At 43.6% G+C, this 144,179-nt stretch overlaps 3 protein-coding genes and 1 long non-coding RNA gene across 6 annotated transcripts; 1 reads left to right on the plus strand and 3 right to left on the minus strand.

Moving 5' to 3' along the window:
• Positions 1-9,348: 9,348 nt before the first annotated feature.
• On the minus strand, positions 9,349-54,089 carry LOC125410398 (uncharacterized). Its single transcript, XM_087909123.1, has 11 exons — positions 53,700-54,089; positions 52,628-52,742; positions 52,139-52,312; positions 37,830-37,936; positions 35,410-35,547; positions 34,116-34,173; positions 21,926-22,029; positions 15,501-15,559; positions 13,607-13,643; positions 9,932-9,998; positions 9,349-9,536 (listed from the first exon to the last, which is right to left on the minus strand). Exons 1-11 carry the CDS (start codon positions 53,906-53,908, stop codon positions 9,483-9,485), a joined length of 1,122 nt encoding a protein of 373 aa, XP_087765249.1. The 5' UTR covers positions 53,909-54,089; the 3' UTR covers positions 9,349-9,482.
• Positions 54,090-59,993: 5,904 nt separating this feature from the next.
• Positions 59,994-65,013, minus strand: LOC125410366 (uncharacterized). The gene is made up of 3 exons (XR_007235030.3): positions 62,415-65,013; positions 61,747-61,860; positions 59,994-60,346 (listed from the first exon to the last, which is right to left on the minus strand). It is a non-coding gene; the product is annotated as an uncharacterized LOC125410366 (long non-coding RNA).
• Positions 65,014-77,175: 12,162 nt separating this feature from the next.
• On the plus strand, positions 77,176-96,531 carry Ccdc117 (coiled-coil domain containing 117). Of its 3 annotated transcripts, XM_087909124.1 has the most exons (6): positions 77,176-77,506; positions 77,919-77,972; positions 84,370-84,594; positions 84,967-85,104; positions 87,990-88,250; positions 96,320-96,531. In XM_087909124.1, exons 1-5 carry the CDS (start codon positions 77,325-77,327, stop codon positions 88,225-88,227), a joined length of 837 nt encoding a protein of 278 aa, XP_087765250.1. In that variant the 5' UTR covers positions 77,176-77,324; the 3' UTR covers positions 88,228-88,250; positions 96,320-96,531. The 3 variants fall into 3 exon arrangements, with proteins under 3 accessions (XP_087765250.1, XP_085548197.2, XP_085548198.2); XM_085692071.2 differs by lacking the exon at positions 96,320-96,531 and having other exon boundaries at positions 77,177-77,506; positions 87,990-90,683; XM_085692072.2 differs by lacking the exon at positions 96,320-96,531 and having other exon boundaries at positions 77,177-77,506; positions 77,922-77,972; positions 87,990-90,683.
• On the minus strand, positions 93,924-98,323 carry Xbp1 (X-box binding protein 1). The gene is given in 6 exon segments (XM_085692068.2): positions 93,924-95,100; positions 95,426-95,509; positions 95,512-95,571; positions 96,436-96,570; positions 97,356-97,452; positions 98,094-98,323. Coding segments are annotated over 6 exon segments (1,140 nt in total). The 5' UTR covers positions 98,300-98,323; the 3' UTR covers positions 93,924-94,542.
• Positions 98,324-144,179: the final 45,856 nt, after the last annotated feature.

Below are 144,179 nucleotides of genomic sequence, written 5' to 3' on the forward strand. Positions count from 1 at the left end.
CACCCATTCCCATCACTCTCTCTCAACTCCCAACTTACAAAGCACCCAAGTCCCTTCCACCGTCTGGAATTCTATCCCTCCAAACTTCTCTTATTGAAACCTCATCGTTCACATTTTCACCTGTATTCCCTCAATCCCTCCACATTTACTCTTTTACCCTAACACTCCCAGACCCTCTTCACGCCTGTCCAGAGATTTTCAAAGACCCCTCCCCATCCCTCTCATATACAAGAGGGTCCTCTAGCTACTTCTGTCTACAACTTTTATACAGACGGCAGCTCCTTTCTGTCAGACAGCCACTATGCTGTGGGACACTCAGCGGTCTCAGAGGATGCCATCATCGAGACAGCTTTCCTACCCCCACACAACCGATAAACAGGCAGAATTAATAGCTCTCACCAGAACCTTCTACACTGCCAAAAACATATCATTAACAGTGTATAAAAAATCCAAATATGCTTTCCATATCCTGCTAATACACTCTTCCATCTGGAAGAAACAAATATCTCTAAACACAAAAAGTAACTCAATCACTAACTTTTCATATAGCTAAAACCTCCTCAAGGCCTCTCTTTCACCCTTTCAGATTGACTTGTTTCATTACAAGAACATCAGATGGGCCTCTCTTTTGTCAGTAAAGGCAATAATCACAACGACATGGCAGCCTGGCAAGCTACCCTTTCATCCCTTACGACTCATCCCACTTCTTTCCAGGCTACCCTACTACATGACCCAGACAACAGCATGCCTAACCGTCCTTCAACACAGGGCATTGTTCACTTCCTGTATCAAATATCACTCTAATACTAAACCCGTCTCTCCTTTCTCCAAACCCACATGACTCTCACCCCAGCAGATAAGATCTTTCTACAGAACCAAACCTGGAAAATATGTCAGTGGGCCAACTCCACCTCCAACAAACCGGCCCTACCTTTCCCATTCACCACGTTATAAAGGCCTGAAGTTGTGACAGTCTAAGACATTGTTTTAAGGTGTGCAAATGCAGTGCAAGCTATAAAGATCTAAGAAAGTGCTTTAAGTTCTGAGGATACGAACATTTAAGGAAGTTCTGAGGATCTGAAAAAGGGATCTAAGTTATGGCCTGAGAAAGGGAATCTAAGTTATGGGCCTGAGAAGGGATCTAAGTTATGGGCCTGAGAAAGGATCTAAGCTATGGGCCTGAGGAAGGGAATCTAAGTTATGAAAAGTTGTTTCAGATTTCTTTCCTTAGCTCTAAGCTGTTGTTTGGAACTTTCATTATTCCCAAACTTTTACTGTGAGTCAAAAACACAAATCTTTCTACAATATAGATTTCATTACAAATTACAAGTCATAATAAAACTTTTGTCTCTTTCTATAAACTTAATAATTCTTATAAACTTCAAGAAATTGACTTGGATCCTCTTTATATGAGACAAATTCCAGAGAAATACTGTCAACCAACAGCCTAAATTCCCACCTGTCTGTTTCCTTGCCTGAGGGTGGGATCCCTCTCCCTTTTCCTGTCTTGGGATGCCCTTCCCTACCAACCAGGACCATAGGCCTAAAGTTTCAGATCTATACCCAAGATAAAAATTTTCCCCTAAACTACTTAACTTTATCTTCTGTCCCTCGTCTGTCTGTCCCAGCAGATTTCAAATCAACTGCAGACTGCTCCAGCAACTCAATAGTCCCAGAGCTTCCTTCAGAATCTGCATCCTAGACAGCTCTGAAGTGGCTAGCCCCAGAAGGTCTCACAGAGCCTGGACATCAAATGACACAGCCTGATCTTCCTGGACTTGGCCAACATTCCAACTTTCTTAGGTCCCTGACAATGACACTGCAGTGTCACCAGGAAGCAGCCAGAGAATGATGCCCACTTTCCCAACACTCAGGGACCCAATAATAAAACAAAAACGTGAGAATGAAGGGCTCTCTAACAGGCCCAAGCTTGGCAAAGACACTGGTATGTCTTGCCCTTTGCCCTTTCCTCTCTCTTGCTAAACTGTTAGAATAGACCCAAGAGTCTCTTCCCCTTATTTGGCCACTAACCTGTGCAGTCAGGGCTCAGCAGCTCAGCCCAGCACAGACTTCCCTTAAGAACCACCCCTGCAGAGAGGCCTGCAACTGTCTTTGTCTGACCCAGAGGCATCTCCCAGCCCCCACATTTGTCCCTCCAGGGTAATAAATCTCCTTTGTGCTGAGAACTTGGTGTCTGGGTGTGTTCTGGGATGACTCTGAGGCCTCCACAAGAATTAAGTGCTTTTAACCATTGAGCCATCTCTCCAGCCCCTGTGTTTTCACTTCTATCTCATTGAGGTTTGTTGTTGGTTTGGTTTGGGTTTTTTGGTATGTCCTTTCTCTAAGCCTGACATTTCTTCTCACACCTATACCACAAAATGTTCCTCTCATTCTCACTTCGCCCTGGCTTCCCCCTTACCTGTCCCATCCTTATTTCCCTAAATGCTGACACCTTAGTTTTGGGGGTACTGTACACCACATTTCCCCAATGAGTACCCCAGTGCTGCTACTCTCTCTGAATCTCACAGAGGCCACATTAAAGCACACAAGTGTCACCTTCAGCTGACACCAGGGCTTCTGCCAAACAATAATTTCATTGTGCTTCCCCAAACACACACACAAGTGAGGGCAACTCACCTAAGGGAATCGTGTAAGACTAAACCAACAGTAAGCAAACAGCTCAAAGAAAAGGAGAAAAATGAAGACCAGAGTGTCCACCATCGCGACAGAAGCACAAACGACCGAGGCAGGGTGCAGCACAAACCTCCGACTATAAGCATAAACACTGAGAATGCAGTTTGGCAACATGAAAGAAACCCATAATCCACAAGATAACAGTCCACCACGGACCCTTGACAAGGCCACAGTCCCTCGATACTGGAAACACAGTCAGTTGAAATGTCAGGCAGAGTGCAGAGTGTTGCTCCAAAGATAGCCAGTGACCGTGCAGAAGATCAAAATGGAGAGGAAGGAAAAGACCAAACCAATCCCCACCTATATAAGAAAGTTGCTCAGGGTTCAGAGATGAAGCAATCCTTATCATGGAGAAAAAAAGAGTATGGCTGAAAAATTCAGCCAGAAAATTAAAATGATAAAAAAAGAAACAAACAGAACTGCAAAGAAAGGATCAATCAATATAGTAACAGTAATAACAATAATAATCTCAAAACAATCCCACAGTGGAAAAAAATCAACAACACACAAGAAGAGCAGAAGAACAGATCTCAGAGGTACAGGACAAAGGCAGAAAAACAACATACACTTAGACACATACAAATAGGGGATATCTGGACTGTAGAGATGGCTCAGGTGTTAAGAGCACAGGCTACTCCTACAGAAGACCTCAGTCCCATTCCCAGCTCATACATAGTGGCTCACAACCATCCATAATTCCAGTTCCAAGAGATCCAGCATCCTCCTCTGGCCTCCTCAGGGACCGGGCATGCTTGTGGTGCACAGACAAACATGCAGACAAAACAATCATATACATAAAAAATGATAAATAAATCTATTTTTTCCTCTAAAAACAAGAACTATTGATGAACATGTCTGGAATTTCAGAGCTTTGAGTGTTTGAGTGTGTCCAAGAGACCAAACATAGGACTCTGACTGGGAGTGTGTGTAGGGGTGCTGAGATAAAACCTAATGGCACTAAGAATGTTTTATGAAACTAGAAAATGTCTAGAACCTCAATAAATAAATAAATATCAAAATGCGAGAGGCATTTATAACTACAAATAGACAATAATCTCTCCAGCTGCTGAGTTCAACACCTTCTCGTTTTGTATTTGAAAGTATACCCATCCATTTACACATACATGTATGTGTACACTCAAAAAGATCACACACATACTCATGCAGATACAGACACACAGATACACACACACTCAGACACACACACACAGATGCTGACAGATACACACATACTCACACAGATACAAACACATACACAGATACTGACACATGGACACACACATTTACACAGAAACACACATACTCAACACAGATGCATACACACACACAAACACACACTCGTGCACATAAATAACTGATATTTTCAAAAACAATGTGGATGTGGCAGGGGAGGTTGTTTGGCAGTGCTTGCCTCACAGGTATTAGACCCTGATTTTGATAGGCGAGTGATATGCAAACAAGATAGGGGCAGTGTGCGTTTGTATTGTGCACCAGTGCTGGGGAGAAAAACAGGACAGGACCAGAGCTTGCCAGGCAGATGGTCTAACCAAATGGGAAAAGTCTGGGTTCAGAGCTCAACAAAAGACGGCCAGGAGTGACTGAGGAAAACTCCCACTATCACCCTCAGCTTTCGCAGGGAGCACACACAAGCATCTAACCCCTCCCCAGCAATTAGCCTCGAAAACCCTGATCTTGGCTGGGAGATGGATGAGTTGGAAAGTGTTTACTGGACCAACATGAGGACCTGAGTTTATACCTTAGCACCCACCTGATAGCCATGTGGACATGACAGAAGGCATCTGCCACCAGTACTGGTGGAGTGGAGACATGAGGATCCTGGGGGCAGGCTGGCCTGCCAGGCTAGCTGACACAGTGAGCTCCAGTTCACCGACAGTGACTCCAAAGATAATGGAGAGCATTAGAAGACAGTCAACCCTGACCTCCTGTCTCTGCACACACATACACACACACACACACACACACACACACACACACATACAACCACACTCAGTTGCATACACACTCATACACTATACACACACACACAAAAACAAACCAAAACCAAAAATAGCCACTCATAAGGACCAGAACCCAGCTGTCAGTTGTTTATAAGAAATACAAAGCCCAACCGAAGACACCCCAAAACTGATCGACGAGTAGGGCTCAAGCTATCAAGCGTGCAGACTCCTTGCAGCTCCAGCGTAGCTGGTCTCACAGCAGGTAAGAGGGATGCAAGCCCAGCTCACTAGGAGGACTAGAGGGGGCAGGCAGTGACTCTTCAGGCAGATGGAAGAAGCATACACGTTAATGTGCCAAATGTTAGGTCCCTCGTTGTCATAAAAACAAACACTAAAGGCACGGAAGAATAGGTAGGTACCAATCCAGTAATAGTGAGAAACTTCAACACCTGGCTTTTGTCTTTAGACCGAGCGTCTAAACTAAAAATAAATACCAGACTTAAATCATACACAAATTGATTGCATTTGATAGATATCTAAAGAATATCCTACCCAACCCCAGTAGGGAATGCACTCTCTTCTTGGTGACCAAAACGAACCACATTGGAGACCACAAAGTAAGCCATTTTCAAATAAAAACACAAATGGCCAATAAATGTTTTAAAATGTGTTCAGTCTCTTAGTCATTAGGGAAGTCCAATTAAAACTGTCCTGGGGTTCCATGGAACACTAATCAGAATAGCAAGCATCAAGGAAGCAAACGATCAGAAATGCTGGCAGGAATATGGGCAAGGAGGAGCTCCAGTGAGGCCCAGGGGAGGTTGAAGGGGAGCCGCCTAGGGGAGAGTGAAGTCAGGGAGAGTGAAGGGGAGCAGCCACACTAGAAGGCAGCAGAGAGGATCCTCAAAATCCCACAGTAGAACCAAACATGATCCAGGAATCTCTTCTTCTTTTCTTCTTTTTTTTTAATCAATTTTTTCATTTATTTTACATACCAACCACAGTTTTCCTCTCTCCTCTCTTCTCATTCCCTCCCCCACCTCCCATCTAACCCATCCCTCACCCATTCCTCCTCCATTCAGAAAGGCGCAGGCCTCCCCTGGGAGTCAACAAAGCATGTCATATTACCTTTAGGCAGGACCAAGCTCCTCCCGCTGCATCAAGACAGGGCAAGACGTCCCAGCGTGGGGAATAGGTTCCAAAAAACCAGGTAGAACACCAGGGAGAGGTCCTGATCCCACTACTAGGGACCCCATAAACAGACAAGCTACATAACTGTCACCCACATGCAGAGGCCTCATTTGGTCCTGCGCAGGCTCCCTAGCTGGCCATGGAGCTCCCACCAGCTCAGGTCAGCTGTCTCTGCGCGTCACGATCTTGACCAGCCTTGCTTGTACAGTTTCTCCTCCCTCTCCTCAGCTGGACTCCCAGAGCTCCCCACGTTGAAATAACTATTGGTCCACTCATAACCACAGGTTCCATCCTGCAGTCTCATGCTCTCAACAGTCAGGAGCTTGAGACAGGCAGGGAAGGTCGGCTTTGTTGCTAGGAGAAGCTGGAGTTGAGGGTTCCGCAGCTTCAGCCATTCTGCATAGTTTACTGAATGCCATTGTTCTTAGGTGGGAAAACAGACACACAGTTAGGAAGGGGCCAGGAAATGGCAAGGTTCAGTGTCCTCAGTTTCTGTTGCGTGACATTTGAGGCACCCAGATGACTTAGAAGATACAAGTAAATACTCCCATTTGGAAGAGGAAATGAAGTTACTTGAAAAGCACATGGGTTTAAGAACACTGATTTGTGCCAGGTATTGGTGGCACACGTCTTTAATCCCAGCACTTGGGAGGCAGAGGCAGGTGGATCTCTGAGTTCGAGGCCAGCCTGGTCTACAGAGTGCGTTCCAGGACAACCAGGGTTACACAGAGAAACCCTGTCGTGAAAAACAAACAAACAAACAAAACATCTATTCACAAAATATACTCAACTGAAAAAATTATAACACACACAACGCACCGTCGAGGGCAGAAGGTGCAGTTTACAGTAGCACATGCAAGTCATCCCCTCATATGTCTGTGCACTGGTACACATAACTAAAAAATCTCAATATAAAACAAAATTGAAAATACTACAAAACCACAATTTTTAAAAAATAAAATGTGACAATAAGGCTCCTTTTGAAAATAATTCCTAAATGTTTCCATTCTGAGTCGAGGCTGGCGGCGCTCCTGTAGGCCAAGTCTTTGCATGTGCGCAGGAAGGTTACTTGAGCCAAATGGATTTTTTGCTTTTAAAGATTTAAAATGTTTAAATTTTATGTGAATGAGTGTTTTTGCCTGCCTGTGTGTACACACAGCATGTATGTCTGCTCCAGTAGAGGGCAGAGGAGGGCACCAGTTCGCCGCATGTCTCTTGTCTCTAAACCGTTGCACAGTCTCTCCAGGCCTGAGCCAGACAGACTAAGGAAAACATGGGCAACGTATTGAGAGGCCACCTTAAGATCATTTAAAACATAAGCATGGCAGTAAATCACCTTCCCCAGTGCTCAGTGTGATAACACAAGGCCAACACAAAACCCATTTTTAAATCACCCTGAGGCTCCTTTGCTGAACCAGCCTCCTGATGGATCACAGCTCCTACTTGGACCACATGCAAATGTGGTTTAAAACTGGTCAAACTATCGAATAAACGGCATATATTTGCCACTGTTAAGACTGCAGATATGAGTCTTCACGTACTTAGCAAATCCTTAGCAATCTGAACCCAGCAGCCATACTAGGAGTGAATAATGTGGCAAACGTAGTACTGGGCTGACAGACTCCAAAAGAAAAGCATGTCATGAACGCAACTGACCTACGGATTTATATATTGCTAATAATAATTATTTTTCTTTCTTTTCTCTGCTTTTGTTTTTTGGGACAGGATTTCTCTGTGTAGCCCTGACCGTCCTGGAACTCACTCTGTAGACCAGGCTGGCTTCAAATTCAGAGAGATCTGCCTTTCTGTGCCTTCCAAATGCTGGGATTAAAGGCATGCATCACCACTGCCTGGCAACAATAGTTTTTCTTAAACTAAAACCACTTTTGTAAATACTGCAATGATAAAGGGTTCATTTTATTACTATGAAATGAGAAATGGAGTTAGGGGACCAAAACTGTCTACTCCAGAATATAAACAGAATCATTTCTAATAGAAAGACTAGTTGGGAGAAAAGTATTGTTTCAGCTTTTTCTTTTTTAAAAAAATATGTACTTATTTATTATGTCTATAGTGTTCTGTCTGTATGTCTGCCTGCCAGAAGAGGGCACCAAATCTCATTACAGATGGTTATGAACCACCATGTGGGTGCTGGGAAATGAACTCAGGCCCTCTGGGCCTCTGAGCCATCTCTCTAGTCCCTTGCCTCAACTTTTAATCAAGCAAAGTTATTGGTACTTTGGATGCTAGACCGCAATGTATATAGGAAAGCACATTTACTGAAGAAGACAAGAGCTGAGATGTCTAAGAACCACTCACTCTTAAAGCCCCAATCTAAAGTCAGAGTTGGAAGACTCCGAGGAGCCAGCAAATCTCTGCTATTTATTGCCCTCCTCTAAGCTGTTCCCTTTTCCTTTATGACAGAGCTCCTTAAAGGAAGTCACCCCAGAGTACCCCTTAGACATCAATGAGGATAATGAATTTAAGGTACACTTAAAATATTCAATACAGTTAGTTGTTAGTTATCTTCCTGGTTTTCCTTCATATTGAAATATATTAAGATGTTATTTATGTGTGAAACTTTATTCTAGGAACTAAGTGTGACCCACGTCAGGTTGGTTTCTTGCCCTCCTCTAGCTCTTAATGTGCAGACTTCAGATGAAGATGTGAGTAAGCAGAAGCCTTCTGAAATGTAAAGCCTTAGAGCGTGAAACTGAGAACATGAGATGATGCTGAAAACTAAGCACAAATATTCAGAAATTATATTTTTCCTCAATAGTTGAATCTCTACTTGTACAGTCTGTAGCTATTTGGGCAAAAAAAAAATGTATTATCCAGTTCTACAGACTTTTTATTGTTTTGTTGAAAATAGATTCCTCTCTTATACAATATATCCTTACCAGTTTCCCTCCCTTCAGTCCTCCCAGCCTCCAGCCTCCCACTCCCCCAGACCTGCTCCCCCTCCTTTTCCTTTCAGGAAAGAGCAGGCCTCCAAGAGACAACAACCAAACATGAGAAAACAAAATACAAAACGACAAGGCAGAAGTCCTCACACTGAGGCTGTGCAGGCCACCCAGGAAAAGGAAAAGAGTCCCAAGAGCAGGCAAAAGAGTCAGAGACACCCAGCTCCCACTAACACAGAAACACTCCACTAATAGTAACAACATATGCAGAGGTACTGGTGCAGACCCTTCAGGCCCTGTGTGTGCGTACACTTAATTAAATCGATAAGAAAAATACAGGAAAATTGCAAGTATAAATTTTGATGGGTTGTAATGGTATAATTTTTCATAATTTCTTATGTTATTTCATGTAGAAACAAGGGCTGAAACCAAAAACACATTCTATCAAAAACAATATGAAATGAATCCAAAGTTTGGGAGGAGAAAGAAACTATGCCCAAGGATGGTTCTAAAACCAAAGCAATCAATCAAATGTCTGATACATTTTCAGTTTCCTTACAACTTTGAAACACAAACATAATGAAAGTCACACCAGTAAACTCTTCATTTTAAAAGCCATTTTACATTTGTTTTATTTTATGTGTATGAGTGTCCTGCCTGCATGTATGTATGTGCACCCATGCGTGCATGGTGACTGTGAAGGTCAGAAGAATCTTCAGAGTCCGTGGTATTGTAGTTACAGATGGATGAGAGCCACCGTGTGGGTGCTGAGAACCGAATCTGGGTCCCTCTGCAAGAGCAACAAGTGCTCTTAACCACTGAGCCATCTCTGTAGCCCCCAGTAAAATAAATGAAACAACAAAAATATATTTATCCTAAAGTTCATAGCTCAGATTTCAGATTTGCTTTACCATGAAAACTGTACCTCATAAATTCTTTCCACTACGTGTTTTCATACCTGAACCTAAGCCCACTACTTCAGAGTATTTACTAACTCTGGCATTTCTCAAAGTAAAATAAAAAACCAAACCCCAAAAACCCAACTGGTCATAACTACATAAAGGTTTTTCTCTGGTCAACTTTTGAGATGCAATGATAGTAGACCATTGCTGAGTTTAAGAATAAATGATAAAAAAAAATCCAAATTCAGAAAGGGAAAATTAATCTCACAAAGGGGCATTTTACCTTGGATCTGATGCTGTTTCCATCTTCTTCTGTTGTGGGCTTGGAAGTTCTAGGTGTGTGGGCGAGGCTGAAGAACAAAAATGGACAAGAAGGGGACTTTTCGGTTATCAGTTACCTGTATACTAGATACCATTTCTTTAAGAGATATTTAAAGTTGATCTCTGTTTAAAAAAAAAGTGAACAAGTGATTGTTTGCCTTCCTCCTTCAGCTCTCTACTTTTTATGGAGACTTATTCATATATCCATGACAAAGAATGGTAGACCTTATATTGGCAGAGCCCCAAAATGATTTGTCTTCACAAATTTCTTCTCTTGAAGGCTGAAATGAAAACCCAGCTATTGGAATACCTATATTTTTGCTGCCTAGGTTGTAAAAAAAAAATACAAAACAAGGCTCAAATATATAGTGTTCCTTCTTCGCTGTCTCCCCCTGTTTAATGACTGTAAATCATTAATGTTTAATGACTGAGCATCTTGGGTCTTCATGGTTGAAACCACAGACTAGAAGATGCCAAATGTTTCACATCACCTTAAAATAGCACAGAGTCTCCCAGACAGAACTTCTGAAACAGCAGAAAGACGATGGACAATAAAGAACATATGTCTACACCATTACTGACCATATTCTCTTCAGAAAAAAATAAAATATTAAAAATTATAAAAACCAATTATTTTTCTACAGATGCACTTCATTTCAGCTCTTCACAAACCAGCAAACAATAAAAATCCCTCTTGGGCACATCCGCACTAGAGGGGGAGTGGGGGGAAAGCGGAGCCATGAGGGGGCGAGGGGGGGAGCTTCCAATTTCCCAGGAATAGCTTCCCTCCTAAGTACTCACTCTCTAAGGCCCTCCTTCTTCAGAGCTCAGACATATTCTCTGCGTCAATGTGTGACGATAAAAATATCCCTTACCCTCGGAAAGACTGGGACTTCTGCTGGACCTCATAGCCAGAGTTGTTAATACGCCCTGAGGTCATGTGAGCACTAAGACTGCTGTCCTACTGTGTACTCAGCCTTTGTTTAACCTGCTTTAAAAAGAACCATGGGCTGGAGAGATGGCTCAGAGGTTAAGAGCACTGGCTGCTTTTCCAGAGGACCTGGGTTCCATTCCCAGCAACCATATGGTGGTTAACAACAGTCTGTAACTCCAGTTCCAGGAGATCTGATACCCTCCTCTAGCCTCCACGAGAATTAGGCACACACAGACATACATACAGACAAATCATCCACGCACATAAAATAACAAGTAACCCCCCCCCCGCAAAAAATAGAACCATATGACAATATCCCTCACTTGGCTTGGATTTCCCATATTAGAAACTTTTACAACCTACACTAAAGCATGGCTATAACCTTAAATTATATACGACTCCATGCCTCTGTACACTAGCTCCCATGGTGTAATGGTTAGTGCTCTGGACTCTGAATCCAGCGATCTGAGTTCGTGTCTCAGTGAAACTGGCTCCTTGAGGGAAAAGACCTGGTCAGTCATCCTCATCAGCTCAGACCATGAACCCCAATATCAATGTGCTGCCCATGCAGGCTTCAGCATTGCCGGGGGCATGTTTCCTTCCTTTCCATGCCGCTGGCCCAGGTAATGCATGTGCATTATTTGCTGAAAGCAGCAAATACGAGGTTGAAAGCAATCTTCGAAAGTGAATATTTAGCACAAACCTTAAACAGGGCATTTGGATATTGGTTGGGAAATGTTTGTGTACTGATTGTTGTCTGGGTCAGTCAGTCAATGACTTAATCCCTTGTAAACCCTGTTAAAGATTTTTGTATCTCATTCTTTCCTCATGTGATGCTTTCTGTGTTCTTCAATAAAGACAGAAAAAATAGTTTTGACACACACACAGGGGCATGAAGCAGAGAACTCGAATATGGGCCATTCTTGGTTAAATGTCTCCAAAGGGAAGTGTTTCCTGTCCTTCCTCAAGGGGACACCAGCGCATTATCCGTGGCCTGCTGTCAATCACCAATGCATTTATCCACAGGTTCTCCGACTTTACACCTCAGTCCTGTGAAAACACAGGCTCCTGAGGAAAGGACCGACTGAAGCGATTGAGATGACAGGCCTTATTTCCTGAGTTTGGCAAGCACTTTGGGATCTCAGCACCCGGCCACAGATTAACCCAACACGACGTCTCTTGGCCATTGATTCAATCTGTGTTTTCATAGGTGATCATATATAAATTAACAATGAAGTAGGTGAAAGAAAGATGCTACCTGGTACAGACTCATTGCCTACCTGAAATTACTTTAGCATCATTTAACAGAAATCTGGAGTTTTGTCAGTTTCTACGGTCTAATAAAAAAAACCTTTCCCTAGAACTCCTGCATTCGTTATTTGTATATGCTCTCCTAGATTCTCCAACATTCTGTGTCAAGGATTTTCACATTATCACCACCCATAACCTGTTCCTCACCAACCCCATTCTGTTAACACTGTTGGGATAGCCCAGAGGGAGCTCTTTGTTTCTTTCTGTCTTTACCCTCTTCACTGGGATGCTCTATGTCCATCTGCCATCTTATTGAGATACTCATCACGGATGAGGGGAGCTCCTGGCCATAGACTTAAGGGCCATGTGTCTCATTGCTGCCTCTTAGTATATCCAAAGAAGTCATTTCAGAATCTTTCAGTTTCAGGTTCTCCAACACAGCAGCCATGTGAAGAAGATTCTAAACCTAGGTTCAAGTAACTGTGGGCAGCTTGATTAGTCTCCGGCAACCCCTAAAGTTATAAAACTTTGCAGGCAAAGGAATTACTTAGCAGCCAGATATAAAAAAAAAAACAACAAAAGAGAAGCCAAAAGAAATAGCCACTCATAAAGGTAGTATATTCACTGGAAAAGAAAATCGACTGGAAAAAAGTGGTAGAGGAACTAACCTGATATGGCAGTTCATAAGTAAGTAGAAAAGTCAATGAAAATATCTTCCAAAGAGATTATGAATATTACTTATAGAACATGCAAATATTCTTCACTTCTAATAGAATAATTATGTATCAAAACCATGTACTCAATGTGAGTACACATCATTGAGCGCTCTGCTACAAGCAAGGCAAGCTTCCCAATACAGCGTTCCATTAAATTACTGAATTATGATGAAGCATGGAAGAAAAACTCAACATTGTGTCAAAATTTGATGTTTTGAACTGGTGTGATATAGACCTACATTTTTGCCCTTTCGATCTATGCAGAGGTGAACGAAACCACATCATATAGCTAGACAGGCAATCAAATCATAGGTCAGGCACATAACAATGGCAAGATTATGAGCCAGTTAAACTGCCCTTCAAATGGGAGTAGCCAATTATTGGGAGTAGTAGTGGTTTTATTTGTTCATTTGTTTATTTGTCTTGGAGACATTGTTTTCCCGTGGAGCCCTGACTGTGCTGAAACTCACTCTATAGACCAGGCTGGCCTTGAACTCATGGAGATCCACTTGCCTCTGCCTCCAGAGCACTGGGACTAAAGGCGTGCACCACCACTGTCCAGCATGAGCAGTATGTTATAACTGGACACTTTGCATACAATCTGTGATTTCTATGAGATGGCAAGTGGTATGTACATCATATTGCATTTAGCCAAGAGAATACGCAACAAATATTAGTTTCTTTTCTCTGCATCCACTAAAGACTGCCTTAAACAGTTAAATTAGTTGCATCTTACCTTGCTTTAGAGTAGCATGCAGAACATTTATCTGCTTCTGGAGATAAAGGAAAACTGTATTTTAACTCAACAAAATGGATAGAAAGAAGAAAATGGGGAAGTACAATCATTACATTATATGACTGGGGCATCTTCTGGAGCATGATTCTCCTTAGAACCATTGTTGGCTGAGAGTTCCAACAGGAAGATCAGTTAGACCAGTGGCTGGAGGGTAATGCATTGGAGTTCTTAATTTTACTTTTTTTTTCTTTTCTTTTTTGAGACAGGATTTCTCTATGCAGCCCCGGCTGTCCTGGAACTCACTTTGCAGACCAGGCTGGTCCTGAACTCACAGAGATCCTCCTACCTCTGTCTCTGCCTCCCAAGTGCTCGAATTAAAGACATGTGTCACTACCTCTCAACCTTAATTTAACTTCTCACATATTTCAAATGAAAACTGGAAGAAAGGAATGTCTCTAAATGTAATTCATAAAAGTAAGCACCTCTGCCCAACCCCACAATCACAGATGAGCCCTGACAGACTGACAGCAAACTGGGCAGCCTAAAAAAGCAGAAACTGGCTGTGTCAAATGGCTCTGTGGTCTTCCAGACCGAGACTCTGGGGACAATTCTGTTCTTAACTTGTTATTACAAAACACGGCCTCTCTAGCTTTTCGTTCAGAACCGTGCTGTGTAAGATGGAGAGTAGTGCCACAAGCAAGGCCAGTCTGCGGGCACTGGGTAGCAGGGCAGGGGACAGGCTCTCTCTGGAGTCTTTCTCTCTATGTGGCTGTCCGGAAAGATGCTAACAGCCTCCGATGGAAAGATCTCACGGGAAGAACAATCCTTTATATTTGTATCCACTCTTAACCATAAGCAATAGACAGATGCCTAGAAGGGCACGGCAGAGACTCAAGAATGTTGGCAAATAATGGGGAAATTGTGGAAATAAAACTACTGGAGCAAGAGGGTGGCTCAGCAGTTGAGAGCCCTGAGTCTCCTCCAGAGGACCTGGTGCCAGTTTCCAGAACCCACATGGCAGTTTAGAATCATTTGTAATTCCAGTTCCAGGGACTCTGGCGCCCTCTTCTGGCCTCTGGGGGCACAGGGTATGCACAGGGTACACAGGCATCTATGCAGGCAAGGCACCCATAAACATTAATTTAAATTAAGATAAAATTTAAAAAGCTATTATCTCGCTTAAACTTCTAGAATATAGAAGTAATAGCATGACGGTGGCTTTTAATTGCCAACTTGACACAACTGATGAGGTACCTCAGGGAGGAACTGTCTAGATTAGGTTGTCCTGTGGCAACACCTGTGGGGATTATCTCTGCTTTGTTACCTGATGTGGGAGACCCTACCACTGTGGGTAGCACTATTCCCTGTGCTACAAATCCTGAACTCTGCGGCAGTGGACGAAGGAGCGCAACACAAGTGTACACGCATCTGCTGCTCTCTTCTGACCACAGACTTGATGTGACCAGTTAGCTCAAGCTCTGGCTGCTGCCGGCTCTAAGAAGGACTCGGAAGCCAAAATAAAGCCCTTCTCCTCTAGTTTGCTCTTGTCATGGTATTTTTAATCCCAGCAACAGGAAATGAAACTAAGTCATATGGAATCTCTTAATCAGAGAACTCCCCCCTTCCCACTTTACTTAAGGAAAACAAATAATTGGGCTTTTTATTAGTGTTTCCCCAGAACAGAAAATCTACTATAAAAGAAAGGTCAACGATTCAGATCAACAATAGAGTAACACACACACACACACACACACACACACACACACACACACAAATATAGACTCAATTTGTACAGTGATTTTGTAAACATTGCTTTTGGGATCAGTCTCTCCTACTTCTACCTTATTTTCTCACGGACAGGTGGGGCTGAGCTAGTCCGCTGTCGGGAACTTACTTGAACTGCAGTCTTCACAAGGCTCAAGCTCCTCCTCTTGGTTTTCTAAAGTAACTTGGCTTTTGTCATGTGTGATAAAAGAAGAAGAAACAAAGTCAATATTTTAGTGGTTATATGAAGAAAATTAAACAAGGATGTTAAAGCATTGAAGGCTTATTTTCTAAACGATGAGAGTGAATATTACGAGGCTCAGCACCAAAAGTTCCTAAGTTTCCAAACGAAGAAGATGCGAAAATGTAAATGAATCAGAGGTAATACAGCTCAGACCAGAAACCGGATGAGCCTGACATCACAGAGAGCGCCAAGGCTGCTTTCCTAACAGACGAGTTTCTTTGCTTATGCTCAGATTCTCATAAAAATAAAAACTTAACACTGGCCAGTGGTGGTGGCACATCCTTTAATCCCAGCACTCCAGAGACAGAGGCAAGAGGATCTCTGTGAGTTCGAGGACAGCCTGGTCTACAGAGCGAATTCCAGGACAGGTTCCAAAGCTACAGAGGGAAACCCTGTCTCAAACAACAACAACAACAACAACAGAGAATTTAATTGACTTATTTTACCAAAGAATTTCTAAGACGTGAGACCCTAAACAGGGCAAACAGAGAAGACAGTAGCAGTCATTTAGTTCGCCGAGGTCGAACTACTTTAGAGTCCCGGAGATTGTTGTCACGGGTTCAAACAACGAAGGGCTGCACTTCCCAGAAATAATGTCTTAAATTAGATTACTGCCTGTTTCATTTTTGTGACAGGCAATTAAGAGGAGATAAAATAACCATTTGTAACCATAAAGTCTCATTACCTTAACACAACTGTCAGTAATTAGAGTGCTAATGAATCACAGCCACGCATGGAAAACCAGTGACTGCCAAGGCTGGGCTCAGAGGGACGACCACAGTTCCTTCACACTTAACCACATCGCCTGTCCAGTTAGCTGGCTGTTCATTCTAAGAGTCTCTCACTCTGTAGCCCTGGCTTGGAACTCACAGAGGTCCGCCTGCCTTTGCCTTCTAAGGGCTGGGGTTAAAGAAGCGTACTGCCATGCCAGGCCTCTAACCGAGTTCCTGACACACACAGCATGTCACCTCAGAACGACGTTTCATCTCCACAACAATCAGGCAAGTGTCCTGGGAGAGGCTCATTGCCACGGACAGCACATCATTTGAGGGACCAAATTTGGCAGCTGCCTTGGAAAACGGCACAATGGGGCCTTTCCAACACCTGAGATTGAAGGGTGTTGTTTCAAAGAAGACCGGAGGCTCTTCCTGCAGCCTTATCTGACCTCTCAGGTCTATAAAGAAAAGGCAAAGGATCAATTAAAGGCTGTCGCCATGGATGCATAGGCCCACGTGGACTCCATATGACATTTGGGGTATGGATCTGTGTGCTATGTATGTGGCTACATCTGGGAGACCTAGTTAGGTGCTCAGAGAGTGGCTCCTTGCATTCTTTTTATTGCTGTGATAAAGATCACGACCAAGGCAATTTATGAACAAAGTGCTCAGTGGAGCTTATGGATCCAGAGGGTTAGGGCTCATGACAGCGGAGTGGAGGCATGGGACCAGCAACAGCTGAGAACTCACAAGTTTGTTTTTTATTTGCTTTTTCTCATTTTTGAGATTATAATTACAACATTTATCCAAACCGTCCCATATACCCTTCCCTATTCTTCAAATTCATGGCTTCTTATTTCATTGTTCTTGCCTGCAAGTGCATGCATGCGTGTGCGTGTGCACACACACCCTCCTGGATATAACCTGCTCCATCCTTACAATGTTTCTTGTATATATGTCTTCAGGGCTTTGCCATGGGCCATGCCAGGGAAGCAGCAAGTTGCAGTTGAAGTCCCAGGTATCAGCCATCTGAAGAGAATCCTCTGATGGGTCAATCTCATTTAGGCAAGGCCATGGGACTACAGACCCCGGAGTGTCTTTTGCTTCTGCTGTGCATTTACATGTTTGCTGTGGCTCTCTTTCTCTGGTATCTAGCAAGGTGTGAGTGAACCTTGGGAGATCTCCACTGCCTGTAATATAGTGAGTTTATCTCTTGGAAATATCCTGTTCTACTAGGCATTTTTACCTGTAGAGTGTCAAAAAGATGACCCCTCCCTAAGCTGTAATTTGATAATAATAATGATGATAATTTATACAGAGTTTTGATGAACAAAAATAAACACGAGGACATGTTTCCCAGCCAGGGCCTGTGAGTCTCACCTAAGGAGCTGCATGGATTGTAGCTCAAGTTCATGACTAACAGTGGAGACCCAGTAGCCCAGCTAGCTTAAATTCTTTTAACCTTGATATCAGGAGATGCAGTCACAGGTCTCAGAGTGCATCACAGCTGAAACAAAGCTTTGAAAATAACGAAGTTAGACTAAGATGGTTTTGTTAAAAAACTTTGAGGTGAAAACCCAAGAAGACAAGCTAAAGTTTTAAAAAGACACATAGTTGAGTGAGGAACTCTTTAAGGTCAGGGAACAAGAACAAGGCGACCCAGTTATTACTGGCTGACATACTCTCCTTGCTAGGTTTGGTTGATGACCAAAGGTGATTATTAATTCCTTATACCCATTTCTGCCTTCAATCCCCTGATATAAAAAAATATATTAATGAGTGGGTATGCACCCTAAAGATTTAAAGTAGAGCTGACTGATTCTTTTTTCTACATAAAAGATTGGGTTTGGGATTCCTTTATGATTCCTTATAAGATTACCTTTCAAGATAAGTAATAAGGTAATTGGCCCTTTCTTTCTTTGTAACTGCAAAATGAAGCCTGCCAGTAAAAGACCTGACAAGAACACCTCGCTTGCCCAAATGGTTAATCAGTAACAAGTTGCTTGGGTATGAAAGCATGTGGGTTCTTGGGATAATTAGTTTTTCACCTGTAATACATAAAATGTTTAAACATGTGAGGGAGATTAAAAACATGTTTTCACCTATAATCATTCACTTGAGAAATGGAATGCAACCATTTTGACTCTTGTGCTGCCTGGAAGATTCTCTTGGGGGGAAAAAAAGCTGTAAAACAACATGAGCTAGTGAGAGAAAAAAAAAGAATAAAGAAAAAAAACATTGAGAGTTTGTGAGTGCCTTGTTCCTTAACCCCCCTCAGATGGAAAAGATTAATTTCGTGGACTCCATGGATTCCAGTCAGGATAATTAAGAAGACCGCCAGGGAAAGAGGCGACTCTTCTCCGGGGCTTGTCCAGAGTGTACCGGTCCTGGGGATTGTCCAGAAAGCAGAGGCAATCCTCTACTGGTCACCACAGACAGGAACTCACGGAGCTGCAGTCCACTGACCAGTGGTTCAGGAAGAGGGATCATAGTTCCTTAGTTTCCCTGACTTTTTTTTTCTTTGTGTTTGTCTTTCCCTCTGAATGGGTCAAGCAAGATCTTTTTTTTTTTTTACTATGATTCAAAGACATGAGTTTATGGCCTTTTCTATAATACGGATTTCAATACAGACTACATTGGCATTGGTTACTCAGAAAAAAATTAATCAATGATTAATAGAGTGAGTGCTCCAGAGAAAGTCATTTTGAGAACTCTCAGCTTTGCTCTGTACCCCATTTTTAAACTAGGTAGTTTTCTTGATGCCAAGGTTTTTTGTTTGTTTTGTTTTGTTTATTTATTTATGTATCTTAGACGTTAGTCTCTATCAGATACGTAATTGGTAGAGACCCCCTCCGTTCTTTAACCTGTCACTGTGTGTGAATGATGGTGTCCTTTGTCATACATAAGCTTTCAGTTTCATGAGATCCCATGTATTTATTGTAGATCGTAGTGCTTCTGCTATCAGTGTTCTGTTCAGGAAGTCTTTTCCTATGCCCACGAGTTAAAGGCTGTTTAGCTTTCTCTCCTACCAGATTCATGTGTCTGGCCTATGTTGAGGTCCTTGATCCATTTGGAATTTTGTGCTATTCAGTTTGATCAGCACCATTTGTTGAAGATGCTCTCTTTCTTTCCCCCAGTGCGTATTTTTGGCTTTTTATTTTTTTTGTCAAAACTCAGGTGAGTGGACTTATGTCTGGTTCCTTGATTCAATTCCATTAATCAACATATCTGATTTAATGTAAATACCATGCTATTTTTATTGCTATATGTCTGTAATGCAACTTGAAATCTGAGGTGGTGAGACCTCCAGCAGTTCTTTTATTATTCAGGATTGTTTTAGCAGCCCTGCTTCTGTATGTGTGAGTATTTTCATATGAATCTGAAAATTATGTTTTTCCGTTTCTGTGAAGAACTGTGTTGCAATTTTGATGAGGATTGTGTTGAATCTATAGGTTGTTTTTGGTAGGATGGCCATTTTCATTATAATAATTTTACTGATCCATGAGCATGGGAGATATTTTTAATCTTCTGGTGTCTTCTTAAATTTCTTCAATGTCTTTAAGTTTTTATTATACAAGTCTTTCACTTACATGGTTAGAATTGCCCCCAAGATATTTTTGAGGCTATTATTAAAGGTACTGTTTCCAATTTCTTTCTCAGTCCATTTATCACTTGTATATAGGAAGGTGAACCAGCTAGCCTGTTGTCAACCTGACACACAGACTAAACTTATCTGAAAGGAAGGAACCTTAATTGAGAAAAATGCCTCCATAAGATCAGCTGCAAAGCATTTTCTTAATTAGTGATTGATGGGGGAAGGCCAAGCCCACAGTGGGTGATGCCATCCATGGGGAGGTAGTCCTGAGTTCTTTAAGAAAACACGCTGAGAAAGCCAAGAGGAGCAAGCCAGGAAGCAGCATTCATCCATGGCCTCTGAATCATCTCCTGCCTCCAGGATCCTGCCCTGCTTGAGTTCCTGTCCTGGGTTCCTTCGGTGATGAACAACAATGTGGAAGTGTAAGCCAAATAAACCCTTTCCTCCCCAACTTACTTTATGGTCATGGTGTTTCAATGAAGCAACAGAAACCCTAAAACAGAAGGCTACTGATTTTTATTCATGCTAATTTTGTATCCAGCCACTTCGGTGAAAGTGTTTATCAGCTGTAGAAATGTCCTGGTGAAATTTCTAGGTTCTTTTACATATAAAACCATATTACCTGTAAGTAAAGATGCTTTAACTTCTTCCTTTCCAATTTGTAGCCCCTTGATCTCCATCAGTTGTCTTACTGCTCTAGCTAAGACTTCAAGTACTAGATTGGATAGGTATGGAGGAGGGAAGAACCTTGCTTTGTTCCTAATTTTAGTAGAAACACTTTGAGTTTCTCTCCATTTATGTTTATGTTGATTATGGGATTGCTTTGAATTGTCTTATTATGTTGAGACATGCCCACCGTATCTCTAGTCTCTCCAGGACTTTTATTATGAAGGGGTATTGGATTTTGTCAAAGACCTTCTCTGCATCTAACGGGATGAACATGCATGTAGTTTTTGTCTTTCAGTCTGTTCATATGGTAGTGTATTTTGGTAATATTTGGGATCTTAGCTGTCACAGTAGAATTGAAAATTTACATATAGGAACAGAATGAATAACTTGGGAGCTTCATTGTTAAGCATTCACTCTTAAAAATTATCTTCAAGCTATAAACAGAGACAGATAAAAGAGAAAGCCTCTTAGCTCACCATGTATTACAACCTACTTTATATTAATCAGAGGGCTTTTCATGGATAGTAACTCTGCTAAAGCTATTCTACAAGTGATCACTGTGGATTTGTGTGTGTGCACGCACACACATGTGCGCATGCCTGTGTGCATGTGTATATGTTTGTGTGTGTGTGTGTGTGTCTAAGTTGACAGCCATAGTCCTTACAAGTTCTCCCTACGGGTCACGGGTGTGGGGAGGATGCAGGCCAGTGCTGAGATGGAAAGTTCTGTGGGACGAGATGTGCTGGAGGTCAGGTAAAGGTCAAAGAAGCAAAAGATATCTGCATAAAATCCACTAGTAACAATAATAAAACAGTTAAGTGACTGGCAGCGGTAATCTGGGAGTCAGCACTCAAGGAAGCAGCGGCTTCTTGTGCCACCTACGAGCCCGCGCCACACTCTTCGCGTTGGGGAAACAGTTATAAATGGTCCCGAGTCACACACCCAGCAAATGGAAAGGCTGGAAACTAAACTCTTTCCTTTACCACACACGGATGACTTTTATCCAGTTTTCTCCCCACAAATACACACCAGAGGGAGAAAGTAAAGCAACTCTTGGGGATCCCTTTACACTGGACTGAGCTCATAAGATCAGTCAGACTGTATGCAAATGGCAAATATCAGGCAGTTTTAAAGGGAGCCTAAGTTACTGTATTTGGTTGTCTTTCCCACTTGAATAATGACTGCTATCATTAGCCTATGCTTTATTGGCATGGTTTTCAGGAACTACCAACACTTACAAACGAGTTTCTTATCAGTTTAATGTTACGGAGTCACCATCTCATACCACCCTGGTGCTTGTTTTAACTAAGGAAATGTGCAGGCAGCTGTACCTCCCCAGCTTGTCAGCTGCATCTCTGTTTCCCTTTTCCTTCGCTGGCGATTGTGCCATCCTTTCCTCATCCTGGGTGGAGTGTGCACAGGATAAGCAGCCTTCCTGATAAAAAAGCAAGAGAAAAGGCCAAGAACTCAACAAATTACATATTTCTCAACTGCACTGGCATCTTATGAATGGACCTGTGACCAGAGCATGGGCACAGGGTAAACAATGGTCCCTCCTCCCTCCAGATGCTGCCCCTTACTGGCCACCATCATCACACAGGCTTCTCCTTCCATGCCTCCCCTTTTCTGGAACCTTTGCATCCATCGCTTTTGTCACATTTATCATGACACTTGTTTCCATTTGCAATAGGTGCTTGGTGAGCTGGGGCTCTTTGATTCCATAGGCTGAAACTCTAGGATTTAGATGGACTGTTTATTGAAGTCATAAGCCGGCTTTTCACTGCTAGAGCCGGCTTCTTCAATTCCTGTCCCAAAATGTTTGAGAACATTACAAAACTGTGCATTGTGCAGGGAAGAAACTATTTTAAGTTCATATCTAGTCGACAGGAAAGCAACTGGCAAGCCTCGGTGGCAGCTTCTTCCTCCTTGGTTCTGTTGACAAGGCTATCTCTACATGGTCACTACACCTGTTCCACAAGGGCGGCCACTCCCTTGCCTGCTGTGGCTTGCTGCAGTTGGTAACACACTGGCCCTGGTGGTAGCCTGCTCTCCTTCTGAATGAGACAACCACATTGGTCAATGTGCTTCAACAGGCTATTAGAGGAACCAGCTGATAGATGCTCCGGGCTTCCTGCAGTTCTATGGTCCAAACCACCTACCATTCTCACTCACATCTCAAGACTCCCTGTCTCTTCTACCCCATGTTTTGTGGCAACTGTCTAGAGGTAAGGAAGCCAAGCTTCAGGAACACACAGTGAAGATCTTTCCAATGATATTAACATTCCCTCAAGGTTATGGAAAATACTCATTTAATTCAATTGTATTTAAGGTGTCAGGACCCCTGGTGCCAATTCCTGGCACCCACACTCCTAGTGGGACACTGGGGAAATTTACCTGTTTGTTTGTTAATGTTGTAATGTGTCTACATGGTTTAAATTTACATGAATTTCTTCTTATGAAAGTCTAGACATTTGCCTTTTAGTAACATCTTACCTTTGTTACTATACTGCTAATAGTTCTTTTCTTATACATTAACCTTTTTGTAATCACCACATAATAAAAACATCCATTTTATTGCTAAAAAGAAGTAATTCTGCAAGCCAGTGAAAGTTATCTATAACTACCTGAAAACTATGACATTTCTAATGAAACACAAATTAGAAAAAAAAGGCAGTACCTCCTCACTCCACTTGGACAAAAAAATGGCAATCAGAATTTCTGGACAATAATGTACAGTGTGCAAAGATGTACTGGATGAATGGAAGGCACCATTTCTAAAGTTTAAGAAATACCTAGATTCCCAGCCTAAGGTCGGAGTTGAAGGACACTAAGATGCTCTTTAGCCTTCTTTCCTATTTACAACGTTTTCTTGCTTTGTTATGTATTATTTATGATGTAGTACCTCCAAACAAATCATCCAAAATTACATGCTTTAACATTAAAAAGGATGATCAACTTAAGGAATTTTTTTTAAAGTCTAAAGCCATTCATGTTTCTCTGGTGAAGCTCCTCATTTCTGAATCCAGGATTCCTTATTTCTACTTGTGTAGAAATGTGTTGATGGCAATCCCTGAAGCTAAAGGCATTGTTACTGTTAGCGCCAGCTTGGGAATTGCACTAGACATGGCCTAAGGATAAGTTAATACGTCTGGAATCTCTCCTAAATTATGGGATATTGACAAACACATTGATGAAGATAAAGAAATGGCTCTGATATCTCTGCAAGAATTAGTTATAATCATTCTAATCCAGAAGCAGCGAGGGAATGGGCCACCCAAGAATGCAGGCTATCTGAAAATGGCAAGGGGAATCAAGAGAACACAAGATCCCGCTGCCTTAGGGAGACCAAAGGAGGCATTCATGATTCATGTTACCTGAGAACTTTAACAATTCCTCTCACTAATAACTTGGGGAGGACTAAAATCTGCAGCCCCCCACAAACCTCACAAGCCTGCCACTCAGTCTCTACTATAGCACCCACACTTGCTTCAGCCACTGCGGAGAGCACAATTAGATTTTACTCAGAAGCATCCATGCCAAGAATATCGTATCTGCTGACACCTTAAGGGTACACCGTAGCCTGCTCTCCCCAGACTGGAAGAAATCAAGTTAGTGTAGCCTTATTCTAGAACGAAGTCTGTCCCCTCTGAGTCTCCAGAGCCTCAAGAACCACCTAAGGCCAATGCCAGTTACCAGCAAAACATGATAAGGATACAAAGTCGAAACAAGAAAGGATCTCAAGTGCAAAGTCAAGTCTGGCTATACCTCTATCCACAGTTATGACCTCACAGAGGTTAAACTGTTCACGGTGGGTATAATCAGATGCAATGATTACAACTTCACCGTAGTTTTCTTTTAATTTGTTCTGATGCTAGATTACTTCTTGAAATTTTTGTTGGCTTAGCCATACTGTTAAGATATAAGCATCAATATTTATTTTCACAAATCAAGGGTCTCAATCCAGAAAGCCCTTGAAATATTAAGAGAAGTACTTAAGACAGCTTGTGCCATTATTAGAAGGCTCTGCACACATTCCTAACAACTTGGGCAATACGTTCTCGGTCCTCTTTGATTTACACATCCAAACTGATCTTAGGCCCAGGCACAGCATACTTTGACATCCTGAATAAGAACAGCCTCCCTCCAGATTCACAACCTTCATGGGGCTCTATTCCATTAACACGATCAAGATTTTTGAGTCCCTGGGTAGTCAGAGCCTGCATCCCTGCTCAGCAACAAAGAAGCTTCATATGCAGTTCTTTTCTTTGTTTGGTTTGGTTTTTCGAGACAAGGTTTCTCTGTAGCTTTGGAATCTGTTCTGGAACTAGCTCTTGTAGACCAGGCTGGCCTCAAACTCACAGAGATCTGCCTGCCTCTGCCTTCCAAGCGCTGGGATTAAAGGCCACCACCACCTGGCACATATACAGTTTCTTACAATCAAGGGAGAAAAGCCTCAGATAAAAAGGTACTAAAGGGGAAATTGAGGCAGGATACAAAGACAGGGAAATTAATGAAGTAAGCAAAGGGAAAGGAAGCCCTGGTATGGACTCTCACGGAATGGCAGTCAGGTGACCCAGGCCTCCCAAAACAATCAAATCAGTGTGAGGATTGTTTTTGGAGAGACAGGGTTTTGTACAGACACTTCAAATAATACTGTTCACATAACAATGAACCAAGCTTAGACCCAAACAAATGTGAGCTTCCAGTTTACCCTTCCGTGTCCCAGCTGTTATCCTGCAGCTCTGAGAATCTCACAGTTTCATGAACTTCACTTATAGTCAAAGTGTATTTCTCAACTCCCTGTGACCTGTACAACAGGCATTCCTTTGACCTTGTGACTTAGAGTGTTTTCAGATCAGCCTCCAATCTGCCCAGTTCACAGCCAGGAGCTATTCACTTAAGATTCACATAAGATCTCATTTACAAAAGATGGGGAAAGTATTCCATACCAACTGAAGGCGTAAGTCACAAACAATCCCACATCGGTTTGGAATTATGATTAATAGAATGGTTATTTATTCAAAGGGGAAAAAACTTACAGATTACCGTCCCAAACAACAGCCCCTCTGCACGATCAGGAAAAGGAGTCTAGGAGCCGAAAGCAGAGCTGGAAGCCAGAGAGAATAGAGGACAGCACTGCTTTTTTAAAAGAGAGAGAGAGACCACGCCCCAGTGGGCTGGTATCTAAGCGGCTATTGGCTGAAGGAGAGGAAGGAGCTCCCGCAGCATCTCCCCCTTTTAAGTAAGAGAGTTCTAAGCCTACTACGAAATTATATACAATAAGTACAAACCTATGAAATTATATACAATAAATACAAATATCCTATTCTAACTAGCTTAAGTCTTGTATAATAAATAACTTGGCCAAGTCATGAGAGGAAAGTAACTATATTTATATAATCTTCAACCCCATCTAAGATCTGAGAAGGGAAATAATGTTACCTGAGTAATTAGGAAGTGCAATCAAACAACTTCCAGAACATGCAACAAATCACAGAGACAACTGGCTACCTGGGCAAACACCCAAAGTCACGTTCACAGCATTGAAGCAACCAACTTAGGCTAAGGCCTAACGTAACTGACATACCATTTTCTAAGGCAAGAAACTTTTCAAAACTATCTGACCCTGTCTTGGCAGGATATGACAGTCTTGTTTTATCCATTTATGGATACTCTGTAACTCTGTCAGTAGTTGAGGTACGGGCATTTCTTTACCCAAAGGCCAGTTCTGCCAAGAAGAAAGGCTCCACGTGGAGTGTCTTTGGTGCTCAACATTCTCTCGGGAATAGATCGGTGTTGCCAGGAGTGATTGTGTCTCCCTACCACAGAACTCTGAGTTAGATTAAAGGCCATTTTCTACAGCTCTTTGAAGAGGTTGAAGATTATCTATACTGAATATAATCTCTATGTATCTAAAGAACCTGATTAGTCTAATTATAAATGACAAACTTAGATGACTATTGATCTATATAATTCTCAATACCTATTTAACTTAAAGACTAAGACAATGAACAACTTGCAATAAATGAGGACAATATGACCTGCAAATATAAACAATGTACAAGTATACATTGCAATATGGTAAATATATATCAATACATAAACAATATATAAGTATCTTAATCTGAGGTAGAAGTGTACAATGCAATATAGTAAATATACATATATCGATGCAATATATATATCAATGCATAAAAATGTTTTAAATAGGTAGAAGCATGCATGCATACAATAGTCAACATAATTTAACTTTGTATCAATATATAAGAATCGATACCAATATATTTGTCTAAAAACAATAACTCACAAGTACAAATCTATTATCCCATCATCCAATTATCCCTCTTTTTTTTTTAAATTGCTGTGCTTATAAAATTCCTCCCCTAACCCTCAACCGTATACTAATTATAACCAACCCCTAAATGATGTCCCTAAACCCAAGGACTAACTTTACTGGGAGAGGGGACGTCATTCTCTAGAATTACTCCCAGCTGTCATGGGGGCGATGTTCTTTTTGAGGGATCCTGTGAAAGTAAAATGATGGTTAAATTTCAAGATCAATGTCTTTTAAAGTTGTAAATAGTCTCTGAGTATTTTGTGGAGGTCTGGCCAGAAGGTTGTACAAGATGTGCACCATTTCAGCTAAGCATGTTGGAACCATCTTGTGCAGCTGGTACCCAAAGCAGGTCTTGTAGTAGTGCTATCAGTATCATGACATCATATCAACCAGGTGGAGCTGTTGTTATGGGGCCCCATCTTCTCCCTGGAAACCTCAAATGTCACTCTAAGAAAAACTCATTGTTCATTTTGGAAAACTTAAACATTAATCATATAGACATATACAGACATACATATATTCAATGAAAGGTGTGACAGATATATTTAATGAAAAGTATGATAGACATGAAGAAAAGCAAAGATGTTTTCTAAACTCATATTTCTTTCTGTCCCATATCATGGCTCTTGACATGAGGCAGAAACTCCAGAAACTCTGGGTTTTTCTTTTAACAACAGGCTTGGAATTAGAGAGGGACTGAACCAGAGTCCAACTCCAAAACCAGCTCTATAAATTTAGAAATACGATTTAATACATTTTACTTACAGAACCTATTTAGTTTTCTTGATAGTCCCTATTGGGCAGTTATTTTTCCATTTGTCAGTATTCAAATATCCAGGGTCCCCTTGAAGTTTTCAAAGATGAGTGTTTTCCTGTGGAGATAAGAACAGAACCATGCCCCCATTCTATATGTTTTTCTTACCACCTGTATGATTATTATCATTGTGGATGAGCTGTCATTTATCCTTTCCAAGAGGTTTCTCCTCTTCAAATCGAATCTTTATTAATTTTGATGGTATCCACAATTTTTCTTCTCCTGTGGAAACAAGAGCAAAACCCCTTCCCCAACGTAGTACATCCCCTGGCTTCCATTGACAGGTTAGCACATCTTTGAAATAAACAGGTTGGTTTAGTTCAGAAGTTTTTTCCAATATACAATGCCTCTCTGCTGCTGTTGTTCCTTTCTCATCAACATTAAGAAAATTCAAGGTTAATAAAGCATTATGCAATCTATTTCTGGGGGTATCTTTTGTCCCTTTCTGTTTGTTCAGCATATCCTTTATAGTACGATTTGATCTTTCTATAAATGCCTGACCTGTAGGATTATTTGGTATACCTGCAATGTGTTTTATATTATAATAAGCAAAAAAGCGTTTCATTTTCTTAGATACATATGCTGGACCATTGTCTGTCTTTATTTGTGCAGGTATACCCATGATGGCCATAGCTTCCAATAACTGTGTGATTACCGAATCAGCCTTTTCTGAGCTCAGGGCAGCTGCCCATTGAAAACCTGAATACGTGTCTATGGTGTGGTGTACATATTTTAATTTACCAAATTCCATAAAGTGGAACACATCCATCTGCCAGATTTCATTCCTTTGAGTACCCTTTGGGTTACTCAAACAGTGCAGACAACGTTTTGCACAACAGTGCAAAAAACTGCAGACAACGGTGTTTGATTATAGAAAGAACAAGTAGGACATCTCTTTATAATGTCCTTAGCTTGTTGCCATGTAATGGAAAACTCTTTCTTTAAGCCTTTACTATTGACGTGATGTTTTTTATGAAATTCTGAGGCCTGCAACATGTTTCCAATCAATAATTGGTCAATTTCAGCGTTACCTTGTGCTAGAGGACCAGGCAGACCAGTAAGGGACCGGATGTGTGTTATGTACATTGGACAAAGCCTATTCCTAATTATGTCCTGTATCTGGATAAACAATTAAGTCAACTCTGTGTCATCTGGTATGAATTCAGCGGTTTCAATATGCAAGATAACTCTTTCTGCATATTGTAAATATGTAACTATATTAAGAGGTTCTTTAAAATCCCTTAGCACCATAAGAATGACATATAATTCTGCCTTCTGGACAGAATTATAAGGACTTTGTTCCACCTTACTCAATTCTTCCAATTTATAACCTGCTTTCCCTGATTTATTTGCATCGGTATAAAATGTCCAGACTCCAGTTATTGGAGCATCACGTACAATTCTAGGAAGAATCCAAGAAGTTCTCTTTATGAGGTTAAGTCTATCACTTGTGGGATAGTTGCTGTTAATTTCTCCAAAAAAAAAAAAATTAGCACAAGCTCTTTGCTATGGTTCATTATCTTCCCATAACTTTCTTATTTCCTCAGTAGTAAAAGGCACTATAATTCCTGCTGGGTCTACACCTGCTAGTTGATGAAGTCTCAGTTTACCTCTTATAAATAATTCAGAGACTTTTTCCACATAAGTTTTTAATTTTTTAGTTGGTTTATGAGGTATAAATATCCACTCTAAAATAATATCTTCCCTCTGCATTAAAATCCCTGTAGGAGAAATTCTGGAAGGCAGTATGACTAGGATTGAACTAAGATTCAGGTTCACCCTATCCACATGTGCCTCCTGTAATTTTTCTTCAATCATTGTCAGTTCTTTTTCTGTTTCAGCTGTCAATTTTCTGGGACTATTCAAATCTTTATCACCATCTAAGGTTTTGTTTAAATGATCTATTAGATCAGGTGTTGTCCCAACAGCTGGTCGTAGACTGGAAATGTCTCCTAACAATCTTTGGAAGTCATTAAGAGTCCGTAACCGGTCTCTCCTAATTTGTGCCTCTTGCGTTCGAATTTTCTCTAACCCTATTCTGTAACCTAGGTAATTAATAGAATCTCCTCGTTGAATCTTTTCAGGGGCAATTTGTAATCCCCACCTAGGCAAGACTTTCTTTACTTTTTCAAACATACTTTCCAAAGTATTTTTATTTGAATCAGATAATAAAATGTCATCCATGTAATGATAAATTATGAACTTGGGAAATTGCTTATGTATTATTTCCAATGCCTTATTAACAAAATATTGGCACAGTGTGGGACTATTGAGCATCCCCTGTGAGAGGACAGTCCATTGATATCTCCTAGTAGGCTGAGAATTATTATAAGTGGGCACTGTGAACCCAAATTTTTCTCTATCCTTTTCTTGTAAAGGCATAGTGAAAAAACAATCTTTCAAATCAATAACTATAAGAGGCCATCCTCTTGGTAAAAGAGAAGGCAAAGGAATTCCAGATTGTAGCGGACCCATAGGTTGAATTACCTTGTTGACAGCTCTTAGATCTGTCACCATTCTCCATTTACCAGATTTCTTTTTTACAACAAACACAGGAGAATTCCAAGGGCTGGTTGATTCTTCAATATGGTTAGCATCTAGTTGCTCTTGTACCAGCTGTTCCAAAGCCTGTAATTTATCTTCAACTAGAGGCCATTGCTTGATTCATATTGGCTTCTCAGTTAGCCATTTTAAAGGTAGGGCTGTTGGTACCTCTAAAGGTTTGCTATTTGCTGTATGTTCTTGTACAGCCTGAATGGCTGGTGACCTTTTTCAATAATACATCATTATATACTTCCCAGAATTGTGAGTTCCTGGAAGTACAGGAATGTTAATCTGGGTATTCCATTGCTGTAGCAGGTCACGGCCCCATAAATTTATTGCAGTATTGGCTATATATGGCCTTAGTCTTCCTATTTGCCCTTCAGGTCCTATGCATTCAACCCACCTCATGCTTTGTTTTACACGAGATAGGGTTCCAATTCCCAGAAACTGAAAATATCTACCTCTTGAAGAGGCCAATTCAGATGCCAAGATTCTGGAGTAATGATACTTACATCCGCACCTGTGTCTAATAAGCCTTCAATAAAAATGCCATTTATACAGACTCTTAGCTTTGGCCTTTGATTGTTAATAGAAGTCTGCCAAAATATATGTTTACTCTGTCTTACTGAATTTTTTGACTCATTCTCCACATGTAATTCATCATTTAGACCAGTATCACTTTTTACGGCAGACATTGGAGTTTTCAATTTTCTTGGTGAGACACATTTTCCACTGTAACTGGGAATGACTGGACCACTTTTGGCTTGGGGTTCTGCAAGAGGCCCCTCAAGGAGTTTCCCAATGGTATTGGGTTGCCTTGACTGTCTGTTTTTGACCTGCATTCGTTGGACCAATGTCGGCCTTTACCACATCTCCTACATATACCTGAAGACTGAGGTCTCCTGCTTTTGTCATTCCCAGAGGAGATATTATTCCTAGAATTTCTTTGCCTGCAATCCCTTTTCAGATGTCCTAATTTACCACAATTAAAACACCTGATAGTTTTATGTCTCCTCATAGCTTTGGAAATCACTTCTCCTACCCAGGATTCATCATTATAGCTAAACGTCTCAACATTCATTGTATGCTGTAGCCATTCTTCCATAGGTGCTGCTCTAGACCTTAAAGGCCCAATTATCTTTTTGCATTCTGTGTTTGTATTTTCAAAAGCTAGAGATTCAAGAAGTATTCATCTAGCTTCTGGGTCTGTTACCCCTATGTCCAGAGCCTTAATTAATCTTTGCACAAAGTCAGTAAAGGGTTCTCTCTGTCCCTGCCTAACCCTGGTATATGCTTCGACCCTTTTAGCTGGATCTTGTATTCTATTCAAAGCATTCAAGGCTGCTTTGTGATATAATGACAGTACTTCTTCATCATAAAGAGCTTGGACTTGTGGATCAGCATATGCTCCTACACCAAGAATTTGATCTTGGGAAACCTCCACACCTTTTGCTCTTCCTTGCTGTTCCATATGTTTGGATTCTTCTCTGAAATAAATTCCAAACATCAAGGAAGGTCCATCATCTAAAACTGCAGACACTAGCTGAGAGAAATCATGGGGGGTAGCTCTGACATTAGAAGCCCAAGTCCTTATCATTTCCTTAACAAATGCAGAGTGCAAGCCATAATTAACGACAGCTTGCTTAATTTATTTTAAATCATTCATTGCTATTGGCGTCCATCTAGCTTCTTTAACTCACTTTGAGCCTTTAGAAGTTGACGCTTTTTCAGAATAAATTACAGGGTATGTCGTTAGAACCCTGGGTAAGCCAGTTCTAACAGCTGGTGGTGGCATTGTATCCTGTCCTTATGCCTTCTTACTCTGTTCACCAGCTCCAATAATTTCTTCAATCATTTCAAATCTTTTTATCATTGTCTCTCTTAAATCCTGAATCTCCTGTCCTACATGTGTTTCTAGGGATTTCACTAAGGTATCAGTATTTTTGTTCCCATTCTGAAGGTACATTCTATCTGTTACCTTATCCAAACTTTGTGATAACATCTGAATGTCAAATTCAACAGCCTGAACCCTTTCAGGTAGCTTCCTAGTACCCTTGGATATGGAGTCAATTTTGTCTATCATAGTATCCACTTGTTCAGATAACCCCTGATTTTCAATAATTTTAATCCTTTCAACTAGTTGTTCATTATTAGTCCATAAAAATCGTATCTTCCTTAATGATAGAATATTGAAAAGAAAACTGAAACCTCGTAACAAGTAAATTAATGTATCCCCATAGTCATATAAACCTTGCATGACATAATCCATTATATTAATAAAAAAAAACAGTAAGATTGGAGTTGGAAACAAAAACTGCCATATTATCTCTTATCTAGTAGGCGGCGCTGTTGCCAAGTCACGACTAGAACCACTGCAAAGGTGATGAAAACGGGGTCCTGTTTCAGTGTCCACCTTAGTATTTGTTAAAAACTAGGAAATATAAGTTGCTCAACAAAGAAAATGTAATTAAATCAATTCCATACACGGAACCAGAAACCCAGAATCCAGGGGTAGAGAAGAGCAACCCGGAAGCCGCATATGCCTCCACATGACCAAGTCACCCAGAGGAGTTGCAGCTTTTGGCAACCGCTTGTGTTCTGATTCACGCCACTCAAGTGCCACACTTGCAAGGGAGATTTGATAGTTTATATTGAACTGCTGGCTCCACACACAGGGCACAGGCCATAGCTGAGGGAGGACTTGTGCCTAGCCAAGCTGGCAGCAGGCAGCTGAGTGGGGGGAAGGGGGGCGTTCTATAACCAAATGTTGGGCGCCAGATGAAGGCATAAGTCACAAACAATCCCACACCAGTTTGGAATTATGATTAATAGAATGGTTATTTATTCAAAGGGGAAAAAACTTACAGATTACCGTCCCAAACAACAGCCCCTCTGCACGATCAGGAAAAGGAGTCTAGGAGCCGGAAGCGGAGCTGGAAGCCAGAGAGAGAATGGAGGACAGCCACTGCTTTTTTAAAGAGAGAGAGACCACACCCCAGTGGGCTAGTATCTAAGCAGCTATTGGCTGAAGGAGCGGAAGGAGCTCCTGCAGCAATACCAACTGACTTAGATGAGATTTTTTCTGATGAAATAAAACACCAAGATCAAAACTAACTTGGAGAGGAAAGTTTATTTCATCTTACAGCTTGCAGGGAAGCCAGGGCAGAAACACAGAGACCTGGAGTTAGGAACGAAGTGGAGACCAGGAAGGAGTGTGGCTTCCTAGCTTGTCAATCTCTGTTGCTCCCTCCATTTTCTTACACACCTCAGGAGCTCTTGCTCAGAGGTAGAGCCACCCACAATGGGCTGGGCTCTCCCACACAAATCATCAATCAAGAAAATGCCCTGCAGATTTGCCTGTAGAGCGATCTTATTTTCTCAATTAAAATTCTCTCTTCCCAGATATGTCTAGGTTTGTATCAAATCGACAGAAACCAGACAGAACACCAAACCCCTGAAAAATGTCACCAAAGAAGCCTCCAAGATTGTATATAGGGCTATTTGTTAAACAAGTCTGACTCTTCATTGAGAAAGCCTACACACATTTTCAGACTATCATTCCATTTCCTAACCGACCCCTTTTGACTTAATGTTTGTGCATAAAAATATATGTTAAAGCCTCTTCCTAAATCAACTTTGCTATTAGAGTACAGAGAGAGAGAGAGAGAGAGAGAGAGAGAGAGAGAGAGAGAGAGAATTTACAGCACATGTCCCCCACTCAGAACTGAGGACTAAGCCCTTATACTAGCCAGGCAAGCACCCCACCACTGAGCCAAATCCCCAGAGCCCCAAATCAAAAAGTCAGCATCACAAATTAGCTTTTTACCTTGGCATCAGAATTATATCTGTCCTCTCCTGTTGTAGAGCTGGGGCCTTTGGAGAGCCTGCAGAGCAGAGACTGCAGTGAGAGGCAAGCTTCAATTTTCTTTAAGTCCTAAGAAAACTAAGCCATCTAGTTTTGTTTTATTTTGGTTTGGTTAAGTTTATTTGAGACAGGGTTCCTCTGTGTAACAGCCCTGGCTGTCTGGGAACTCACTCTGTAGACCAGGTTGGCCTCCAACTCTGAGATCTGCCTGCCTCTGCCCCCTGAGTGGGAGATTGAAAGTGTGCTCCACCACAATATGACAGTTTTTACTTGTTTCTATGTCAACTTCTGAAACAGATTCATCTTTCTGCTTCTACTTCTTTCAGTCCAGAATGTTCTCAAGGAACACTCCCTCTGGATTCCATGGTCAAGAGCAACAGGATAATTTGCACAATGTCCTCTCTTTAAAGATGAGCTGAGGGTTCAAGGACTGGTTCTTGTAGCTTTTGTTGCCTGGATTTCCCCAGCTGAGAAAACCCTTGAAAACGTTAATCAGAAGTCTAAAGGTAGAAAAGTCAAAGGAAAAGCTGTCCATTGTTATTGGGCTGGAATGAAAGAGTCAAACATTAAAAACTAAAAAACTGGAGAGATGACCCAGTGATTAAGAATGCTGCTCTTGCAGAGGACCCAGCTTTCATCCTAACAGTCACCCGGCAGCCCACAGCTGTGTGTAACTCCAGTTCCACCCTCTTCTGGCCTCTGTGGGCATCAGTCATGCAAGAGATTCATAGACATACATGCAGGCAAAACACCTGTACATATAAAAATAATTTTTAAAAAATATTGAGGGAGAGAACTCAGGAGAAGACAACCACATTTTCTGCTAACTTTGACATTAAAAAACCCAAACAACCAATAAGACCACCTAAAGCCAGAAGACTATCTATACACCTTGTGTGAGTCTCGCAATTGGGATGGAAGAGTGGTGCTCTGATCCTAAGTAAAGGACTTAACCCTCCTGAGATGCCCTGGGAGTCTATCGCAGGGGAGACCATACCTAGCAGGTGCGAATCTCAGCTCAATCACCAGTCCTGCTAAAGTAAAGGTCCTAAGATAGAGAACTCTGTACCTGTCACTCCTCCAACCTAGTCCAGTGTTTGCTTGGCTTCTGGTCCATGAAGTCAACTAACTCCCGGCCAAGCCAAAATTTCCCAGACTGGACTGTGAAATCTCATTGGATATATAAGGATGGAGTGGTTATAACTACTAAAAATATACATTTGAAGCTAACCAGTATTGTAATATAACCACTTACACTTGAAAGGTTTCATAAACAGTGTAACTTTGTGCGGTTGCTCCATAGACATCCACCAAAGACATATCAGCACCCTGCTGGAGAAGAAGGCTGATCATGTCTTTAGACTGAGCTCTCACAGCATGGATGAGGGCAGACCTAAAAGAACAAATGGAATGTTACCCTGACACACTTTGTTTGTCTGTTTAATTATTTATTTATTTATTTTGAGACTGGGACTCTCTACATAGCCCTGGTTGTCCTGGTACTTATTAGGTAGACCAGGTAAGTGCCACCAACACCAGGCTTCCTGACACACTTTATTAAAGTCATACAAACAACTGTCTGAGTTCCCCTTTTGCCTGTGTGTTAGAGTAGTCATTAGCAGTTAAGAACAAACAAAACCATTGGGTATTGCCATTCACTGATCTTTGTTACCTCTAATGCTAACGGGAAGAACCCAGAGCCCTCCTGCCCACTGCTGTGCTGCTCAGTAGAATTCCATGCCATGCAGGGGCTAGTGCTATGCCTAGATCATTTACCTGAAGTGGGCAAAGTTAAATGAAGAAGTCTCCATGACTTCCTTAGCCTGACGTAATAGACCACAATTCATAGTCAGCAACAAGCCAAATAAGGAAAAGTTATTGGTGTTATTTCAAAAGTTATTAATATAAAATATTAGTAGTAAAGATAATAGCAGGTTGGAAAAATGACTCAGAGGTTAAAAACACTTGTTTGTTCTTGCAGAGGACCTAGGTTATGTTATCAGCACCCACATGGTGGCTCACAACCAACTATAGCTCCAGCTCCAGAGGATCTGACACCCTCTTCCGACTTCCTTGGGTACCAGACATGTATGTGGTACACAGAAATCTATGCAGAAAAAAACATTCATAAACATCAAAAATAAATAGAACTTTAAAATTAAAGATAATTTTTGGTAACAGTGATTTAGTTAATGAGGCTGACTACCTTGTGCTAGGTGCTGATATCAATGCTATACAGACAAGTGAAAACAACTCTTCAAGAACGTTAACCTGATTTTGGCAGGCTAGAGAGCTAGCTCAGTAGTTAAGAGCACTTAATGCTCTTGTAGAGAAGACCCAGTTATGGTGGTTCAAAACTGTGACCCCAGTTCCAGGGAATCTGATGCCCTCTTTTTGTCTCTATGAGCACTAGACAGACAAATGGTGCACATGTATACATACAAGCAAAACATTCATACATATAAATAAGATAAATGATAAAAAGGAATATTATCCTTATGTTTAACTCAGAAAATATATTTGGTGATAAATAACATTTGTGAGGCCATGCATTAATCAGGAAGGCACAGATAATAAACCCAGTCTTGTGAGTCTAAGTCATCTTTATCCATCTCTTATAACTTACTTTCATTACTGGAAGTTTACTCGGGTGAAATTAGGTTAGCTCCTCTGTACATGCCAGTCCAGTGAGTAGACATCTACTAAAGTTTTAAGGGTTGAGGAGTTGGCCCAAGGAGGTTGTACCACTGAGGTAATTAGATCACATCGGTGCTAACGTCATCTGTATATTAATTCATTTGTGAGATTGTTGATAGCTTGTCTATTAGGATGCGGGTTCTGGGGGAGGACCTGGGTCACTAGGGAGTGTCCTTTGAAGGGTGTGCCTTGTCAAGGTGACCTTCTGTTTTTCTGTGTCCTGGCTTCAAGGAGATGAAACCTTCCCCTGCTTCATGTCCCCACTTCCTGTCATAGTCTACCTTGCCTCTGGCTCCAAGGTAACTCTAGCCCACTGTGGATTGGAGCCTGTGAAACTGTGACACAAAATAAATCTTTCCTCCCCATTAAATGATTTTTTCTATGTATTTGGTCAGACTAGTGATTAGCTGAACACATCAACATAAACCAGACAAGGACAGGGAGACATTGAGCAATATCTAATAAGACACAATCTAGTCATTTGGAGATAATCCAACACTGATATTCTTCAAACAAAGCAACCTAAAGCAAAGAACCATCAAAGATATAAAACACTTTTCAAAAGTATTTCTCACTAATATAGCATTTTAGAGGAAATGTATGCAAGAGACAGAGGTGGGAAATACTGTAAAATTGTTAAGAATTTCATTGGAATCTTAAACTAGCAGTTTACACTCCTAAAAATAAGACTAATGTGAAACTATTTTAGTTAATATAAAATCATATGACTAAAAAGTTGACTTGAAGTAACAAAGATCAGTCAATATTAGAAGGAAATGTGATCCCTGCCATATAGTTTTGTGTGTGAGAGAGAGAGAGAGAGACAAAGTTGAACATTTAATTTCTACCTACATGTTAATTTGTTTTAATGTGTTTCTTATAAATGTAAGCTAAGTTCTTATGAATTTAGTATTGATGTTTTAAATTATTGCAACCACTCTAGAATGTTGGAAGTATTTAAAAGGTGTTTGAAAGTACCTCTTGTAGTTATCCAGGGCATTTATATTGGCTGCGGCCCGTAACAACAGCTCCACCATCTCAAGTTTGTTTTCCAGCACTGCCAGTATAAGTGGTGTGTAGCCATTCTGTGAAAACAAAAACAGTTTACAACTCTCGCAATTACATATTTCTCAGTCAGCTGCAAATCTACTAAGGCCCTGTGAAGGCAACTGTCTGGGCTGGTTTTGTGTGACATCTTGACACAAGCTGGAATCATCAGAGGAAGGAGCCTCAGCTGAGGAAATGCTTCTAGAGCTCCAGCTGTAAGGCATTTTCTCATTTAGTGAGAAAGCAACGGGGCAGGGCCCAGCCCATGGTGGGTGGTGCCACCCCTGGGGCTGCTGGTCCTGAATTCTTTAAGAAGACAGACTGACAGCGGAGCACTGGACTGAGCTCCCAAAGTCCACTTGAAGAGAGGGAGGAGTGGGAATATGAGCAAAGAGGTCAAGACCATGATGGGGACACCCACTGAAACAGCTTTCCTGACCTAATGGGAGCTCACCAACTCTGGTCGGAGAGGGCAGGACCAAACTAGACCCTGTGAATGTGGGTGACAGTGTATGGTTGGGGCAGACTGCAGGGCCACCAGGATTTTTCCCAACTGCTTGGGCAGGCTTTTTGGAACCCATTCTCTTTGAATGGATACCTTGCTCAGCCTAGATATAGCAGGGAGGGCCTTGGTCCTTCCTCAAAGCAATATGCCTTACCCTCTCTGAGGAGTAGATGGGGGTGGGGGGAAAGGTGGAAGGGATGGGAGGAGGGGAGGTAATGGGAACTGGGATTTATATGTAAAATGTAAAAAAGACAATTTGTTTCCTTTTTATAAAAAAATAAAATAAAATAAAAAGAAGGTAGACTGAGCAAGCCATAAGAAGCAAGTCAGTCAGCAGCACTGCTCCATGGCCTCTGCATCAGCTCCTGCTCCAGGACCCTGCTTTTGGTCATGATGTTTTGTCACAGCAATAGAAATCCTAATGCAGACAGATTGGTATCAGAAGTAGGGTATTGCTGTGACAGACCTAACCATGTTTCCGTGAGGTTTGTGGAAGGAATTTGGAACTTTGGGCTAGAAGAGCCATTCAGTGTTAAGAGCTCTGTGGGACGTTCTGTTGATCTTGGAAGATAAGAATGTTGAGAAAAGTGGAGAAAATGGAGGCCCAGCCTGTGAAACTTTAGAGTCAATATTAGAGACTAATATTGCTGTTTTGAATTAAGATCCTGTGGTTCTGGTTAGCTGAGGCTGAGGAGTCAGCTGTGATTAACATGAAACCCGAACTACTAAAGCAAACTTTGCTGTAAAGGGATCATTGATGCTGGTCAGCTGGAGCTAACAAATTAGTGGTGATTGAGACTAGCTTCACTGAAGTGAACTCTTCTGGTAAGTGTTTCCTGAGAGCACAGGGAAGCTGTGTTCCAGAGGTGGCCAAGGTTGTACCACATGTTGGTAGCCAGACTTGGCATTGTGTAAGAATCACCCAGATGATACTGGTTTTGAAGGCATGAAGGGGTCATGGAGAGCAGCTGAGACTTGGCACTGTGAGAGGCCAGGAGAGGCCATTGGTACAGGTGCAGCCTCAGTGCAGTCTAAGGCCCAGGCTAAAGGAGCCATGCAAAGAAGTTGAAGCCTTACACCATAAAGACAGCCTATGAGAGGCTATTGGTGAAAGCACAGCCCAGTTGCAGCAAGGGGCCCCAGCATTTTGGAGATGCCAGTACCATTGGAAGATGACCAGCCACAGCAGCAGTGGAGCAGAGCCAGCTGGAGCCTAGAAGATAAACTATGTGTGTTGCAGAGGGCAGAGCTTGAGAAGTGACCCAGGCCCTTTGGAGGAGTCCAGAAGATCACGAGTAAAACCCAGATAGTTAGACCTTGAATTGTTTATGCTGAAAGACTTGAACTTTTAAAAGAGATTGGCTATTTCTTATTTTATTTTATTTAAATAATATTTTTTATTTATTTTACATACCAACTGAAGTTTCCCCTTCCTCCTCTCCTCTCCTCCTCTCTTCCGGATTCCCCACCCCCACTATCTATGCCCTTCCCCTTCTATTCCTACTCCATCTCCATTCAGAAAGGGGCAGGCCTCCCGTGGGCTTGCACAAAGCATGGCACATCAGGGTGAGGCCGGACCAAGCTCCTCTCCTTGCATCAAAGCTGAGCAAGATACTCTAGCATGGTGAACAGGTTCCCTAAAGTCAGTTAAGTGCCAGGGGCAAGTCCTGATCTCTCTACTGGTAGTCTTACAAAGAGACTAAGTGACACATTGTCATACACATCAGAAGACCTAGGTTGGTCCCATGGAGTCTCCCTAACCGTTAGTCCAGAGTCCATGAGCTCCCATGAGCTCAGGTCAGTTATCTCTGCAGGTTCCCCTGTCATGACCCCCTGACTCACACAATCCCTTTTCCCTTTCTTCAGCAAGACTCCAAGATCTCAGTCCAGTGCTTAGCTGTGAATCTCTACCTCTAAGTTACTGAATAGAGAATCTCTGATGACAATTAGGTAATCAATCTGATTATAGCAGATGGCCGGTTCAGGATTACTATTGCTAGGATTCTTAGCTGGGGTCATCCTCTTTCATTACATTCCCCCTCCATCCAGCCTCCAACCCAGCTCTTGCCTCCCAGGGATCGGGAACAGATGGCCAAAGGTTGCCTGTCAGGCAGGGACACCTGTTGTGGAAAACTGAATTTGCTGAACAGTGTCAAATCACAGCTAAGATAAAGTGGTCCAAATAAATTTCCATTACTTTTGATATGCTTGCTGGAGAAGGCATTTATCAGGAGACAGATCAGCAGTAAAATTATGATGTGGCAGTGTATGCCCAGATTAGTGCAGCTGCCAAGAAGGCCTGAAATAAGTTTCCATCTTCTGGAAAGTATAAGAGGACTTTAGGTCTTTGTCTCTAGGCTGATGCCAACAACAGGCAGGTTAACTGGGGATGGAAAATCTAGGCCTTTGTTAACGAGTTAGTGTATGAGAATGCTAATGCTGCCTATCAGGCTGTTTTGAGATCTTTTAGAAAAAAAAGACAACATTTCTGATTATATTCACCTTTATTCAAATACTGGGCCCTCGAATAGTCAGGGCTTAGTTATGGCTGCTACATTACAGGGGAAATTAGTTAAGGATGTTCTCTTCTGATAAAGAAATCAAGGCCCAGGGAGAGGGAGAACTAACAGATCTCCTGGAAGTTGCTTTGGATGTAGTCAGATGGGGCATGAGATCAAGCAGTGTCCTGATAAAGGGACCAAAAAAAGAGATGCACGAGAGAAAAACATTGGGCTAATGTATGAAAATAAAAAGGATGCCCTGGGAATCCCCTGCAGGGAAATCGGCAGGGGGCCTTCCTCGGGCCCCCCAAAATGTTATAGGGCAACTCAGCAGTCTGTCCCTCCATAAGGAAATCCATTTAAGATCTCTGCAGAGCAACCCCAAACAGTGCAGTGTTGGATGTCAGTTCTTCCATCTACACAGTTTTAACTCCCCAAATTGGGGTGCAAGCTCTCCTCTCTGGTGTTTATCGATCTTTGCCAAAATGCACTGTAGAATTATTGCTGGGGAGAGGTAGTACTACCATGCAGCTCCCAGCATGATTGACACTGATTATGAAGGAGAAATCAAGGTTATGACTCACTCACCTAATAGAATTTCTATAGTAAAGACAGGCCAGAGACCTCCCCAATTAATTTTACTTCTCCAAGTGCAAACAAGAAATCAAGTTAAAAGAGGTAAAAGAGGAGAAGCTGGGTTTAGTTTATCTGGTGCCTATTAGCTACAAGTCATAGGTTCACAGTGCCCAGAATTCACTTTGTTTATAAATGGAAAGAGCTAATCTGGCCTCCTGGAGACTGCTGCAGATGTGTCTGTTATCACTGCCAGTCAAGGGCCTTCAATGTGGCCAAAGATGGAAACTATTGCACAGCTACCAGGGATTGGTCCTGAGCAAAGTAACAAGAAACTTTCCTGGAAAAATGAAGAAAGTCATGAAGGAACTTTTCGGCCATATATTGTTCCCCACTTGTCTGTAAATTTATGGGGTTGAATTGTGATTAGTCAAATTGGAGTGTATTTGTATAGCCCCAATGCAGTTGTTGCTATCCAAATATTCCAACAAGGATTGCTACTCAATTGGGGCTAGGCAAGGAAAATGAAGGAAGAACTGATCCTATCATAGCTAGCAAGAGACCTTCCAAAGCAGGATTAGGATATTTTTAGGAGAGATCACTAGAAACCTGCACTCCGTGCAGACCCTACTATTTGGGAAAGTGAGGACCCTGTATGGGTGGATCAGCGGCCTCTAACATAAGAGAAGACACAAACTGCCCAGCAGTTAGTGCAGGAACAGCTGAATAGTGACTATGTTGTACACTCTAATTCTCCCTGGAATTCTCCTATTTTCCTGATTGAAAAGAAATCTTAGAAATGGAGATTAATACAAGATTTAAGGAAAGTTAATGGAATCATTCAGCTAATGGGAGCTTTACAACCTGGATTGCCTTCTCCTACAGCCATACCAAAAGACACCTATAAAATTATTTTAGATTTAAAGGATTGTTTTTACCACCTCTTTGGCTCCCCAAGATTGTCAAAGATTGGCATTTAGTGTTCTACAATTAATTTCAAAGAGCCCATGAGGAGATAGCATTTGAAGATATTGCCCCAGGGTACGGCTAATAGTCCAATTTATGAAAGTATATAGTACTCATTATATAGATATTTTGCTTGCCCATAAGAAATGAAGGAGTTTTACTTGCAACATATGGACAGCTTCAGCAGGGCCTTGCCCATGCAGGGTTATTAAATGCCCCAGAAAGTGCCCCAGAGTCAGCCACCTTTCCAGTATTTGGGACACATTTTGTATCCTAAAGAAATTAACCCTCAGAAAATGAAAAATAGAAAAGATAATATTCAAATTTTAAATGATTTTCAGAAATTACTGGGGGATGACCCTATTTGAAGTTGTCTATGTAAGATCTTGAGCCACTGAGTGAGATTCTTAAGGGAATAGTGATCCTAGCTTCCCTAGGCATCTTACAGATGCTGCTAGACAAATGTTGGCTCAGGTGAAGCATGTCATTCAACATCAGCAAAGTACACTAAGTTGACTATGCAAAACCATGGGAAAACTATATGCTTCCCACATGATGTATTCCAACAGCTGTGTTATGACAAAATGGGCCATTATTGTGGTTACATCTACCTGTTTCCCATGCCCAAGTGTTGAACTCTTATTATGAAGCAGTAGCTTGTTTAGTACAGAAAAACCAGATAGAATTTAGGTGAATTTTGGTAGCAAACCAAGTGTAATCAATGTTCCTTATACTAAACAAAAAATTGTTTCATTATTTCAAAATAATGATTCTTGGGCAATTGCTTTTGTTCAATTTTTGAGCCAAATTGATATTCTAGCTAATTGATTTTTGCAATTTTCCATTAATTTTCTGAGAAATTGCCATACTGATTTACAAAGTGACTGTACAAGTTTGCACTCCCACCAACAATGGGAGAGTGTTCCCCTTACTCTACATCCTCTCCAGCAAAACTTGTCAACAGTGTTTTTGATCTTGGCCATTCTGACAGGTATAAGATGGTATCTCAGAGTTGTTTTGATTTGCATTTTCCTGATGAGCAATTCCTTAAATGTCTTTTGGCCATTTGAGTTTCTTCTGTTGAGAATTCTCTGTTTAGATCTATACCCCATTTTTAAATTGTATTACTTAATATTTTGTTGTCAAGTTTCTTGGGTTCTTTTTGGAGATTAGCCTTTGGTGCGGGAGAATTGTCTGTATTCTGTCAATCATGCATTTTAATAAAACACTGATTGGCCAGGCAAGAAGTAGAGGTGGGTCAACCAGACAGGAAGTAGAGGAGGGGCAATGAGAACAGGAGAAGACTAGGGAGGAGGAAGCTTCCTCTCCATTCCTGCCCAGATCACCGAAGAAGAAACATGTGAGCTGACAGCTGAAAAAGGTACCAAGCCATATGGCTAACATAGATGAGAATAATGGGTTAATATAAGTTACAAGAGTTAACAAGAAGCCTGAGCTAATGGGTCAATCAGTTTATAACCTAACGTAGACTCTGTGTTATTTTCTTTGGGAATTGCAGGCTGTGGGGTACCAGGCGGGACAGAAACCCCAACAAGCTGGCCCTCATGCTACAAACCTTCTGTCAGATGATAGGTTGGTAAAGATCTTTTCCCATTCTGTAGGCTGTTGTCTTGTTGACCGTGTCCTTTGCTTTGCAGTTTCAAGAGGTTTCATGTATTAACTGTATATATCAATATCTGTGCCACTGGTGTTATATTCAGGAAGTATAGTCTCCTGTGCCAATGCATTCAAGGCTACTTCCTGCCTTCTCTTCTATCATGTTCAATGTAATTGGATTTATGTTGAGGTCTTTTATCCACTTGGACTTCAGTTTTGTGCAGGATGATAGACATAGATCTATTTGCATTCTTCTACATGCAGACATCCAGTTATGCCAGCACAATTTGTTGAAGATGCTTTCTTTCTTCCATTGTATAATTTTGGCTTCTTTGTCAAAATCAGGTGTTCATAGGTGTATGGGTTTGTGTCAGGATCTTCAATTTGATTCCATTGATCCACATGTCTGTTTTATGCCAATACCAAACTGTTTTTATTACTATACCTCTATAATAGATCTTGGTCAGGGATGGTGATACCTTTAGAAGTTTCTTTATTGTACAAGATTGTTTTAGCTATTTGGGGTTTTTTTTGTTTTCCATGAGAAGTTGAGTATTGTTCATTCAAGATCTGTAAAAAATTGTGTTAGGATTTTGATTGGTATTGCATTGAATCTCTATATTTACTTGCTAGTATTGCCATTTTTACTATGTTAATCCTACCTATCCATGAGTATGGGAGATCTTTCCATTTTCTGATATCTTCTTCAATTTCTTTCTTCAATGGCTTAAAATTCTTGTCATACAGGTCTTTCACTTGTTTGGTTACAGTTACCTGAAGATATTTTATGTTGTTTGTGGCTATTGTGACACTTGATGTTTCTCTGATTTCTTTCTCAGCCCATTTATCATCTATATATAAAAGGGCTACTGATTTTTTTTAGTTAATCTTGTATCCTGTCACATAGCTAAAGGTATTTATCAGCTATGGGAGCTCCTTGTAGAATTTGTGGGTCACTTATGTATACTATTATATCATCTGCAAATAGCAAAAGTTTGACTTCTTTCTTTCTAATTTGTATTCCCTTGATCTCCTTTTGTTGTCTTACTATTCTAGCTAGAACTTCAAGTACTGTATTGAATAGATATGGAGAGAGTAGACAGTCTTGTCTTTTCCTTATTTTAGTGGAAATGCTTTTGAGTTTCTCTCCATTTAGTTTGATATTGGCTGTTGGCTTACTGTATATTGCCTTTTTTATGTTTAGAAATGTTCCTTGTATCCTTGATGTCTCCAAGACCTTTATCATGGGGATGTTGGATTTTGTTGAAGTATTTTTCAGCATCTAATGAGATGATTATGTGGTTTTTTTCTTTCAGTTTGTTTATATGGTGGATTACATTGATGGTTTTTTGTATGTTAAACCATCCCAGCATCTCTAGGATGAAGCCTACTTGATCATGATGGATGATGTTTCTGATGTGTTCTTGGATTCAATTTGCCAGTATTTTATTTAGTATTTTTGCATGAAAGTTCATGAGGAAAATTGGTTTGTAATTCGCTTTCTTAGTTGTATCTTTGTGTACTTGAGTATCAGGGTAACTGTAGCCTCATAAAAAGAGTTTAGCAGTGTTCCTTTTATTTCTATTGCATGGAACATTTTGAGGGGTATCAGTATTAGCTGTCCTTTGAAATTCTGGTAGAAGTCTCTGCTCAAACCATGGGCTTTCGGGGGGGGGGGGTCTTTTGATGATTGTTTCTATTTCCTTATGGATTATAGGTCTACTTAATTTGTTTATCTGGTCTTCATTTAATTTTGGCATGTGGTAGTTATCAAGAAAATTGTACATTTCTTTTAGATTTTCCAATTTTGTGGAGTACAGGTTTTTGAATATGACTTGATGATTCTCTGGATTTCCTCAACATCTCTTGTTATGTTCCCTTTTTCATGTCTGAGTTTGTTAATTTGGATACTCTCTCTCCTTGGTTAGTTTGGATAAGAGTTTGTCAATCTTGTTGATTTTCTCAAAAAACCAACTCTTTGTTTCTGTAGGATGAAAGGGCCAATTGGAGCAGAAAACCAACCAATCCCTGGCACCCTGACTCTGAACCCAGAGCCAGTAAAGAAACACAATTTAACCCTGAAATCAGAGCCATCTCTTCCCCCTAACCAACTGACCAACTGAACCAACTGATCCCTCAGCAGGAAATTAACCAATCACTGAACACCCTGACTCTGAACCCAGAGTCAGAAAAAGAAACACACCCTGCATCTGAAACCTGAGCCAGGGAAAGAAACACCCTTAGCCCTGAACCCAGGACCAAAGAAAAATGTCCTGACTCTGAAACCAGTGTCAAAGAAACAAACTTTGTTCCTAGAATCAGAACCATTGAAAGAAATATTCCTTGACCTTAAGATTAGAGTCAAAAGGCTAAAAATAAAAAGTGCCAGTGAAAGAAGCACAGTTTGGCCATGAAGTCAGAGCATCTCTGCCCCTGACCAACTAAACTAACCAATCCCTGAGCAGGGAAAACTAGCCAATCCCTATTCTCCATGGGAAAACTCCACCCCAGCTTCCAGAGCTGTTCTATTGTCACTCTATCCCTCCAGAGCTGTCCTATTGTAGCCCTCTCTACCCCTCCAGAGCTGTCCTATTGTGGCTCTACCCCTCCAGAGCTGTCCTATTGTGGCTCTCTCTACCCCTCCAGAGCTGTCCTATTGTGCCTGGCTTCCCAAAAAGTTGGGCTATCTATGCAGCTCCAGAGATTTTAGTTCTGAGTCTGATTATTTCCTGTCATCTAGCCCTTCTGGGTGAGTTTGCTTCTTTTAGTTCTAGTTTTAAGGAGTGCTGTTGTGTGAGATTTCTCCAGATTCTTTATGTAGGCATTTAGTGCCATAACTTGCTTTCATTGTGTCCTATAAGTTTGGGTATGATGTACACTCGTTGTCATTGAATTCTAAGAAACCTTTAATTTCTTTCTTTCTTGACCCAGTAGTAATCCAGTTGAGAGTTTTTTCAGCTTCCATGAGTTTGTATGCTTTATGTAATTTGTGTTGTTGAATTCTAACTTTTTTCTATGTTGATCTGATAAGATACATGGGGTTATTCCAATTTTCTTGTATCTGTTGAGGTTTGCTTTGTGACCGAGTATATGCTCAATTTTAGAGATGGTTCCATGAGGTGCTGAGAAGAAGGTATATTCTGTGTTTGGGTGGAATGTTCTATAGATGTCTGTTAAGTCCATTTGGATCATAGCATCTGTTAGATCCCTTATTTCTCTGTTAAGTTTCTGTCTGACAAACCTGTCCATTGGTGAGAGTGGGGTGTTGAAGTCTCCCACTATTAGTGTGTGTGGTTTGTATGTGATTTAAGCATTAGTAATGTTTCTTTTACAAATGTTGGTGCCCTTGTGTTTGGAATGTAAATGTTCAGAATTGAAACTTCATCTTGATGGATTTTTTTCCTATGATGAATATGAAATATCCTTCTTCATTTTTCATAGTTTAAAGTCTATTTTGCTAGATATTAGGATAGTTACACCAGCTTGAGTCTTAGGTCCATTTGGTTGGAAACTCTTTTCTCAATGCTTTACTCTGAGGGAATGCCTGTCTTTAAATTTGAGGAGTGTTTCTTGTATGAAGCAGAAGAATGGCTCCTGTTTTTGTATCCATTCCATCAGTTTGTGTCTTTTTATAGGTGAATCGAATCCATTGATATTAAGAGATATTAATCATCGCTGATTGTTAATTCCTATTATTTTTTGATTTTGGTGATAGTGTGTGTGTCCCTTTTTGGTTTTACTGATGTGAGATTATTTATTGCTTGTGTTTTCATTGATGCAGCTAACTTTCTTGTGTTGTAGTTTTCATTCTAATACTTTCTGTAGGGATGGATTTGTGGATAGGTATTTTTAAATCTGGTTTTGTCATGAAATATCTTGTTTTCTCTGTCTATGGTGATTGAAAGTTTTGCTGGTTATAGTAGTCTAAGCTTCCATCCATGGTCTCTTAGAGTCTGCAAAACATCTGTCCATGGCTTTCAGAGCTTCACTGAGAAGCCAGGTGTAAGTCTGATAGGTCTACCTTGATATGTTATTTGACTTTTCCTTTGCAGCTCTTAATATTCTTTCTTTACTATGTATGTTTAGTGTTTTGATTATTATGTGTCAAGGGGGGACTTTTTTGGTCTAGTCTATTTGGTATTCTGCAAGCTTCTTGTACTTTCATAGGCATGTCCTTTTTTGGTTGGAAAAGTTTTCTTCTATGATTTTGTTGAGTATGTTTTCTATATCTTTGAGCTAAAATTCTTCTCCTTCTATCTTTATTATTCTTAGGTTTGGTCTTTTTATGGTGACCCAGATTTCCTAGATGTTTTCTGTTAAGAATTTTTTGGATTTAACATTTTCATTGACCAATGACTATTTCTTCTATCATATCTTCAATGCCCGAGATTCTCTCTTCCATCTCTTGATGTTGGTGATGCTTGCATCTGTAGTTCCTATTTGCTTACACAGATTTTCCATTCCAGAGGTCCCTCCGTTTATGTCTTCTTTATTGCCTCTATATCAATTTTCAAGTCTTGAACTGCTTCCTTTGCCTTTTTGATTTTTTTTCTTGCCTTTCTTGTCTTTCTTTAAGGAACTTATTGATTTTTTCCATGTTTTGTTTGTCTTTGATTTCTTTAAGGAAATTTTTCATTTCCTTCTTAAGGGCCTCTATCATCTTCATAAAGTTATTTTTAAGGTTGTTTTTTTCTGCTTCATCTGCATTGGGATGTTCAGGTCTTGCTGTTGTAGGACCACTAGATTGGTTGTAACTATGTAAACTTTTATGTTACATATTTTTACACTGTTGTTTACCCATCTAGGTTTGGGATAAATATAGGTACAAGTGTTGATTCTTGTGATATCTTTATTAGATGCATCTTTTGTTCCTTTATTGTCTGTTTCCTTTATTGTCTTTTAGTCTGAATAGCCAAGGGTTCTGGTGGTTGGTTGATCCTCAGGTCTACTAGGGTTGTCTCAGTTGAGGTTTGTGGTGGTTTGGAGGCCTAAATACAGTGTATTCTACAGCTCTTCCAGCTTGTGTGGGCTTTACTTGTGCCTACAGAGTCTGTTCTTCCTGCCAGTGTAGTCTGTACCTGTGCCAGTAGAGACTGTTCTTCCAGCCAGAGTATGTGGTGCTTGCATGGAGCTGATGTTGTTGCAGTGAAGAATTGACTAAGGGGAGGTTGATGGAGTTGGTGGGTTTGGGTGGCAGAGTCCAGTGGGTGTTGGGGTGCAGCTTGCCTGCAGGTCTCTCATCTGTTGGCCAGCTGCTAGGAACTGTTCCAGAACAGTGGAGATCCACCAGAGTCAGGGGTAGGGCCCAGCTGCCTTGCTGGGTCTAAGATGGGAGGGGAAGGGGCACAGGATGTGCTCTGGGACTTAGGACCTATAGTTTGGGGGCAGCTTAGCTGAGAGAGCAGTCATTTGCTGCTGTTCTTCCAACTGGTAGAGGTGGTACTTGAGTACATAGGGGCTGCTGATGTTGCAGTGGATGTTTGGTTGAGAGAATAATGTGGTTGGTGGGTTTGGGCAGTAGAATGGGCTGTAGAGGTTACAGAATTCAGTGGATGTCAGGGGTGGTAGTGCAGCCCACCTGCAGGTCCCTCTCTTATTGGCCTGCTGCTGGGGACTGGGATCAGCTATTTTAAGGGAGCTGAAATTTTAATATGTTTGAATTTGTAAAGACTGTGGGACTTTTAAAGTTTTAAAGATCTTGGGGATAAATAACAAAGGAAGGATTGTGGCTTAACAGTGATGTGGTTGTGTGTCAATTTGACAAGTTAAGAGTCATCAGAGGAAGGAGTCTCAGCTGAGGAAATACCTTGAGGTCCAACTCTAATGCACTTTCTCATTTAGTCCAATGAGGAAGGGCCTAGCCCATGGCAGATGGTGTCATCCCTGGATGAGTGGTCCTGAGTTCTATAAGGAGGTGAGTGCTATAGGAGAATGCTCTTGTACCCTGAAAAGATTTGTCACTGGTATTGGTTCAATAACATGCTGATTGACCAGTGACCAGGCAGGAAGTATAGGTGGGGCAAACAGACTAGTAGAATTCTGAGAAGAAGAAAGGCTCAGTCTGCAGTCACCAACCAGATACAGAGGAAGCAAGATGAGAATGCCTCACTGAGTGAGGTGCCAAGCCATATGGCTAAACATAGATAAGAATTATGGGTTAATTTAAGTTGTAAGAGCTAGTTGATAATAAACTTGAGCTAATTGACCAACCAGAATAGAAGCCTCTGTGTTTTTTGTTGGGATTGAACAGCTGTGGGACCAGGCAGAACAGAAATTTCTGTTTACTGGTGAGCTAAACAAGCAATGGTAAGTAAGTCAGTAAGTAGTTCCCCTTCATGGTCTCTGCATCAGCTCCTGCCTCCAACATCATGCCCTACTTGAGTTCCTCTCCTAACTTTCTTCGGTGATGAACAGCAATGTTGAAGTGTAAGTCAAACAAACCCTTTCCTCCCCTTGATTTTTGGTCTGGGTCTTTTACCATAGCAATAGAAACCCTAACAAAGACAGTGACCGTCCCTCTTCAGAGTTGGTCAATCTTCTCCAAACCCAGCCAGAACTGTTGCTGTCAGCATGGTGTACACCATGTAAGGCTGTGCTGAGTGATCCAGGAGTTGCCTGAGGTTGAAGCTATATTCTCCACAGAGTCAGGAAGCATAGTGGTAAAGGATTGAAGTATTTTTCTTGAATGAATGAAGATTACCCTCTCTCTAGCAGTTTTTACCCCTCGCAAATACCAGCCCCACAGAAAACACTGCAACTGCATTTGGAGAATGCTGCAAGGCTGTATGTCACAGACCCTGGGGGAGGATGCCATCTGTATTTTGAATAATTCCTTTTTGTTGAAGGATACAGAACATTGTCTAGAGTGTTCCAACAATATGTTTCCACCAAGTTACAGGAGAGACACATTCGCTACTCCAAGGTCATGTGATGCTCCTCTAACATGGGTCACTAAAGCTCTGCATTAACACTCACAGGCTTCTGATGGAGTTTAACTACCCAGGAGTTTAACAACCAGGACACAGGTTGATGTTTCAGTAGAAAGCTCAGTGCATTTTACCTCACACAGAACTAGAGTGCGGTACCCCTGAAAATGCACTGTTCAAAATTCTCTGTGGTTCTAGCACCATTTTAGACACTGCAGAGTTGTTTCTAAGAGGTGGCCATGAAGTACAGGTCCATATTACCTTTATCTATGAATAGAAACAATGCTGGAAATCATAAAATCTTGTTAACACGATGCTGCAAGTAGAAGATGCAAATTTCTGCACCTAGAGGAAGATTTGGTGACATGATGAAATGCCCAGGTGTCCCCAGCAAGCTGGAGAACACATGGGCATTTATATAAGTGATGTCTTGTCCATGGGCAGTTCCACAGGCTCACAGAAAGTAGCTCCTAAAGCTTCAGTGTGGACAACTGTTTCTGGCTCACCTTGACTCCAGCCTTTGAGTCTTTTCTGTGTCTATGTGGTCATGAACAAAGGGAGCATTGCACAACTAATCTTTTTCTTTTGTTAAAACCATGTTTTACCAATTGTGGTGGTTTGAAAGAAAATGGCCCCCATAGGTTCATAAGAAGTGGCAATATTAGGCAGTGTGGCCTTGTTGGAATAGGTGTGGCTTTATTGGAGGAAGTGTGTCACTATGGGGTGGGCTTTGAGGTCTTTAAATGTTCGAGCTAGGTATAGTGTGACATTCATTCACGTCCTGCCAGTTCCTTCTCCAGCATCACATCTGCCTGCATGCCACCGTGTCCCACCATGATGAAAATGGATCAAACCTCTGAAACTCTAAGTTACTTCAATTACACGTTTTTCTTTATAAGAGTTTCTGTGGTCATGGTGTCTTTTCATAGCAATAGAAATCCTAACTAAGACAATTCAGAAAGAAACCTTTGGTGACATATTTAAAACATGCATCTATTTTACATTTAACTTATATTAATACAGTTTTCTCAAATATTTTTTGTGGATACATAAACCATTTTTAGCTAAGGAATGCTCACTTTAGCCTCTATATGTGAAAATGGTTCCAGGAAAATGCTTTTAAACTATCTGGGAAATAAAGGTGGGTGTTACCTTTGCCTTAATTTCAGTGTCTGCTCTGAACTCCAGAAGTTTGGTGGCTATGGAGGTGCTATTGTTGTAGACGGCATAGTGGAGAGCGGTGTTTTGATTTGCATCAATGGCATTTGTGTCGGCGCCATTTTCCAGGAGAATCTTTACACATTCCTCGTGCTGACGCTGTGCTGCCTGTGGGGATTGTCCCAAGGGAAAGACTGTCAGTTAAAGAAATTCGAGATAATTTTTCCACAAGTTCCACCAAATAGTTACATTTAAATGCCAGAAATTCATTTTTATTCAAGTTTAAAAAAAAAAAGTTTTGAGACTGTGTTCTCATGTATCCCAGGCTGTAATGAGACTTGCATGTCCTGGGTTTGTGTGGCACAGTCCTCAAGCCTCTGCCTCCAGTACTACAGGACACGGGCCTCATGTCTGCCTCCCACACCGGGATATCCGGGAGTTATACTCCTCCGTCTGTGGCTGCACTTGTTGGCTCCTAATTACCTTGATCAGAGCTGTACTTTCATCGCTGTCTCGGGCTTCAATGTTGCAGTCATACCATAGCAAGAGAGTCACCATTTCAGCCTGGCCATGAGCGCAGGCGTAGTGCAGAGCAGTCCTGTGAGAGAGCGCATGCCTGAGAGCTATTGTACAGCATTAAGATGGTAAGACCAGGCAGCAACAGAGACTGCCCTCACTTTTCCTCCAAAGCAGAGGAACCTATTGGAATTTCTTTCTTTCTACTCAGCAGTGCTGAGAATAGAGCACAGTTAAACCTGGGAGATCCCGACGGGGATGACATCACAGCAGAGACAATGGGAGATTTGGAATGCCTTGTTGACTGAGGTCTGCCTGAAGTAGGGGCCACACTGGCAAGTACCTTGGCTTCCATAGTCTCAAAACTGAGAAAGTCTCCAGGAAACAACCCGCTTCAGCATCAAGGAAGCAACTGAAGCTAGTGAAGCTCTTGTGAGAAGTTGAGAGCGCCGCGCACCCTGTGATGAAGACCGCTGCTAATCCAACTATCCCATTTAGAGACCAGAAGGACTAATAGCTGAATCAGCAGGCGGTAAGTGAAGATGGCCACGCTGACTAACCGACTCTGAAGATAAACTAGCCTCTCACTTCAGCTGCCATGTAAGGTTCCTCAGGAAGTAACAGGTAATCCCTGGTTCCCGGGAAACAAAATGAATATGGGATTTTATTGAATGAAGTTTTGCCCTGGGACCCATAGCAACTAGCAGTTCGTTCATGCGCACACTTACAGAAAATGCTGTGTATCTCAACTGTGGGGGTGAAATCACATTTAAACTGTCAATAAAGCGCTCTGAAAGCAGAATATATGGGGGTTGAAGACCAACTAGTTTTTGCTTTGCTTCTTGTTAAGAATGCCTGGACTCAGGGTGTGCAGGTTTCAGGTGCCGAGGAGCCCGTGGTGGGGAGAAAGCCCAGCATCCCCTGTGAAAGCAGGCCTCGGCCTCCTTTCTCCAGTACTTAGGGGCCAAGTCCTCTCCTAGGACCCTGCTGCCACTCACTCACACTTGTTCCGGGCCACCCCCACCCTGCGCCCTCTGACCTTTTCTTCCGATCTGTAACGTTCACGTCCACATCCCCAAATTCGAGCATCCTCTGCACTTGGGTTATGTCTCCCATACTTGCAGCTTTGTGTATCTTTTTCACAGGTGTGTAGCCAGTGAGGTACCTGTGCCATTCTTGGTTCTCGGCATTGCCATGTCTAAAGCCCAGGAAGTACCAGGGCAAATGGCCCTTGAAGATCTTCTTCATGACTCAGACTGTGGCCCTTCACCCTGGACTCTTGCTTATATTGCCTTCCCTTCTCCCATTAACAGCCTCAGTGCTCACAGGAGCCCAGGACCTCCAGGTCCCAGTCTTAGCCACTGCCTGTACTAATGCAGAGCCAACCAAGTCTCGGAATCTTGCCAGGATGCGCCCACAGAGAAGCCCCAAGGTTTAACATCCCTCCACCTCTTAGGCAGTTGGCAGGACTGTCGTTGCCAAGCAACACCATGTGCGCATGCTCCAGAGCGGACCTCGAGCACCAATCACCTCAGGCAACCAACAGTGCTCAGTGCGCATGCCAGGCTCATGAACTACTGGGCATTCAAGTGTCCAACATGTGCACCACTAAGGAGGAGGATCCAGATGCTATGCTCAAGGTCTGCTCGCAGTCTTGGAATGGAGCTCCTTTAGAGTGGATCTTCATGCGACTGAAGACTCATCTCCAAGAAAACCTTCCTCAGAATCCTAACTTTGACGAGGGCAGTATCTTGAGTGTGCCACCAGCCTGGGTGACATAGTGAGATCCTTTCTCAACAAGCGAACAAATCCTCTCAGAATCTGCATTTGGGCCGTTTATGCCTCCCCACCATCTCCCTACCACCTCCCCACCTCCACCAGCAGTTGTGACAAATGCTGTTTTGGTGTTTTCACAGATGGTGCTGATATGTGTTGTCAAGGTCAAGTCAATGTGGAAGAATCTGCACTCTCCAGATGAAATGAAAACAGACTTCTGCTGCCTCTTACCGCCCCCCTTATTTGACCCTTGGGAGTATGGTCGTTGTGTTCATTTTTTCCTTTTAAATCTGCAGGGTTTATTTGGATCATAGTGTAATAGTTAAGAACTTTACCTTTGGGCTGGAGAGATGACTCAGAGGTTAAGAGCACTGACTGCTCTTCCGGAGGTCCTGAGTTCAATTCCCAGCAACCACATGGTGGCTCACAACCACTTGTAATGAGATCTGGTGCCCTCTTCTGGCCTGCAGGCATACATGGAGGCTGAACACTGTGTACATAATAAATAAATAGATCTAAAAAAAGAAGAAAGAAAGAGAAAGAAAGAAAGAAAGAAAGAAAGAAAGAAAGAAAGAAAGAAAGAAAGAAAGAAAGAAAGAAAGAAAGAAAGAAAAGAACTTTACCTTTTAACTGACCTCCATCCCGGACATTTCTTTTCCTAATTATGTTATAATGCCCCTTTAAGCAGCTGGGTCCTGGTGTTGTCACAGACTTGCCCTATTGCCTAGTTCCTCTTCTTCCTCCCCCCCCCCCACTTCTGTAAGCATTGCAGCTCAGATGGAAAGGGATCCTGGCAGCCTGGAGCCAAAGAATATCACAAAGTCACAGTAAGCAACAGAGCAGCTTGCCCCTCTGCTCCTGGGAAATTTTCCCCAATGTAACAATTCTGCTCCAGCAGGGGAGGCTTTCCCCCAGGGAAATAGTAACAGATCTGCTCAGGTCCCCCAGAGTGTAACAACCTCTACCTATGGGTAGGCGGAAAAGACAGAACTGAATGTTGGGAGAAGGAAGGAGTGAGAGAGATGCTTAGAGCAAATGGGCCAAGCAGTGATTTAATTAATACAGTTTCTGTGTGATTATTTTGAATCTAAGCTAGCAGGGACCGAACAAGCGCCTCCCTGCAACAATAGTCTTTTATAGTCTCAACACTGCTTAAAAGTTTAAAGTCTTTTCTAAGACTCAATGCAATCTCTTAACTATAAACTCCTGTAAAAGCAAAAGCAGAGCACATGTTCCCAAAACACAATGACGCAGGATATATATTACCATTCCAAAAGGGAGAAAAGAAAGAATACTGAGGAAATACCCAACTAAAGCTATTGTTCTTTAAAAATAATATGATGATGGGATGATGGGAGCAGCTTCTAGTTTGACAAGAATGGCTCTGGGTCCCTGTAAGATCTCCAGGGTGGCAGCACCATGCAGCCGGGGGAGTCAGGCAGGCGGTTACGGCAGATAAAAGGCTCACAGGACATAGTATTATTTAAAGAAGAGGGAGACATTTATTGCTTAAAGAAGAAAAAAACAGAGAGACATAAGAAAAACATAGAGAGAACAAAGACACACGTACACACGACACGAGACAAACACACAAGAGCCAAGAGAAGATGGCGGTGGGGGAGGTCAGAAGTGGCTGGGGTGGGCGTGGCTAGTTCTTAAAGTGACAGCAAAAGAATAACAAAAGCAAGATCCAAAACCAGCAAAGAAACTCTATATTCCGCATTTCCATGTCTGATGACAAAGTGCTCTTTAGATCTCCAAATCCTTCCAGCTTTGTTGAATGCAACACACACCTCTCTCTTGAGATGGTTCCACATCTTGTCTGCTGCTCTCCCTTGGGAAGTATCCTGCAGCTCTGGCATCTCCAACATCTTGGGATCTCCAATGCAACTCAGTCTTCACCTTCACAGCTTCACATAATGTCCTCTCCAAGCCTCCATCCTGAGACACCCCTGACACATGCCTGATGTGAGAGGGGATGTATGCTGTGAATAATGTTTTATTGTCATTGATTGATAAAGAAGCTGATTTTGGCCAATGGTTTAACAGAGTAAAGCCAAGATGAAAGAGATATATACAGAGAGAAGGCAGAGTCAGGGAGAAGCCATGTAACCACCAGCAGGAGACAGATGCACTGGAACCTTGCTGGTAAACCACAGCCACGTGGCAATATACAGATTAATAGAAATGGGTTAATTTAAGATGTGAGAACTAGCTTGGCTAAACAGTATTGAAATTAATACAGATTTCTGTGTGGTTATTTCGAGTGTCTGGGTGGCTGGGAAATGAACAAGCAGCCTCCCCCAACACATACCTGGCCTCAGTGGTTTTTTTTAACTTCAGAGGAAGATTTCACAATCCTTTTTCTTTATCCTTTTTTTCTCTAAATCCAGAACAAATCCAAGCTGTCAAATTTTTCTGCTTGCTGGGGCTGGAATCTGACTTCCTCCTTGACTCTCATTTGCATAAATTTTCCATTTTTGTTTAGACCTTGGATATCCCTCTGGCCTTTTTTTCCCCCAGGGATTGTAGGGTTAGCTGGATGGGGTCTTGCCCTGAGGTCACCACTCCCTTTAATCCATTTAGCATCAGGCTTTTCCTTTGTGTTTCCCGCAGCACCAGGCTTGGCCTCACCATTATATTTCTCAGTATCCACCTTCTGCTCAGTGAATAGAGAAGGGATGTCAGGAGAAGTTGTTGTGGGGAAAGAATATGACCAAAATACATATAGTAGAGAAAAATTTTTAAATAATTAAATTTTCACATTCACAGTAAATAATTCTTTTTTATTTGAGATGTTCTACTGGCAATGTTGCAACAAACCAAAATTTAAAGGAGATTGTAGACTACTTCACAGACACACAGTGAAACAAATGGAGTATTAATCAAAAGGGATGAAATAAAAGTAGTAAGAACCCACTGCTTTCCCTCTTTTGAATATGGATTCCCATTTCTACAGAACGTAATAGGTACCCATTCCAGAGCATCCTCATCTTTGCTTTCCACAGTGTCAGGGATGATCATGTCTGTGTCTTTAGCTCTAAAGTCTCGCTTACTTTTTAGTATATTTTGTGTCTATCGTTTCTGTTTGTTTTATGCTTTTATTTTTGTTTAAAGCAAATTACAAGTGGTTCATGTATCATGGAGCCTTTCCCACTTTGGAACCACAGACTTCATTGAATAACTTTGTCTAGTCTTTCTTTGAAAAAAAAATGTAGTATTGCCAGGTGGTGGTAGCACATGCCTTTAATCCCAGCACTCGGGAGGCAGAGGCAAACAGATCTCTGAGTTTGAGGCCAACCTGGTCTACAGACTGAGTTCCAGGACTGGCTCCATAGCTACTGAGAAACCCCATCTCAAAAAAATCATAATAAAAAACTAATATCAAAACAACCAATTTAATACATAAATAAATTTTAAAAATCTCCTAAAGTCCATGCCCATTCACTGAAGAGTTCTTCATGAAGAATTAATATTGTTTCTCGAACAATTTCATAAATGGGAAAAATCAGAATGCTAGTAAAATCTTTTTTATTAAGACAAATTGTCCTGATACAAAAATGCAATGAAGACAAAACAGAAAAAGAAAGAAAATTACATATCAAATCTTCCTAATAAACATTGATGCAAATATTCTCAATAAAACACTTGCAAATCTATGGTGATGCCACATCTAGGAGGACAGAAAAACTCCTGCTGTCATTCACCCAGGAGGAAGACAAGGTCGACAAGGCCGAGATGAGCCAACCTGGAGTCTGCCTAAGGGTCTAGCAACAGGCATTGACAGAGGTCCTGATCGTGCCTAGCCAATGAGAGGCAAGCACATGTTGTCAATGGATTGGAATGAGGCCTGGGTGCTAGGAGGAGGATATAAGGCTCTCCCCATTACTGAATAAATGAGTTTGCTGTTTGCCTTTAACCTGACTCCTGGTATCTATACCATTGACACCTCACCTTCTCATCCCCTCCCCCAAGGAGCCATTAGGATCCAGCCACACCTGGTGCCCAAACAGGTTCTGTTGTCTCCCTCTCCTCACTTGTGGTGTTGAACAGCACCCCTAAGAAGGTGTATTTTGGTGAGAAGGCCCCTTGATGTGTTTTCAGTCCCTTCTGCAGACAAGTGTTGGGACCTCTTCTCTTTCCTTCTTTCGTGTTGTCTGTAATGTTTGTCTGCCCATCCAGTTAGAAAGGCATATTTTTTTTTCTGTTTTGGTTCACCCAGCACCTCCACATGAGGGCTGACTCCCCAGGAGGTGGAACCAATCCTCAGTTCCTGAATGCTGACCCTCATCCAGAGACATTGTGTGGACACACATACTTCTGTGACCTACAGAAAACCACAGAAGTCCCCCACTAAGCATAAAACATAAAAGTCCAACACAGTTTTCCACCCTTGCTGGTCACCTGCTGCCTCCCTCTACAAAATGAGTAACCTCTCCATCACCTCTACCCTTTCATGTCTGATCTCTCTATAGCATCCAATGAGGAGGAGGAAGGCAGTTCAGTGATGGAAGAAGATACAAAACAATCCCACACTAGTTGAGAATTATGGATAATAAAGGGTTATTTATTTAGTGGAGACTAACAGATCACTGTCTTAGATCACAGTCCTCTGCACAAATGGGGAACAGGAACAGAGTCCAGCAGCTGGAAGCAAGAGTCAGAAGCAAGAGAGCTGCACATGGTTTGCAGCTACATTTATAGTATGAGAGACCACACCCAAGTGGGCTGGTATCTTAAAGGCTATTGGCTGAAGGAGCTCCCACAGCACCTCCCCCATTTGTTTGAATAAGAGAGTTCTAAACCAATTACAAACTATATATTCTAGGAACAGATATCAAGTATAAGATTAGAATTAAAACAAGCATAAACAATATTAAGCAAGGAACATATGCTAAATGTTTTAATAAACATTCTATCCTAAGGAGTCTATGTCTTGTATTAGAAATGGCTTGGCTAAATCATAAGATGATGGTAACTACAACTTTCTAATCTTCAACCCCTTTGAAGGCCTGAGAAGGGAGATAATATTACTTGACAGACCATTTTCAGAAGCAGGAAATTTTTCAAAACCATTTTACCCTGTCTTGGCAATATTTGTTGCATGATCTGCTGAGAAAATTACCTATTCCAAACTATTGAATGGGACATTTGGTAAATGTCTGTTAATTACATTTTCTCTCCAATGGATTTTGGTTGTTATTTTTGTAAAAATTTAAATTTTTTATGAATACAGGGTTTGCCTGCATGTTTGCCTGGTGCCATGGAGGCCAAGGGAGGGTGTTAGATGCTCTGGAACTGGAGTTACAGACAGTCAAAAGTAAAGGTTTAGTTAATATAAAATTAGGAGGGAACTGGCGGAAGGAGAGACAGAAGATGGGAGATTAAAGTTACAAGAAAGAGAGGGGTAAATATAGGCTACGTGGTTTAGACTCCTAGATTTCTGGGCGTCTGCCCTCGTTGGACTACAAAGGAAGAAGTGAATGGCAACAGTATTTTTTGTTAAATAAATATTTATTTGTCACACTCTAAAATTCAGATATATAAGTCTCTAAAATGCAAATACACAACTTCAGCCAGCTCTGCAGAGAAAGCAAGTCTCTACTGTAAATGCAACACTTGGATCCCGGTTCTCAGTAAAACAGTTCATGATCCTGAGCAAATATTTCAAATTCCTTTTGTCACTACTGTGTTTGCTACTTGTTTACACAGTGTGTGAAAGTTCCAGGCTGTGGTCCACAGGGCGATGGAGTAGTCCATTGATGTCCCAGAAATGTCACCTCTGCTTTGGAAGGTCTCATGGTCTTGGGCTCAGGCTCAGGACTTGTCTCTGTGATCTTCTCTCTTCCCCCAGATGAACAACTCTCAGATTCCTTCCCAGCTAGCTCCTTGACTCACTTAGACAAGCCTCTGGCCCCATGAAAGGTAATATCCAAGTTAGACTAATAAGATCATCAACAACAAAAAGACCAGGCAGTGGTGGCACATGCCTTTAAAACCAGCACTCAGGAGGCAAAGGCAGGTAGATCTCTGTGAGTTCAAGGCCACCCTGTTCTACAAGAGCTAGTTCTAGGACTGCTAGGATTGTTACATCGAGAAACCCTGTTCTTGAAAAATCAAAATAAATAAAATAAAATAAAATTTTAAAAAACACCCAAAAGAAAACAAAAAAAGAATTTTGTGGAGCTCCCACAGTACCTCCCCCATTTTCATACTTTAACTATGTAAAGATGTGTTATATTTTTTACACCGCATTTGTTTAACCATGTAAAGGTGTTACATTTGTTTATGCTGCATTTGTTTAGTGTGTTGCTGTTTCACTTGCCTATCTAAGGCACCTGATTGTTTTACTAAAACTTGAACAGCCAATAGTTAGACAGTAGAGGGATAGGTGGGGCTGGAAGACAGAATAAGTAGGAAGAGAACTCCAGAGAGAGAGGAAGAAGCAAGAATGAGGGAGAAAGATAGGAAGAAGTCCAGGGCCAGGCAGCTGCCAGACAGACAGACACACAGTAGGACATACAGAATGAAAGAAAGGTTAAAAAGCCTGAGGCAAAACATAGGTGAAGAGAAACCAGTTTAAGTTAAAAAAGCTAGCCAGCAACAAGTCTAAACTAAGGCCAAGCATTTATAACTAATAAGTCTCTGTGTCATGATTTAGGAGCCAGTTGTTGGCCAAGAGAAAGCCTGCTGTACCCATGACAGGGAATATCTAGGTTAGACTAATAAGGTGAGACAGCCTCCCTCAAACTGGACTCCACCATTCCCTGTGTGGGGAGCCTTACTCCAAAAGGAGAAAGGGAGCCTGTCATGAGCATGCATCTCCCTCTGCTGGCTGACTGCATGGCTGACCAGCTGGCTGCTCATGCTGCTGCTGGGAGCTGGGCATGAGCTTGCATCTCCCTCTGCTGGCTGACTGTGCATGCATGTGACCAGCTGTCTTCTTCACCATGATGGTCTGAACTCTGAAAAGGAGTCTAAACAAACCTTCCTGAAGTTGCCTTGCCAGGTCCTTAATGCAGTCAATGACTAGCAGAGCTGTCTTAGTCGTGGTTCAGATAGCAGGGTAGCCAGAGTGACCAAGAGAACAGAGACTGTACGAAGATTTTACCCAATGATTGCAAGATTTCCCCTAATTACTCCTAATCAATTAGCATAAAAACAAAAGGTTTCTCCCGAAGCCATACCTAGCTTCTTTTATCTCATGAAAATCTAAGGTTCTCCAACTTTGTAGGCCCATTTCAGTCATGGAGCCTAACTGTTGTTTTAATTCAGAAACAAAATTTTAATATCTCTTGGTCCTGACTAACCTGTCTACTTAGTTTGGAAAGTATCAGAAGAGGCACGTTTAGTCAACCATTGGTTCATGCCCACCAAACAGTCTCAGAGGTTTGGTAATATTGTTCCTGTCCAGATGAATAAATCTGTAAGGCAGAATAGCCGGCATCAGAATAAGGGGAAATGTCTAGGTTAAAAGTTTTGGATATTAGACAAGTTTAAGACCCTTGTAAGTCCTCTAACATTAATTTGGGCTGTCCCCAGTCGCAATGATTTTGTCAGTCAATGAATTGATGGTCTGGTCAGTTCCTCCTATTCCTACATAGTAGTATGGGAGCCAGGTGTCTAAGCATAACCAGCAATCCTGGCTGATTTTTGAGTGGGAATGATTAACTCTATCTCAGGGTCCCTTCCTGTGGCAAAGAATCTGATTCCCCAGGTTTTCCAAAGACCATACTTTTTTAAAGAAATTTTTCAAGAAGCCTTAATTTTACAACCCCAATTTTTGCAATGGAAACTCGCCTGTTTCTAGAACTAGGGGGCCCAGCCACAGGGCATGCATAGAATTGTAAACTCTATATTCTATCACAAAAGATGATAAATTCCCATATCTTTGCTTTTTTCCATACAACCACTTAGAGTGGGCATCCGTAAGTAAAAGTCAAGATGGAATATGGGTTTCTCAGTTTCCAGTGCAGACCTGGTGGGTCCATGCTCAGCGAGAGGTGTGGCTGGAAAGGCATCCTGTGTACTGTCATCCTGGAGACGCTAGGCATCTGTTCCTTGGGGGAGATGAGAAGGCAGGTTTCATGTGAGGTCCTGTCCATTGAAGTTCAAAAGACCTAGGAGTTAGCTAAGGATATCTCAACCCAGTAAATGTGCAAGCAGGTATTACTAAGAAAGAATGAAATAAAAATTGTCCTGCAAGAATGTAGGACAGTGGCAAAGTTTTAAGAGGGGAACGGGTCCCGTCTACTCCCATAACCAAAATTGGTGACGAGAACATGAAGCCCAAGTGAGATGTTAGAACAGAATAGGTAGCTCCTGTGTCCAAAAGAAAAGTTATGGACTTACCTGCTACCTGCAGCTTTACCTTAGGCTCGGAGAGGGTGATGGGATATACCAAGTCTGGGCAGCGTCAATCCTCTGCAAGGCTGAGAAGTTCAAAGCTTGCACAGTTTCACTTGTCGATGATGGTGGTGGGGCCAGAACTTCATAGTGTGGCATAGAGGACAAGCCCACATGGGGGCAATGTGATTAACAGCTTGTTTGTGAGGTTGACTTAGGCTGGGCCCCATCAGGGTAGAGCCTTGTGGTCGGCTTCCCTTGTCCCCCTTCCTGTGGCCTTAGGGCAGCTGCTAAGGCCTGAGTTTGAATGAATTTTTAAAATTAACTACTTTTTTTGAGACCATTTCCATACCCTGAAAGAGGCAACAAACCATGCTTTGTCTCTGTAATGGAACTCTTTACTATAAGCAGAAGGATTAGTAGAAAAAGAACCTAGCTGCTTTTCTATCTGGGAGAGATCTGGGAGAGAAAAGGGAACATGAACTTTCATAATGCCATCAACTCCCACCACTTCCTGGAGAGGCCAGAGAAGGGCAGAGCTATGGTGGGATCTGGTATGGGAGGAGACTGGGGAGGATTGGAAGGGGCTAGCCCAGTGCACAGAGGGGGAAGGGGTCCAAGGGGGGGAGATGAGGTAGGAGAGGAATAGGGGAGGGAGGTGGGTAAGGTAGAAGTTGACCTTGAACTTCTGGATTGGCAAGGTAGGGTGTAGACAGGTAAGGAGAGGAATGTGGAGAATGTTGCTCTATAGGAGGGGGTTGGGTAGTGTGGGCTTGAGGGAGTAGGGGCCCAATGGGAACTGGGAAGGTGGGAATACCAGGACTTTCCCAGGAGCAGTTTAAATAGACTGGGGAAGTAGTCAAGGTTTTGGCGGGCTACCTGGCACCTCCTCAGGGGAGGAGCCAAGGTTTGGCAGGCATAGGGACAGGGCCTCCAAAGATGGAGGTCAGAGACCGGAACTTACACTGTTCTTACCTGTAGTGCGATTTCTAATTAGTCTTTTAAAAAAAAAAAGATTTATGTATTTATTATGTGTACAGCATTCCTTCCATGTGTGCCGCGGGTCAGAAAGGGGCGCCGGGTCTCATTATAGATGGCTGTGAGCCACCATGTGGTTGCTGGGAATTGAACTCAGGACCTCTGAAAGAGCAGTCAGTGCTCTTAACCACTGAGCCATTTCTCCAGCCCCTCTAATTGGTCTTAATAATAAAAATCTAGAGACAGATATTAGGGGGTGAAAGCTGAAAGATCAGAGAATTAAAGCAGCCAGCCATTAAAGTTCTTACCTCTATGAAATCCTCAGACTGAATGCCTTGCGCTCCTGTCTCCTCCTGCCTCCTCTCTCCACCCACCTCTATTTCTTCCTGTCTCCAACTCTTTAGTGTTGGATTTAAAGGCATGAGACTCCCAAGTACTGGGATTAAAGGTGTGTGCTACCACCACCAGGGCCTCTATGACTAACTAGTGGCTAGCTCCATACTCTGATCCTCAGGCAAGCTTTGTTTGTTATAGCACAAACAAAATTTCATCACACTCACAATGGTCCATATGTATTAACCAAAATAATTAAGACTTATGTAAACTTAACAAAATAACTGAAAGAGATATATTAAAAATAGTCATCATGTTATGTGTAAAATAATTTCTATGTGCAGCCAGAAACAATGTTTGAAGGTTACTCTGACCCTCAACTAATTTATGTAAATGATGGTCTTTGTAGGGTTTGCCTTTAAAAACACTGTACCCCTGATCTTCAGCACCAAGAGACTTTGAGGCAAGAGTCCTGTCTTGGGTGCTGGCTGGTACAGGACTCATGCACTTTTAAGTGGTTTCAGGGGTTATCTGCATATTTCTTGAGTAGGTTATTTCAGTGCATTGGCACACATGTAATCCCTGCACCCAGGAGGCAGATGTAGACACATCTCTGTCAGTTCGAGTCCAGCCTCGTCTACGTAGTATGTTTTAGGACAGCCAGGACTACATAGAAAGATCTCATCTTTTTTTTAGGACCCTCTTTAATAACATTATTTCTAGAATATTAATTAATTAATTAATCAATTCAGGAGGTGGAGGCTCACAGAAGCCTTCAGTGGCTCTTGTTCTTCATTATGAGTCTGCAGTCATCAATACCAATGAATAAGAAGCTTCCTGTCCCTTCTCAGCTGGCAGCCACACTGACTATGGACTTCCACATGGTTTCCAGCAGTAATATCTTATCTTTCAAAAGTATAATACACACACATACACACACACACACACACACACACACACACATACACACACACATACAACCTAACACAAGAAAAAAAACACCAAAAACATTTAAACAATAGAAAATAGGAATACTCCTGGAAGTCAGAGGACTGTGACATTCATAGTGACTCCAGCACCCAAATCTTATTGGTAGGTTATACCAACCTTTGTTTTGAAAAAAATCAATGGCAAAGCCTGGCATGGTGTCCCAGGCCTTTAATCTTTGGAGGCAGGCTGATAATGTGAGTTCAGAACTTGTCTGGTCTATTTTTAGTTGTTGTTGTTGTTGTTCTAGGACATTCTAGGATACACAAAGAGACTCCTTCTCAAAAAAAAAAAAAAAAAAAGAGAGAGAGAGACAGAGAGAGAGAGAAAAGAATGCTTTAAAAAAAAAAATCATCAAAGAAACATCAAAACGTCCCGGGGCTGGAAGCACGGCTCTGGGTTAAGAGTGCTGGCTGCACTTTCAGACAGCCTGGGTTCAGTTCCCTGCACCTTTACATCAGATTACAACTGCCTATAACTCCAGTTCCAGAGCATCCAAAACCTCTTTGGCCACCATGGGCACCAGCCAAGCGCATTATACACAGACAAACATGCAGGCAAACACTTGTATTCATAAAAAATTAACATTTTTACAAAAATAACAACCAAAGTCCATTGGAAATAAAACAAAATTAACAGACATTTACCAAATGTTCCATTCAATAGTTTTGGGATAGGTAATTTCCTCAGCAGATCATGCAACACTCCCTAAAATACACTAAATTTTAGGTTATAAAGCAAAACTTAATAAAAAAAAAAGAACCTATTGTAGCTTATCATTGTCTGATTTTATATTAACCCCAACAGCAGAGATGAATGGTGTGATGGATCCACCAGAGAAGACTACTCAGACACAGGTTAAAGCCAATAGAAAGTTTTAGTAACTAGCCAACAACTACACAGGGTATTTGGGATCCCAGTGTAGCTCCAAGTCTTTCTCCAGATGAGCTTTTAAGCATAGAAACCATATCCTGGATTGACATACTTCAGTTAATAATAACAGTTGTAGTGGCATTTCATTTGAATTTTAATTAATAAAGCTTGACTGAAGATCAGAAAGTAAAAAGCCACACAGGCCAGCCTTACAGAACAGGCAGCAATGACACACACCTTTAATCCTAGTAGCCACACTAGCTTGTCATAGATACCAGGCAATAGTGGTGCACACTCTTAATCCCAGAACTAGAGAGGATTATAAAATGGGAGGAGACAGCTCTCAGTCTCATTCTGAGGTTTCCTGGAGACAGGATCACCATTTTCAGTCTAAGGTCAAGGTTAGAGTTAGTGGCTAGCTACTTTACTTTTCTGGTCTTCAGGTTGAACCCCAATATCTGTCTCTGAGTTTTTATTAATTGTGATTCAAACAGCCAAAAATAGAACTACAGAAGCCAAAAAGCAAGGTTAGTACATGTGGTGGTTTGAAAGAAAATGGTCCCCCAAAAAAGTGGCACTATTAGGAGGTGTGACCTTGTTGGAGGAAGTGAGTCAGGCTTTGAGGTCTCTTGCTCAAACTTAGCTCATTGTAAGTGGACTTCTTGTTGCCTGCAAGATGTAACACTCAGCTCCAGCACCACATCTGCCTGCAGCATGCCTCCATGTTCCCCATCATGATGTGTTGTATGGAGGAGCAGCGGGCTGCTCACCGACCGGCTCCTGGCTACCTGGTTAGCTTATGCCGGAAATAATCGCATGGAGACTGGATTAATTAAATTACTGCCTGGCCCATTATCTCCAGTCCCTTATTGGCTAACTCTCACATATTGATCTAACTCATTTCTAATAATCTGTATAGCCACTTAACTGTGGCTTACCGGCCTGAGTCTAACCAATGTCCGTCTCGGAGAGAAGAGCCATGGCATCTTCCACACTTCCCTTCTTCACAGCATTCTGTTCTGTCTACTCCTCCCACCTAATTTTCTGCCCTATCAAAAGGCCAAGGCAGTCTCTTTATTTAACCAATGAAAGTAACACATAGACAGAAGACCCTCCTACACCAATGATGATAATAGGCTGAACCTCTGAGCCTGTAAGCGAGCCACCCCAATTAAATGTTTCCTTTATAAGAGTTGCCATCGTCATGGTGTCTCTTCACAGCAACAAAAACCCTAAGACAGTGCATTTAAAGATTTCCCAGAATTACGGATTTTGGTGGAATAGATCTTTGTTCTCCTTCTGGCGAGTGTTGCAGGCTATGAGGTGCTGGGTTCCCAGACCTGAATGGTGCTTTCATCATGGTGTCAGTGATGCTAAGTTCTGAAGACCTGTTAAAACGAGCAGAATATTAATTGCATTTATACAAGTGAACCAAAATCATGTTGATTTGGGAAAAGGTCACAAATAATTTTATAAAACCGCAGGTGAGTTGCCATCATTTTCATACACTCCCATGGTTTAGACTTTGAATGTAGCTGGAATGACTGTGATAATTCATGATGATATCGCTATCTTAAGCAGCAAAATGTCATTCTCAACACATTTGTTTTTATATTACTTACATTCACAGGTTATGAAATTAAGGATGCTAGAGACACATTTAGGATCAAAAAGAAAAAGACCATGACTCAAACTGAAGTGTCTGGAGAAGGCAGATATTATTCTTGATCAAGAGGGTGAGGGAAACCTTAAAAGAAAGCACATGGAGCCAGGAAGTCAGGATTTCATCCTGACTCAAGTGGTAGCTGTCTTTTCTCCATTGGCATGGGTCCAACCTCACAATTTTATTCGATTGCTACTTGAAAAAGAATTGGCACATAGGAAATGATGGACAAAGAGGAAAGGGGCCCCTGCTCCAAGGACAAATGGGTCACTTCTCCAGGCTATCAAATTCCTAGAACAGAGCAGAGGGCCTTTCTCAGATGATCTGTGTTGCACAGGACATTCAAAAAAAGAAAGGCCACCCAGAATGTTATTTTAGGCTCTCTGGCAGCAGAGAGGAAGTTTCTGTGAACTGAACCTCAAACCTCCATTTAGAAGCATATTTATTGATTGTACACAAAAGTTGTGTTTGGGGTACAACAAGTCCCTCATACCAAAGCCCCTTTGGTCTATTCTATATGTTCTATGAAGGAAGCCATCACAGTCCGAAGCCTTTAGTTCTTATTGTGTAGTGTTTGCAGTACCCTGGATAGTCTTGTGACTAAAGTCATGCAAGGGATGATAAGCTTCCTCAGAAAACCCCTAAATCACCAAAAAGAATCGCTGCTCTCTACTAAGGTCTAGGTAACTTCTGTTAGGATTATGCTGGTCTTCCCTGTCACCTGGCAGGATGAACCCACACAGTAGCCTGTCCCTTTAAGAGACAAGCTCCACCCACTTCCAATCTCTCTCTTCCCACCAAGGCAAGCTTTTTGTGTGTGGGGGGGGGGGGGGGGCTCTCTTCTCTGTCACTCTCTCTCCTCTGCCTTTCCTTTGAAGAAGCAGCTCTGTCTCTCCCCAACTTCTTTCTTTCTTTCTTTTTCTTCTCTCTCTCTCTCTATCTCCCTCTATCTCTATTTCTCCCTTCCTTCCCGCTACCATCCCAAAACCCTCTTCCTAAATAAAACTCCATACTCCCCAAGCATTCTTCTGTTTCCTGCTGTGCTCCTCAGCCAGCTCCTCACTGGTAGTGAGACCTGCCAGGGTCACTTGCTCTGAATCTTACACCTTCAACAAACACTAATACTTTCTACTGTAGCCCTAGATACAGTGAGAAACAATTATTACATTTTACCATTTACCCTAGACACAATGACTCTACTAGATTCCCACTACAGGCCTTTGTGCAAGAACAGGTTTTGCTGAACAGGGGAGAATTAAAACATTTGTGCAAAAGTCTTGCAAAGTGGGGGAAATTAAATAGATTTTAATTACTTGTTCTAAACACAAACTTTATATTGTTTGATAGGAAAAAATCTTTTGATGTTTCTCACAAGGACAGGGACACAGTTGGAGATCGTTAGTGTATTTTTCTACTCCCTATTAATTTTTTGTTGTTGTTGTTTTTCGAGGCAGGGTTTCTCAGGAGTTTTGGAGCTTGTCCTGGAATTTACTGGCCTCGAATTCATAGGCATTCACCTGTCTCTGCCTCTCAATCTCTGCTAGGATTAAAGGCATGTACTACCACCACCTGGCTCTCTATTATTTTTATAGTCAATGATGTTCCTAGATGTCTCCAGGTTTAGTTTCCATTTCATATAAACCTTTTGTCAACTCCATTCATTTCAATTCATTCCTAGGTATCAAGACAAACATGTTTCAATTCAGTATGACAACCACAAAGTTGCAAGAAGATGACCACATAGTACCCTATTCTAGAATTTCTGTTTGATACATAGAATCTCTCTATGCATTGAAAAAATACTTACTTTTGGGGAGTGAAGAGATGGCTTGTTTTCTGTTGGCTTAGCAGCTACACCCGAATCTACCTATATTTTGACCATCATATGAACCCTGAGGCACCACAGTCAGCATCCCACTGCTCAGACAGCAGCCTGGTGAGGTTTCTGGTTGACCAACAAAGCTCAGCTGTGGCTGCCAAATGAAGGTTAAACTAAGTCTCTATTATTCTATTTAAAAAAAAAAAAAAAAAGGACTTGGGACTTGGGAGTCAGATGTTGGAGAGAAAATCTGCTAGATCAGAAAAGACAAGAAGCAGGCAGCTACCCTTCCTTTTTGACTGAAGACCCTGCAAGGGAAGCATCTCTCCACATGTCCCAAAGTAAAAAGACTGTGAATCTCTAAGTTCCTCCCTACTCCTTCCTGTGCATCTCTTTATCCATCTTCCTGGTTCTTCTGTCCTCTCTATGGCTAATTCCTGCAACTAGTCACTAGCTCCACACCTGATCCAAGGTGAATTTTATTAACCTAGTCTCAGAGTTTCACAGTGCGAGCCGATCCAATATCCCACAACAATGGCTCAAGGGTCAAGAGCATTTCCTGCTCTTCAAGAGGAACAAAGATTGGATCCCGACACCCTTATCAGTCAACTCTCAAGTGTTCTAACTAACCTCAGTTTCAGGGGATCCCACACTTCCTCTGTCCTTTGCAGTTACAGACCCACATTTAGTACACTCTCACACACAAACACATACACATAAACTCTTAAAAAAATTAAGAATACATAGACTAATATGGTCTCCAGTTTTATCAGACTTCAACATTAGATACCTTTTCAAGTTATACTCAGTAGTCTTGCTATCAGTCATTTGGATAGCTACCAGTGCCATTGTGCTATCAAATTAATTTAAATAAATACCTTAAAAATAGGCTTTGTGATAGTAAAATAGAAAACTATCACACTGACTCAGGTTCTCACGAGATATGTCTGGAGAAAAGCATTGTAGGAATTAATGACTGAGACAATTGTCCTAAACTCTACCTATGGATGTGAAACTATAAAGCACACACTGTACTCTTGAATGATGCTTGCTCTTCCTCAAAAAGCTTAATCCAGTAAAGAAGTCTGTCCATCTGAACTGTCAGAGGGAAGCCTCTGAGTCTCTCACCACATACATCTCCACACAGGGCAGCTCCATTGCTCCGTAGAAGTCTGGGAATGATATTCACCTCAAGTCTTGGTAGTCTCCTGATTGTAAGATTTGTAACCCAATTCCAGTTTAACACATGCAAGTGGACCAGTCACATATGTACATCTTTCCTTATTATGAAATGCATTATATTAATACATCTATAATATTATATTAATACATCTATAATATATCTATAGATGTATTAATATAATGCATTATTCTAAGTCATATAACAAAAAGGTATGGCATAATAAGATAAAATTATAGTAATTTAAAATATTTCTTTTCCCATCCCAAAGATAGAGTACAAACTCTCTATTCTATATCCACTGCTCTGTAAATGTCTATCATCTATCAAAATGAGTTGATTTTCTGGTTCATCAAATGACATTCTCAGTGCACTGGGGCTAAGACAGTTACTGTGGATAAAAACTGGCAGCTGACAGGGCTGTAGGGATGGCAATGCAGTTAAGAGCAAGTACTGTTCTTGCAGAGGACCAGAGTTCAGTCCCCAGCACTCACATTGAGTAGCTCACAACCACCTGAAATTCCAGCTCCAGGGCAATGTCATGCCCTTTTCTGGCCTCTACCAGCATCAACACTCATGTGCATGTACTCTTATAAACACACACATAGTGTAAAAGAAAAAAAAAAGTTTTTAACTGGCAACTAAAATATAATCAATTTTATTGTCCCTTTTTTTAATGTATTTTAAATCTCAAAGTTAAACAACTGAGAGTTTTTTTTAACACATATTCAAACTGAGAAAAGTAATTTGTTTCTCTTTGAATTTTTTTGGTTTTGCAATGCTGAAGTCAAATTCACAGTTCTGCACTGCATTAGTCTTACATTGGGAATAGTTGTAGGGCCCGGGTCTGCCCCTGCTCCTGGGGTGCATCTTGAGGACAGTTTCTGGTCAGCCAGCTAAAACATTCTGTTTGTTCCTGTGCTCCCTCTGCCTCGCCTGGTGATTAGCTGTAGGGCACTGTTTCATCTTTGGTATGGTAATTTCCTACCTGCCTGGCGGAAATCCTTGTGCAGCAGCTACGTATAATAGGATATCCCCAAAGTTGAATAAAGGGCATTCGGCTGATCTCCTTTCGACTGACCCAGGTCTCTTGTGTTCTTTCAATCTCCAGGCCCTTGCCCAACTTGTGTATGGTACAGTGGCGCGCAAACTGTACTGAAGGGGTAACACAGAATCAGGTGTTACAAATAGTTGGTGATCTTTATATTCAACTTTGTGGAGGTTTAAGAATATAATGGATATTTTAGCCTGGCCTGGTGGTGCACGCCTTTAATACCAGCACTATAGAGGCAAATGCAGGTGGACCTCTGTGAGTTAGGGCCAGTGTGGTCCACATAGTGAGTTACAAGATAGCCATAGCTATGCAGAGAGAACCTACCCAAAACAAGCAAACAAACAAGAATATAATGGATAGCTTAAATGCTGTGTCTCATTATTTTTACCCAAAATATCTTTTTTTTTTGTCTTTTTCAAGACAGTGTTTCTCTATGTAGCTCAGGCTATCCTGGAACTTACTCTGTAGACTAGACTTGCTTCAGAGATCTGCCTACCTCTGTTCCCCAAGGGCTGGAATTAAGAGTATGCACCACCACTGCCCAGTTCATTTTCATTCATATTTTACCATATTTAGTGTTCGTCACTTTAAAACATATGACTACTCAGTGAGAACATAAAGTGATTGTGTGACACCTCAGGTGACAAGATAAATGGGATTGGTTCATGTGTGTCCACTGTCGCCAACATGATTGTTTCTGGGAAACTCAGGAAGAAAAATACCTTTATCCCCAAAATTAGTTTCATGAGGGAGATTTGTATGAGATAGATAATGGCTTCAGAATGAATTAGGATTACATGTTAATAATTTATTGATTAATGGTGACCACCTAATAGTCTTGTTTTTTTGTTTTGTTGTTTTTTTCAAGACAGGGTTTCTCTGTAGCTTTGGAGCCTATCCTAGAACTAGCTCTTGTACACCAGACTGACCTCGAACTCACAGAGATCCATCTGCCTCTACCTCCCAAGTGCTGGGATTAAAGGTGTGTGCCACAATCGCCCAGTGTGACCACCTAGTAGTCTTAAGTAATTAAGATGAAGAACATGTTATTTGGACGAGTTCAGCACTGGTGCACCTGAAGCACCAAGACTTTGAGAGATATTACACTCTTACACCTTCATCTCCCCTGAGATAAAACATAGGCCTCAGAGACACAGAGGGCACACACATTTGTGCACAAAACATCTACATATAAACACATGTGTATACATGTACGTTTATGTACTTATGTACACATAGACTCACAAATTGGCACATTTAAATGAATATACCTATGTATTGGACACAGAATATATACAGGCCCACAGATATATTCATTGACATATACACACAGAAAGATGCAGGCACATACTTATAAACATTGTACATAGACATACATTTTCAAATGAGTGCACACATATGTACATATATGCAGACAAGGGCGCATGAACAGGCAAGCATAAATGTGTGCAAACACAGGTATAAATATACATATATGAAACAAGAATTTGTAAGTATAAGCATATACGTGTACACACACATCAATATGTATACATGCATCAATACATAGAGACAAAGGCACACATGTACCTGCACATACATCTATGTTTGAGCACACATATATACATATACATATGAATACATATAGAAATCATCCCATGTTGTGGAATAACGTTTTTATACACTGAAAATTTGTCTTTGTCAAGGCACCTTCTTATTGATTTAATAAAAAGCTAAACAGTCATTAGCAAGACAGGAGGCATAGGTAGGACAGCCAGACACTGGAAGAAGAGAGGCAGAGTTGTTAGGAGATGCAGAGGGAGCAAAACATGCTGGAAGACAGGTAAAACCATGAGCACATGGCATCCCATAAATTAAAAGAAATGGATTAATTTAAGTTATAAGAACTAGTTAGAGCTGGGCAGTGGTGGTGCATGCCTTTAATCGCAGCACTCAGGATGCAGAGGTAGGCAGATCTCTGTGAGTTTGAAGCTAGCCTGGTCTACAAGAGCCAGTTCCAGGATAGGCCCCAAAGCTATAGAGATACTCTGTCTCAAAAAAAGAAACAAACAAACAAAAAAACCTAGTTAGAAAACAGGCCTAAGCTATCAGCTGAGCTTTCATAATTAATAATAAGTGTCCATGACATTATTGGGGATGCAACATTCTGATGAAAAGTCCACCTGTAATCCCATATGTTCATACACACTTGCATGCGTACACAGTTGAACAGAGCACATAATATGCACAGGTAAATGTGTGTTTCCCATAGATAAATATCTCATCCAGAACTATAATACAGTGCTAGCTTTCCCTAGACTGGCCCAGGTTCTCATCAAGGCTAAAGACATCTACCAGCCACCATGACCAGAAGCACCAGATCATGAAAGAGTGGAAAGAAGTGGTCCAAGTCCCTGGAAGATCTCTGCCTATTCCTTAATGCTAAGGGCTTAATATTTCTCTTTTATTAGTTAGGCCATCTCTCCATCATCCCTAGCCTCTACCTAAATCCTTCAGTCTCTCAGTGTGATGGCTAATCTTAGGTTTTAGGTTTAAATTACTGTGTTTAAGAGACCTATAAAACAAAATACCTTCAACCTCTAAGCCCCACTTGCCCAAGACAGGCAACTTCCCAGAATGCTGGGGGCTCCTGCCCCCTCCCTGTTGTTTGCTGTTTGTCTCACTCTAAAATTCTCTAAAATGGATCTGTTTTTCCTGTCCTTTCACTCTAACCATGTAGCGCTTTAGTCCTTTTGTTCTGGTTTTCTCTTACAGCATCTGCTAATCTGGTCTTTAATAGGACCAGCTCTGTGCTTCCCTGGCTTCTACTGCCTATCTACACTGGGATTTTTAAGTTGATCAGCTGAGACAGGTTTCTAAAAGTGTTTGTCTGTCTGTTAGAATAATTTGGCCACAGTATGTCTGTGTAAATATGTGAGTGTGTTTTCATATTATGCTCAATTTATGTTTTTGTGTGCATGTGTGCTTGCTTTAAGATCAGTAAAATTTATAACTCCAGGCTAAAACAGCTCTGGAAAAATACAAAACACATGGGTAACCTCCATTTTGATCTCTCTGCCATCTTGGGTAAGAGTGCCCACATGTGCTAGTACTCTTTGACTTACACTTACTAGTGTTGGTAAACTGTAACTATTTGGATTTAGTTTATATGCCCAGTTTAAAATAACAGGTAATGGTACCCAATTCTCAAGTGCCTTTACAGATCTGAGAGTATGGCATTTAACAAAAGAGCTTCTAACTCAGAGACATGCCAGCTTCTGCAGCATCCTATAGTTCGTCCAAGAAGATGCATGGTTACAGAAGACCTTCTGCCTCCAGGCTTGCCTTTGGGTTTGGCAAAGTCACCCACACAGCAAAAAGCAGCCTTCCACCTCTTCAGCTACCTGGATGCCACCCAGGGAATCAATGTTCTCATTCTGCCAAGACAAGTAGACTAAATCCCCCCCACCCTGCTGCCGCCACAGGAAAATCTTTGGGCCTCTTGTACTCAGCAGCTAACAGCAAGCACTGCTTCTAGGCTGGTGTTCTCCAAGGACTAAGGAGAGACTTGGGATTGCCTGTGTAGCTAAAAAAGCTGTCTCATTTTTGCTCATTTATCCCTCCCAGATCTGTCTAATGGCATTTGATGACTTAAGGTACTGATAGCTCATTACTTTATTTGTTAAGTTTCCTGCTAAAATACAGACAGGTGTGCCTCTTTCACAGGCTTCATAGTCCAGGACTAACAGGTTTCAGGTGTATCTTAAAAATCCAGAGTTCCCAATTCCCTTTAGTTGTCTTCTAAAATGTTTATACCTTTTAACCTAAAGCAATAGCCTTTTGCTATGACAACAAAATGTAAATCTGTTCCAGTTGTCTTGTCTTACAGATACCTACAGGTTCTGGGAAAAAGTTCTGCTGCATTATCAAAAAAAAAAAATCTGGTCTGGTAAAGGTTAACAGTCTCCAGAGAGTGTTTTAACCATTCTCATTTTCAAGCATATTTTACAAGTCACTCCTCCTGTCTAGGCCAAGATCAACTTACAAAGCACTCTCCAGACAATGCCAAACACCGGCACCAGCTCCTGGGACTTCACCATTGGTACCAACTCTCCTGGATCAAGGACACCTACCAACTAAACTCTTGTTGTATCTGATACACCCGAGCCTCACCTGTACTACCAGGGCACTTCTCTGTTCCATTCTTTCTGGAAGTTAATGACTTCCCATGGCTAGCCCTATTCATAGGGCCAATAATAACACTATTATTTTCTCCTAGCCTCCTGCCTTCTCATCTCCCTCAAAAAGCAGCTGCCTGAGGACTCCAAGATGAGAGTAAACTGGATGCCCCTTCCAGCCACTCCTCTTGCTGAGCAGGAGCCCACCAACTCCCAGCTCCCCCTCCCATGTTGCCCCATGCATGCAGGAAATAATCAGACTTGAACCAACGCCCCTACATCCAAGAATTCTGGGATGTTTGGTCAAAAGTGAGACCCCATCCCCTACCATTTATCCTTGGAGCACCAAAGGAGCAGGAAGCTCCATTTGGAGTCCCCTCCCCTGGGAGTCTCCGCCAGTGACCCCTCCCCAGGGAAGGTCAGAACCACTCCCACAGGCTATTTAGGCTGCTGCCTAGAAAAGGAACACGTGGTCTCCAGGTTTCGCCTGGCCTTCCCTGCTCTTTTCCCCTCGCCAGGCTTTCCTGGTGCCACCCGGGAGCATAGCATTAAACGTGGGCATCTTTTATTCGGTCTAATTTGGTCTGATTGGAATTATTTGCGTCAGTGGAGGGGCTCGTCTTAAGAATATTCCTAACACACATGAGAGCAAATGTATGTACCTGAGAGTGGGGTGCACACCGAGGCCCACGGGTATAACAACTTTTTGGAGTTGGTTTCCATCCACCATAGGTTCTAGAATAATACTCCGGTGGTCAGGTCTCACCATTAGACATTTTGTTTTGTTTTGCTTTGATACAGGGTCTCTCTAGGTAACCATGGCTGGCCTGAAACTTGCTATGTAGACCAAAATGACCTCCAACTCACAGAGATCCTCCTGCCTCTGCTCTGGAACTGCTGGGATTAAATTGTGTGTGCCACTGTGCCCTGCTCCACCTTTAGATTTTTTTTAATTTATTTACTCCTCACCTCAACTCTGAAAACATTTTCATTATCCTGTTTTACTACAGAGGAAGTAGAGGCATATATAAAACCCTTCTTTTTTTATTTGGACCGGGTCTCAAAAAAACCAGGCTACATAGTCAAAGTTGGCCTCAAATGTTGGATCATCCTGTCTCCACCATATAAGAGCTGGGAGGAGAGTGATGAACCACCATGCCCAGCTCAAAGCTCTGTGTCAGGGATTAGGACTCTGTCATTCCAGGCGCCTGCGGGGCAACCTGACCTCCAGCGCTTCGCCAAGAACACCGCCAGCCATCTTACTTGTAGTCTTCAAGAACCACAACTCCCGGCATGCCTCACGACAGCGGCCCACTATACACAACAAATCCCGACGTGTCTCTGGGCGATCCGGAGTGGAGGGTTCTAGAAGGCGTGACGTGGGGGGTCGAAGCGGGTTCGGAGGCGGGTTCTTGTGGGCAGCGGCGGTGGCCGCCACTGCGGGACCTGAGGATACACTAGCGACTCGGGTGGCGTACGCAGCCTCGTCTCGAAAGCCATGGCGGCGCTCGGCCGGCCCTTCAGCGGCCTCCCTCTCAGTGGCAGCGCGGACTTCCTGCAGCCGCCACCGGCCTTCGCGGGCCGGGCCTTCCCGCCAGGAGCCACCGGCCCCGACCTGGCCCCGCGGCCGGGCGCCCGCGTTGCGCCTAGCGGCCCGGGCGGGAAAGCAGCGCGCGGACGGTGAGGAGCAGGTGGGGCGGGCCCGTTACCCCGCGGGACGTTAACCGTGAGTCCCGGGTCGCTGACTTGGCGACTCACCGAGGGTCCTCCGGTCTGGCCGGTCCCTCTACACGCGCGGCCGCCGGCCGGGACAACTTTGAGAGTCTCTGGGACACCGCGGTTCCTCATCGACACAGAAATGGGACCTGGAGCGAATGTTCAACTGTCACTGCCCCGACAGAAGTGACAACTTCAGATTTCCTAGTCTGGTTATTTAGAATTCTCCGCAAGACATGACTGATCTTGGGCACAGAGAGGGATATGCAATTTGTGGCGGGAGATCCCGATAAGTAGAGCGAGAACTATGGGATGCAGAAATCTTATATATTTAAGTTCCTGTCTTGGTTGACTCATATGTTTTTGTTTATTCCAGCAGTGTTTCCATTCACTGTAGAAAGAAACACAAGCGATTGGCGGAGGATGATGAGTAAGTTTCGGAACCATTTGTCCTCTTTGTGATTGCTGTTAGCTTAACACACGTATCCTAATTTAAGTGAAAAAGGTGAAACATATATATCTCTTCTAAACCACTGACATTGTGTGCCTTTTAGGGGCAGGAACTGGGTAGCAGTCTCAGGTAGAGAAAAACTCACTCTGTAACCAATGTAATGTTTGAATTTTAAACTGTGTCATTATAGACACAGAAATTAGAGGGGAGAAAGGAACATCAAAAGATATAAATTGGAAAGAGTTTGTGTTCTTGACAAGAGGTAACCTTGTAACCTGTTTCTTCTCCGGAGGAAAATAGCAGTCCAGAAACTTTATGGCCATGTGTGCTTCAGTTGTTAGCTTTTGTAGCTAGCTACCTTTTCACACTGCAATGCATGGGGGGAGGGCTGTTTCCTTTTACTCTGCTGTCTTACAGCTTATTCCAAATGAGTGTATACAAGGTCTACCTGTTGGGTTATTTTTTAAGAGACAGCCTCCCTATGTAATCCATCTAGTCAGGAACTCACTTTGTAGAGCAGGCTAACCTCAAATTTAGAGATCTGCTTGCCTCTGCCTGTTGAGATTAAATGCCACCATGCCTCAATACCTGCTTGCTTGCTTGGGTTTGTTTGTTTGTTTGTTTGTTTTGATTTTTTTTTTCGAGACAGGATTTCTCTGTAGCTTTGGAGCCTGTCCTGGAACTAGCTCTTGTGGACCAGGCTGGCCTTGAACTCATAGAGATCCGCCTGCATCTGCCTCCCGAGTGTTGCTGGGATTAAAGGTGTGCACCACCACCACCCGGCTCTTTTCTTATTTCTTATTATTGCATATGTGCACAAATGCCATGGTGGACATGTTAGAGAACAATATTTGGAAGTTGATTCTCTCCCACCATGTGGGTTCTAGGATCAAATTCAAGTTGTCGGTTTGGGGGCAAGCATCTTTACTTACTTTTTTTTTTCTGTGCTAAGGATCAAACCTTAAGCTCTCCCCCCATTGAGCTTCATTTATCCCAAGCCCTGTCCTGGATGGTTTAACTGCCTGTGTGATTCTACCCCCATCCCTTGTAGAAACCGAATTCTTTCCTAAGAATGATGGCTCACTCCAGTAATTCCAACATTCTGGGGGTGAGATCATGGAGTGTGAGGCCAGCCCTGCACTATATAAAACAAACAAAAGCCAGTAATCTCAGCTCTTGGAGGAAGATGGAGGCAGGAGGATTAGACATTCAAGACCATCCTCAGTAACAGATTGACTTGCTGCTTGCTTGGGATATATGGGACTCTGGCTTAAAAAGAATTAAAAGAAACTTTGAATTGGCCAGATTTGTTGATGCTTAGATTCATAATTTAAAAAAAAACAATGCTTGAAGGTTGCTTACTTATTTTTATGAATAGTGAGTAAAGGTAGACTTGGGGTACAGGAACCAGAAGTCGATCTTGGATGTTGTTTCTTAAGTATCATTCACCTTTTGTTTGTTTTGAGACAAGGACTCACTCTGCTGTCCAGTATGTGGAGGCCAAAGGTTGATATCAGGGGTCTTCCTCAGTTGCGCTTCATGTTATATTTTGAGACAAGATATCTCACTTGAACCCAGAACTTGCATTTTGCTTACTCTGTGAATCCCCTCTCTCCTGTGCCCTATAATTACAGTGGGCTACCTTACCTACCTGTCATCCAAGTATACTCTCTTTTTCATTCTGGCCAGCATGTGTTTTATCCACAGAGCCATCTCCCTAGCTGCCCATATAGTTTTTGAAGCAGGGTTTCTCACTGGCTTGGAGCTCACCATTAAGCTGAGGTGAGTGAGAGGGTCAAGCAGATCCCAGGGATATTGTTCTCGCTGCTTCTCTGGTGCTAGTATTACGAGTCACCATGCTTGACTTTTTTTATGTTGGTTCTGGGGATTGAACTCAGGTCCTCATACTTTCATGACAAACACTCTTCCCACTGAACTGTTTACCCCAGTCCAAAACATAATCTAAAATCAAAAATTCCTAGATTGGGGGTTTGTTCCCTTAGGGTTGCTTTAGAAAACACAAGAACCTTTTTTTTTTTTTTTTGTAGTGCTCTAGATTATTGAATTCTTGATTCTAGTGTTTGCTTAAAGTGTGGAAACTAACCAGGTGTGGCAGCACACACCTTTAATCCTAGTGCCTGGGAGGCAGAGGCAGACAGATCTCTGTGATTAAGGCCAGTCTGTTCTGCAGAATGAGTTACAAGATAGCCAGAGACACAGAGAAACCCTGAGGGGTGGGGAGGTGGGGGTAGAAACTATAGATTTAAAAAGTTAACTCCCTTTGATTTGTGAATGGAGAGATTGAGGCCTTGAGGGAGATGGCTTAGACATTTAGATATTATTTGTGTGTGAATGTGCATTCACACATGTATGCTAATGCTCAGAGCCCGGAAAGTCCCTGGAGCTGGAGGTGCAGGTGGTTGTGAGCCACCTGATATAGGTGCTGGGAACTGAAGTTGGGTCTTGCAATTGTGGTGCATACTCTTAAGTGATGAGCCATCTCTCCGGCTCCTAGACGCCTTTTAGTTCGTGTTTTCTTTAGAGCTTAACCACTATTGCTCTTCAGTTATTAGCAGAGCAAGCCTACAGTCATGAAATAACCTAAAAATCAAAAAACTATTTCATAGATGAATTGTTAGATATTCTGGGAAATTGCCTTTTCTGTCTCGATTTATGCTTTTTCTTAGCTGGTGTTTCACAGGCATGTACTACCACACCCAACCTAAAGCTTTTTTTTTTTTTTTGACAGAATTTCATGTAATTCTGGCTGTCCTAGAACTTCTGTATAGCTAACTCTGACCCTAAATGCCAGATCCTCCTGCCTCTTATCTCCTAGATATTTCTAGTACTTTCTAGTGAGGTATAATTCTAAGTCAAACATATATAATGGAGTCTGATTTCTTTTAAAAAAAATACAGGTTTAAGAAGGCATTATTCTCAGATTTTACAGTTCAAAAATTTTAATAATTGATTTTCACAATGTTAATGTGAATTAAAATTTTTCCCTTATAAACATTTTCGTTCATTTCCTTTGACAATGAGTTTAGTGAGTCTGAATTGGGAATAATGAATGGGCATTTTGTTTACATGGCTGTGATCTAGTCCTGATGCTGCACATACGGCTGCCATGCAGAAGAGATTGTGGTCTAAATACTTGTAAAAAAAAAAAAAAAAAGAAAAGGAAAACAAGGCAGCCAACTGTCTGTCTTGCTGCAAACTGCTTTTAGCTAGCAATGAACACATCGTAGTGCTGATACATGTGATCTCATGGTAAGTGCTTTAACAGTAATTGACTTCCTATAAATTATAGAAGTAGAACTCAGGGTCTCTGACTCTGCGCCTCAACATTGAACTTTCCTTTACTGGGACCCTTTGGAAGGTCAGGTGACCATTTCTCAGCCCTAGTTTCCAAGTATTTCCAAAAGGAAGAAGCTGGGTTGATGAATTCTGAAATCCCTCTTAAGTACTAATATATCTAGGAAGTGGATGGGATATGTTATGTTAGGAGAAAGGAAGATCACATTATTAGTCAGGGACATACAGCCAAAGGCATGAAATTTGTGCTAATGGTCTGTTCTTATGGTACTGATGCATACTTTAGTAGATGCATGTGTTTACTCTAAGGAAATATAGGGTGACAGCCAGATACTTTCTCATGTTGGTCAGGGAATGTGATGCATCAATGTTAAAATGTAGCTGGGGCAGAATTGCTTTGTCTTTTCAATATGTATGGGTGTTTTATCTATGTGTGTGTTTGTGCACCAACCAGGTATATACCTGGTGCTTTTAGAGGCCAGGACAGAGTATAGAATTCCCTGGAACTGGAATTACAGATATTTGCGGATACTGGAAATTGAATCTGTGTCCACTGGATAATACTCTTGACTACTGAGCCACCTCTCCAGCCCTACTTTGTCTTTTTTGTTGCTTTGCTTCGCACTTGATCTCTCCAACAGATTTAATCCTTTAAAAGGTTAAAATCTTGGAGGTGTTGCATAAATTGGTTAAAAAAAAAGAAGAAGAAGAATAAAATTTCTCGGAGAAGCTGTGAAGGGAAAAAAGACATATTCTAGCTGTAGAAAAAAACTAAAGATTTTTAGATGTAAATGGAGACTACGCTTTTATTTCCCAGCAACCCAGACCTAAATAATTATACAAAAACTATATTAATTACAACACTGTTTGGCCAATGGCTCAGGCATATTTCTAGCAAGCTGTTACATCTTAAATTAACTCATTTCTGTTATTTTATATTTTACCATGAGGCTCCTGGTTTGTTACCTCACATTGATTTCTGGGAAGCAACATGGCACCTGTCTAACTCCACCTTCATTCTCCCTGCATTCAGTTTTGTTCCCCCCCCCCCAGCTGTATTCTGCCCTGCCATAGGCCAAAGCAGCTTCTTTATTAACCTATGGTAATAAAACATATTCATAGCATACAGAGGGGAATCCTTCATCATCTCCCCTTTTCTGTGTAAATAAAAGGAAGGTTTTAACTTTAACATAGTAAAGTTATATATAACAAAACAGGCATCAAGCAAGAATTACAGTTACAATATTTAGTCTATTTGTAGAAAATATTCTGTCATCTATTTTATCTTTGTGAGTCTAAAGTTTCATATCTAATTTATCTTTTATCATAACTAAGGAAAGCCAGGTGGTGGTAGCTGCACACACCTTTAATCCCAGCATGTGGAAGGCAGAGGCAGGCGGATCTCTGTGAGTTCGAGGCCAGCCTGGTCTACAATTGCTAGTTGTAGGACAGGTTCCGAAGCTACAGAGAAACCCTGGTCTCAAAAAAAAAAAGCAAAAAACAAAAAAAAACCATAATTAATGAAAACTGTAACTCTCTTCAACTCCATCAAAGACCCCAGAAGGATATAGTATTACCTAAGTAAATAGGAAGTTTATTGTAAGCAACTTCCAAAACTCTAGAATTGACAGAGACATTTCACTGTCTGGACAGTCACTCAAAGTTCTTCTGTAACGTTAGGGCATCCATATTCAGCCTACAGGCCCATAGTATCTGGCAGGATTTTCCATGAAGCAGGACATTTGAAAGACTGTTATGCCAGTATTGGTAGTTTGTCAGTCATTTTCTTCTATACCCTGCAGAATGTCTGACAGACTCTTTTTTATGAGGCAGGAACCCTGAAGGACTGTCTCATCGTCTTTTGGCAAGTTCAGCAGTCATTTTTCTATGGGTCCTATATGTCCAGTTCATATAGCATACCGTCAAGCAGTCCAGGCAAGAGCAGTTTCTTGCCCAAATGGCTAGACTATTACATTGAAGGCAGATTTCATAATGAGTTTTTTCAATGCCCATCAATCTCTCTGAAGTAATTAGTGCTGCCAGAAGCAGACTCACCATCAAGAAAAGTCTTAAGTTTTTAAAACCTTTTAAATGCCATATTCTTTCTGTAGGTCTTTGAAGTATTTGAAGGTTACCTATCCATCTGAAATATATCTATATCTAGAAAAACCTAGCATGACTGTAAGTTTAACTGTTATAGACAACTGTTAATCTGTATTAACTATACATTACATTTTTAAATGAGCCGCATAAACATAATACCTTAAACAAGGTATTACTCATTTCCTGGCCACCCAGACCCAAATAATCACATGAAAACTATATTAATTACAATACTGTTTGACCAACAGCTCGGGGGTATTTCTAGCTAGCTCTTACATCTTACATTAACACATTTCTATTTTATATTTTACCACAAGACTGGTGGTTTTTTATCTCACATCTTGCTTTTTGGAAGACTACCTGACTCCACCATTTTTCTCCCTGCATTCAGTTTAGTTTTACTGCCTAGTTATATTCTGCCCAGCCATAGGCGAAAGAAGCTTCTTTATTAATCAATGGCAATAAAACATATTCATAGCATGCAAAGGGGAATCCCACATCATTTATATTTAATAATTTGATTTGAAAAGATAATAATAATAAATTGGACCTAGAGAGACAGCTCAGCACTTGTTCTTGCAGAAGACCCTCAGACTGAATTCCAAGCACCCACATAGTCACTCACAGATGTCCATAATTCCAGTTCTGGGTATCTGAGACCTCTTCTGGCCTCCACAGGCACACATGTGGTACACATACATGCAGTCAGAACACTCAAACATAATAAATAGATCTTTTTAAAACTGAATAAATTGGAACTGGGCATGATAGCATGTATCCTTAATCCCAGCCTGGCAGGCAGAACTCTGGATGAGGACAACCAAGAATACATAGTGAGAATTTATCTTAAGAAAAAAGAATTATTTTTTAATTGACTAGAAAAATGTCTTAATTTCATCTATAAAAGGTTTTTAACTTTTTTTCCCTTCTTTTTCTTCCTACTGCTTCTTCTTCCTAGGTGTCCATTAAGAAAGAAGCGATTGACTGAAGCTGAACTCTGTACAGTTGCTAATGAATGGGCTCTCGACACACACCAGGGTGTAGAAGGTCATGGGGTAAACACGTGTCCTAGTGGTCTTTCTGTACCCAGCATGCTAGATGCTGTCTGTGAAGAAATGGATCAGACAACTGCAGAAGCACAGTGTGAAGTTGCCCGCAGGAGGCTTCAAGAGATTGAGGACAGGTACTGACAGTGTGTGTTGCAAGGCTTACTGTGTCTCCTGTGTACCAGGTCTCTTAAGCAGTTAGGGGCATCATTTGAGAGATGGAGGTATGAGAAATACTTCAGGGTGGTAGAGTGAGCTCTTACAGCTCAACTCAGCAGTTCTCCAGGGCACATTATTCAAACTTGACTCCATTCCAAAACTTTGTTACGTGAATTACTAAACAACTCTTCCCACTGAGGTGAAAAAGGTAACCTCATTTGGTCACTTAATCTCTTACTATAACACCTGTGATTTTACTCTTCGAATTTTAAATTTTGGTTATTTACTGCAAGAACATATAATACTTTGACTAATTCTTTTCCTTTCTATGTTTCTACTTCGTCATTTAGGATAATTGACGAAGATGAAGAGGTTGAAAGTGACAGAAATGTTAGCCACCTCCCAAGTCTTGTCCTTTCAGACACCATGAAAACGGGTTTGAAGAGGGAATTTGATGAAGTCTTCACAAAGAAGATGATTGAGTCCATGTAAGTTACGGTGCATATCATTTCCAGTACCTGATCCAGTACCTGGGAAAGGGTCAGTATCAAAGCCCATCAATTCTTACAGGAAGACTAGGAACTACATTTTGAAACCTGGTTTATCTGTTTTTCTTAGTTATTCAGGCACAGCATGGAGACCTAGGAAACAGAAAGTGACATATCAAATGAGTCCAACAATTAAAATAGTTATCTCAAAGCCCACAAACCATAGAATAGCCTTTTGGAGCCATTTTAGAGTATTTAGCTCAATTTGTTTTGGGGAGTGGGAATGTTACTATGTGGCCCAAGCTAGGTTCAAATTTGCAGCCTCTCTGCTACCACTTCTTTTGCTTTTGATTTAAAGCATGGTTTAAGCTAGGCATGGTGGCTTACACAGGTAGCCCCAGCAGCATTAAAGAGGCAGAGATACTAGTTTCTGATCTACATAGTGAATTCCAGGCCAGCCAGGACTACGTAGTGAGATTTTGTCTCAATAAAAGGGGGAAAAAGAAGAATGGCAAAACATAGTTTTAGGATGAATATGATAGTGCAAAGCCAGACTAAGAGGTCTGTGTCTAAAAATAAATAAATAAATAAACAAACAAACAAATAAATAATAGGGGCTAGGGAAGTGGCTCTTGGTGGAGTACTTGCCATGCACCTCTGTAAACCCCTAGGTTTCATTTTTAGTGCCACAAAAAAGAAAAACAGAAAATAAGCCCATAGTTTAATGAGCTCAGTTAACTGGTTTATCGTGTTTTCAGAGCAGAAGCAGCAGGCGAGAACAGGCAGGCTTAGGGGAGGGAGTAGTGACTAACGGGAGAGACTAAGGAGGGAAACGGTGGCAAACACAAACCTGCCAAGCAAAGTGGTAGACTGAAGAGAGCTCTGCTTGGTGTGCAGGTTTCAGTCCTCATTGTCTGCTGTGCAGGGTAACAGGCAAGCTATAAAGTACATGGAAGTACTGTCTGGGAAACCTGGACTTAGTACTCACTGAGTGTAAGTTAGGGTCTGAAAAGGGCTCTTGGGACCCAGACCCCAATAGTGCTGGGTATAGATGGAGTGGAAGCCGTTCAGCTACTGCTTGGTGGGAGAGCCAGAAGGTTTTCAGTCAGGCCTAGCTTAAGTTTATAATTAACTACTCAGGCCCGAGGGTGTGTAAATAGTGTAGCCATCATGTATGCAGGTGACATTGCCCTCCTGTTCAAAATAGTGTCTGCTGCTCATAGTAGTTTTCCAAAACTTGTCCTTTGAGAATATTCTTCATTGTCATCTTTTCTTCTTCTTTATTTCTGGTCCCCAGATGATTTTCCTATAGAAAATCTACTTTGGAGATCAGATGGGTTCTTATATAGCACAGACTAGCCTAGAACTTCTTTCCCTCCTGCTGAAGTGCTGGAATTACAGGCGCTACTTGCAGCTGTGGCTGGGAGAAATACACGTTTGTGCATATCTGGTATAATTGTTTTGGTTTAACTGCAAAGCATTCCACTTCATAACAATATGAAACAGAAAGCCTCAGAAATTAGTATGCTGGTCCAGGATTTCATTTTTATTTATAATTTAATATATGACCCATGGGGCTAGGGAAGTAGTGTAGTACTAGAACAGTGCTCACTTTACATAAGACTCAGTACCACAATTCAAAGCTTAAAAAACTGTAGTCATGCAGATCTGCTCATTGAAAACATCTGTGTATCATAGCTAGTGATGTAGCTCAGTGGTCCTTAGCATGTGAGGGGCCTTAGCTCCATTTCCAGCACCCCATAAAATAAATCTAAGGACCTATTTTTCTTTCTTTTCTTTTTTTTTTTTTTTGTTGTTGTTACTGTTTTGTTGTTACTGTTTGAGCCAGGGGTCTCTCTGTATAGTCCTGGATATCCTAGACATTGATATGTAGACCCAACTTGCCTTGAACTCACTGAGGTCTGCCTGCCTCTACCTCCTGAGTGCTGGAACTAAAGGCCTGCATCATTACTCCCAGCTCAGGGGTCCTGGTTTTCGCCTGGATATTTTATATTATTGCTATTTATGGTTTAAAATATAAGCAGGGCTAGTGAGGTTGCTAAGAAGTGGAACACTTACATGTGTGAGGTCCTGCCTTTAATCTCCAGCACATCAGAGAAAAAATATTTACATATAGAATGGTGAAACTATATATTTGAGGACCGGGGAATAATGCTCACTTCTTAGAGGATGTACTGCTCTTGCAGAGGACTGGAGTTCGATAACTGACACCCACAACACCCGCCCACATCAGCGGGCACCTACTACACACACATTCATGTTTCCATACACACATACACCCTTTTTTTTTTTTTTTTTTTTTTTTGGTTTTTCCGAGACAGGGTTTCTCTGTAGCTTTGGAGCCTGTTCTGTATCTAGCTCCTGTAGACCAGGCTGGCCTTGAACTCACAGAGATCCTTCTGCCCCTACTTCCCAAATGGTGTGCACCACCACTGCCTAGCACATATATATATATATATTTTTTTTTTAAGTTCAGTTTGAATTCTCCTAAATATCTCTAGCTCTCTTTTAAAGCTAAACAAAACAAAATGTATCGGATAGCTTCACGTTTTGTGTATCCTTGTACAGTGGCCAAGCTAATCCCTGTCATTCCAAGTTTAGTCTGTCTGCTGCTGAAGTGAACTCTTATTTTTTTTAATTAAAAGATTTAAATGTACATAATGAGAACTGATGAAAGACATCAGGATAAAAATAACAGTGAGACTGTGGCAGTAGTTACGTGGGTAGAGATACAAAAGAACAGCAGGCCGGCACTTTGAGGACCACTAGGTCTTAACTGAGGCTGTTGAGTAGTGAACGGAGTTTGTTGACGGAGATTTGCATGTCCTAAAGTTTTTTATAGACATCTGTATTTAACATCCCAGGAGCCGTCCTTCTATGGAGCTTGTGCTCTGGAAACCTCTCCCTGAACTCCTTTCTGAGAAGCCAAAGCCATCTTCTAACCCTAAGAACTACATGGGAGAGAGCCAGACGAAGCGTGCAGCTGCCAGCACTGCCTTTCCACAGAGAACTGAACTGCTGCTAGAACCTCGGCACACAGACACACCACTTTACCAAGGTCTGGAGACAGCTGCAAGCACAGAGGAGGAGATGGAGCTCTAGAGACCAGTTTCTGCTCCAGCTTGGCAAGTTCTAGAAGGCTCCTGTGTTGAGTAAATGAGCCTGCCTGTGTATAGTATAGGGACCTGAAAGTTTTATGAAACGGGTGTAATAACTCCACCTGTGATTTGGGGTGGGACTGTCGTTGTGGGTAGCCATTTATTGAATTCAACGTTTTGCCAAGGAAGCTTATCTCAAGGGAAATACAGTTTTCTAACAGGCTTATCCAAGAAATGTTACAGTCTCTTTAAAGACAACCATAGACGCTGAATGTGTTACAGTGACTTAAGTCATCTGTCACATCATTGAAGCCATTCATTCTTAAGATGATTATAAAGAGGAATGCTCCCAATTGCCACTGTACCCTGACAGCTGAGTATTGAGCTTCTTGTAGTGGTAACTGTACGCTTGGGGAGCGGGAGGGGAAAAAACAGTAGTTTGGGTCTCTTGCGAAGGACTTGAAGGCACAAGGGAAACTTGTGTTGGCGGCAGGTCGGTATAGCTATTATTACTCAAGCAGTAGCCCTTGGTCTCCTCTAATGACTGATAAGCTCAGTTGCTCAGTAATGTTTACACCTCAGTTAACTTTAAGTCGTTGATTAAAAGAGTGTGAGGTAACCCTTGTGTGACTCGCCGGTAAAAGAAGGGTCTTTTCATGAGGACGTGCAGTGACAGCTAAACTCAGCGTTGGTAGATTCTAGAGTTTAGAAAGGGAAGCTTGCACTTGTATTAGCAAGTTGAGTTTTTTAAACGTTGGTTTTGAAACAGTGAATTAGCTGAGAATAGATGGACAAGTGTCTTGGAGATTTAATAGCTCATTGTCCGGTGCTTAAGCTATTGTACAGTAAGCCTAAAAGTTAGTAGAAGATGGCTTCCTGCCAGCAGGAAATCTTTACCCTTTGAGTACCCGAACCGGGCTCAAGGTGTTCTTTGGGAATAACCAGGGTTAAAGTTTTTAATTTCTCAGGAAGAGCTCTTCAGCATGGCAGGACATGTAATGAAGGCTTGGCAACTCCTTCCGCGCTGTAGAGCAGTCTGTGTAAGGTGGTGGCTCTTTTCCACAGCAGAACACCTCAGTTCAGTTTTCATTTTCTGGGGTTCTGCTCCCTTTGTAGGGGGAAGAAAAGAAAAAGATTTATGCCAAGTAGAGGTGAATTTTTAGAAACTAGCTTCCAGGAATTTTTGCAACCCATGCTGAAATCCCTCCTGTGGATGGCATAGAAGTCACGAGTCTGTCCAGGGGACTGTTTCTTTTGCCTATTCTTGCTCTCTCTCTTTCTGTCTGGATGTCAGGAAAAGGTGTAATGTTTAATATTTAAACAAAATATTTATGTCTACACAATAAAATTACTCCAGCTTCAAACCAGTATTGAAACCAGTTGGAAACCAGCTAATTGTTTCTTCACCTCAGACTCAGAGGTGAATGAAACTGTCTTCTTCTGTTGAAATGTGCAAGTGTTTGGCTCATGTCATTTGAAAAATTCCTGACTTGTTTAATGGGACCAACTTGTAAAGTTTATAGCCTTAAAGAAATCTCTATGCTAAGACGTTTTAGTACAATTTAGAAGCATGCAGGGACTGCCCAGAGTTTGGAGTTAGCCAGTGTTAGAGTGGGAAGGAAGTGGCAGCTTTCCAGAGGGCACAGACACTAGGGCCACCTCTCATCAAAGGCCTGAAGCGGCTTTGATGCATTTGGTAACCACTGAAGAGAAGAGGCGGCTTTTAAGGAAGACACAAGCAAAACTTTTCAGGAGTCCTTATCTGACATGACCCTTATTTTTGCAGGAAAGTGATATTTCATGCTCCTTTATCTTCTTGCACATATTTGTACAAAAAATTTTCTTCATCCTTGTGGTGCTGATTCATCTGACTGTCTCCACAGCCCCAATGCCTCTGCGTCCTGTTTTCTTTTCTAGCATAAGGCTTTGGCTTTGCCTTAAGGTTTTCCTAGGGAATTAACAGGTCTTTTCATCTTGTATAGTTTTTGAAGCATGGATCGAACATTGGCTCTATATGCTAATGTGTGAAGGTCAGCAGTTATCTAAAGCAGGTGAGCGTCAATGAACAAATGTGTGTTTCTCTGAGTTTGAGTCAGGTGTGTTGGGGTTTGTTTCTTTTTAGATTCTTGGATTGGGTTTTTGTTGTTCTTAATATGAAGAAATAATGAGAATCCAGTTTTCATAATTTAAATCATTCAAAAACTACTCATTCTTGAAAAGATAAAATATAAAATTTAGAAACAAGCAGGACAGGACTTAGACTAAGTTACTGCAGGGAGAACGCTAACCAGCAGGCTCATTTGCTACTCTGGATCTGGACCCTAACTTTAATAGTGACAAGAATGGTACAGTACTAAGAACATTCTGGAAGATGGTGTCAATTTTGCTTTAAAAATGAGACTCTGGTTTTTCTGTATTTTATTATTTTCAATAAAACTCAAGTGTTTTGAACTTTTTAAAGTATCTTTCATCCTGTACATAAGGAAATGAAATAATTTTTTCTTGCTTTCCTTTAAATTTTAATTAAGGTAGCTTTCCTGTCAGTGAAAAACTCACACTTGTCCTGAATTTGGATACTGTTGGGTTAAAAGAGCAGTTTCTAAAATAGGCTGTTTTGCCTTTGTAAATACACCTGCAGCCTGCTTCTGTCTGAGCAGGTCACTGCTGGGGTCCTTGTGATGCTGACCCTTGTGACTAATCCTTCAGTGTTCATATGTGAAGCTGAAGGGACTTGGAACCTTAGAGATAACGGCTTGGCAGTCTGTGATGTTAGTGCATGTTGTTCCTTGGCTAAGAACTGACTGTCACTGGGTGGCAGTATTGCCTGCATATTTGCAATTATTCTTTGATAACTGGATCTCTTACTGGTGAAGCAAGTAGTTTAGCTTTGGGTTGCAGTTGCAGAAAACAAGACGCTGTTTTATTTTAATCAAACTTTGAAAGCCACGGTAAAAGTTACCTAACATAGCTGGTTGGAAACCAAGATTAGAATAGATGGTGACTGTTCAGTATCTAACTAGCTCAATGGGCCCAGGATTTGAGTACAAGATGAACAGATACTCAGGGAAGTGCGGGTTTGGGTGTATTGGTTTGGTTCTGTTAATCCTCTAGTTCCTCATGCTAGTGGTGGCATTTTAGAGATGCATTTTGAACAGTGCTGAAACTCAAACTCTTGCAAGATACTGATGTTGACTTTTCAGCATTGGTTTGGTGGGTAAGCCAGTCATTCTACTTCATGAATGACAGAAGTCAAAACGGTTGCTAGGGAAGGGAGAGTCGTTTTCTTCAGTGGTGTGTGTAGCCACTGGTAAGTTGCCCATGCTACAGTAAACCTCTCCACCCACGCTCATACAAGCAACCTTAGTTAAACTCAGTGGGGTATACTCATACAAGATAGAAGGGGGTGTTATTTAGGAAGAAGGGGTCCAGTGGGAGAGAGATGAAGATAATGGGGCGAATATGATTAAAACACATAAATAGGAGATTGTCAAAGAATAAAAAATTTTAAGTCTCAAGGGTAAAACATGGGTTGATACAGTCCTCTAATCCCATCATTTGGGGAGGTAGATGATGGAAGATCTGAAGTATAGAATAATTGTCTGCTCCATATTGAGTTTGAGCTCAGCCTGGGCTGCATGAGACCCTGTCTCAAACAGGGTCTGGCAGGATGGGCCAGTCAGTAAAGTGCTTTGCTTGCAAGCAGGGTAACCTGAGTTCAGATCCCTAACACCCATTTTAAAGGGGCGGAACGTGCGTATCTGTCATCCCAGCACTTGGGAAGGCAGACATAGGAGGATCCCTGAGGGTTGTTGGCCAACTAGTCTACCTGAATTTGTGAGCTCCAGGTTCAATTTGAGCTCTTGTCTCAAGATGGATACTGATTGCGCCAGATATGTGATGTTCACCTCTGATCCAACATGATACCTTTGGAGATGTATACTTATATATGGACATGTATACAAAAACACAGATACCAAGATACAATCTCTAAAGAGTAAAGATTGAGTTTCTTAAGTTTCTAGGAGACAAGAATTGAACTGGTACTTTGAAATACTCCTAGAATAGGCCATTAGTCTGCTGTTTTGCTCCATCTCATCTAATAGAAAAGCAAGGAAGCAGGTGCATAGCTGTTTTGTGAGGCCCAGGCTGCAGCCATCGCTTGCACCTTTGGTATGAAATTTGGAGTAACACTACATTTTAATAGAGTATTTGGTTTCATAGAAAAAATGTTAATTTTTAGATCTAGTCAGTTTGGTGTTTCATTATGAACATGTACTTGAAAACAGGTGTTTCTCAAAGCGAATCATCATGTCATTTTTGGCCATCTGTGCAGGAAATGAAACCCTGAAATCTTTGTTCTATTCTGTCCTATTGGTGTAGCAGCAGCTTCTTCGATGTGATGCCATTAAATGTAAATGACTTGAGTCTTAACCTATAAGTACTTGTGCTCCAGTGGGTAGGAAGCAAACATATCTGCCTGTATAAACCTTAAATAGATTCTTAGTCCTCAAGTATCCCATTTCCAGTCACAGGGCAACAGCAGGCAGTCCTTATGTTCATAACACTGGCACTCAGCCTAAGTGAACTTGCTTTGCTGAGCACTAGATTGGGCTGTGATGGGCTTACCAGCCAAGTCCCATCCAGACTTGCCCTGAAGTGTGCATGTGGAACTCTCTCCTGTCATAAGTCAACACATGACCTTGTCTGTCATGTGTATGACATGTCTGCAACTGTAGCCTGCTTGACCACACTGACTGAACTGTCAGAATTCCTATTTGTAAGTTTACCCTGATCACCCAAAGTAATCTTAATAGGGAAGATGTATTTACTAAATGGGGGTGAAATGAAGTTCTTTGCCATCTTGTTAGACTCTCCAGGACAGAATGCACAGTAAAGGGTAATGGCATTATCTCTGGAGTTTGGTAGCTGATTTATATCTATCCCCAGGCCTTTTCTTCCTGAATAGATTTGCTCATTTGTTTTGGTGCTAAGGATGGAACCAAGGCTTTGTGCATGCTATACAAGCACTGTACTGAGCTAAACCCCCAGCCCAGTCTTGTGAAATAAGCCCCTATACTAAGATTCCATGAGGGATTGAAACCTTTCAAAGTGGATCATGAGATAAGCTGAACTTCCCAGTGCATAGGATGACACCTGTCAGCTTTGGAGTGCATATAACTCAAATCTTGTTCAGTCGTTAGAGATAACACTGTTCCTCTTTCCAAGTTGTAATTATCTGTCCCCCGGGGCTTCTCAGGTGAAAAGTGTCAAGAGTTGACATCAGGGAATCTGGTACTCCCTGATCATAGCATTTCTTGATATTTGATGCCCAAACAGTAGGTAAGGAGGTTGGGCTCTAGCTCAATGGTATAACACTTGCCTAGTAGGTAGAGATCTTAATAACCCAGTACACTGCCACCCATCTACCACCACAGGGGTGGGGAGGGTGAGGACCAGAAACAGTGGCTAGGGTTCTGTCTCTGCCACTTAGTAGCTGTGATAGTGATCAACCGGTCTGAAGAAACTGTCTCAAAATAAGAGATACTTACGACAGTCAGGAGTTGAAGCAGGTAGTAATCAAAGTGGAAATGCTTTCAGTGACTTTAAAAAGTGCTGTGCTTACTTCAGCTGGATAAGTGACTCTCCCCTAGCAAACAATAAAGGGAAAATATGGTAGCCCTAGAAATCACAGAACAAGGATGCTGCATTGCTTTTTTAATTGCATGGGTAGTTTTAAATAAATGGAGAAAGCACCTTCCAGAAGCTACACTAGCAGGAAGATTCCATCAAGCATTTACATAGTAAATTTCTATAATGTTACAAAGATTCTTGATCTTCACTTGAACTGTACATAAGGAAAAACAAGCCCCCACAGGTTGGTGTTTGTCTGCTTGTAGAAGTACACTAAAGAAACCTGGGAAGCTGAGAGTAGGGAAGAGAAATGGTCAAAGGACATGTCACAAAAACAGGTGTGGAGTTGTACACCTGTGTAAGCCCAGCACTTGGGAGGTGGGGGCAGGAGGGTCAAGAATTCCAGCCTAGCCTCAGCTACATAGTTTGAAGCCAGTCTGGGAAATAACTGTCAAATGACCCTCCTTTTACTGTGAGGCAAAACTACCACCTTTAAGATAAAACAAGAATCTCAAAAGCTGTAGTTCTGAATTACAATATTTTTGAATACCTTAGACAGCTGGGTGTTAAAAGACAATACTTGAATGTTGTCTGTGAAGTTTTAAAAGAATACTTTAGAGGAATTTTTTTCTGCTACCTCCTAGGCAGTATAATGATCAAGGGAAGGGGCACAGTGTTGGGGGGCTCTTTAGACACTAATTAGCTGGGGAAAGAGTTCATTGGCAAAAGTGTCCTCCCAAGAATGGTCTGTACCAAGTGGAGAAGACATGTCACTGAAGGGAGAAGGGGAGCCCTCATATCCACAGTCACTGTAAGCATCCAGCAGGCAGGAAGATGGGTTCAGAGAGTGACTGGATGGGAGCAGGTCTGAGATGCCCAGCTCTGGAATGAAGTCTTCTTCCAAAGGTTCTTTCTTCACTGAGACAATGAATTCAGGGTGATCCTCCTCTGAAGAGCTGGGAGGTGCTTCCTCTATTTTCACTACCACATTAGTTTGGCTCTCTGTCTCAGAGGGGATCTCTAAGACTAGAGGCTTGGTGTATACATGGTCAAAACGAATGAGTTCATTAATGGCTTCCAGCTTGGCTGATGAGGTCCCCACTGACAGAGAAAGGGAGGCTGGTAAGGAACTAGGTCCTTCTGGGTAGACCTCTGGGAGTTCCTCCAGATTGGCAGACTCCGGGGATGGACACTTGAAAAACATGACAGGGTCCAGCTTGTCCAGAATGCCCAAAAGGATATCAGACTGCAAGAGGTAAAACAAGAGTTCACTATTAGAATGAATGTGATAGTCTACCAGGAACACTTAGTACTGAGTTCCACAATGTCAATATTAGGCCTATGCTTTCAGATCACAGGACCCTACCACCACCACCACCAGAACAGCTTCTCCCTACTTCATGACCTAAAACTATGGGAGATTAGGAAAGTGACTGATGCTCACTCCCCAACTCTACCAACACTAACTTCTCTTTCTCCCATTTGCCTGGCTAGGCAAGTCACACATCATATAGATAATACAGAATGAGCCAATCTCATATAGCACTGTAGTAAGGCAGAATAAGCACTACCTCTGAGTCTGAAGAGTCAGCAGTGTCAGAATCCATGGGAAGATGTTCTGGGGAGGTGACAACTGGGCCTGCACCTGCTGCAGAGGTGCACGTAGTCTGAGTGCTGCGGACTCAGCAGACCCGGCCACCAGCCTTACTCCATTTCCCTGGAAGGAAAGACCAAAGTGAGGAAATGCACACCAGGCAACTGTGAGTCCTGCTCTTCAAAACACTTTCTAGAAAGGATCTGGGAGGTGCTCAGAGCATAAGCCTGTTTGCTGTACAAACATGTAGACCAGAGTTCAGCACCAGTGTAAGTGGAGCATGACAATTGTGCCTATAATCCTGATACAAGAGGACCACCAAGGTCTGCTGGCTACCAGCCCTAACTCCAGATTCAATGAGGTATCTGCTTTAAAGGAATAAGGTGGAGAGTAACAGGGCAAAGATGTCCAACATCCTTTCAGTTCTGTACATTTGCACAGATGTGCACAAACACCATTCCTATATAACTACACCAAATAAAGTAGCATATGTCTCTAATTTTAACCCTTGGAGAGTGGAGATAAGAGGATTATCAGCTACATACCAAATTTGGAGCCATCCTGGGCTGCATGAAACCCTATCTCAAAAAAGAAGAGGAGAACGAGAGAGAGAAAAGGAAAAGAAGTCCAGGAAACAAGTCACTTATAGTGGTTCATGCCTATAACCCCAGTGCTCAGGAGACTAAGGCAAGAGGATGAGTCCAAGGCCAACCAGGGTTACATACAAAGACTGTCTCAAAAAGCAAGACAGGGCTGGAGAGATGGCTCAGAGGTTAAGACTGTTCTTCCAGAGGTCCTGAGTTCAATTCCCAGCAACCACATGGTGGCTCACAACCATCTGTAATGAGATCTGCTTTCTTCTGGCCTGCAGGTGGACATACAGGCAAGAACTCTCAAAAAGGAAGGAAAAGAGAAAAGGAAGACTTGATCAGAAGTTCATAACACAAACACCATCTGCTCACATCACAACAGTTCTCAGAGATTTACCTTGGACTCCGTCTCTGGAGCCTCTTCAGAAGCCAGTGCATCCATTCCCAAGCGAGTTCGTAACTCCTGGTTTTCAATCACAAGGCCATGAGTTTTCTCTCGTAAAAGCTGATTTTCTAACAGAAGTTTTTGGTTCTGTAAGAAAATCCAGAAGAGACTACTAAAATGTGATTTGCTGTCAGTACCCTCAGTAAACTGATAAATTCTATGTCTATGCAATTCATAATTACTGTACGCTGGTGGCTAGTGGTACAGATCAGTTGGTAGGGCTTGCTGTGCCACATATGAAGCCCTGGGTTCATCCTCCATTTCTGCATAAAACTAGCATGGATACTTCACGCCTGTAATCCCAGCACTTGGGAGATGTCAGCTGGAGGAACAGAAACTCAGAGACATCCTTGGCTATTCAGCAAGTTAGAGCCCAGCCTAGGACACGTGGGGAAAATGGCAGGGAAGAAGAATCAACTAAAACAAGCTGTCTAAAAATGTCCTAATGATACCTATTACTCTGCTGAGTATAAAATAAAGTGGGGGTGGTGGGCTATACCTAACAAGATAAAGAGAGTTCTTTTAAATAATAATGATATGACCCACTTTTTTTTTTTTTTAAGAACCAGCTGGTGATTAAAACTTTCAAAAGAACAATATCCCTTGCTCAGATTAGATAACAAGGGAACCCTAGAAGGAAGGGCAGCTCTAGTGGGCCTTTGGCAGAACCAGGCTAATCTCTTGAGCAGTCTATCGGTAGTATCAGCTGCCAGGAGTGAGTCACGTCTGCCTTCACCACCTATCTGCAAGGCTAGTTAAACTTTAGATCGCACTTTGAGTTGTATTCTAAAGGGCTGCAACAGCTTAGGACGGGCAGGGAACCCTAGGGCCTGATGTGGAAGGGAAGACAGCATGGCCTAAAGTCGCTTTACCTCTTCTTCCAAATCCACCACTTGCTGCTCCAGCTCGCTCATCCGGGCTTTCTTTCGATCTCGGGCCGTTTGCGCTGCTACTCTGTTTTTCAGTTTCCTGAAGGAAGACATGGAACAACGAACTGAGTCATCCCCAGCTTTCCGGTATCTTCATTTGTAAATGTGACCAGCTGGTGCTTTCGTTGACTTAACAGAATAAGGCTAAACAGTGGTAAACACACTGAGACTCCTCAAAAGGACAAAACCACAGCTTTCCGTGGGCCTTGAAGGCTTGCATGAGTCTCTCCCGGGCTGACATATTCCCGTTGCGTCATAAGCATCTTCCCTCCCCCGTGGCTTTCTGGTTCCAATTCCGTCCAACAGGCTTCGTGCTGGGGCGACAGCCGTGAAGGCGGCTGGGGCGCCACCACCGTCCCTCCCCCAAGCTCAGCGGGCTACCCGAGGCTGGAGACTGGGGTCCTAGTGTTGAGTTCCCAACCAGAGTGGACCCTGCCCCGGGACCACCAAGAGCAATCATTCGCAGAGGACTGTGCGTCAGGCACGCTCTGAACAGTGTCAGCCTCCTCCGACACAGACCTTCGAGGGGCTGCCACCTCGGCTCCGCGCCTTCCTCCAGGAATAGGTACTGGAGGCGAATCTAGGCCACCCTACAGAGCCCTCCCAACGGACACACGTGAGAGGGTCCCAGGCCCGGCCGTACCACCCCGCGCCCCGGCGCCGCCCGCCCGCCCGGCCCACCTCCGCAGCGCCTTCTCCTCCGGGCTCAGGTGCGTGAGGCGCTGCCGCTTGCGAGCCTGCGGCGCCCCGCTCTCCTCGGACCCTGCTGCCCGCGAGTCCGACACCATGAGTGGCAGCGTCCGGCCGCCCGCGGCGGGCTGGCCCGATAGGAGCAGTACTTTCGGGGCTGCCGCGGCCGCGTTCGGCGCCGCTGCCACCACCACCATGGCCAAGAAGCGTCTACGCCAGTGCCGCCACCGCCCCGTGGCCGCTCGCCGCGCCCAGCCTTTCTAGGGTCGTGGCCGTCTGCGATAGGTCCGCGCCGCGTGACGCGAGTCTATTCTCGGAGCCTATTGGTCCTGCGGGCCCAGGGGCGGGCCGATCGCGGGCGGGGCGGGTGTCCAGCGTGGCTGCACAGCTGTCCTCCGCCTGACGAGCTGGGCCTGAGGGCCAGTGAATGCCAGAGACCAGGTTGCCGGGGTCCTCAGCAAACGCGTCCCCTCCCCGTGACAGTGGGAATGTCAGGTTTTTCTCGCTGACCAGATTTCCAGACTGAGTCTCACAGATCATTACCCCCGCCCGACCACCTTTTAGTGTCCAGCGCCACGTCGACCGCTAGAGCAGCGGAAAATAGAACTGGTGGCATGTCCGGCTTGTAGATAGCGGACACACACACGGGGAAATTTTGCAAAATGAATTTTTAGGAAATGAGATAATTGCAAAACTAAATGTAGTCTGGCGTCGTGATGCTCGCCCATAATCTCAGCTCTTTGTTGTCAGTTTGAGGACAGTCGGAGCTATTTTTAATAATAATAATAATAATTTTTTAAAAAGACAAAACTTTAAAAGAAAACACCAGAACGCTGTTTGTCACATAGTAAGAGATTGATAAATGTTTGCATAGTGGGAAGGCATGTGGTTTCCTTTTTCTTTGCATTTCTAAATTCCCTGGTATGAGCTCATACCACCGTCATTACCTTTGTCTTGCTGTGCTGGAGCCTGAGTCCAGAACCTAGTGCTCTACCCTCAGCCCCACTTTCCCTATGAAGTTAGAGATGCCACTGAACTGTGTTCCCAGCCTTAACTTAGTAGTTCTTCCGTTGGGGGTGGGGCAGGGAAGATAGGTTACAGGGGATGTTAGGTGTCCTCCACTTGCCCTCAACCTTGTTCTCTTGAGACAGTGTCCCCCACCTCTCTCTCTCTCTCTCTCTCTCTCTCTCTCTCTCTCTCTCTCTCTCTCTCTCTCTCTCTCTCTGTAATAGGAGCTTGCCCTGGGGTCTTTCCTGGCCGGCCATCAAGCCTCCATGATCTTCCTGTCTTCTCTCTCCAACACTGGTGTTACAAGCAGGCTCAGCCACTCCAGACTTTTCACCAGGGTGCTGGGATTCGAACCCCAGACTTCATGTTTGTGCAGTAAAGCATTCTTACCCATGGAGCCATCTATCCAGCCCCTATATTAGTATTGTTTTTATGAGAAGAAAATAAAATGTTCTATGTGGAAACAAAATTTGGCTTTACCCTGTATCCCTTGGCCTGTGAGAAAGTCCAGTTGGATGGCTAAAACTTTTTTTTTCTTTTTTCCTTCCCCCTCCCCCCACTTTTAGACCAGTAGTATTTGGTTTTACCCGAGGTATCTGGGCTATCTAGTCTCTGGTTCTTGGCCACCAGAGCCATCAGGTGAGAAGCTTGAGGAGAGCCAGGTTCTTGCGGAAGAGGAGTCGCCAGGCAGCAGCGAGAGAGCAGTTTAGACTCAAGATTAATAAATGCAGAGAAACGCGAGATGGCTCCCAGCTGCATACTCATTTTCTGGAGGCAACAACAAGTGTTAAATTCCCTGGATCCCTGGATTACAAAGCAAGACCTTTGAAGTAGACACTACTTCCTGCTCCGTGCCTGGCACCCCTCTGGCCCTAGGGGTGCAAAGGTGAGGAAGATTGGAAGTCGGCAACTGGAAATTATGCCAGACCTCAGAGTTCTGAGGGAAGGCTCAGGGATGTGAAGTCAGATTAGCTCCTCCAAACAATAAATCTACTCCTCCAGAGAGGAAATCAAAGCAAGGTCTCTCTCATCCACTCTTTAAGGCAGTGGTTCTCAACCCTTCCTAATGCTGCGACCCTTTAACCATAAAATTATTTCATTGCTACCTCATAACTGTAACTTTGCTATTGTTATGAATCATAATGAAATAACTGATCTGCAGGATATCTGATATCCACCCATGTGAAAGGGTCATTTGACACCCACACACCCAGAGGGGTTATGGCCCACAGGCTGAGTAGCACGCTTTAAAGAAAACACAGTTTCTGTTATTCCCAGAACTAGGCTATGAGCCTTCTGGCATCCATTTTCTCTGTCCTTACTGATTAGAGAAAACTGTGATCACCCCTTTAAACGGGCAGGACCAGCTCAGGAAACCTGCATCTCGGGGCTGTGAGCTGCTGGGTCCTAAAGTGCCTGCCTCTAGTGACAGGAGGTTCACTACTGCCCTGGGCTCTTTCCAGAGAAGCCTTTGGAGGTGTCTCCTGGTAGGGATGCACGTGAAAGGACCTCGCAGATCTGTGAGAGGCTCTGAGGAAAGTCGTGTGACTATGGCATACCCTTCCCTCTTCTGTTTAGTAGGGTTTATTAATACCAAGAGAATGTCCGGTACTAGGCTAGAAATTCTGGAGGAACATTGAAGCTCAAAGCATTGGGGAGTTAAAGAGATGTCTTAGTCAGCCAAGGCCCTTGCTCCTGAAAGGAAGATGTGAGCTGATCCCTGGAAGCCACATCAAGGTGAAAGCAGCTCCACAAAGTTGACCTCCAACACACAAGCTGTCATGCACGCGCCTAGTCACACACAAACACACTGGTGTTGCTGGTGACGGTGTTGCTAGTGACGGTGTTGCTGGTGACGGTGTTGCTGGTGACGGTAATGATGACGATAATGAAGAAAAGCCATTAGGCATAAAAGAAAATGGGGTTGGGGATGTATTCGGTGGTCGAGCATTTACTTAGTAATCGTGGAACCCTGCGTTCAATTTCTAACACTGCCAGGGGCGGGGGGGGGGGGGGATTAACTGAAAGAAAGAGGAGGGGAAGGAAGGAGGAAGAAACGAGAAAAATAAGAGGAATGTGAACGATTCCTTCCGGGCAAAGTCAGTAAATCTGTATGTGGACAAAGTACAAGATGTGGGGCAGAGGAGGAAACTTTAGTGCCTTGTATCCTGGTCTTGGTTAATGGGGTAGAAGTGGAATGTTGATTTTCACTCCCTCAGATATTTTTCAAGACTTTTTATCTTTCTGGCAAACATTTCAAATCATACCGAGAACAGGAACTTGACCCACTGCAGACTGCTGTTCATGAAATCTTCAACAGTTAAGTACAAAAACTTGAATGGTTTCATATCCTCTATGCAAGATTGACTAGATAACTCTTGCATCAGAGACCATTAATGTTTTAAAACATCCCCATGACACAATTGATATAAACGAGATAAACTAAAGTCCCCAGTTGTTGTGAAGTCAAAAAACGTGTCCCAGGGGAGGCTGGAGGTGGGGTCAATGGCCTGAAACTGCAGGGGAGGGGTTATTTTGTAGGAGACTGTGGACAGGCCACTAAGCTCTCCAAATGGTACTGCTCTGAGAACTCTTCCCTGCTACCTGGGTAGTAGTAGCTAATGCCCAAAACTGTAGGTTTAGAGATGTTGAAAATGCTAAATTGTCTATGTATCTTAGCACAATTAAAAAATAAATCAAAGCCAAGCATGGTGGCACATGCCTATAATCCCAGCACTCAAGAGGCAGAGGTAGGTGGATCTCTGTGAGTTCCAGGTCAGCCTGGTCTACAGAGCTAATTCCAGGACAGCCAAGGCAGATACACAAAGAAGGCCATCTTGAAAAAACAAGCAAGTCAAAAGTCTGTGTGGACTAGATGAGGGTGGAGTACAGTTGGGACGGTGCTCATCTACCAGGCGTGAAGCCCTCGGCCCTGCCTTACTTGGGGAAAAGGTTAATCCCAAATAAATAAATAAATAAACGTGTTGTTTGTAATTTTATCCTTTTCTTGATAATTCACTGTTTAATGCAGTGCTTTTCGAACAAGGTTTCAACCAAGTGGCATGGCTACTGTGCAAACGGAGGCTAGAAGATCCCTCGCTCCAAGAACTCCAGGCCAGCCTGCAACACACAGAGAGCCCTTTCTAAACTAAACAAAACCAAGAGAGCACGTACTCTATGTACAGAGGCACGTGTGCCTGTAGATAACTCTTCCCAAGAGTCAGGCGCCTGGAAGAATTCCACCCATTCTTTCAGAGCCCATTCAGACACCCTGCTGAGGCCAGGCTTCTCTCTGAGGAGTAGCATCCTAAGGCAGCCAACCCTCCAGACAGAGCACATTGCTGTTGGTGATAGAGCAGAAAAAGCAAACCACCTCGGTCCTGGGATCATTCCTTCCCCATCACTTGCACTTGGCCATCTCCGTGAGGCTGAAGTTGAACTGTCAGCTTTGCTGATGGATCAACATGTGGCTCAGCTTCTAAGGAAAAAGACATTCAAAGGACATGACCAGGTCGTGATCCTCAAAGCCTGACAAGGATTGGATCTCCCACGTGCTGGGATTACAGACACAAGTCACCATTCCTGGCTGGAAGCTCTTCTTGATGGATGGAGTTTATAAAAATTTTTAATTTAATTTTAAAATTTACAAAACCTTTTTAACTTGTTTTTATTTTGCAGATTTTATTTATTTGAGAAAACGTCTCACTATGTAGCCTAGACTGGCCTGAAACTGGGTATGTAGATCCACCTGGCCTTGAACTCACAGAAATCCCCCTACTTCTGCCTCCCAGGTGCCGAGATTAAAATCACCACTCTCAGCTGTTACTTTTATTTCATGTGTGTGAGTGTCGGGCCTGCTCGTAAGCATGTGCAGCACATGCACCATATGGAGGAGGGCACCATATCCCCAGAGCTGGAGCGGCAGGTGGTTGTGAGCAGTCATGTGTGTGTGGAAGCTGAATGTCCCCTGCAAGCCTGGGAAGTGCGCTTAGCCCTGAACCATCTTTCCAGACCTAACTCAGCACATTCTTTTTGACTGTTCTTCTAACTCCCAGCCCTGTGCCAGGGTCTTGGACACAGTTACTACTGACCCACAACGCTTGCTGTCTCCAGCATTTTTTTTTTTACCATTTTTTGATGTTTTTAAGTATCTTTGGTTTTTTTAGAAAATCTTTTAAAAATGTTTTTATTATTTATGTAAATGGGTGTTTTGTCTGCATGTATGTCTACGCACTACATGTATTCCCACTGCCTTCCAAGGCCAGAAGAACGCAACAGGCCCCCTGGAACTGGAGTTAGAGACAGTTGTGAGCTGGCGACTGGATCAGGGTCACAGGGTCATCTACAAGAGTAGCCAGCGCTCTTCCTCACCGCGCAGTCTTCCTCACCGCACAGTCCCCCAGCCCACGGTGCTGCTCCTAGTCCAGTCCAGTCTTGTAGTCAGCCACTGTGTAGCGCTGGGGATGGACCATGGGGCTCTGCCCATCCCAGACACATCCTCATCTGCTAGCTCCTCTTGAGCCCAAGAGATCTGCCCTCCCTCCTTTCCTTCCATCTTAATTTCTTATATTATTATTTACTGCGTATGGGCACTTTGTCCTGTATGTACATCTGTACAGCATGTGTGTGTCTGGTGACCGCAGAGGCCAAAGGGAGTGTCAGTTACGGATGTTAGTGAGAGGCCGTGTGGGTGCTGGGAAGTGAACTCAGATCCTCTGCCATTGCAGAGGTCTCTTAACCACTGGGCCATCTCTCCAGGCCCTTTTGTTGTCTTTATGAAACAAGATTTTGCTATATAGCCCAGGCTGGCCTGCGGCTCCATGTGTAGCACAGGCTGGCCTCAAACCTGTACTAATTCTCCTGCCTCCGTCTCTCCCCCACTGGGATCACAGGCATGTACCATCATGCCTATTTTGGCTTTTTGTCTGTTTTTCTCTTTGGCAGTGCTGGGGATTAAGCCTCAGCCCTCTAACAAAGGATATGACCTCACACTCCAATGCCTTAGGCATGCTAAAAGTGCACATGTTCTTTTTCCTGTTTTTTTTTTTTTTAAAAAAAATGGAGGCTTATTTGGTGACAAAGATCCGGCACTAAGTGTGCTTGTTGTTGCTGGAGTTTATTGCTTCTTTTTTATTGTTTATTTTGTTTATTCAGGTATTTGACAGTGCTGGTGGAGTGCCCCTGTTTCTATATTTCCTTAGTAGACAGATTAAAAATAAATGCACATGTACTGTCTGCATGCTAACAGATATAACAGGGTGTCATTGTAGATAGCTATATTTACTTCTGTGTTGATCAGCATTATATATTAAAAACTCTGAGTTCACTCCAACGACTCCAATTCTAACCCAATATCAGAAGGTGTAAGTTGTATTCTTTTTGTTTGTTTGTTTGTTTGTTTTGAGACAGGTCTCACTATGTAGCTCTGGCTGTCCTGACACAGACATTTGCCTGCCCCTGCCTCCCAAGTGCTGGGAGTTAAAGGCGTGTGCCACTATGCCAGGTTCAAAAAGTATATTCTTACCATCTTTCCCTTTATATACTTTTTTAAAAATATTTTCTTTTTTATTTTCAGTTATGTTAACGCGTTTGGGTATGAGCATGCAAATGTTGGTTCACTAGCGGCCAGAGGCTTAGGATCCTCTGGAGCTGGAGTTACAGGCAGTTGTGAGCTGCCAACCTGAGTGCTGGGGAACAAACTCTACAAGCACGGTGCATGCTCTATGAGCCATCGCTCCAACTTCCCCATCCTTTCATGTTCTTAACTCTGTTCTCAACAATGAGAACATACATGGCTTTCAAGCTGAGTGTGGTGGCTTGACCCAGTTATCTCAGCGACTGGGAGACCAAGGCAGGAACAATGTGAGTACAAAGGCAACCTGGGTACGGGGCGAGGGGGTGCTGTGAGGAGGTAGGGAAAAGGAAGGGAGGAAGGGAGAAAGAGAGCTCTCGTTAATCTTAATGTCTTTACTTGCTAAATAAAGTCTCGTGTTTGTACATTTATGTAATCTGTCTACTATCAAGAGAGAATTCAGTCTTCAACCTCAGAAGGTTTGAACCCTCTCTCATACACACACAGACATATGTTTTGTGTTTTGTTTTTTGTTTTTTGAGACAGTGTTTTTCTGTAGCTTTGGGTCCTGTCCTGGAACTAGCTCTTGTAGACCAGGCTGGCTTTGAACTCACAGAGATCCGCCAGCCTCTGCCTCCCGAGTGCTGGGATTAAAGGTGTGCACCACCACCACCCAGCTCACACAGACATATGTGTGTGGGTGACAGTGCACACCAATTTATACATGGACTTGTGCGTGCATGCACATGCCCTTTGGCGTGTATATAAAGGTAGAGATTTATAGTGCACCCCACCCGTCTGCGCTCTATGCGCTACCATACAGTTTGTGAACCGGGCAAGGGGCTGGAGACTGAAACACAAAGACACACAGACAGAGACACAGGTCATCCTTGATGCCAGAATGCCCCAAGAATGCCCCCTTTATTGTGTCCAGAGGCAGCTTATATAGGGATCCTTAACTGATAGCCACGCCTCAGCCAAACGCATCAGAAACCACTCCCATGTCATCAGAAACTCCTGAGGGTCTCGTACTCAGAGCAGCTGCAGGCTGTCTCAGAGCAGAGGAAAACAAGTTGTTTACAAGAAATTCAGGATTTGGGGGTTCACATCTCCCAAAAGAGATTTATGTCAGGGACCTTCCTCTGTCACTTGTCACCTTATTTTTTGAGACAGGCTCTCTCACTGAACCTGGACTCACCTTTTCCCCTAGGCTGGCTGGCCACTGGGCTATGGAAATCTGCCTGTCTCTGCCCCATCCCCACTCCTACCCCCAGTGCTTGGATTGCAGGTCCCGCTGGGACCAGACTCAGCAAACCCTTAGCCCTCTGAGCCTCAGTCCATAAATCCTCAGCTGTTTTAAATGGATGATGATGAGGTCTCATTTGCCGTCTACGGTACTTACAGTTCATTGAACAGGCTTAAAAGAATAATAAAGTTTTGATTGTTTTTAAATTTTGTTGCATTTTATTCATTTAAGTTGGGATGGGTGAAGCATGCCACAACATGCAGGCAGAGGTCAGACGATGTGTGGCCATTGAGTCTCTCCTTCCATGACGTGAACTCCAAGGACTGAACTCAGGCCCTCAGAGTTGGAGGCAAGTGCCTTTACCCATTGAGCCATCGCACTGGTGTCAGTTAGTTAGTTAGCTAGCTAGCTAGTGAGTGAGTTAGTTAGTTGCTAGAGAGTAAACCCAGAACATTGTACATACTAAACACCTGCTATCCCGCTGACTTCCATCTTCAGCCCGGAAGTTTTATATTGATGCCCCAGTGTGTGCTGAGGAGATGACTCGGTGTGAAGAGCCCTTGTTGCTCTTGTTGAGACTGCCAGGTGGATCACCGCTCTTAAAGCTGCAGCTTTAGAGGGTCCGAGGCTCTCTGCCTCCACGAGCACCCGTGTGCACGTTTCCACAGGGTCACACAGACATACACATAAATAACAATAAACCAAATACTTTTGTTCCATTTTTATAAATATTTACATGTGTATGGGTATTCTCCTGCATGGATGTATGTGCACATGTGTGCCAAGAAGAGGGTGCCAGGCCCTCTGGAACCAGAGCACCATGTGGGCACTGGAACTGAACTCAGGTCTTTTGCAAGAGCAGCAAGGGCTCTTAACCCCTGAGCCATCTCTCCAGCCCCTAAAAATAAGCCATAAAAAAGATAACAGCTGAGTGTGGAGGTGCCGCCTTTGCTCAGCATTTAGGAGGCAGAGGCAGGTGGATATTTGACGCCAGTCTAGTTGCCATAGTGAGTTATTAGCCTGCTAGGTCTACATAGCAAGAACCTATATCAAAATAAAAATAAAATCTAAATTATGGTTCCTCAGTTACATTTAGGAAAGTAACTGCTGCATAGGTTTCCTGGCCTTCTAGAAATGTGTGGAGTCCTTTTGGCTCACTAGGGCTAGAGAGCCTCATGGCTTCATCTTATTAGTACATTTTTGTCAGCAATAGCAGGCAGACATGGCCCAACACGGCCACTTCCAGGCGGAGTAGCTCCTGCCCCTCCGTGACCTCCATTCCAGGAAATCCTTGGCAAGGCTGTGGAAATGAATTTTGGGTGAGCTGGAGCGAGGCGAAGGCCGTGAGTTTGTTCTGAGAGCCCAAGTGCAGCTGCTCCAGAGTTTTCACGTGGCTACATAGATGACCCTTGCCTTTCTCAGCCCGATTCCTCAAAGGACACACTTCACCACAAGTCTTCAAGATTAAGTTTACAATTAAGCAAAGTTCAAAGATAAGTAAAGCCATACATGGAGGTACATGCCTTTAACCCCAGCACCATCAGGAAGCAGAGGCAGGAGGATCTCTACTTGAGACCAACCAAGGCTACATAGTGAGTGAGTCCCTGTCTCAAATTAAAAAAAAAAAAAAATGAAAGGTCAATGTCTCTAGCTGTATAATGATCTTGGGGTTAAAACTGAGTTATGGAGAACTTGTACAGCCTTCAAAGCCCTGAGCTGATATTCAAAGACACAAAGGGCGGGGGTAGTAAGAGTCAGCAGGGAGAGGACTTACTTAGCAGGTTCAATTCTCAGTCCCACATAAGCTGCCCCAGGTGGCACAGGTCTGTAAAACCCAGCACCTAGAAGGTAGAAACTGGAAGATCAAGAGTTCAAGGTCATCCTCAAATACTTGGTGAGTTTGAGGCTAGTCTAAGCTATGGAGGACTATGTCTCAAAACAAAAAAAAAGGAAGAAGAAAAAGAGAGAGAAAAAGGAGGAGGAGGATGGGGGCCAAGAGGAGGAGGGAAAGATCTGCTGTACTGGGTCTGAGAATGACGTACTCAGCATGTTCATGCTCCGGCTTGGATTTTAGCACTGCCAATTTTTTTTGTATTCAAAAATTAAAACAACATCCTCTGCAAATATTTACATTCATGACAAGACATTTTAGTTATCAAGTTAAAAATCCATAGGGGTGTTAAAGAAAACATGCCCTACGCTGTTTGTTAAAGACATCCAGACAGATTTTATTCACTGTCAATGTAAGGGTTGAGAAATGGATTCTGAAGCTGGAGAGAGAGATTGGGTCCAACTGCAAACACGGCATAGCCAAGCGGGGCTTTTCAGCTCAAAGAGCAGGGTGGAAGCCAGAGGACGGAAAATTACTAAGAGGAAACTTCAAAGGTGAAGGAGATCCTGGTTAAACCGACCTAACAGGATATGTGCAGGCAAGTCAGGTGGCCAGCCATGACCGGTGGGGGCAGGGCTGGACACGGAGACGTCCCGGAGGGACTAGACAGGAGACACAGTGAAGGGAGAGGAGCTGACGGCATGTTGATGTGAGTAGATATCCAAGTCACAGGTTCCTGCTAAAGTGACAGGCGAGTGTTCTTGATGAAGCTAGGTTCCATCCGACAGCACACATCTAGCCCTGGAGGAGCTGTCGGGCCCAGAGAAGCATCTCTGCCAGAGACATATGGCATTGCTACATTGTTTTAGTGACTATGAGAACCAAAGCATTTGAGAACACTGTACTAGAAAAGCAGAAGCCGAATTCCATGAGAAAAAAAGATACCAGAAATAAGAAAGTGAGACCCTGAAAGACAGAGGACAACAAAACCTATTACACAGGATGGAGGTGAAGGGAGCCAGGGCGAGGGTGCATCAACACAAGAGGCTCTGTTCCCAGCACCAAAAAAATTTTAAAAAAGAAAGAGGAGGAGGAGGAAGAGGAGAAGGAAGAGGAGGAGGAGGAAAAGAAGAAAAAGAAGAAGAAGAAGAAGAACCATAAAAAAATGAATAACTAGAAATGAAATAAATTGGTAAACATAAATCCAAATATATCAATATTTTAAAAATAAATGTGAGGGCTGGAACAATGGCTCAGTGGTTAAGAACACTGGCTGCTCTTCCAGAGGACTTGGATTTGATTCCCAGCACTCACACGACAACTCACGACTGTCTCTAACGCCGCTTTCAGGGGATCTGAGGCCATCTTCTGTCTTTCACGTGTACCAGGCAGGCACACCAGTGGTGCACAGACATGTGTGAGAACAAAACATTCACACACACAAAATACGTGGCTACGGTCCTAGCAATCGGGAGGTGGAGGCGGGGAGACCAGGAGTACAAGGCCAGCCTTACCTATATTAGGACTTCAAAGCCAGTCTGGGCTATAGGAGACCCTATGTTAAAAAGAAATAATACAGGACCAGTAGTGAGATGTCTCAGTAACTAAGGGTGATTGCCATACATTTCTGATGATCCCAGTTTGATTCTTGGGACCCACAGTAAAAGGAAAGAACTGATTCCACAAAGTTGTCTTCTGACTTCTACACATGAAACAAATGCCCCCCTCACACACATAATAAATAAAAGCTAGAAAAATAATAAAAAAGTGGGTGAATTATAGTTTCTTCTTAGAAAAGAGTTGATTATATTTTATATATAATTGTAGAGTCAGGCGGTGGTGTCGCACATCTTTAATCCCAACACTCAGGAGGCAGAGGCAGGTGGATTTTGAGGCCAGCCTAGTCTACAGAGCGAGTTCCAGGGCAGCCAGTACTGTTATATAGAGAAACCTTGTCATAGAAAGCCAATAATAATGATAATGATAGTAATAACAACAATCGTATAACATTATTGTTGTTGTTATTTACCAAAGGCCACTAAACATCCAATTAACACCGAGTTTTGGGGGTAGGAGTTGTTTTGTTTTGAGATGACAGCTTGCTATATTGCTTAGGCTGTGCTCAAAGCTGACTTCTGCCTCAGCCTCCTAAGAAGGTGGGACTCCAGGCTTGCAACCCCCCACACCCAGCAAGGAATTAATAGTTTCAAGGGATCATCATCTTCATCTTCATGGCGCTTGGGCACCAACCCAGGGCCATGCACATACTAAGCACAGACTCAACCACCAAGCTCCCCTCTCGCCTTTTGGATGACGACTGAACTCCCAGCTTTCCTAAAAGAGTCTTCCTTCCTTCCCTTTTCCTTACTCTCATTCATTTCTTTGAGACTCATGATTCCACTGGCCTCAAACTGACAAACTTTTGGCCTCTGCCTCCCAGAACTGGGATTTCAGGCATGTTCCACCATGCCCAGCCTACACTATACTCTCAATGACACAACGTTCTTTAAATCGCCCTGGAAGACGAGAGCATCACACCATTCTCCTGAAGGCAGAATTCAGCCCAGGTGGCTCATCATGGACACTGAACGCTGGATATGCTCACTCTATGGCACACTGACATTCTCAGTAGCCTAAGGGGTATCTATTCTACTTTCCTGACTTAAGCCAAATCTACTTTGTCCAAGGAGCATATTTGAAAACACTCAACTTCCAGATTCTCATGGAACTGAAGATAGCTGAGCAGTACAGTCTGAACCAATGTGTCAGTGGAAGCTCAGAGGCGTAGAAGATTCCAGGAAGTTTACTCAGCGGCAAGGACTTTACCTTTCACCTCTTGCCTATTGGCTTTACCTCTTTCCCTTTCCGGCCTGCCTGGAATGTTGACCTAGTTGCATAAGTTGAGGGTTCAGCAGCCATTTTGTCAAGTATGAGAAAAGAAAGTCCGTGTTAAAGACGTGAGAGCTCCCTGGCTGCCTCACGGCTTCACTGCATGACCATCTACCAAGGACTGAGCACGCCCACATCCGCAGTTGCATAAGAACTCTAAACTCCAGGACAGCTGGCTTCTCGTGACATGTCATAAAACATAGCCCTTGTTTTCTCCTCTGCCCGTCATGGCTTCTCTGAACACTGTGTCTTTGTTGTTCCCATGGGTGGGTTAGTAGCACTGTGAGGAACTGTATCTGAGCAGGGCAACTGCAAGTAGGTGGCCCTGGGACAGTGGCCTGCTTTCTGTCACCAGGAGAGGAGATGAGTCACCTAGCCGGAGTCACGCTTGTGGGTGAGAAGGGAAGAGATAATCATCTTAGGACTACTGATGCCTTCTCTCGCTCATCCCTGTCCCACCTGCAGCCCTGTCATGCTCCGAGACACCCGAGCGTGTGTGTGTGTGTGTGTGTGTGTGTGTGTGTGTGTTTGTGTGTGTGTGTGTGTTGGTGGTGTTATGTGTGTGTGGTGTATGTGTGTGTGGTATTGTATACATTTGTGGTGGTATATGTGTGGTGTGTGACGTGTGTGGTGTGTGATGTGTGTGGTGTGTGGCCTGTGTGGTGTATGCGTGCATGTGGTGTGATGTGTGTATGTGGTATTTTGTGTGTGTGTGGTGGTATATATGTATGTGTGTGTGGTATTGTACATGTGTGTGGTGGTGTGTGTGTGGTGTGTGTGTGTGTTTGTGTGTGGTGGTGTACACATGTATTGTGGTATGTGTGGTATGTGTGGTGTGTGTGGTGTGTGTGTATGTGGTCTGTGTGTGGGAGGGTGGTTTCACATGTGTATGCACTCAAGTGTGTGTACAGGAATATGTGCTGGAAGGCCAGGGGCTGGCATCTGGTCTTGTCCATCACTTTCCACCCTATTGTTAGACTTGGGGTCTCTCCCTGACATACTGTGACTAGACTGGCTCACCAGCAAACCAAGAGACCCTCTGTCTCCTCCTCCCCAGTGCTCACAGGTGTGTATCTAGCTTTTCACACGCGCGCTGGCATGCTTGTGCGGCCACAGCTTCAGCAGCTGAGTCGCTTTCCTCCCCCTCCTTCCCTTTTATTTTGCTCATAAATCTCATTTCCTCTTTCTGGTGAAGTCAGTTTTTCTACCTTAGAATTATCAACAGTTGGCACTAGACAATTCTTTGTGGTAGGAGGTACCCTGTGTTTTGTACCTCACAGGGTTTTTAGCAGTGTGCCTGGGGGCTCTTTCTACAAAATCTCAAATGCATGCCCTCCATCCCCAGTTGTGACAACCGAAATCGTCTTCAGATGTTGCCAAATGGCTTCCAGCATTGCCAACATGTCCCCTCACTGAGACTCTGATCGCAAGCCAGGCCTCCCTCCAGACCACACCTGCTGTTCCCACAGCTCTGGCCAGCCTGTCTGAACCTCCAGAGCAGACTGTAATCACGCTGAAGGTAAGGGCTGCCTCGGGCCCATACCTACATCTTCGAAGACCAGCAAGCTAGGTGTAGAAATGGTTCTGAAGAATGGGCAGGCTGCTTGAGTCCATGTTCTCATAAACACTTTGATTGTGTTTAATGTCACATTTTCCAGAAAACAAACAAAACAAAGCACTACACTGAGCGCTGACCCACACACACCAATTAAAAAGAAAAAGCCTGAATGTCATGGTGCGTACCACTGATCCCAGCACTTAGGAAGCTGGGGAAATAGGATTAAGTCAAGACCAGCCTGGGCATCAAAATGAGAACCTGTCAAAAAAAACAAAAAAGCAGGAAACTGAATGTTTGGGATTATATTTTATAGTCTCACAAAGAAAAACTGGAACTTTTAAACAATGGCATGTATTTATTCTGTGTGTGAGCATGTAAATATGTGCACACACGTGCACACGGCCATACCACTGCAGTCATATGGAGGTCAGAGGACAACTTGCAGAAGTCAGTTTTCCCACTCCACATTGAGGATCCGAAGGAGCAAACCCAGATCATCAGGGTTCGGCACAAATGCCCTTACCTTCTGAGCCACCTCACTGGCTCCAAAATTGAAACCCTTCAATGAAAGATGGGTGTAGTACCTCATAGTTGTCACCCTAGGGTTTAGGAATCTGTCTCAAGTTTGGGGTGGAGGAAGGAGAAACACCCAAACTCTCTTAAGTGAGCCAGGAGAGAATGAAGAACAAATTCCTATATAAAATTCATTTCTCTTGTAAAATAAAACCTGGATGTTAACCTTGCAGAAAGTGCTAGCTAGAGGTACAAGAGAAAGCAGGCTTAGTTGTTCTCACAGTGGCTACATACATGAGCCTGTAATTTTCTGAGCTATATTCCTCAAATGATGTAATTTACAAGATTGAAAAATTAGCAAAGTTTGAAGGAAGGTTTAAAAGATAAGTAAAGTCAGGCAGTGCTGGCACACGTCTTTAATCCCTGCACTCAGGAGGCAGAGGCAGGTGGATCTCTGTGTTCAAAGACAGCCAGGGCTAAATAGTGAGACTCTGCCTCAGAAAATAAAAGAGAAGCAAAATATATCAGCTTGAGCTTTTATTTTCTCTTATCTTCAAGAATATTTTTCTTTAAAAAAAATGTATCACATGTATCTACTCAGTTGTGTGTGAGCTGGAGAGGATGCTTTCACACACACGTCAGGCAGGAGTGTGAAGTCAGTTTTCTCCTTCCCTGTGTAGGTCCAGGATTACACTCAGGTGGTCAGACTTGGTGACAAGCACCATAAAGGTAACCGCTGAGCCACCTTGATAACCCAAGAGATTTTTTTTTAAATGAAATTATAAGGCAGCTAGTCTTATGAGGTGAACTGTTTAGATCTGGGGGTAAGAGAGGAATACTAATATGGAGGAAGTCAAAGTAAGGGACGCTCTGGTCCCGTTTGCACATTTGCGGTTTGTAGCACTCTTGTCTGATGTCTTTAGAAGAGCAGGCACCGCTATCTCTGTGGTAATCTTGGTTTGGCCTGTTGGGTTGAAGTCCTTTGACTCTCAGACACTGGGGAAGGCAATCTAGATCCCAGGGCAAGCAATTTCTTCGTCTTCTACTCCAAAACCCCTGTCTTTCTCGCCGGCTTTGTTTTCATTTCTTCCTTTTCTTCTCTCTTTGCAGGGCTGGAGACAGAAGTCAAGGTCTCTCCCAGGCAAGGCAAGTACTCCACCACTGAGCTACACTCTCGCTATGTCGGACGGATATCCATTTGTGAGCCGTTTGAACTTCTTTGAGATGCTGTGTGTGGGGGCAGGAAGTCCCCGGGGTCACGGTGGTAAGTGTTTCCTTCGATTCTGTGACCACTGGCCTCTTTCTGGAAAAGAGTTGCGCTACTTCCTGACGTTCACTTGCATATTTAAGGGTTCCAAGAAATCCAACCCTCTTTTCGGAGGTTGGGTTTGCAGAATGCTACCGTTGGTTTGCCCAGTCAGTTATACAAGGGTTGAAAGGGCAGAGAAAAAGGTGGTGTCACACGCCTGCCACTCTCAGCCACCTGCAGCAGAGAATGGCTCCAGACTTTTTTTTTTTTTTTAATCACAAGCTACCATTGTCCCTAAGTATTCTGGACTCTGAGGTTCAAAAGCATCAAGGGAAACTGGTTTTATCTTGCTTGAAAGTTTAATCATCACGGGCCTCCATCACTGAGAAGAAATAAAATCACTCCACTGCCTTGGAAATTCCTTAAATCTTTTATTTTGATATTATTTAAATTTTACCCAGTAAAGGCTAGAGAGATGGTTCTGTGGCTAAGAGCACTTATTGCTCCTGCTGACAACCCAGGTTGGATTCCCACATCTACATGGTGGTTCCCAATCATCCCACCTGTAACTCCAGAGTCAAGGGATCTAAAGTCCTCTTTTGACCTTCAAGGGGACAAAGCACACACAGGCCTGTAGGCATAGTACAGATAAAATGAATAAATCTAATTTAAATTTTTTATTTGCTCAAAAACCAGTTGTGAAGCTATTTCGGAGAGAAGCTGGCCAGGAGGCAGAGGGTGGGCCAGCGTGGCTCAGTGAGCAGGAGTACTTTCTCCCAAGCCTAATGACTTGAGTTCTACAACCACGACCCACACAGACGTGGTGGAAGGACAGAATCAACTTCAGCAAGTTAATTATCCCCTGAGTTCTACATGGTGTATACACACATACACACACAAAAGAAAAAAAAAAACAGGTCTTCTGCACTCAGGAGGTAGAAGTAAATGATCTCTGAGTTCAAGGCCAGCCTAGTCTATATAGAGAACTCCAGCTAATCTATCTCTGGAGAAATCAAGTTGGTACAGATCTGGACAGATCTGGAAGCTTCGTCCCCACTGGCTAGCTTTCATAGCACTGGAAGGTGCTGGGCATGCTCCTGGAGAAGTCACCTTACACAGCCGGGAACCCTGCAAACTACATAGTGACTAGCCTGGCAAGCTATGCCCACTGATGAAATGTTATGAGAGTAACCAACCACTTTCTGGTGGAATTCAAGATCCACTCCACAAGCAGGAAGCTGTGCTTGACACGGATATTGGGATCAAGAGCCTGTGGCTAGAGAGGTCACAGGCCTTTGCAGAGAACCTACCACCATCATTCTGCTAAACGGACATAGCACCTAGTAAATCTGCTCCAAAAGCCTTATCCTTATACCCATAGGTGAGCACATATCTCAGCCTTCATCAGAGAAGTTTCTTTTTGCAACCTATGTTGATTACACAAAGAGTCACAACTGGTTCATGTGCAGAAGGCAAGAGACTAAAGAATACCCAGCCCTAAATGAGACTTCTATACTATCCCCTGTCCTCCCAAGGTCATCATGGAAGAAGGGGAGGAGAGACTGAGAGCCAGAGGTAGTGGGTGACCACAAGGGTACAGCAGGGCAGTGGCACATATGGACTCCCAGCAGCTGTGACTACATTCATCAGATCAAGGCATTCAAAATGCCAGCGTGGAGTGGTACAGTGGGCATGAAGTCCCACCCCCAGCTTGGGAGTTATTGACAATTAAAGACTATTGGGAGAAGGAGAGTCCATTTTCTCTGGGGATGCAGCCCTGAGAGGCTACCCATGCTCCAGTAGATGACCCTACACTCAAACACTTATTGACAGTACCAAGTACACTCAGTGATACTGGAGAAAATAGAAACAGCACATGAAATTGGAGGGAAATAGTGGCAGTGGGTATCTTCATTACTTTCCTGTTGCCATGACAAAACACCATGACCAAGGCAACTCGTATATAGAAAGAGCCTACAGGGGGCTTGTTTACAGTTTCAAAGCAGGCCACAGGCATGATTCTGGAGAAGTAGCTGAGAGCTCATATCTTGATCCACAACCATGAGTCAAAGAAAGAAACTTGGAATCTCAAAATATCTTTCAAAACCTCAAAACCTACCCACAAGTGATACCTCTCCTCCAACAAGGCCACACCTCTTGGTCCTTCCCAAATAGTTCCATCAACTGAGGACCAAACATTCAAATGCAAGAGCCTATAGGGACCATTATCATTCAAACCATCACAGTGGGATAGGGGAGAAATTGGAAGGGAAGGAATGGAGGTAGATTCAATGAAACACTTTATAAACATGCATGAAATTCTCAGACAACACAACAACAAATATATACATACGTACACACACACATACACATATATGTAACCAGAAATGGCAAAGTTGGATGGGGAATAATAACTTTATAAGTTTTGTTAGTTTGTTTGATTTATTTATTTATTTATTTATTTTGAGACAGGGTCTCACTGTGTAGCTCTGGTTGTCCTAGAACTCACTCTATAGACCAGACTGGCCTCAAAGTCTCAGAGATCCACCTGCCGCTGCCTTCCAAGTGCTGGAATTGAAGATGTGTGCAGCTGCACCTGGCAACTTTTTAAGTTTTTGAGACAGGGTCTCGGTGTGCTTTTCACACTAGCATTAAACTCTTACGTCTAGCAATTGTTCTTCAGCCTCAATTTCCCTTACTGCTATCAGCTGACGTTATTTTGATCCATTCGTCCTAAACTAAGAAACCAACAGGACACTGCTACTCATTGAACTAGACCGGAGGTAGATTTGAGCCACTGTTCCCAACATCCTCTTTTTGCTCCAGGGTCTTGCTTTGTTTGTTGACTGATGTGGGATTGCCCTTTGTATGCTGTGAATACCATTGGTTAATAAAGGAACTGCTTTGGGCTTATAGTAGAGTTATAGGGGAACAGAGCTAGGCAGGGAAAACTAAACTGAATGCTGGGAAAAAGAAGGGCAGAGTCAGAGAAAAGCTATGTAGCCCCACCAGAGACGGACAGAACTTTAGCTGGTAAGCCACAGCCACGTGGTGATACACAGATTAATAGAAATGGGTTAAATTAATATGTAAGAGTTAGCCAATAAAAAGCTATAGAATGGGCCAAGCTGTGATTTAACTAATACACTTTCTGTGTGGTTATTTTGGGGCTAAGGGGGCAGGAACCAACAAGCGACCTCCTCCAACAGTTGACATAGTCTCTCCCTTTGCCATCCAGCCCGACCTCTCACCATCTCCAGAGCACTGGCATTGGAGGCATGAGCCTTCTCCAGACTGGGGGTCAGTTCCCACCACTTTGCTGCTAAGTATGTGTGTGTGTGTGTGTGTGTGTGTGTGTGTGTGTGTACATATACCTGTCAGAATGTTTGAAAATGGATCCCAATAAACAGTATTTATGTGGACAGCTAAACTGACTCAAGTTCATCTTCAAAGACAAAGATGCTGCTGCCTTTGGGTGATGTCAGGGTCCCACCGGGGCCTAGACTTCCTGAGAAGATTCTAGGGACTCTAGACTTTGAAAACAACAAACTCTGGTTTGGTGAATAAAGGAGACGGGAGAAGACAGAGAAACTTTAGGCCTGGAGGAGGAGAAGGAATTTCACTTACTTCAGAGGGCATGGAGAGAGAAGCCACTGAGCTTCTGTTCCCAGGAACAGTCACCCCGAGCTGTGACTGGGGTATCGGCTTGTGAAATGGAGACATGGGGCGGATTGTCAGGTCTCCCACATATACTGGTTGAGTAAGCTTGGACAAGTTCCCTAATCTCTCTGAGCCTTGGTTTCCTTGTCTCTAAAGCAAGATTGCTTAAGTGAATGCATTCAGCCCAGGGTGTGTCAGAGAACACATGGACTAATGCAGACCTCTGTTATTACCAGCTGCTGCTGACAGGCTTTCCCACCTCTTCTCTGTCACCCCATAGTCCCGGCCTTCCTTTCCTCTCTCAATATTTGGTTTTCCTCTTTCTTTCTAGCCCTTGGGCAGAGGCCAAAGATGGAATCAGGGCCTGGTACATGCGAGGTAGAGCACTGTACTCCTGCTGTGCCTCCACTCCTCCACATATCTGACCTGTAGACACAGATGTTAGCCAAGAAATACAGCACTTCCCAGAAGGCTGAGGGAACATCCCATAGCCAAGTCTTTCCAAATATTCACTATTCATTCATTTTTATGTATTTTATGCCTGTATGTCTGTGTACCATACGCATGCAATACCCACGGAGGCCAGAAGCACAGACAGTTGTTAGTTGTCGTGTAGGTGCTGGGAATCAAACTGGGTCCTCTGGAAGAGCAATAAGTGCTCTCAACCCACTGAGCCCTCTCTCCAGGACACCCCCACCCCTTCTTTTAGGAGACAAGGTCTCTCACTGGGACCTGGAGCTTGACAATTAGACCAGGCTGGCTAGCCAGGCAGCCCAGAATTCTGCCTGTCTCTGCCTCCCCAGCCTTGGGAATACAAGTTTGTGCCAGCATTCCCAACTTTATTTATGGTTGCTTGTAAGGCAAACATTTTATTTCTAAGCTACCTTCTTGCCCCTGCCTTTTGAGATGGTCTTGTGTAGCCCAGGCTGGTCTTAAATGCACTGTGTACTGGAGATAACCTTGAGTTTCTAAGCCTCCTGCCCCTGTCTCCTGTATGCTGAAATGACAAACTTGCTTGACCACCCATGGACAGTGCTGTGCATCAAACCCTGGCCTGCACGTTTTAGAACAGCACTGCCAACTTAGATATGCCCCCAGCCCCTCACCCTGCCTCTTTAAGATTGATTTCTTGTGTGTGTGTGTGTGTGCCTGAGTGTATGCATGTGCACCAAGGGTGTGCAGGAGACCAAGGAGATCCGAAAATGTGTCAGAGCTCCTGAAACTGGAGTTAGGGATGTTTTGTGAACCACCACGCAGGTGCTGGGAGCCCAGGTTCTCTGCAAGAACGGCAGTGCCCCTAGCCGGTGAACCAACTCTCCCGCCTGAATCTGCCTTTTTAAATAGAGAAACATAACTAGAGGGCTTTTAAATTTATCTTTATTTTATGCATATGTGTGTTCTGCCTGTGTGTCACTTGTGCCCAAGGAGGCCAGAAGAGGAGTCAGATCCCTACATCCAGAATTACAGATGTTTGTTAGCGTGCTAAGAAGAGCAGCCAGTGCTCTGAGCCATCTCTCCCGCTCCACAGCTTTAGAACTTGGTTGTTGGCCACAGCACAGATGCGGTAAGCACCAGGTGGCTTTTCTCTAGTTGCAGCCTCCCACAGTGTGTGAGACTCAAATGCCTGCTAGCCCTTTGTGGGGGACATTTCTGTCCCCAGGCTGCCATTTATTTGCCCCATTAGTGTGACCTGAAACAAAATGTCCAACAGAGGACTACAAACATTTGCCGGGCACACAGATCATGGCTTTCCGGAAGGTTCTGGGCAAGGCCTGGGATTGCACCACGGCTGATCGTGGGTGGCTTCTGACAACTACTCTGTGCCAAAAAACCCGGGTGCTCAGGTCTGGGGACGAAGAAGACAGGAGCTGTAATTTGTAATGTGACCCCTTGGTGGGCAAAGTGGTGTAGCCACATCATCCCACCTCTGGAATCTAAGGAAGGGAGACTGATCACTGAAGGTCGGCCTGTGCTACACAGTGAAGCCCTCGCCTTAAAATGCTAAAATTAAAATGTGACCTTGGGGGCCTGGAGAAATGGTTCAGCAATTAAGAGCACTGGCTGCTCTTCCAGAGGACCCAGGTTCAAGTCCCAGTGCCCACATGGTAGCTCACAACACAGTTCACAGTCTGTAACTCTAGTTTCAGGGGCCCCAAAACTTCCCATGACTAAACAGCTAATACACATAAAAATGTGGCACACAGGCACACAGGCGCACAGGCGCACATAGGCACACACAGGCACACATATGCACAGTGGCACACACAGGTGCACACAGGCGCACACAGGCGCACACAGGTGCACACAGGCACACACAGACACACAGGCGCACACAGGCACACACAAGCGCACACAGGCGCACACAGGCACACAGGCGCACAGTGGCACACACTGGCGCACACAGGCACAGTGGCACACACAGGTGCACACAGGCACAGTGGCACACACAGGTGCACACAGGCACAGTGGCACACACAGGTGCACACAAGCGCACACAGGTGCACACATGCGCACACAGGCACACAGGCGCACAGTGGCACACACAGGTGCACACAGGCGCACACAGGTGCACACAGTGACACACAGGTGCACACAGGCACACAGGCGCACAGTGGCACACACAGGCGCACACAGGCACACACAGGCGCACACAGGCACACAGGCGCACACAGGTGCACACAAACACACAGGCACACAGGCACATTGGCACTCCGCTTTAATCCCAGTTTGGGCAGTGGAGGCAGAAGGTTCCCAAGTCATCCTTAGCTACAGAGGAAGTTTGAAGGGAACCTAAAATAGATGAGACCCTGTCTCAAAAGCAAAACAAAGCAGTCCAAGAACAAATAAAAGAAAGAAGTGATAACAACTGGAACAAATCCTTTGTGATGCTGCCCTCTCACAGGGTAAGCACAGGGTCACGTGGGCAGGGTTTAGAACCCACTATCCGGAGTCTTAGACCTTGAGCCAAGCACAGCTCCTTACAGACACTGGCCAGGCAGATAGTGGAGGGATGAGTGAGAATTCCTCTAACCCTGTGACTCATTCCTGTCACATGTGCAATGGTCATGTTCCTCAGCAGCGCCGACCGTCTGCGATGTGGCGCTCCCTTCCAGCAGTAAGGGAACAGCTGCAACCACACCTGCCACTTTTTATGGTTTGTGCTGAGGATCGATCCCAAGACCTCGTGCGAACTAGGCAAGAGCTCTACCACTGAGAGACACACCAACCTACCCCAACACAACACAACACCTCTACCCTACACCCCACCACACACACACACACACACATACCCTTACCCTCCACCACCAACACATACACACACCACCTTTACCCTCAAACCCTCACACACACACACCACACACACACACACATACACACACCACCAACACACACACACACACACTAGCACATACACACATACACACACCATCAACACACAACACATGTCACACACACACCAACACACACATACATACACATACACCACCAACACATACACCACCAACACACACACCCTTACCCTTCACCACTAACACATACACATATCATCTTCACCCTCAAACCCTCACAAATACCACAAACACACACCACCAACACACACACATACACACATACCACCAACACACACATGTACACACACACCACCACACACACCACCACCACACACACATACACACACACCATCACATACGTACACACACCACCAACACACACACGTACACATACACCACCAACCCACACATACACATACACCACCAACACACATACATACACACACACATACACATGCACACCACCAACACACACACACACACACACACCCCACCAACACTCTGAAAAAAGTATCTCAACTAAGCTACTCAAGCTAGCCTTGGACTCATTCTATAGTCCAACCAGGCCCTGGACTTGTGATCCCCCTGCCTCAGCCTTCACAGTAACTGGGATCACAAAGTGTGACACTGACCAGTTCTCTTGCAGCATAATTGTGCAAGGCCCTTTGAGAAGCCTGGGAACAAGGTCCAAATTCCCGAGCTATCAAGGAAGGCTTCATAGAGAAGGGCATATTCGAATGGGCTTTGAAGGGTGGGTAGGGGTTTGCATAGGGTTTAGCTTTGCTTTTCCTCCTGCTCTGCTTCTCCCTGCTAATGAAGCTGGAGGCCACCTGGCACCTGAGACGCCTTCTCAGTAAGGAAGTAATGTTCATCTGGTCCTAAAAGTATCTTGAAACTGACAAAAGCGTGACAGAGGTAAACCTTAACACCTGTCATGGTCCCCAAGAGAGCACAAGAAGATTCCTTTTCCATCTGTATATTTTAATTCCTGTCCTAATCTCACTCACTCAAGGTTCCAACCGTAGACAGATCACATGCATAAAGGGAGATGTGAGTAGGGAGGGGCTTGCTCTAATATCACTAAGCTGCCTAGGCTCGCCTGGCAACTCTGAGGAGTGGCAGCCCCCACCCTCCTCGTCTCGCTTCCCCTCTGCATAGCGAGCCTGCTAACCTTCAGTCTCCTGTCTTCTTTCCAAGCCTCATTCGGCTTGGCAACGGTACAGGTGTCTTTAAATGTACCACACTTGAACCACAAATGCAATAGGGAAGTGGCCAGGTGGACCTTGAAATACGCAGCTCGCCCTCTGGACTTGGCTGCGGGCTTGACAGGTGTCACTGGTTCTCCTGGGAGAGTGAGCAGCTGACGAAATCGCAGAGGCCCCGGAGCCTGGCTTCCAGTAAGGGACCTTGTTTACCAGTTCAGAACAGGAAGCCCGGGTTGGACATTGAACAGGGGGTGAGTTACCAAGGAGAGGATTTGTTCCCGGCTGCCCGAGAAAGAGGGAATCTGTTGTTTTTACAGATTAGTATCTATCTCCCTTGTTTGCTTTCTTCCCATGGCTAGAACTTCTTGGAAGCTTTTTCCAGGAAGAAGAGGCCTGGTAGGGAATGAGCAAAGCACGTGAAGCCCCGTTTCTGCTCGCTTTACTCTAAAGTGTCTTCATTTGTGCAGAAACACGCAGGAGGCTGTGTGAAATAGGTCAGCATTAGGAACAATAGCTAAGAAATACGGGTACAAGCCATGCACTGTGACCATTCCTGCAGGGCCATGCCATGCACGTGCTAGGCTAATACCCTGTCCCTTGGGGGCATTGCCAGCCTGGGCCTTTCAGAGAGAAAGATGAGTTCTGAGAGGCTGAACACAGTCACCCCGACTGTCCACGGAGGAACAGGGATCCAGACCTGGGTCCCTGCAGCTGTAGATTCTGTGCAGAATCTTGCAGGTTACACGGGCAGGGAAGGGCCTAGGGCCTGTTCCACTGCTTTTTGGTGGCAGCACTTCTCAAATGACCTCCGAATGACCTCGGCTTTTTGTTCTAGGAATAGAGCCAATCTGGGGCCTCCTGCATGCTCAGCAGGCAGGCAGTCCAGCACTGGGCTACTTCACCAGCCCCTGCTTTGCACACTATTAGAAACTGAAAACTGAGCCAGGGTGTATGAAACAAGCTCCTTTTAGTCTTTGTTCCCATTCTTTGGTTGTGAAGATAGGCTGGTGGGACCCAGGTGACATTTGCAGAGTAAACACAAGTTCAGAACAGGCAGAGACCACACCCCACTGAGCAAACAGCATATGGAGGCTGCAGTAGGGCTTACCAGCTCCCAGCTTGGCCTGGCTTGGAGAGCTGACCAAGAGAATATGCCAAGGTCTGAAAGCTCATGAGGGTCCAAGACTGCTTTTTAAAAAAAGGTTCTTGGGTCTGGTGGTGATGGCACATGCCTTTAATGCCAGCACTCGGGAGTCAAAGGCAAGTGGACCTCTATGAGTTCGAGGCCAGCCTGGTTTAGAGAGCAAGTTCCAGGACACAAACTCCAAAATTACACAGAGAAACCCTGTCTCGAAAAATAAAAAATAAAACAAAAAACAACAAGAAAAAGGTTCTCATGTAGCCCAGGTTGGGCTGGGATTACCTGGTTGATGCAGTCCTGGGGGTCACTCAGTGCATCCTATATGCGAGGCAAACACTACCACCTGAGCTAAACCCTAGCTCTGCTCTCACTAACAACACCCCGTGTGCTGCTCATCTACAGAGCGGAGGGTGCGGCTGATTGACAGGTGAGTTCTCAGGCTATGGAGGCCACAGCCACAACTGGCTGTGGAGAGGGATGGATCATTAGATCCTAGGTAGAATGTAGTTGCTGGGTTCAAGCACCTTCAGGCCCTACAAACTGTGACCCAGGATTGTCTCAGTTTTCCAAGACCTCTGTTTTCTTTGTCAGGGACTGACAGAGGGTCTTGCCTGGGATGTGCAAGTAGAGTTCAAAGCACTCATGGAGCCAGGTTGTGGTGATGAACACCTTTAATCCCAGCACTAGGGAGGCAGAGGCAGGCAGATCTCTGTGAGTTCGAGGCCAGCCTGGTTTTACAAGAGCTAGTTCCAGGACAGGCTCCAAAACAGAGAGATCCTGTCTTGAAAAACCAAAACCTACCAAACAAACAAACAAAAAGTAACATTTCAAAGTTAAATCTTAGAGCCGGGGACACAGGGACATGGTTTAGGCTTGTAATCATGGCGCTTGGGAGGCTGAGGCAGGAGGAACACTATGAACTCAAGACCAGCCTGGCCAGGATAGCTTGGATCATATAGGGAGACTACCTCAAGGGGAGAAAAAGCTAGGTGTTATGGCACACACCTGTAAACCCAACACTTTGGAGGTAGAGGCAGAAGGATTATAAATTCAAGACCATCCTTGGTTTTGTAGTTGAGTTGGAAACCAGCCTGGTTTCTTTGAGGCCTGTTTCAAAATAACAGTAAGAACGTGAGGCTTTATTCAGGAGAAGGATGTTGAGAACACTCGGTCCATCTTAAGAGTTATCTGTGATTTCAAGGGCTGAGGTGTCGTTTAGGAGCAAAATACCCATCTAGTATGAATGAGGCCCCGGGCTCAATCCCTAGCCCTGCCCTCTACTTAAGAGAACTTCTAACTCTTTAGTTGTTTGCTGAGCGCCTGACATGGGATGCAAGACTTGTAGACTTGTCTTGAGTACACAGTCAGGCGTAGAAAGACAGCTGCAGCTGTTAAGATCACTGGCAGCCCTTCCAGAGGATCCAAGTTTGAATCCCAGAACTCACATGACGCCATGTGATTCCAGTCCCAAGAAGCCCATCTCCCTCTTCTGGTCTCCAAGGGTACTGCATGCACACGGCACACAGTGTAGGAGGAGACTTACCGGATGATGTTGACACAGCATGAGTTGAAAATCATCCGGAACCTGCACTGAGACTTCAGTGCCTTCCCCAGAGACCCACTCCCAGCAAGACACATGGAGTATGCTGACATTCGTTGTACAGCGTGAACGTTCAGAATAATGTCAGGCAGTTCACACAAGCCCTCCAAGTGCTTTGCTTCCTGTTTTGGGAACCAGCCTGGCATCCGTAAGGCTGTCCACTGAACATTAACCTAGGTGTTGCTGTGGATGTGACTCCCACCTACCATCAGTCAACTCAAGTAAACGGGTGATCTAAGCATGCCTCTCTCAGCCAGGAAAAGCCTTTTCCTGGGGTAGAACTGAGGAAGGGAGGGAGAAGAGGAGAAAGAGGTGGGGAAGAGGGGAAGGAGGAGACGGCAATGCCAGCATCCACCCAGGGCCTGGCTCTACCTTGCTGATCTTCTGTCCCTCTTCAGATTTCTTGACCCTACAAGAAATTGCCTGAGCTGGTTACCTAGAATGAATCTCGGCGGTTCTAGGCATTCATCCCACTGGCTCTGGTTCTGGTCCTCTTGCAGCAGGCAGGGAGGCACTCACGCTCCCTTCCTTCCCCCCACCCTCAGGGGTGAAAGCATGGAGTACAGGTGTGGGGGGACCCTTGAGACTGTGCAACCGCCCCCACTACACACAGGTGTTCAGAAGATGGCCAAGCATTTTCCTTCCTGGTCTACACAGAGGCACTGGGGCCACAGACTGGAGCCTGTGTCCTGCTGTATGCAGGTTCTGAGATTCAAACTCAGGCCTTCATGAGACACTTTACCCGCTAATCTAGCAGAAATGCTACCAGGTTCAGTGAGAAACCCTTTGTCAGAAATTTAACATGACAGAGAAAGAGACCGGTGGTTGACCTCTGCCCTCCACACATGCACACATGGCAAGTGCACCTGCACATACCAGACCGCACACACAGGTGCACCCAAACGTATATGCCTCTCTCTCTCTCTCTTCCCCCCCTCCACCGTCTGTCTCCCTTTCCTTTGGCTATGATGAGGGCTAAGGCCTGAGCTGAGTTGGGGCTCAGTTGGTAGAGTGCTTGACTAGCCTGCACACAGTCCTAGGTTTGGTCCCCAACACTGAATGACACCCAGTGTGTTGGTGAACACCCTCCAGGCATTTGGGAAGTGGAGTCAAGAGATCACGAGTTCAAAGCCATCCTCTACTAGAGGCCAGCCTGAGCTATGTGAGACCCTCGTTCTAAAAACAATACAAACAAACCAAAAACCCTAAAAGTGAAATAGCAGCACATTTTATGGTCATTTAGATTAATTTCGGGTAGATGCTGTTCGGCAGATGGCCATGCTCCCGGCGGCCTTCCTGCATTTGAAACACCTGGCCGAATCTCCAGGATATTGACATTTACTTTGGTCTTTATGTCACTGCCAGCTGTGGTGACTTCGCTTTCAACCTGGCCTCTGACTTTTACTTGACTGATAAGAAAATAAACACGGCTGTCATCAATGGCACTAGGGCAGCCTTCAAGCCTGGGGCAAGGAGGAACCTTGCACCCAGGATGAAGAACAGCTCAGTGCAGTTGACTTTAGGAATGTTTTCTTCTGGGATGAGCCAAGTTTCCCTTGACTTCATGGTGTTTTTCTTGTCTGACTCTTCTGCCTAGGAGCCCTGAAACTCTAAATCTTTTCTCTCTTGTGTAGTTTATATCAGACAGAAAACTGACAGACCTTGACAAAGGAAAGGTTAGGCTGAAAACAGGATCAGGGTTGCCAGGTGTCAGGCAGGGGTGAGGGCGAAGACCCAGGTAACAGATGGGGTGTCTCCTGTGGGAGTGCCAAAGAGAATTCAGTTTATTTGAGCAAGCACCAAACAGAATGGAGTGGGCAGTTACTGGAATCGAAGCAGGTTCTGAGAATCCCAGCCCACTGTTCAGTCAGTCAGCTTTCATAGAAAAAAACGAGGCAACGGGAGCTGGGGTGTGGCTCAGGGGTAGAGGGATCACTAGCATATTCTTGGAAGGAGGGGGGTGTTCCATTCCCAGGACTGCAAGGGATGGAAGGAAGGAGGGAAGGACAGAGAGATGAAGAGGAGAGGAGAGGAGAGGAGAGGAGAGGAGAGGAGAGGAGAGGAGAGGAGAGGAGAGGAGAGCAGAGCAGAGCAGAGCAGAGGAGAGGAGAGCAGAAGAGAGGAGAGGAGAGGAGAGGAGAGCAGAGCAGAGCAGAGCAGAGGAGAGGAGAGCAGAAGAGAGGAGAGGAGAGGAGAATAGAGGAGAGGAGAGGAGAGGAGAGGAGAGGAGAGGAGAGGAGAGGAGAGGAGAGGAGAGGAGAGGAAAAAACCAGAGCCGAGAAGACAATGAGAGATTGCCCACCACCCGATCAGTTTGTTCACTCAATTGATTATTGCTCAGCTCACTGTTTGCAGCCTTATTAGCTTATTATCCTCCCAATGAGAGTCAGCTACTCCAGCTGAAATATGTACTCGTTAGACCTGTCGGGTCCATTGCAAGTGTCCAGTCTAATCCTGGGACCACCTATGAGAAATCTTTCCTAGCAGCAGTGTGTGGATATTTTTCAAGCTAGACAGAGGTGCTAGTCACCCAACATTGTAAGCCACCAACTGCACACTTTACTTACTTTTATTTTTTTCGGCAGTGGTGGTACTGGAGATGAAATCCAGGGCCTTGTGTGTACTAAGTCTACCACTGAGCTACATTCCTAGCCCTGAGATAGACAGAATCTCACTACATAGCCCAGGCTATAACCTTGAACTAGAGATCCTCCAAGCTTCTGCTTCCCCACCGGGGATATCGCAAGTGTGGATCGCCACACCTGGCTAATGATTACTTTTATGTCATGTGGAGTTCAGCTCAATTAAAAAGCAAACATGACCTTACAGGAAAAAAGGCAGATGTGAAAGAGCATAGCCTGTGAGTCTGTGCGCATGAGGCTCAAGAATCAGCTGAACTCCTCCCTCCGTGGTGAGAACAGCCAGAAGGAGGGGAGTCATTAGAAAGAGGAACGACTTCCTGGGTGACGGCAATGTCCCGAAGCTTTAGACAGTGATACAGAACCCGCATAACTGTGAAGATCTGAGGGTCCTATTGCTGTGTACCTCACTGTGGTGATCTGAATGAGAACACCAGCTGCCATAGTTTATATATTTGAGGGCTTGGTCTCCAGTTAGTGAAACTGTTTGAGGAGGAACTGGAGGTGTGGCCTTGCTGGAGGAGGTGTGTCAATGGGGTTTCAAAAATTTGAGGTTTTAAAAGCCCATGCCATTCCCATTGTCTCTATTTCTCTGCCTAATGTGTGTGGATCAAGATGTGAGCTCTCAGCTACAGCCACAGTGGCCTGCCCTGCCTGCCTGCCCTGCCTGCCTGCCTGCCCTACCTGCCTGCCTGCCTGCCTGCCTGCCCTGCCTGCCTGCCTGCCTGACCTGACTGCCTGCCTGCTGCATGCCTGCCTGCTGCATGCCTGCCTGCTGCATGCCTGCCTGCCTGCTGCCTGCCTGCCTGCCCTGCCTGCCTGCCCTCCCTGCCTGCCTGCCTGCCTGCCCTGCCTGCCTGCCTGCCTGCCTTGCCTGCCTGCCTGCCTGCCTGCCTGCCTGCCTCCCTGCCCTGCCTGCCTGCTGCCTGCCTGCCTGCCCTGCCTGCCTGCCTGCTGCCTGCCTGCCTGCTGCCTGCCTGCCTGCCTGCCTGCCTGCCCTGCCTGCCTGCCTGCCTGCCTGCCTTGCCTGCCTGCCTGCCTGCCTGCCTGTCCTGCCTGCCTGCCTGCCTGCCTGCTGCATGCCTGCCTGCCTGCTGCCTGCCTGCCTGCCTGCCTGCCTGCCTGCCTGCCTGCTGCATGCCTGCCTGCCTGCCTGCCTGCCTGCCTGCCTGCCTGCCCTGCCTGCCTGCCCTGCCTGCCTGCCCTGCCTGCCTGCCTGCCTGCTGCATGCCTGCTGCCTGCCTGCCTGCCTGCCCTGCCTGCCTGCCTGCTGCCTGCCCGCTGCCTGTTGCCTGACTGTCTGTTGCCTGCTGCCTGCCTGCTGCCTGCCCTGCCTGCTGCCTGCTGCCTGCTGCCTACCTGCCCTGCCTGCTGCCTGCCTGTCTGCTGCCTATCTGCTGCCTGCCTGCCTGCCTGACTGCCTGTTGCCTGCTGCCTGCCTGCTGCCTGCCCTGCCTGCTGCCTGCTGCCTGCCCGCTGCCTGTTGCCTGACTGTCTGTTGCCTGCTGCCTGCCTGCTGCCTGCCCTGCCTGCTGCCTGCTGCCTACCTGCCCTGCCTGCTGCCTGCCTGTCTGCTGCCTATCTGCTGCCTGCCTGCACCTGCCTGCTGCCTGCCCTGCCTGCTGCCTGCTGCCTATCTGCTGCCTGCCTGCACCTGCCTGCCTGCCTGCCTGTCTGCCCTGCCTGCTGCCTGACTGCTGCCATGCTCCCCACCATGATAGTCATAGACTCACTCTTGAAACCACGAGCTCTAAATTAAATGGTTTTTCTCTGAGTTGGCTTGGTGGTAGTGTCTCTTCACAGTGGCAGTAAGGTAACAAGACACCAAAAAGTTTTAAAAAGGAGCAAAATGCAGAGTCACTCGTCTGCTGTCTCAGTTTCTTGGGAGACTGAGGCAGGAGAGTGCTTGCTTATGAGTTCAAGAACAGCCTGGGCAGGATAGTAAGACCCTGCCTCAAAATATTTTAGATAGTAAGACCCTGTCTCAGGCTATTTTAGATAGTAAGACCCTGTCTCAGGCTATTTTAGAAAGTAAATACAAAGTCAAGCACAGGGGTACATGGAATTGTGGGGTTAAAGATGGTGGAAAGGAGAGCCACCCACGGTGGAACGAAGCAGGACCAGCTGGGGGGCGGGGGGGGGGGCAGACAGAGAAGCATGTTGTTAACAAATGTGGCGGGTCCTCAGGCCGCCATCAGGCCCATCTCACCTGCTTGCTGCCTGCCTGTTAGGCCAGCGCTGTGGCTCAGCCCACACTGGAACCACTGCTGCCACCACTCACACTGCTCTCACTGCTTTGGGGAGGAGAGCCTGGGGCTGTGATGCTGCTGTTGGGTAGCAAACATGATGGTTGAGCCCAGGACACAGCATCAAGCTCGCACAGGTCCCGCCCAGGACACACTGCCCGACCACACTGGCAGGACAAGGAGAAAATGCCTGAGATGAAGAATGGTTCATTTTCTGGGTTAATGCTCCTCAAAAGACTTGCTGCCAGAGCCCATATTGATGCCTGCAGCCCATGATATTGCTGGGACTGTGTTGATGTCCATGGTCCGTGTTGCCAACAGAGGCCATGTCGATGTCTGTGCGCCTGAGGCCATGTTGTTGTCTGTGATCTGTGCTGTGGCAGTGGCCCGTGTTGATGTCAGTGGTCCATGCTGGGGCTGGCTGCTGTGGACAAGGAAGCTTCTTTTGCAGTGGGATCTGTAGCTGCAGACTCATAACTGAGAATGAGAGACATTGAAGGCTTCTGTGTCAACCTCCCCAGCCCAGAGAGAGAGAGGAGGAGGAGAAGGGGGAGGAGAGGGGGGGGAGGAGAAGGGGGAGGAGAAGGGGGAGGGGAGAGAAAGAGAGAGAGAGAGAGAGAGAGAGAGAGAGAGAGAGAGAGAGAGAGAGCGCCCAGACAGGAAGCTACTGAGGAGAGTCCTTAAAAACCCATAATAAAAATGCTGAGGTGTAGTTCGGTTGATGGCTTCCAGCAGGGTGCACAAGCAGGGGAGGGGGCACAAGGGATGACACTGGGACGGACTGGAATTTGGTTTTCTTTAAGGGACTGGGCACTGGAAGTTTGACCATGCTCCAATGAGGATACTCACAACGCAAATTGGACTTGGTGTTTCATTTTTCTGGGTTTTTTTCTGTGGGTGGGGGGAGTGGCGTGCAATGGTGGGAGGAATGGGAAGCGTGTGATAGGGGTGCATTGTATGAAATTCCCAGACAATTAATAAAAAATATTAAATTGGGGAAAAATAAAAGAGTCAAGTGTGGTTGCACATGCCTATAATTCCAGTGCCTGCGAGGTAGAGGCAGGAGGATCAGGAGTTCAAAGTCAGCCTCAGCGACATAGCAAACTCAAGGTTAGTCTGAGTTTCGGGATGCCCTGTCTTTTATGCATATGTATCTGTCTGTATGGGGATTTAAGTGTGGGTGCCCTCAGGGACCTGAGACATCCAATCCCTGAAGTCATTGTTATAAACAGGAGCAGTATGTGTTCTTACTGCTGAACCACCTCTCCAGCCCAAGATAACATGTCATAAACAAACAAACAGAACAAATAAAAAGTAAGTATCCTAGAAAAGGGCAGCATTTGGTTTGATAAGTTATCCTGGACTCAGGTTATCTGTTTCTATTTATAATTATTACATTATTTCATTTATAGATATTCACTGACTTTGCTGTTTTATTTCTGAGACAGGATCATGCTGTGCAGCCCTGGCTGGTCTCACACTTGCAACAATCCCCCTGCTTCTGTTTCCAGGCACTGGGGTTAAAGGTTTATGTCAACATGTCAGCCTATGGACTCTTTTATTTGTTTATGTGGTTTGGTGGAATTTGTTTTGTTTCATTTTGAGAAAGGTCTCACTGCAACCCTGACTGAACTGAAAGTCACTACATAGACCAGACTGACCTAAAGTCAAGAGATCCACCTATGTCTGCCTCCTGAGTGCTGAGACTAAAGGAGTGTGCTACCCTACCAGGCCTTAGATTTTTTTCCTCCTCTTAAAACATATTTTAAGGACCGAGGAGAATTCCTAATGGTAAAGCACTTGCCCCATAAGCATGAAGTTCTGAGTTCGGATCCCTACACCACCACATAAAGGCAGATGCATTAGCTCTAATCTAAAGAATCCTGAGATGCTTTTGGGCCAACTGGGCTGGAGTGCACACTAGTGAACAAACAGGAGACCCTGTGCCAAACAAGACAGAAAATGAAGGTGACATCTAAGGTTGTCTTTGGGGGGGGGGGGGAATTTTATTTATTTTATATGTATAAGTATTTTGTCTGAATGTGTGTCTTTGCACCATATATGTGTGTGTGCTGTGCCCAAGGAAGTCAGAGAGAGCATCAGATCCTCTGGGACTGGAGTTATAGGTGCCCTCATGCGGGTGCTAGAAAGTGCTGGGATTGAACCCATGTCCTCTAGAGGAGCAGCCAGTGCTCGTAACATGTGAGCCATCTCTCCAGCCCCTTAAATTTGTCTACTGACCTTCATACCTATGCTGTGGCATCTACACACCTGTATTTATACACATGAACACACATACATAAATGAAATAAATACATTTTTTTAAATCAGGCATGGTAGCTCACACCTGCAATCCCAGCACCTGAGAGGCAGGAAGGTGGTCATGATTCAAAACCAGCCTGGTCTATATGGTGATTTCCAGGCCAATAAGGGCTACCAGGGTTCGGGTCCCAGTGTCCTCTTCTACGGCACATCCACAAGGACCTAAAGACCTCCAAGTATGCCCCACCCCTCAAAGTGACACCACTTCCCAATAGCACCAAGCTGGGGACCAAACCTGCAACACGTGGTCCTTGGGGGACACTCCAGACCTGAATCATAGCAGGGCCCCAGATATGGAAGAAGATGAAGATAAAACTTGGAACTAAGGACAAATGGATGGAGCTGGGGTTGTAGGTCAGCTGGTCAAGTGCTCGTCTGGCAAGCCCTTGACCCTAGATGGGTCCTCGTCACTGCATAAACCAGGAATCCCAGTACAAAGGACACGGAGGCAGGAAGATCAGGAGCTCAAGATCACCCTTGACTGCATGGCAGTTCGAGAGTAACCTGGGGAACATGAAACCCTCACTCAAGACAAAAGCAAATAAACAGGCCAGCCACGAGCGTGAGAAGACCACACAACAATAACAACGAACATTTCAAAACATGGAGTTTCCCCAAGAGAAGAGGCTAGGTTGCAAAGCGGGTACTGTGAAAGGACTGGGTCCCAAAAAGAATTCTTGATAATAAGAATCGTGGTACCAGAAATTGAGCAAATAGTAGATTTTTAGAGACAAAAAAAGTACCAGCAACCAAAACAACAAGAACATCGAGGTGTAGTGGTGCACACCTTTAATCCCGGCACTCAGGAAGCAGAGCCAGGAGGATCTCTGTAAAATTCAAGGCCAACCTGGTCTACAGAGTGGGTTCTGGTACAATCAGGGCTATGTAGAGAGACCCTGTCTCAAATTTAAAAAAAAAAAAGAGGAAAAAAAAAGGAGTTGGACAAAAGCAGAGAAATGCAGATCTGTATCTGAGAGGTGTATACATTTAAATCATACACCACTTTACACACTCAGTGCTATGAACAGCTCACTTAAACTCGACACCGATCTAAATATGTCACTCAAAGCAACTGTGGTACTGGAGCGATAGCTCAACAGTTAAGAGAACTCCCCCACTCTTCCAAAGGACCAGAGTTCAGTTCCCAGGACCCACACTGTACAAACACAGCTCCAGCTCTAGGGAATCCAATGTTCTCTTCTCATTTGGCAGGTACCCACACTCACATTCATTCTCTCTCTCTCTCTCTCTCTCTCTCTCTCTCTCACACACACACACACACACACACACACACACACACACACACACATTTTTTTTAAATTCATATTTTATGTGTGTGACTCTTCTGCCTTCATGTGTAAATGTGTTCCACATGCCTGCAGTGCCTGTAGAAGACAGAAGAAGGTGTCAGATCCCCTGGTACTGGAGTTACAAATGGTTGTCAGCAGCCAGGTGGATTCTGGGAATCAAACCCAGACCCTCTGCAAGAGCAGCCAGTGCTCTTAACCACTAAATCATCACTCCAGCCCCTTTATAATTTTTCAAATGTACGATTGACAAAAAAAGAGAAGAAAGAAGATGAAAAAGACACCTTTGTCCATAGTTATTAAAACAATGTAAGCCGAACGGTACATTCGGTAAACAATGGTAGCACACTCCTTTAATCCCAGCACTCAGGAGGCAGAGGCAGGTGGATCTCTGAGAGTTCAAGGCCAGCTTGGTCTACAAGAGCTAGTCTCAGGACAGACTCCAAAGCTACAGAGAAACCCTGTCTTGAAAATAAATAAATAAATAAATAAATAAATAAATAAATAAATAAATAAAACAATGTAAATCAAAAGCACAAAGAAAAGTTAAGATGGCAACCCATGTAATCCCAGCACTTGGGAGACTGAAGGAGGAAAATCAGAAGTTTGAGGCTAGTCTGGCCATGCAGGCCCTGTCTAAAGACAAAAAACAAACTCAAAGAGGTATTGCTAGATACATCTCGAGGTGACACTATTAGGTCATCACTTGTCTATCAAGAAAACACAAGTAATGAGTGTTGGGAGGTGCAAACTAATGAACCTTTGTACCTCTTCTGAGAATTTAAAATAGTCCTTCTGCTTTGGGAAAATGGTCTGGTTGTTCCTCAAAACATAGAGTCTCCATACCACCCAAGACGCATGGACCCACATCTGCACAGAAACACTATCCAGATGCACATGAAACATTATGCAGGGCAGCCAGCAAGAAGAAGCAATCCAAAGCCCCTCAACTGATGGGCATGGTATGTCTGTGCAATGGAACATTATTTAGCAATAAAAGAAAAATATGAGGCCAGGTGATGGTGGTGCATGCCTTTAATTCTAGCACTTGGGAGGAGGAGGATCTTTGTGAGTTCAAGGCCAGCCTCCTCTACAAGAGCTAATTCCAGAACACGAGGATCGTTACACAGAGAAACCCTGTCTCGAAAAAAAAATTAGTATATATACCAAAGACTATCTCTCTCTTTTTTTTCTCTCTCTCCTTCTCTCTGGCATACACACATGCATATATTATATATATATATATATATATTAACAAATCTTAAAAAGGTAGAAGTAGATTTGGAGGATAGGGCTATGACTCGATTGATAAAGTACTTGCCAAGCAAGATTGAGGACCTGAGTTGGATCCCCAACACCCATGCAAAAACCTGACCACAGTGTTATTCCAGTGCTGGGGTGGTAGGCGCAGTTGATCCCTCGGGCTTGCTGGTTAGTAAGCCTGACCAAATTAGGGAGCATCAGGTTCAGTGAGAGACCCCCGTCTCAAAAATAAATGAGAGCTGAGGAAGACACTACATGTCAGCCTTCCGCCTCCATATGTGTGTGCACAAGTGCACATGCCCCGCCACAAACACAAGGAAGGGCACACACTACATAAATGATAGTTGTCAGACTGTACAAAAGGGAGAAAGGATTTTGTGTGATGTATACAGTTTCCCCATTGCATAATGGAAAGAGATTGTAGATGGCTGCCCAACATGAATCCAGTTAGCTGCTGGCCACACTTACTGAGGTTTGCATCATGTTTAGATTCATCTTTGAATGCTAACAATGGGGGTGTGAAATAGCTCAGTGAGTAAGGGCATTTGCTGCCAAGCCTGACCGCCTGAGTTCGATTCCCAGGACCACCCTGGTAGAAGGAGAGAACTGATGCCTACAAGTTGTCCTCTGACCTTCATACACATACTGTGGCACACAAGTGCACACTCATGCCCTTCAATAAAGAGATGAACAAATAAATAAATGCAATAAAAATGTTTTAATGGTCATGATGAGGAAATTTTATGTTATTCATATTTTGGGCCGGGGATGTAGCTTGGTTGGTAGAGTGCTTGCCTGACATAAACGAAACTCTAGACTTGATTGCCAGCGCCACACAAACTGGGCATGGTGGCACATGCCTGTGACCCCAGCCAAGAGGAAATGGTGACAAGAGAACCAGGAGGTTCAGGATCATCCTTTGAGGCCAGCCTGGGATAAATGAGACTCTGCCTCAAAACTTTTTTATTTTAAAAATAAGATATGGGATATGATACTGATGTGTGTTATGATATAAATGATCATGGTTCAGTTCCCAGTGGGAGTGAGAAGAAAACTCCATGCAAGGGAAAGGCCATTGAAGAAAACCACATGTTATATGAGTTCCCTTTTATGAGAAATCTGTAAGAACCAATCCATAGAGACAGAGAAGGTTAGTGGTCTCTGAGGCTGGGATGGATGTGACGGCTGGAGATGTAGAAGCTCCTCAGAGGGGGACTAAAGTGTGCTAAAGGAATCAACTCTGTGCGTAGTTTCAAAACTTTGTGAGCTTATGAAAGGCTATAAAACAACACTGTAAATGGACTAATTGCATGGTGTGCTGATTACATCTAAGTAAAGCTGTTTTTAAAATGTATGTTTCAGGATGGAGAAACGGCTCAGTGGTTAGTTAAGAGCCCTGGTTACTCTTGCCGACCCACTTTCAATTCCCAGCACCCACATGGTGACACACACAGCTGCCTGTAACTCCAGCTCCAGGGAACCCAGCACCCTCACACAGACATGCATGCAGGCACACACCAATGCACGTAAGAATAAATAAATCTTTTTACAAAATGATAAGAGATAAAGACATAAGATCCAGGAAAATCACTCCAGGGAGGCTGAGCAACAGCCAAGAGAACAGGCAGTGTAGACTGGAGAAGGGGGATGACAATTATACACACACCATAATTTCTGGAAGTGTGTCTGGTGGGAGAGCATATGCTTAGCGTTCGCGAGAACCTGGGTTCAATCCACAGCAACAACAAAAAAAGATCCTCAGAAACACTGAGTAAAAAATAGCAGGAGAGTCCAGTGTGGTGGTGGCCCACTCCTTTAATCCCAGCACTTAAAGGTAAAGGCAGGGGTGTCTCTATGAGTTTGAGGCCAGACTGGTGTACTTAGTAAGTTCCAACACAGGCTACCTGGTGAAACCTTATCTCAAAAAATAAAGAAAGGAAGAAAAAAGAAAAGAAAGAAAGGCAGTTACTAATCACATAAAAACAGAAAGTTGTAGAATGAAATTTCAATCACAGGCTGCACGCCACAGCTCTGAGTAGAGATTCACAGTAAGGCACATGCAGAACTGACTTCCTGAAAGTGGTAGCACATGAGCCAGGGTGCTGGCTGCCAAGCCTGACAGCCTGAGCTCAGTCCCCAAGATACACATGGCAGGAGAGAATCAATCTCAAAAGCCCTCTAAGCACCGCAAGTGATCACATACACACAGATTAATAAATAAATCCAATAAATAGCTGGGCACAAAATACACTGAGAGGGTGAAAGGCAGTGAGAATAGTTTAACACTGATTGGTTTCATCTAGAAGCCAATCAAATCCAAACTTGATACATTAAGATAAAGCAATATAAGCTGAATATGATGGCCAGCTCTTGTAATACTAACACTCAGGAGGCTGAGGCAGGAGGACTGCCACAAATTTTGTTTAGTTTCAACTATGGAATGAGATACCGAACAAATAAACTAATTAAGCTTCTTTAGTGAATGGGTAGCGATGTATTATTTTACAGCATAGAAACTTATTTAAATACATAAAATAGAACAAGAAAGTTGCTTCTATGGAATAAGACTAAGGAGAGGGATGGAACTAGAGAGATGGCTCAGTGGCTGAGAGACCAGGCTCTTGTGGAGGACCTAGGTTCGGATCCCAGCACCTACAGGACAAATCACAACTGTTTGTTACCTTCAGATCCAGGGGACTCATTGCCTATATTTTAACCTCCATGGCACCAGGCACACATGTGATGCAGGCAAAACACTCATACACATTTTTTTTTTTAATGTAAAGCCTGAGGGAAGAGGGTAGGCAAGCTGGGTTTGCTGTGTTGTTCGGTGCTGCAGACTGAACCCTGGGCTTTCCACTCTAGCACAACAAGCTGGGTTCTGCTGTAAGCTTCGAAAACCTGCCTTGACAAATAAAACAAATTATAGGTATGTGTTTCTTAAATAAAAGCAAAATGCAGTTTGAAAATGGAAGCCTAGAATTAAAATAATCAAATTGCATGCCTACTGAACTAGTCTGCATGCCTAGCTCCTGTTGAGGAATATTTGGTTTAATTTCAGGGCTCAGTATACCCAGAGGGAGGAGGCAGGGGAAATGAGAGCACTGGGTCATCTTTCCCCCCACCCCCACCCCAAGTCTCTAATTCCTGGACCTCCTGGTGGAGGCAAGAACCTGGGGCCAGCATCTTTTCCTCTCGCTCTTTGGGGTTTGAGATAACGAATTCTAAGTACCCGACAGTAGTAACTTCCAAAATGCTCTTGATCCTTGAGCCCCGTTGCTTGCCTGTCCCTGGCCTCCACTGTGACTCTTGCTCAAAACCCGCTGTCCCTGAAGTTCCCCATTCAACCCTCGGGCTTCGAGCCTCTCCCCGCTACACTCCGCAACGGCGGTCTGCTGGAGCCCAGCCGCCTGTGACTGCTCTCCGACCAGCATGACCAGATCCCATCTTGAGAGAAGTACTGTATCTCCTATCTACGCAATGCCCATTTCTTCCTTCTGGCTCACTTGAGAGAAAATACTCGTATAAATGTAGAACTTAAACCTCGCTGACCTCAGATTTTGAAAGTTCATATTTCGAAACAAACAGAAAGAGGGTTGCAGAGACGGTGTGTGTCTAAGATCAATTTGCCAAGCAAGACTATTTGCTCAGGAATGAGAATGTATGACTACTCGGAAGAGACGGACAAGGTCTCTGAATTGCTTTCGCAATTGAGCGTCTTCAGCTTTTTAAGTATCCTACATTGCTCTGAATTTTTTCATTTTTCGTTTGTGGTTTGGATCCCCGGAAATCACTGCTACAAGGCCGTTGGCAGAGGTACCGCAAAGAGCTGCAGAGTCACCTAGTGGCCACTTGTTCTAACTGCATATACAGGGCTTCCCAAAATGCTTGACTCACACCCATCCAATAACTTGGGCCATTTGTGAAAATGTTTAATTTTTAATTATGTGTATGCATATGTGCCTATGTGTAGGTATGTGAACGTAAGCATGAGTGCCTATGAAGACCAGAGGTATTGAATCTCCTGCGGCTGGAGCTGTGGGTGGTTGTGAGTCACCCAACATGGGTACTGGGAACGGAACTCTGGTCCTCTGTAAAAACAGTATGTGCTCTCAACCACTGAGCCGCCTCTCCAATCCATGAATATTTCTAAAACTTTTTATTTGCTTGTTTGTGTTTGTGTGGTAGTGTCTGTATGTTTGTATGCAGGTGTGAATGAAGGTATGCGTGTGCCCTAGCATGTGTGTAGGGGTCAGAGAACAACTTTCCCTTTTCTTTCTTTCTTTCTTTCTTTCTTTCTTTCTTTCTTTCTTTCTTTCTTTCGTTCCTTTTTTTTTTTTTTTTTGAGACAGTGTTTCTCTGTATAGCCATGGCTGTCTTAGAACTCAGAGATCTGTCTCCTGAGTGCTGGGGTTAAAGGCATGCGCCACCACTAAGGGCACTGCCCAGCTCAGAGGACAGCTCTAAGGAGTCAGTTCTGTTCTTTAACCTTGTCTAGGTGGTGGCTTTCTGGTTGTCTCGACCCGGCTGTCCAGTGTTTTTGCCGCTGATTCTCCCACCTCTGTGTCTCATCCTGCTGGGATTACAAATGTGCATATTACACCTGATCCTTCTATGTGAGCTCTAGGGATCAAACTCAAGCCATCAGCCTTGTGCTGTAAACACTCTTACCTAAGGGAGCCACCTCATTAGCCTAATGGTAGAATTTTTTTAATTATTTTGTGTGGGGGAGTTTTGTCTGCATGTATGGACACCACACGCATGCAGTGCCCAAGGAGGCCAGGAGAGGGCGTGTGGTCCCCAGAACTGGAGCGGAAGTCTTGAGCCACAGTTGGGTGCAGAGGAATTGAGTCTGGGCCCTCTGCAAGTGCTCTTAACTGCTGAGCCACTTCTCCAGCCCTATGGTGAAATTTTTGAGATTCATTTTACAAATATCCCCATGGCTTTGGGCTTAAGAGGATTCCTTGCTATAATGTAGATCGAGTTTCCTATCAATCGCTGTTACCGTTTTTGAACACAGCTGGCAAATGACCCAAGCAGAGGTCTTGTCAATTGAGTGGTCCTGAGCCGTCCAACTGAATTGACTGTAGTGATATAGAGGCTGGGAGAAGCATCAAGATCCTTCCACTGCCTTCAGCGACATCAGAATTGGGTGAGACCCACAGTGGCTCTTTAGAAGAGAGTGAGTGACACTGTAGTGGGGTGCCAGGACCTCGGTAGTCTTAAACCGCACGGGCATAGGTGACTTTTAGTGAGTTCAAGCGGAGGGTTGATCTGAGAGAAATGATGTAGTTGATTTAAGAAAGGTGGTAAAGAGAACAAACATGCCTAAAAGTTTGGGGACAGAGCCACCACCCTGAAAATAGTCTCAGAGCTACCAATGGAACCTGCCACCCTACCAGGAATGCCTAGCATGGAAGGTCTGCAGGATTTTCCTTGCAAGACTGGTAGATGTGGATGGAAAGGTGACCTACCATGAAATCTGGGACTCTCTGGGGTCTTCCAGGCCAGGAGCAGAGGCAGAAGTAGAGAAGCAAGGTACTCCCTCCTGAGACGAGAGTCGCATTAGGTGTCTAGTGTTATCGGATACGTCTAGAAATGGATGCATATCCTGCAGTACCTCAAATCCACACACCCAACCAAAGTGGTCCTTTCACTTGTCCTTATTCCCCCAGGCCTCCAAACAACCAGCAGACACTTCGGCACTTGCTGTCATGTTTGAGGCAGCTTTATAAGTTATTTTCTCATGGCCAGTGAGATGCCTTGGTAGGTAACGATGCTTGCCACCGAGACTGAGGCTGAGTTTGGTCCCTGGAATCCACATTAGTAAAAGCTGCATGTAGCAGCATCCCTGAAATGTGAGTTGGAAAGTGAAGGAAGGAATTTCATCCAGAAGTTCATAGGTTAGCATGGGTGCACACATTCACATACATACACACACACACACACACACACACACTAAACACATGCACACACACTCTCACAAACACACTTGCATACACACTCTCGCATACACAGGCACACATTCACACACACATATGCATACATACACTCTCACATTCATACACACACACAAGCACTCACATACACACATATATACTCTCTCACACATACATACACAGATGCACTCACATACACACACACACACACTAAGCAAGTTTTTTTAAGAACCATTTTTTTGGGTGTTGTAGTAGGTGCCTTTAACTCCAGCATTCTGGAGGCAGAGGCAGGGGAATCTCTGTAAGTTCAAGGTCAGCCAGGGATACACAGTGAAATCCAGTCTCCAAAGACTAATAAATAAATGAAATTTAATTTTGTTTTATGAGGTTCAGAAATCTATGATTTCCTGAAACTGGTAGTACCTTACATTTTAAAGTTTCCAGGAAAAAAAAAAAACTTTTTCTCAAAAAATATTTAAATCATGGTAGAATATGTACAATGTAAAATGTACTGTGCAAACTTTTTTTAAACAGGATGGCACGTAGTTCACACTGGTCTCAAACTCCCTCCAGACATAGACGAGGATGACCTTGAACTCCTGATTCTCATGCCTCTACTCCCCAGGTATAGAAGTACCAGTATTTGTGTGTGTGTGTGTGTGTGTGTGTGTGTGTGTGTGTGTGTGTGTTGATGGAATGATTTCTTTGTTTCTTTCCTGTTTTTCCTTTTCCTCTTTTTCTTTTCTCTTTCTTTCTTTTACTTTTGTTTTGTTCCTGTTTTAGTTAGACAACCTGACTACGTGTCCCTGGCTGCCCTTGAACTCTCTGTCCTCTCTCCTCGGCCTCTGGTCTTCTGGGATGTGCTCTACAATGTTTGTTCTGTATTCATTCATCTATTTGTCCATCAATTGGCAGTTTGGGGCTTTTCTAATCTTTAACAATTTTTAAGTACCCAAAAACTACCTGACTTACTCTATCTGTAAACAATTTGAGGACTAAAGCACAGAGACAGAAAAACAGCAACAGTCCATTCTGCTCCCAGGATGCCCCCGGGGTTCCTGGTATTGGCGTGACTTCAGTTTTCCCAAGAGGCAAGCACTAGATAACAAACCCCTCGCCATCTTCGGACAGCTGAACTTAATTGTTTCTGAAACCACTTTCCACCCAACAGTCAAGAAAAATATTTATTTATTTATTTATTTATTTATTTATTTGGTTTAGTTCTCAGTGTGTAACCCTGGCTGCCCTAGAACTCATTATGGAGATCAAGGTGGCTTTGAACTTTCAGAGATCTGCCTTTCTCTGCCTACTGAGTACTGGGATTAAAAACTGTGCCACTACGCCTGCTCCAAGAACAACCTGATAATTCAGTTATTGGCCAAGTTTCTCAGTCATTGAAATCTGGAAAGCCTGTTCAAGATTCTCTCTACTGTTTTTTTAGGCTTAACTGAGGCTGTGTCTGGCTTTCTCATTGTCCCATAAATCTCAGAGAAGCCATATTTGTCGACTTTAAAGCCAGCTTGCCACAGATCAGAAGCAGCTGAGTAGGGAGCTGTAAATTAATTATCCTGGTTGCCTTTAACGGATGTGGGAAGACCTGCCCAAGTGTGGGCAGCACCTTCTGGAAGCAGCTCCCGCAAGGGGGTCATAGCAGCAGGAAGGTCATTCATCCCTGCTCTCAGCCTTCCCTCCTGCCACTGAGTTGATTCACCCTGCTGTAGCTGCTTTCCCAGCTGACATCAGAACCAGTGTTTCCAGGCTCTCTGGGAACCCTCCAGGTTTGGGGGACCAGGTTGGGCATGCTGAGGTCCCAGCCATGTGAACTGAGCAATTACCAGATTCTCAGCTTCTCCAGAGCGAGTTAGCTATTGTTAGTATTTTTAACATAAGTGGATTTAATAAATTATTTAATATGTAAGTATTCATTCTATGGCTCTGTACTTCTAGAGAACCCTCACTAATCATTGACACTAGCGATTGGAAAGGTTTTCAGTTGTTTCCAAAAGACACTGTTTTAACTTCAGAGAGCGGCCCAGCTCTTAACTCCTGATAATGCTTAAGAGACTTTAGGAGGTGAATATGTCATCAACTATAAATCAACTATCACTTCACATGGATTGCTAATATAAATAAAGACCAATTAGTCACTTCCTCAGTTAATATTTGTGTTTTGCATGCAGGCCGTGTGTGTGTTATGAATCCATGAAGTTAGAGTCCTCGTGATCCAGTCGCCTTGCAGAGGCCCCAGGGCACAGGGGCACTGCACCAGGGCACTGAAGACCATGCCTTCAACACATAGAAATCCAAACCATAAAGTGTCAGCCTTCGAAGGATGGAGGCAGGCAGATGGGGACTTCAAGTTCTTCCTTGGCTACAGAGCAAGCTTAAGGCCGCCCTGGGCAACGTGAGACGTGTTTCAGACACAAAACTGTAAACGATAGCATCTCCTATTAACAGGTAGGACCAGAGTCTCACTGAACCCGATTAAACACTTTCGATACTAAGTACCTTTGAAAATTTAAGTTGAGAATGACCTGCTCAGTCAGGCGTGATGGCAGACACCTTTAATCCCAGCACTCGGGAGGCAGAGAAAGGTGGATCTCTGTGAATTTGAGGTCAGCCTGGCCTACAAAATGAGTTCCAGGACATCCAGGACTGTTACACAGAGAAACCCTGTCCGATAAATAAATAAATAAATAAATAAATAAATAAATAAATAAATAAATAAATAAAGCCATGCTGTATTAGGAAGGTCACCATGTGAGTAGTCCCACTTGTGTAAAGTTTAGGAAGCCTAAAGAGGGACCTTGAACTCAAGAGAATAAGGAGTGAAGAGATGATCAGCCAGATCCCGTGTTCCAGCTCCACACAGCAGAGCCACCCGGCAGCGCCTTCTCAGATTCTGAAGTCAGAGATCTGTGAGACTACAAAACAATCATTCTAAAACACTGAGTTTGGGGAAGGTTTGTTGTTGTTTTAATTCCTATTTTATGAGAATGGGGGGTTCGCCTCATGTCTGTCTTCCCACCACATGCATACAGTGCTCATGGGGACCAGAGGAGGGTACCAGATGCCATCGAACTGGAGTTACAGGGGGTGCTGGGAATCGAACCCAGGTCCTCTGCAACAGTAACAAGTGTTCTTAACCGCTGATCCATCTCTCCAGTTGTGCCTCTGGTTTTGATGCTGGGATGGTACCCAGGGCCTCGAACACACTCAGCGGGAGCTCCAGAGCTCGTTCATGCTGCGTCCAATCCCTGACTGGCTTCAGACTCTGTCCAGGCCACTCTGAGATCTGGGATCACAGGTGTGCACCCCCATGCCCACCTGTTTGGTTTGGTTAGAGTTTCGGCACAGATGACCAGAATAGATAGATTTGGCTAACTTTCCTAGCACCTTTCACAATAAGATGAGAAATCCTTCAGTGAAACAATGAAACTTCAAGGGGTGTTTCACGTTTGGTTAGGAAAAATATTTAAAACTATGTGTCTTTCAAGGTGATACCAGAAAACAGTTCCATAGGACAAGGACTATGTTTATCGTAATCGTCACAATAT

The sequence above is a fragment of the Myodes glareolus genome, chromosome 8, assembly GCF_982192425.1.
Source record: "Myodes glareolus chromosome 8, mMyoGla1.1, whole genome shotgun sequence".
NCBI classification, from domain to species: domain Eukaryota; kingdom Metazoa; phylum Chordata; class Mammalia; order Rodentia; family Cricetidae; genus Myodes; species Myodes glareolus.

Excerpts from the sequence above, each read along its gene's own strand:
- Ccdc117 (XM_087909124.1), top strand. The coding sequence starts at position 77,325 with ATGGCGGCGCTCGGCCGGCCCTTCAGCGGCCTCCCTCTCAGTGGCAGC. Across the intron at positions 77,507-77,918 it reads GGGAAAGCAGCGCGCGGACG|CAGTGTTTCCATTCACTGTA; the intron begins GTGAGGAGCAGG and ends TGTTTATTCCAG. Across the intron at positions 77,973-84,369 it reads CGATTGGCGGAGGATGATGA|GTGTCCATTAAGAAAGAAGC; the intron begins GTAAGTTTCGGA and ends TCTTCTTCCTAG.
- LOC125410398 (XM_087909123.1), bottom strand. The coding sequence starts at position 53,908 with ATGAAGAAGATCTTCAAGGGCCATTTGCCCTGGTACTTCCTGGGCTTT. Across the intron at positions 52,313-52,627 it reads AAAGTACAGCTCTGATCAAG|GCAGCACAGCGTCAGCACGA; the intron begins GTAATTAGGAGC and ends CAATCCCCACAG. Across the intron at positions 37,937-52,138 it reads ACACTGAAATTAAGGCAAAG|AATGGCTACACACCACTTAT; the intron begins GTAACACCCACC and ends TTGTTTTCACAG.